The following is a 144,179-nucleotide window of genomic DNA, read 5'->3' on the forward strand; positions in this document are numbered from 1 at the left end:
TATGATAGCCGAAGAGTCACCCTCATTGCTGCATGCACCGATGTGAGTACTCGACCAGTGGAACGTGTGAGCATATAAGCACAATAAATTCGTGCGGGTATACGCCCGTATCTTGTAGCAATTTTATGCTGACCAGTAGGCTCGTTTCACTCCGGGGCTCATTTCGCACTGGGCCAGTTTACATTTATACTATCTCTCAGCTAGCCAGCAACTCCCCTTCTTTAGCACTTCGTCGACACTGTAAAGAAGCTGACCTCTTGCACTGCAGCACCACGTATGGGCCGCATAGATAAATACCTTACGACAGTTTTTTGACGGAAGCACGACCGTTTCTATGGGCCCAGCCACTCTATCTGCTGAAGCTGCGAGGAAGGCAATAAAACCTCCTGATCATAAACCAGCGCGTTCACGCTGGCGCACCACACCAAAATGCCTGCTACTGCCCAAACAAACTAGACCACAAACGAAGAATCTTAAAAAAAAAAAAAAAAAAAGCAAATTACAAACTTCCGTGACTCTCGACTCACAAATAGTTTCACATCATCTGTAAGTCGCCGCGTACTACGTCCCAATACCCCAGTGCACCCCGAAGACAACAGCAACCGGCGGTGCACAGCAGCAGGTATGCAACGGTTGTTTCAAGCGCGAAGAAACGGGATCGACGCCATTGTGCAGTCTCCCCATGCCTTCGCCCGGAGACTGTCGCGTGGTTACGCCGCGTCAGTAATTGTGACTACCGCATAGCTGCACTGCCGTGTAAAAACTCGTTAAAAAAACTGCAAGACTGTAGCAGAACGCCGACAAATGCTTTACCTAGAGCTCGCGGGCATGTACGAAACACCATCATTCGCGTACGACTCACCGTAGTCGGAGGCTGCAGACAGGCCAGGGACAGGACCGAAGGCTACGCTGTTGAATTTAGGGCAACAATCCACAAACTGAATCAGATTTTCACCGAATTTGCATCTATCGGGATGATGCCCCGCAAACTAAAACAAGCCGACGCATGAAAAGCGACCTAGGGCTCGCAAGGCGCGAGCACCCGTTGCCCGAAAAGCGCGCCAGCTTTTGCTCGGGTGCAGCACTATAGCGGTGGTTCGAAACGGGGTAATTGGCATCTGGGTTTGAGGCTTATTTTCAGAAAAAAGCAAATACTAAAAGTGCTAAAAGTTGTTTGACGTCACATCCGTCGAGAGAATCAACGCGTCCTCCTTTCCACTTTGGTTTTGTGCGCGCATGCGCAGTTCACGGAGCCGGCTCTCTGCAAGTTCAGGTCACTATAGCCGGGTGCCGCAGCGAAACGTGTAAGCTCCCTAGCCTCGATACTTGAGGTTGGGAGGCGTTTTCGCGAGTGCTGCTTGTTCTTGCTTTCTCCCAGTGCCCATTTTCCCCTCTGGAAATATTCAGACTGCAGTGTTATAGAGCACTGTAATTCAGACACTGCACGCCGCACTTCGACTTCCGGATCTGGGTTAAGCACCAACACCGGACGCAAGCAGGCCCCGGCTTAAGACTAAGTTGTGATACAAGAGCTATGAGGTTAGTGTCAGCGTGCCAGCTCGTGGAGCTGCGCGTAGCAGGAATCAGCCTAGCTCTCTAGAAGACGGTAGAAGTGTAGCCGCCTGTCTCTTTGTAAAAGCATTTGTGTACGTATGGTCTTCTTTTCTGCAGTTATAAGGTCTTTTCGTTTGCTCCTACAAGTTTGCCATCTTTCGTGTGTCTCCGAGTCTATATGTCGCCAGCCTAATTGACGGACACCTCAAAGAGTAGAGGTGCATAAACGAACCTATTTTTCTCCCTGGTTCTTAATGGCAAGGTCTATCCTAGAGTTACTTGAGGTCGTCACAACAGTGAGGCGAGTCGCCGGACCTCATCGGCCTTGTCTTTTCCCACAACAAAATACAAATGAGACGGTGCAAACTGGTGTGACCGCTCTCACAGCTAAGCCCTCCATACCCCCCCTACTTTTCATCTTACGCTTCTGTCTTTCCTCTTGTCATTGCTCTGATAGCTCTATCCAGCTGCATTCTCTTTCTCTGCGTTTTATTTTCGTCCTCGTTACTGTGCCATTCCTCTGTTCTCGCCTTTGTGTAGCCACCTTTGTGCTCTCACAGCACCAACCAGTGTACTTTAGCTCTCTTCATATCCTTTTCTTTCCAAGGCAGCCACACTGCAATTAAGTTCTTCACAGGTAGCAGCCACCTTCCGGTCGCACATGCCTACATTCTAATCATATACCCCAAGCAACTAAGCCACCTGTTCCTTCTCACACTCTCTCCCAAAATATGTGACAAGGGGATCTAAAGCTTTCTCTCACACTTTCTGACTGAGGCAGGCTTCCTATTTGGAATAGGTCTTAAGCTTTGTATGTCTCAAGAGCCCTTCTTCCGTAACTGGTTTGGTGACTAGCCTTACAAAGTTCTTAACTCTAGCAGCCTTAATGTAATTGGCAGCATAAAAGGTTACTGCATAGTTCCTGCCCTGCCCATTGGATGAGGTTTTATGGGACACTCGTGATAATGCAGTACCGTTTACGCCTGCAGCTATTGATGAGGGCGACGCTAGTGAACACTCAAGTATGTGGTCACACCAAACAAACACGTAAGAAAGTAAAAATTTAAACAGCCATCACAATAACTCGGTTGGTAGAGCACCAAATGTGAAATTTGGAGGTAGCGGGCTTCAATCCCCCTGGCACTGTGCGATTGTTTTTTCCTCTACATTAGAATAAATTATCTCTATGACTATAATATTTTACAGCGAGACCAGAAAAGAAAACGTGTTCCTAAATCAGGTCTCTGGATATTTCCTGCAACAAATCGTTGAATAACATACTGCAGAGATTCTTTCTCCATGCCTAACACCCTTCCTAACTTGGATTCGTGGAATTATGGCCTCGAATCAAGGCATTAGTCTACAAAATGTTTTTCGACAGCAAAGAAGACTTGTTCGAGCAAGAAATACAGTTTCTACCGCCGTCATGGCATCGTGTTGTCATGAGAAATATAGCTGAGTACTGATTCATTGACGGGGCATGTGACATCATGAGACCACATATGGCCAAGCATGGTGGTGGGCTCAGCATCAGTTGGTGACAACACTTGGTTGCGTACAGAATTGTCTAGACAGCTCTGCATATTAGGCTAGAATGCAACAAGAGCTAACTCTTAATGTGTCAACAATGACGAAAAATTCCCACAAACGAACAGGGCGTCCATGGTAGTATGTTGCTGAAAGTGGAGAACCGGCTCAGGCTGTGGTGAGCACTGTTGGAGGAGCAGACAAAATTGTCTTCAACGTTATATCTGTCACATTTTCACTTGCAGTTAAGCACCATTCATTTTGCCATTACTACTATATGATTAAACTGACCTTATTCAATGTCTGGTAGACCTTACAGGTACAGTCAATTGTGCTGATGATGAGCAATAATATCCGTTGGTAATGTCTCTTTCTTTTCATAGTTGTGTTTTGTGTAAAAGCATCGTTATTGTTAACTATCTGTGTTGATAATCAAAATTATTTAAAATTAGCCTGTTTGATTTGAAACCATTTGTATTATTTATGCACGCTTCATAACAGACTCAATATTCGCACACATCTGCCCAAAGTGTTTCGTCTTGGCAGCTGCAGTCAGCCAAAAATCTCAAACACATCTTTCTTTAATGCATATGAATTCTCAAAATAGCAGTCCACAGAATTGGACTCCTCATGAAACACTGAAAAGTTTCCGCCATGCATGAAGAAATCTACCTCAAGATGCCAGAAAGTATGGCCAAATGGCCAGCCTACGAAGTAGTAACAATGCTGGACTGGCTTTAGCTGTGAAGTCTAGCAACAAGTTCTACTGAAAAAGAAAGCATAGTGACAACTTATGCCAACTGTATGAACACCATGTCGAAATTACGCATAATACCTGCATAAATATGAGCACAACCTGACTGATGCAATCATCGGCATTAAAGGGACACAAAGAGAAAAATGAAGTGGGTTTGCACCTATAGAATGCCAGTTCCTGGTTACAAAAAAGCTACTCTTACTGAAAACAGAGCTGTTATAAGGTAGTAAAGATGAAGAACAGGAATACAGGTATCGCCGCTACAGCCGAAACAGCCGAGACTCGCAATAACAAATCACGTGACGCGCAAGAGATTCCGGAGACTGACAAATGCAAATTACGTTGCCCGTTTGAATGCGGTAGTAGGTTTTGTCTCGAATATGATAACATGCTTTTATCACACGTAAACGACAGCAAAAAGACAACGTAAATGTTGCAAGGCAAAATATACTTGGCGGGGCCACAGGCGTCCACTTCAGTTTGTTATGTTCCGGCTCAGGCACTTCATTCGTGCTCGGATAGCTTTGTTTTGGACTGGCGGTGCCTGAAATACGACCTCGACGCAGCAGATGCGCCTACCCTAAGTGTGTATCGAATTAAGATCATGACTCAACACGCACCTGCGAAGTATTCTCCGCTCCCCATGTGCCAGCAATCACAAAGTCTCCTCTTGCGTCATAGTGTGCGTTATTCTACCCTACTACGCAGTAGGAGTAAAGTTTGAATTCGACCGGCGAGAAAAAAAGAAAAACCAACTTCTTATCGCAATATCTCAGTATTAATTTGACTTTTTGCTGCCGGATATGTGGCGACAGTGTCACGAAATGCCGTTTATTAGATTTTGAAAGCATATTTGGGTGTCTTTAGTGTCCCTTTAAACTAACAGCCCAATGCTCAAAACAACGAGGTATTGGAAGGGCTCAGGAACTATATAAGCACGAAACCAAGAGATAACAAATCCAACTGAGCCAACAGTTACAAACATGATATGTGATGTCACAACCACGTGTGGTCTCCCTCAATCTTTTAGAGTGTGTGTGTGTGTGTGTGTGTGAGAGAGAGAGGGAGAGGGAGGTAGGGAGAATGCATTAGTGTGTGTACAGATTTATATACATGTACAGCCTGAACTGAATGGACAATTATGGGAGCTATGCCAAGACACAACTGAAATGAAGCAACAATGCATCAATGCAGCAGGTATAAAGGGGCATCGAAGATGACTTGGTCTACATCATTCTAAACCGGCACCATAGAGATATGACTGCGTGCAAACTAAAGTCAATACACATGAGTCTTCTCACAAGATTCAAGCAACTTTTTCAGAGTGTTTAGCCAATTAAGCTGCAATGGCAACGTGATGCACACAATGCGCAGAAAAGCGAAATATTGTACACCATGAGGTGATACAATGGTCGAGAGTGTGGCAGCAGGTCGGAGGTGGAGTGCTGCCATGACAACAGTGTCATGCGACTCCTGCTACAAAACAGCCGTTTGTTTTAGCACTTGCTTTTTGCACCCCTCTCTGTTTCACCAGTTACTGCGCAGAGTTACTGTTTTTCTGCCTGGTTTCGGCCCGATGGCCAGCTACCGTGCCACGCATCTGAATACAGGGCATTCCGTATTTATCTGTCCAGATAGTAAAAAATTCTCAAGTGCAAACTACAGCACTATTTAGCCTCCAAACACTAACCACACGGTAACTTGCGATGGTCTACGTTTTTCCATAAGCAATTGAATGTTAGAACTTACTTAAATTTTCCAAAGTCGACAAAAAACTGCAGTCAGCTGAGGCAGAACACTTAGTCAAAACAAACAAAGCAGCTGATTTAACAGGCTGCACCATCTGAAAAACTGCGCCACCCACCCCTGCTCTTTTCAGGACAATGGTCTACTTGCAGTTTGCCAAATGGGGTAGCTTGTCAAGTCAGCTGCTTTGTTTTAACGAATCATTCTGCCTCAGCTCACTGGAGTTTATCGACGATTCAGAAAAATTCGGGCATGTCGTGATGTTAAATTACTTATAAAAAATTAAGACCATAAAAAAGACTCATAAAAAAATTAAGAACTACCTTGTGGTCAGCCTTTGAGCCCAGGTAGTCCAGTAGTAAAGGTGGAATAATTTTTTACAACCCGGACAGATAAGCACGCAACACCCTGTAGAAACAATGTGATTATTTTTGATTTCCTTCTGCATCCTGCCTATCTAAGATAGCGGGCCATGCAGTACAGCTGGTCCATGAATAGAGCAGATGCATGCTAAAGCTAAAACAGCACGGCACCACTTCCCTGACGTCAGTCTCTGTGTCGTCTACAGGTGTCATCACTCCGTGCCAGCAGGACAGCGCGAACGAGCACAATGGGCATGTATGAACTCGCATTCCAGAAGAAGGTGCGCAGAGATATTGGAAGCTCAGAGGATTATCGTGTTGCCCATTGCAAATATTCCCATAAATCCCATGACATGAGCCAAATGCAAGGGCAAAGGCCGCAGGTGGCATATGGAGGGCAGCGCCACTTCATGCTTTGGAGATGCACATTTCACACACCGATTTGTGCCATAAAGCACAAAATTGAGGTGTCCCTTATGTAACCAAGCAATACAGAAGCACTTCCACTTAAGGCATAAATGCAGTTCGAATTTGGACGATTTCTTCACACTTTTCATATGGGGTAGGAATAATATTTACTGCCAAAGGGCAGATCTGCCTCAAGGTGATTTGGCATCATACTGAAATCTCTTTATCATTAGGTCTGAGGGCAAAGCTAAGCAGCAACGCCAGCACGGTAAAGCCAGGCAACACTAAGACCGACTTCTCAGCCATGTAAATACCTATACACAAATAAGTCTTGGTATAACCAAGCTAAGTGAATCCAACACATTCAAGGGCCAGCGAACTTGGTCTATAAACAGAAAATTACACATCTTCATGATTTCACACTTTAAATGCTGCCCAAGTAATTCAAGCGCAATTTGCTGGAATACAACACCAAGCAAGCTGTTCGTGTGGAAGTGACTACGATGCCTTTTCACTGTAAAAATCCAACTTGTCATGCAGCATTACTTTTCTATCATCCACATTATACCTATGCAGCATTTTATCACAGAAGCAGCTGATAAGAGCTTATCAGGCAAGGCAGACAGCCACAATCTCACCACAAATCAGGATCACAAGATGGATTGCTCCACTGTGCTTCAACTCTGTCCTCCTAGCGTGTATACCTACTACAGTCGAACCCGGATATATCAAACTCGAAGGGGATCGCGAAATAGTTCGATATACAAAAATCGGCTTGTGACGGCCCTTACGATGCGAGAAAACGATACCATATTTGTCGCGTAATCAACCAACTCGCATAATGAACCCACCCTCCACTTTTGCACCCGAGAATTTGAAAAAAGAAAAAGCATTAAAGCCAGCTCGCTCACATGCAAGCGATTAAGCTATCTCAGCAACGAGCGGCAGCGACAAAGTGAAAAATTTCAAACTTGTTGGAACTGCATCCCTCTCGCTGCTGAGCCACTGCGGCAGCTCAAAACAAGGTTTCTGTGTCGCCGCGGCAGAAATCGCGAGCGTTTTCGCTTGCATGTCGATGGCGCGCGTCACTCCGTTTCGGTCGTCTCATCCACAGCTGATTGGAAGCGTGCCAAGATGCTGCGCAGCAATAACGTCGGGGCGCGTTTATCTTTTGATAGCTCCTGCGGTGGCGAGGAGCGAACTTGGCGGACTGCCCGTGATGGCTTGATTGCACAAGCGACGCCGCGCTTGGGGTGGGCGTCATGATTGCAGCAGCTGACCGCGTGCTTTCGTTGATTCATACATGCAAGGATAAACGACTCCCGAAAAAAAGAAAAAGAAAAACACCTGCCGCTTCTTAACGTCCGAACAGCACAACGATAAGAAAAGATGACTCGCAAAAAAAAAACAAAAAAAACAAACAGAGAGAGCTGTCGCTTTTTAACGTCCACAGGCGCCATAGCCACGTCAGCCAAGCCACCGCGCGCAGAGGGTTCGCAACAAACGCTGCAAAAAACAACCGACGTCTGTCTGAAAACGGGCTGAGCTGGCTTGGCGCATGCGTAGCGCGTGCTGAAGGAGAGAGATAGCTCGGCAAAAGGTTGGGCACACCCACGCACATGGCTTGCAAACGTCATGTGTTGGCGCGCGGGAAACGATAATTGCAGATGCGCGCCTTTGGGGAATGGGTGCGGCGCTGCCCAGACCAGCGTCGCCGAATTGTCCCCTCTCATTCCTTCCACGCGTGGCTTGAAAACATCACGTGGCAAACGGCCAAGGGTGATGCGATCGTCTTTGGGGAAGGCACATTTTCCAGTGCGTGGTGCGGAGTTCGATATGTCGAATGACCGCTGAAATTAAGTTCGATATATGACGCGGCTTTCCTATACTTTTACATGGGATTTTCAAGGGGATATTCCATGAGTTCGATATAACCAAAATTCGATATAACAGGGTTCAACTGTAGTCCACTGTGTTACAGATACCAACTACTATCCCAGTGCTTTCTGCAAACGATGCGCGTTACAAGATATAAGTAAGATGCTAAATATCGTAAAGCAGCAACAATTGGCTACCTTGTTGAGATTCTCATAGTTATGCAACGAGAAAAGTTGCCCCACCCTCCCACCTCCCCTCTAGGGTAGGCACTACCAATAAAAACTCAAACAATAAAAATCAAAGGTGTTGAAGTGAAACAAGCAGCTCGATTCACACTTCACTGACCCAATTTGAGTTATACCGAGGTCACAAAAAGTGTGTTAAGGGGCTCATAGCATCGAGAGAAAAATTAGGTAAGAAGGTTTTTAATGTCAACAGGGTTGCACTTGAAATCATATCAGATCAAAGCAGCATAAACAACCAATGGCCCCCTAATCTGAGTCATAACACACCAAGAACACAACACACGCTTGATAACATCTGCACCGGTTCAAGGCAGTAGCAACTGCCGTTCACAAATATATCAAATACTGGATAAAATTTTCGCCACTGCTTACAACATTTGGTAAATGTTTGTTAACAACTTTGAAAACCTGTAAGTAGACTACAATCGGAGAAATGTTAGCCGCAGCTACTCCCTTACTTGGGCCCAGACCGCCTGTGGATGTCAATAAAAATAATGCGGAAGTTCCACTAGGAAAATGACTCTCCGATTCAGCTATCAAACGAAAACGTGAAAAATTTTAATTCCCGCTAAAATGAGCAAAAATGACTCGGTGTGGCATACCGTATATACTCATATAAGGACCACCCCCATGTAAGGGCTGCATCCTCAAGTTGGGCACCATTAATCAAAAAAAGAATTGCAAAATAAGCCAAAAAGACTGTCTCATGCGTGTAAAGTATTTTCCATGCAAAAGTTGCTGCAACCACGAACGCCTCATCTCACGCGTGCTTAGCCTAGAACTGCAGACATGCAGTCCTTTGGTGACACTATCTAGTCTTGCGTTTCCACTAGAAAAAACAAAGAGTTGTGCTGTGCAAAAGTCGGAATGAGGTGCAGGCACTGTCGGTGCATCTCACTGTACAAAGAAATGCGAGCAGCGCGTTTCCTTGTGCTAAGCGCCATCTGCCGGCCTCGGGAGATGGCATGATCGTATGAGTGCACTGGTTTGTCTGGTGGTGCTAGGCCTAATGGGCATCGCAATGTGCATGCATCGCACATTGATTAGTTTAGCGGTGTTAGGCCTAACGGGCCTCACAACGTGCATGCATCACAGCGTGCATGCTTCGAAAGATGTAATCTTGTTATTAACTTGCGATTAGGGAATAAACTCCAATTAAATCAAACATAATTGATTTCCACAAGACTCTGACAGCGATGCACTGTTAAATGATGCCCGGGAGAAGCTCACCCACACCAACAGCGGCCCTGGGTAATGCAAGGAGCTCTTGTGACGGCCGCCACAAAATGCCGGACCTTAGAGGCATCTTAACTTAGCATTACATGATGTTTTCCAGTAAAGTATTCCAGTGTTCAATCAACCGCTAGCAACTTGTACTACGAGGGGTACTTGCACAGATTTTATGGACGCACGCCATACATATATCATTCTTACTTTCAATACTTTACGTATTCAAATCATTCACCGCATGTCCACTAATTCGTCATAAAAACGCATGTTGCTGCGTAAAAAGGGACAAGGAAAAAATAATCAGGGCAGCATTGTAGACTGCAATGCAAAAATGGCAATCCCATATAGATGCAGCCCATTAGAACCACGGAAAAAAAAGTGTGGTCCTTACAGGAGCATAGACGGCATCCAAAATATGTAAAATATGGCACACTTATTCTCATAAGAAAGCACTACAGACTTGAACCACCGATGGTGTCATTGCTAAATCTTTTAGGAAAACAAAGCAATCTCAAATGAGAACTCGGAACACAATAGCAAAAAGAACAATATCCCAAAAATTATAAAACTAAGAAAGCAACAACCCTGGAGGCTACTGCATTAAGAAGACATTCGTGGTTCATTAGAGGAACTATAGGACTAGACACAATTGCTGACATTGCAAAAATAAACTAGCAGGCAAAAATAAAACCTAAGTAAGCACCAGCATTGGTCTCACAGATGGCCCCGTGCCTTGTGAGGGAATGTTACGAGATATGTACGTACATATGCACATTTCATGACAAACGATTCCGGCAATCTTGCTGAAGAGCAGGACACCAGAAAATGGAAGCAAAACAATAGGAACACTTGAGCTTCCCCGAAAAAGAGAGCGATGTTGCTAGGCGGGCACTGCAAGGAAGGACAATGAACTGCCTCCATCTAATATGTAACAGCAAATTCACAACGGCGATTTGGCGGCATGTTAAAAGCCTGTAAAAAAAAAAAAATTCTCTATATTTGAAGGTGCAAAAAAGCACGAGGCAAACACAAAGAAGCATACGGGATGAAGTGTCTTTGTCTCGGTGTCATTTCTGTATTTGTTCTGTGCTTTTTGCACCTTTAATATTAACAATGCACTGTGACTGACTAACCCAGCAACATGTTCTCTGAACAGCAATAATTAATATGTTCTCTCAAAAAGGAAAACCTCAGCAAAGGAATGTGTCACAAGAGAAGATAAAGAATGGCTTCCTGCATTACTGAGAGAAGAATGGAGCCCACTACACAAACTACAAACCAGTACAACCTAGACGCCAGGTATTAAGACACTCTGACCACATCATTAAGGTGGAAAGGTAAAATCGGGTGTGGCTTAGGGAATCACCGCTACAGTGCGTCAACAAGATGGCATGAAAACGCAATAGCAACAAGTAAGCTGGTGCCAACAATTCAGAAAAGACATGAGGATCAGTCACATCAGCACAGCAGGTGAAACAAGTCTTGGAAAGAAGGAAGGAAAGATGACCGAGCGCTTCACTGAAACAATGCAGATCGAGAAGAGTGCCGTCAGCTGGAGTGCAGCGATGAACTGAGCGTCTTGAGGCTGACTACTCGCCGCCTCGGGTAGAAGCGCATTGAGTCAGGCAAGCGGCGCTGGCAGGCAAAGAGGACCAGGACCACCATGATCAGACACAGCATGAAGGCACACAGCAGCAAGGAGGGACCATCGTGCTGCGCAAGGAAGGGAGAAAAAAGAAAGAATTTACACGGCGGCTAGCGACCACGCACTCCGTTAGGACCGCTGCCACCTTCAATGGCAGAGAGCAGTGACGGCAGGTGGGAAGTGAAAAGATCATCATCATCATCATCATCAGCCTGATTATACCCACTGCAGGGCGAAGGCCTCTCCCATATTTTTCCACTTAACCCGGTTCTGTGCTAGCTGCATCCACTTGACCCCTGCGAACTTCTTAATCTCATCCGCCCACCTAACTTTCTGCCGCCCCCTGCTACGCTTTCCTTCCCTTGGAATCAAGTTTGTTACCCTCAGCGACCATCGGTTATCCTCTCTTCGCACTACATGTCCTGCCCACGTCCATTTCTTCTTCTTAATTTCCACTAGAATGTCGGTAACTTGAGTTATTTCTCTGACCCACTCTGCACGCTTTCTATCTCTTAATGTTACCCCTACCATTTTTCGTTCCATAGCTCTCTGGGTTGTCCTCAACTTAAGTAGAACTCTCTTGGTTAGCCTCCACGTTTCAGCCCCATAAGTGAGTACAGGCAAGATGCAACTGTTGTATACTTTCCTCTTGAGCGATACCGGTAAGCTGCTAGTCATAATCTGCGAGTGCTTGCCAAATGCGCTCCATCCCAATCTTATTCTTCTAGTTATTTCCTTTTCATGGTCCGGATCTGCGGTTACTACCTGTCCTAAGTAGACATATTCGCCTACTCCTTCCAGTATTTCGCTACCTAATGTAAACTGCTGTTCCTTCCGAGGCTGTTGAACATTACCTTAGTCTTCTGCATATTGATTTTCAAGCCTACCTTTCTACTTTTTCTGTCTAGGTCATCAATCATTATTTGCAGTTCATCCCCCGAGTTGCTTAGCAAGGCAATGTCATCAGCAAATCGCAGATTACTGAGGTATTCCCCATCTACCCTTATCCCTAACTGCTCCCATTCCAAGTCTCTGAATACTTCCTCTAAACAAGCTGTGAATAGTACTGGGGAGATTGTGTCTCCTTGCCTAACACCTTTCTTTATGGGAATTTTGTTGCTTTCTTTATGTAGAACTATGGTTGCTGTGCAGCCAAAGATACGGTGGCCCAAACAAAAAGTTTCTAAAACCAGGAGCAAAGTATAGTGGACACAAAAGCACTGAAGATGGGCACAAGGAAGAACACCAACAAGCATTTCAGCACATTTGTGTTCACTATGTTTTACCAACTAGCCCAGACCCACACGTTAATGAGCAAAGTACTACATTGAATCGACACCAACTTTATATTGCTAATAGAGAGAAAAATGGATGATTCCTCCCTAATGGCAAAATTTGCACTTTCAATCACGGAAGTTTAGACTTTTAAGCCTTCAATTTAAGTATAAATGCAAGTGCCCCTACAAAAACCGAGTGTTGAAAAGACAGAAAATATGAACAAAACTGGCTCACAAAGATAAACACTGCAGCTTTGAGTGCACAATTTACTATTCATCGAACGAAAAATGATGGTAAGCTCCACCACGGTTGTGTGCCATGCACATAAGGGGCGGCAACAAGGGTCTGCCTGCTCAGCATTTGTTAACATCGCGAGTGGACCCTGTCATCACCTCAGGCAAAGCCACCACAAGAAACTGTGCGAGGCAAGGAACGGTACAACGTTATTGAAAATGACCAATCTTTGAACAGTGAAGAACAGGACGAGTCTGTAGAGCTGAATGTGCACTGTAGTCCTCAATGGCCTACAAGCCTCAACATAACATTAGGACAGATGGTGAGTCAAGCCATACTGCGATTTACAATGAAAGGTAATGTTCCTGGAAGCTTCCTGGGCATGCTCTGCATCACAAGTTTAGAAATACTGCTCTTTAAGAAATGGAAAAAAATTTTAAGAGCATTACTTTGTGAAAGTTACAGAGAAAGCTAGCACACGATTTCCTTGGTTGAATATGAAAACTTCACCGCGACGGAACCAAAGAAATCTGATACCGTCGCTGGTGACCGCCATCAAACAAATCAATGCCTTGATGCATGTGTAATGAAGCGGATTAAACAAATCGCACCACAATAGCTTTACTGACATGTTGCCGCTGCCAAAGCCGGTATTTCTCAGAGCGGGCACGAGCTTCTTCGTCTTCGTCACTTTGTTGTCCTCTTCATCTTTGCATTTTCCTCTTCTCACAAATCCAACTATCCGTCCTACAATACTCCCGCGTGAAAAGACTTAAAGGGGTCATGACAGCTAACAACTAAGCATGAACTGATTATTGCATTTCACTCCTGACACGTTAAAGTAAAGATCCTCAAAATTTGAGCTCATTCCGTGCAGTAGATAGTTCTAAAATTTAATTTTATTTTTAATATCTGAATCAGCTTTCTGGTCTGGCAACCATTGGCAGCTGATGTCACAATGTCAACGTTGACGTCTCCATGTCGTCGGCTATTCACGGTGCCGGCTGCACTCTTGCTTGCACGTCGTGGATGGTGGTCACTGAGTCTTTTTTTTTCTTCATCAAGAATATTTTATTTACATAATTCTCTTTTCTGTGAAAAGCCTTCACTATAATATGTGGCCTTAGAGATCCTCGGACTTGTTTTGGGCTTCGTCTAGAGATTGCCGAGGAGGCCGAAATCAATGGGCTCATTCTGTATAATTTAGGCATGCAATCAAAAGCGTATTACGTTATTAGAGTTAGCTTGTTTTAGCAACAAGCGCTCCCGCATATAAAAAGGCACTTGTCCAATTTTTCATTCAGCCGCGAAAATGGGGAGGGGGATAGCGTTATGTTCCTAATTATTGAGCTATTGCTGTCGCTCTTTTGGTCCAAAAACTAAGAGTAAATCTCAAACAAACATACCTTGACCCGAGAGCATAACATGCGACATTAGAGGAGCAGCCAAAACTTTTAAACAAATCGCTACCTCGTGACTTGATATACGCGTGTTACAGTCGACGACCGATTTTTCGGACTCTCAACGGACCACGAAAATGTCCGAAAAAAACAAATGTGCACAAAAAAGCTCAATTTATTGCCTATTATTCACTTTGAGGCCGGAAGAAGTCATGAATGCTTTTCTGCACCACGCTCCGCTTCCGTGCTAACAGGTCCACCTGAATTTCGCTTGCATCAGCTCAGCTTGCGTCGACTGCGCTGCTGCAGGTGAGTCCTCATCGTCCTCGCTCTCAGACTCCACAAGCACTTGGCGAATAATTCCTGTATCTATGAGCCCAGAGCACAGTTCCAACTGGTGGTCCATGTCTGTGAACTTTGAAAACGAGACAGCCGACGAAAATTCGACACCAGCAGTGCGAAGGTCGTGAATGAACTGCTCACTGCCTGACAACTGCTCGACGACGCTCTCCTCGTCCAAGGCAGCCGACTCGTCATTCAGCACAAATCCCGCGTCGCGAAAGCAATTGTGCAGCGTTGTGGGTGCTACAGACTTCCACGCATCGGCGAGGGTACTAAGTGCTCCAAGCAAATCGACAGAGTAGGTTTTCCCACTGTCGAGGGGCACCACAACCACCAAACACTGAATCACAACACCGACTCCGTTGAGTGCCTTTTAGCTGTCGCGTTGCACGAAAAAAAAAAAAAAATTATAAAATCCGGAAACAGAACTGAAGCCGATTCAATAAAATGCGAGCCACAGTAGCGACAGAACGTAGTCCTCGTATCAGCATGACCACGGCTAGGCCTACACGGCAAACACACAGAGGAACAGGCCAGTAGAAGTGACCACGCTAAAAAAAGAAAAAAAAATGAAAGCACTCCGGCAGCGACGTTATCCCGGAAATGGAAGCTGCTAGGCAAATATTATAGCCTCGATCCAGCGTGTTTAGCTAAGGGGCGGCACGCAAGGCTGGCACCGGTTTCAAGGCTATCGAAGGAAAAAGTAAACAAACAAGATGGCGGCGACACCGCTCAAAATGTGTGGTAGTTGGCCTGGCTGATGCTTGGAATATCTAAAAAATTGAATAGCCCTCCCTAAAGTGTCTGAAATTTTGAACCGCGTAATACATTGACTTTATAAGGTATGTCCTGGGGCTGGGAAAGAGTCCGAATAATCAAGCATGTTCGAAAAATTGGCCGTCCGAAAACTCGGGCGTCGACTGTAGTTAGACTTAATTATTTTCGGCTGGTAAAGCATTTTTACAAAACTATGTTCAGTCTGGCCACAGCCAGCGCACGAAAGAATGTTCCGCCGCAGCTGCATCAGTCATCGCAAAACTCAACGCGATTCGATTGCTCTTCACTGCATGCCCGCACCTAACCAGAGCCTCCCAGTCACCGCAGTCACCGTCTCGCCTCCACTGCAGCCGCGCGCGCGATTGCGACGGACTCACGAGCCTCACCTTCCGTTTTTCTAGTGCTTCTCCAGCAAAGAGTCGTGAGTGCTTCAACGTAAGCGTACACCATTTAGTATTTAGTGTGTGAACCCTAAACTCCCGCAGGAATGCGCCGATTCACGGATTACGACTGCCCCCCAGCGTTTTTGTGTACACAGCTTTTGCAATGACTGGATGTATGCTGCTCGTTTGCACGGCATAAAATGCAAGCTAAGCTAGCAATACCAAAACTATCCACTTCTTTTCGCATCAGTTGCACCTTTATTTGTTCACAAACTACAATTGCGCTGCAAGAAGCGCCGTGGATGCTACGTCCCCTGCCTGCGACACATGCGGCGCCGGCAGCTGCCGGCTGCGCTCGCTAGACAGTTACATATAACGACGCTTCCCGCTCAATGTGCACTCGCTTTGTGATGTAAGCAGCCTTCGATTTGGGGTCGCTACTGCCAGAACTAAACTCGAGAACCACATGCGACCGCTAAAGCTTGTGAATACGCACTCCGTAATCGCCAAAACTTTAGGACCGAATGCGCGCACTCGAGCTAGGCCTACTCGTCGCTGAACGAGCCGGCAGTTCGCCGCCGACTAATATTTGTGGCCAAGTTCATTGCTGATGACAAGGGGGAACATATAAAATGTAGCTTCTTGTTTTCCTTTTCCTAACTCGGTTACGCTACAGACAAGCACAACTGTTCAGGCCATTCACTTGAGTATCAGATGTCAAGTTCTCGCTCGGCCTCCGATCCGACCAAAACAGATCGGACGACCGTCTGCAGATCAGTTCCGTCGGCGTCGCAAGGCTAAAAACCTCACATTACGGTGATAGGCGACCGTTGGCCGTGCTGGCGTCGTCGTCAGTGTGCATCGATAAGCTAAAGAACCTAACCGTGCAACCCACTGACTGTGAGCGTGACTTATGCTGAAGAAAACATGTCTTACTCTGTATCGCTTTCGTGCGGTAACATCTTCATCAAGCATTTCTGCATGAGGGACGACCTCTGTGTCAATCGTCACAAGAAAAAAAAAAGACAGTGTCCTTTGATATTGCAGCCTGCATTGCAGACACTCCACCATGTATACTTTGTGACGTCACATGAGCATTTCAAAATTGCGGTCGCTCTTGGTGGAAGGAGCTTTCGAATTCCTATTTCTGTCGCGCTTTTTTGTAATATGCACCGTGCGCTATGCCCTAAAACTTTGCGAGTAGAATCACAGACCTGTATGTTATTCACAGAAGTATAAAACGGCAATACATCAAACGACCCTGTCATCGCCCCTTTAAGGGGAAGACACAATCTCGGAGCCGTAGTAGGGATTGAGGCAATCGATGTGGACGATTTCATGTCCTCTGCGACAGAGATCCGTGGAAGGCATGAGGGACTCGACAAGATAATTACGGGGGAAGTTTGTTTAAGTACACAATAAGGGCCCTGATATCTACTAAGAAGCTTGGTCAACTAGCCCGAGCTTGAAGAAGGAACCCATAGCCACACCAAGGAGCCTTGACGATAAGCAGGCAATAGACATGTAGTACATGGTGGTTGTTTTTACACACATGTATTTTTACCCGCAGTTGCTGTTCACCATGTTTTGAGGACTGCAGCTACCAGCGTTCCCTTCACCAGCAGTGGCACGATGAAACTTGCAATCGAAGTGGTATCAGAGTTGCACATTCTGCACTTTTAGCAATATAGCCCAGTTCAACACCCATGTTTCCAGCGAGGCAAAAGCCTTATTTTTTATTTATTTGTTTAGCAAACACTGCAGGCAGTGGACCCTAGCAAGAGGGGCGAAAAGAATATAGTGGAATATGAACTATCACTACCACAATTTCTGAATAGGTGTATGCGATAGAATTAAAATGAGCGCACATCCCTTTAATGTGGCGGTGTCGGCTGACAGCTGTGGCCAACGGGGCTACGGACTGAGATCCCCTACGATTCTTCCAGCGCTGATGGGCCTGCAAGATCGCGGCAGTATGGAGCCCTGGGCGGAGGGCTCCACTCAGGAAGGGGGTAATATGCAATAAATAAATGTTTTTCCTCTCTTCCTCCTTCTGCGGTTTCGGTGGAACATGAAAACTAGTCTATTTAAGCAGCATATAACAAATAACTCTAGCATAGACACAAAACAGGTAGTGCCCACTTGGAAAGCTGCAGCACACGCAATCATCAGTTTTTGTTTTATTTCTTTGCAGCACCTAAGGGATGCACTGCCAAGAGAGATACACACAGAGCTCATGGCAGTGTATGGCAACAATGAACCAGCCCATGCCACTACTATGGCTCAAAACTCAGCTGCTAAACAATATGTGAGGTGCTACCAGGAAAATGCGTTCAATACCGTGAAGGTGACACAAGCGGCTTCTTTAGGCTCTGACAGAGCATCAAGTAGAGCATATTCCTTACATTGTTTGGAATGTATAAGGCCCAATCCCAAGTGCCCACCAAATGTGTGCCGGTTTTCCAATGGATACAAGATTTCCTTCAGGTTGGTGCTGGGACCTTTCTTGGGTAGAAATGCTTGAGAAAAAAGGTCTTGGAACCCACCGCCAAGCCGACGGGACAGCGGTCCATTCCACCATCACGCCATTTACACCTGCCTTATGCATTAAAACAAATTTGCGACCCTTTGCCCATGCTTTACGGAATGACTTCTTTCCCATGAAAAATCCACTACATAGGAAGCATCTCTGGGAAACAAAAAAGCGAATGTTAATGTTGAGCTCTTGCTCAATGCTCAAACTGTGGAGCCCTGCAGTGATGGTATACTGTGGCAGAGCTCACCCATTGGTAGCACATTTGGGTATTAATAGAGAGGGGGGAAAAGGAAGTAAGCATCCAAAGGTTCAACTCTCACATAAGTCTGATTGCTTAAAGGGAAGCCATGACGTTCTCCAGACCACTAATTCCAGCCGGCCTCTAGATTCTTTGCACCTTCCCGATGGCCCAAAGGCCAGTCATGACGGCGAAATCGTAGGGCCTAATATTTTATTCCGCTTAAATAATTAGTGTTTTGGCACCGATGTGAGCGACGCACAACAGCAAAGTTTGTTAACGAATATGACGCTTCCTTCTCGCTTGGGCGCTGCTTCACTGATTGGTTGGGCAAGCACTTTAGATTTTACATTCTAATGTTCGTCAGGTTAATATGCAGAAAACAAATAAAAAATGTTTTAATTCCGCGTGTGTTCTTGAAGTGCTTGTAAAGATAGGGACTGTAAACTAAGGTATATACGGTGTTGTGAACAAGCGCTGTGCAGCGTCTGCTTGCTGTGATAAAGGTGATGGTGGCTTTGCCCTTCGTAGCGGGTCACAGCCGTCTTCTTGCGCGGCGGAGCCAAAAAGAAAAAAAAAAGGAAAAAGAAATTCGCCAAATCGCAGTCAAAGCTTTACAGTCACAAGTACAAAGGTCACACCCACAGGCTCCTCAGATCCCAAGGCTGGAGACAACGTTTGAATCTCGGAGGTCGGCAGAATCGCTGGACAATCCAAAATCATGTGGTTGATCGTTTCTGCTGATGTTCCACAGATGGCACTAGTGTCGAAACCCCTTGCTCACCCTGCACAGGTACAGGGTAGGCTTCGCCTTAGCTCGTGTATGCTATTCCTCCGTCCTCACCTTTCATACTCGTTCTTGAACTTTCGCACAAGCACTCAAGTGATTCGTGACAGCAGCAGCGATGGACCCCGGCGGAACACCAAAAAGGTGACTCAAATTTGCTGACCGTCGGGTCCACCTCATCGACAACTCCGCATTTAGATTGCAAAACACTTATTGTCAGCATTGAACAATGTGTGGGCACTACACTTAGATGTCAAAGATGATGTAGACCAGCGTCTGGTGGGTTAAGCTAGCTTTGGGCAGACGGAGAAGACGATCCTCATAATACAGCTTCGCAACATTGTTACCATGGTAATGACGCTGCCAAAAAGTGTGGCTGCATGTTGAGTTGGACAGGCAACTATGGTGGATAGCTTCTGGTACGTCAGCAGAAAGCTGCGTCTCTCATAGGTTCCGCCCAAGTCGAGCGCTGGGCGCGCGAAATGGGAAAGAGACTCCCTGTCACACCAGTTCAGATGCGCTGTTCTTTTTTTCTTGTATTTAGGATTTTATAAAATGAATAATCCTGGTTTTCGTGCGCCGATTTTTGTAATTCTTTTTGAACTGATGCCGGCATGGTGTAAGGAATCTAGAGGTTGGCTGGGATTAGCAGCCTGACGAACATCACTGTGCCCCTTTAACCTCTGCCTGCTCTTGGCAATATCACCCTAACACCAACACCTCTTGCGACCGTACCTTGCACCACTCGCAGCCATTCTCCCTCCTATCAGTAACGAGACATGAATACGACATCTCTCGCTGATCAAAACCAGAGCCTTGCCGAGTCTCCTCATTGACCTACCAACCCAACCCCCGTCGAAGTCACTGAGGCTACATACCTCAATGCTGAAGGCAAAGCGTGACTGCTGCTCCTTCCAGCTGATCAGGTGCAGGAACAGTGCCTGGTACAGAGGGTGCAGCTCCTCCAGGGTTTGCTGCACACAAGTGAAAAAATTTCCTTCATCCAAGTTCCCATTTCTTTTTTCACAACAGGCACCCCAAGACAAAACAAAAGAGGCCATGGTGACACATATGGCATACTCCAGAGGATTGAAAACATAACCACAAGTGCTAACTGCATGTGGTGATAAGTCGTAGCAAAATGCCATCAGATGTCATGTTCCCATTCACCCATCTCAGTTTGTAGAAAATTTTGCTCATTGCCCCGAAGCAGCTCACGAGACAGCCAATCACCAAAGGCTTTGGGGATACATAACTTCCATTCTGGTGTTTTTGTGAGAGAAGTCTGTTTCCTCAGTGCAGTTTCAGTAAAGAATCCTCGAATGTTTGCTTCGTCCGAGCAGTGCATATGAGAGCACTGAGATGGTTCAGTGAACACTCCACTTGTAAACACGGCCGACATCGCATCGCTCGCTGTGTGGAATTCGTTCTACCGGTATACCAAAAAGTTTCACGAAAGAAGATACGACAAGGATGCACCGAACCTTTCGCTAAAGCATCAGCTGAGAGTGACAGTGACCCGGGACTTGTGGCACGCTATCGTTTTACGAATGTGGTCATGGCTAGCTTCCGGCCGTCCCTGCCGCTCATGCCGAACATGGATAACCGTGATCAGTCACCAACGTCTGTGTTTGATCGTTGCATCGTCGCATTGCGCGTGTGTGGCGCGGGCACATTTCAATAAGTCGTCACTGGATAAATGAATAACCTTTTCGGAGCCCACCGAGTGCAGTTGAGGCGCGATTTGGCCAAATGGTGAGCTCGCCCACGGCCGGAGTTGAGCTGCGGCGGCGCACTTTCCGTGGCTCGCCCCGCGCGCTTCCACAGACGGCGGCGAACTTGTGGGGGAACAGCGTGTTGTATCCAGTAAGCTGGCGAGCACCAGAGGCGCGGTGGGACTTTGCGGACAGAAATGGCTTGCCCGTCGCCCGAGGGTACGTAGTACGTCTGCGGAAGCGCGGCCGGCGCGGCGCTGTCGAGGGAGCGCGTCGGTGTGCTCCTCCTACGGAGAGATATTCGCGGCCGACAAAGAGCATGGCTTTTCAAGCACGTTTTCAATTAGGGCTCCGTGCTTGTTTGGAAACCGCACGCGACATTTTCTTCTGGAGGGTCGAATTCAGCGTGCATGAGCTGCAATGCGCTGCGAAGCAGCACACGTTTAGCTCGCCTCCGAGCAGGCCAGAGCCATGCTCGTAGGAGCAGTAGGAGGTAGGAGCATAGAGAAAGAGATTGGTAAAGAGCGGTCACTCGGCGAAAACTGGCCCTAGGAAATGACGTGCGACTTTTTGCGCTGCCGCCGATTGATGGATGGCGGCACCAATGTGCGCATGCGCGGACGCGCGCGCGACGACACTCGCTGCAGCGGTAGCCCGCCGGAGCAGATGACAAGAAGCTGTCGAAGAGAGCGAGTTGTTGTCTGCTCGTGCCTCGCCGCGCCTGTGCGGCACAGACCGCATATTTTATCTCTCGCGGGCTGCTACGCGGAACGACTGCGGTTTGGAACGACGTCAAGGTGAGCAACGTTGTTTTCTGAACTACGCTGCATTTGAAGCAGTTTACCATGACCACGCCGACCGGTGCCAATTAAGTTTCGCAGCTCGTGAACAGGCGCGCCGGCTGTTCAGGCATAGAGAAATTCAGGCGCAGTTCGTGACACTCCGGCAGTTTCCAACCGCGGTGAGGTTTAATATGTTGTGTTCCTGCGAAACTGAGCTGCATTTCGAACAGTTTATCTCAGCACACTGGAAAAAGTGGCATGCGAAGCACCAAGGTACGCCGTTGCGCCAACATGGCGTAGCCGGCCGCTGCGGCCAGGCCTGACGCAGTTTGCCGAACGACTAGTTTTCCTGAGTGTCGCGTTTAACAGGGCGACGGTAAGGTGAGAAATGTTGCATTCTTGACTTTCTTGTCAAACTGCGCAGAATTTTAGGCAGTTTAGCTCAGTACGGCGGTGACTGCACTTCACAAAGGCGCATGAAGGGCAAGCTAATAGGCATGACAAGGCGTGCTGGCCGCCGCCGTGACGTGACATGGCATGAGGCGGTTTTGCGATCTGCTAGTTTTGCGTGGTGTCGCGTTCAACAGGACAATCGCAAGGTGAGAAATATTTCATTCTTGTCAAACTGCGAGGCATTGCGGGCAGTTTAGCCCAGCGCGGCGGTCTGCGCTTCACAAAGTCGCGTATGGAGGGCAAGCCAACATGGCGTGCTCGCCGACCGCGGTTTTGCGAACGGCTAGTTTTGCGTAATGTCGCGTTGCATTTAACGGGACAACGATAAAGTGAGATGTTTTATTATGCTGCAAGCTTCATTGCTTCAGTTGTTCAGTGCTTTTGAGGAGTATTGTTAGTTTAGTGGCTGTTATTTCACTCACTGTAGAAATGCATTTTCAGATAGGTTTGGTTAGCCTGCATTTCCTGACCTCTATGTTGCAAGAGTAGCCTTTGTATCAATTTTACGAATGACAGCTTTTCTGTTCTGGACCATAACTTCTGCTCACCAAGTCTTGAGTACGCACCCACATGCTCAGATGTGTGCGCGGTGCAGTGGCATTACATTTCATTGCAACCTTCTGCATCATGTTCATTCCTTTTCCAACAGCACTGCATGGACCCACGGACTGCAGCCGAAGCACGGCAGATGCGATGGGTGAACGGTGTGGCCTTCCCGCAAGCGTCAGTACTCCTCTCTGCCCTGAACAAAACAAGTTACCCTTGCTAAGGTAGCCGCTACTGGGACTGTGTAGTTTATGTATAATGCCTGTTTTGCTACATATCATTTGCCTTAATTCGGAAATCAACATTATGCTATTTTTTTGTCTCTAAGTGCTGTTTCTCGCCCTCTGTATTTTTACTTTTATGTACTGTGCACATCGTCTAACGCGTGCCAAGTTTGCCAATGCATCCACCTACATCTGTTGCATCTCTGTGTTTTATATGCAGCAAAATAAATGTTCATTTCACAAAGCACTTGGCGTCTTTTCTGCAATACTGTTTTGCAAAGGCTGTGGCGCAGCTGCGTTGATGGCCAGTTTAGAGAAATGGGAATCTATTTTTCATGTTATGCATGTTGAATATAAATAGAAACCCTAGCAGACAATGTAAAGCCAAAATAATGCACCAAAAGGGCAGGGAAGGGCGCAGCGCATGCTAGCATTCAAATCGCGTGCCTTTCAGCAAGACCGGAAGTAGTTGCCGCCGGCCGCTTGGTGCGCTACAGTCAAATGGGCCGCTGGGCCCTATGGGAGCGTCCGCTCTTTACCAATCTCTTTCTCTATGGTAGGAGTTCGCGGCTTGTACTTTGTTTTTCCTGCAATGTATTTTGAGGCCGGCAATAAAAAAAAAGCATGCTAAAAAAAAAGGTCGGTCAAGCCTGTCAATAAAAAAAAAACGTCTGTGAAAGCCTGGCAATAAAAAAAGGCAAAGCGGCAAAGGCCGAGCGTAGATCTCACACCAAAAAATAAACCGAAGTATTCACACCATTTCTCAAAGCTGACATCACCAGCAGCGACTGTTGCCAGATGCGAAAACATTTTCAGCCATTTTTCACAGCCGCCCTTTTCATCCAGCCCACAAAACAAGTTACACTATGCTGTTAACGTCGAGGTCGGTTGCGAAAGTTGTTTAGAAGACTTGACATGTAAAACTGAGCATGTTACACAGTTCAGCATGCAGTTTTCGGGCCGAAAGTTCATCTTAATCTCGTCCCCATATGCTACTTGCGCTGCTCCGAGTGGAGAAGGTATTCTCGAGGAGAACATGTCGGAGGAAACGCCGAGGGGCGTTCATGAATCCGAATAGGCCCTGGAGTGGAGTAGCGGCTGTATTCTCCGCTCCAACGAGTGAAGGTGGAGCGTCGAGTCGAGGCGCGTTTGTGAATACGGGCGTCAGTGTCAGGTGGCAGTGCAGAAATGGCCGCACAAGGCGCTTCTGCTGGAAAGGAAGATCACAATAATCAATGACTTCGAGAGTGGTCGCTTCACTAAAATGACTCTTGAGACGAAGTATGGATATTGCAGGATAAGGACAAGCTGCGAGAAGCTTTCCAAACGTCACATTTTGGCCCCGCGAGAAAGCGAACAGCTGATCACGATGATTTGGAGAAGTGCCTTGTGGTTTGGCTACAGAGAGCCAGGAGTGAAAACATTCCAATTAGTGGGCCACCCCTTTGTGTGAAAGCTGAACAATTCGTCCTTCAGCTCGGCATTGAAGGATTCATGTGCAGCGAAGGATAGTTCACTAGGTTTAAGGCACGGAATGGCCTGGTGTTTCGTGTCATTTCAGGGGAAGCTGCCGCTGCTGACATGACGGCATGTGGAGAGTGGCGAGCAAAACGGCTCCCCGTAATTATGCAGCAGTATGATCCAGAGGACACCTACAATGTAGATGAGACAGCACCGTTTTTCAAGTTGCTTCCTTCTAAATCCCTCACGTTCAAAGGCGACAAGTGCACCAGGGGGAAACTTAGTAAAGACAGGCTGACCGTCCACCTCAGTGCTAGCATGATGGGTAGTGACAAATTAAAATCGCTAGTGATAGGCAAATCTAATCATCCCCATTGCTTCAAGAACGTCGCGACCCTGCCCGTATCTTATCAAGCCAATGGCAAGGTGTGGATGATGCAGGCCATTTTTAGCGAATGGATTCATTGCAAGGATGCCTGTTTCCCGTGACGGAAGAAGAAAGTTTTGTTCCTTATTGACAACTGCCCTGGGCATGAAACTGTGCCGGACCTCAAATCCATACAGTTGGAGTTCCTGCCAGCGAACACTACAGCATTGCTGCAGCCCATGGATCAGGGTATCATCCCAGCAGTAAAGCCACGTTTCTGCAGAAGTCTTTTTCGGAGGATGCTGCGGTGCATGGATCAGGGTAAGGAGTACAAGGTGGATGTGCTGCCCGTCATTTACCTATTGCATGATGCTTGGCGTCATTACAAACTGCTTTCGGCATACAGGATTTACTGCAATTGCAGAAGAGCCATGCACGCAGTATGAAATGCCCGAAGTGCAAGATGCCGAGGAAGATCTGCTGGCGAATAGTGCTGCCATGGGCATCCATTTGATGAATATGCCCATATTAAGCGTGAGCACTGGAGTTAACGATGCTAGCATTGACCTAGGGGAGCAAGTGGGATCACATGACTCCTCTTACTGCTGCTCGAGCAGACGCTCAATGAAATTTGTGCATTTTAAAAGCTAATAGTCGTGTTATTATCTGTACTTTTGCTTAATAACGAGCATCACCATTAAACTTTTTAATCTTGTATCGTTGCTCAAGTTTATTTAAGCTGTTGCCAGGGTCCGTTATTGTTTTGCATCCAGTTGCACGTGACAGAACCTGGCGCTAGCTCCAATTGCTACCCAAAAAATAAGCTCATGGAATCTTAATAATTCAAGATTTGAATGGGCAAAGGAGCAAGTGGTCATTCTCATGTGCGCATTAGACATTTCAGTGAGCAAGATTTCGTCCATGTCGTTCACATTGAACAGTTCAGTGAGTAGCGGCAGAAGGAACAGCACACGCATTTTAATTTGCGCTATCCCTTGTGAAGCTAACAAAGATCTATTGCTGGAAGGATGGGAAAGGTGCTGACTTCATGGAGCAGTACGCTCCCAGAACAAGGAAAGATCGTGCGAAAGACAAAAGGTCTCATTTTTCTCAATGAAGGCATGGCACGGAAGTTTCACAGAAGTGAACTAAAGATTCTGCAGCCACAGGTAGCAGTATGCATGATGAGTTGTCCCAGGGAGCGTCTACAGTGCTAAGAGTATAGTGATTTCAAATGTCAGAGTATGTGATTAAACAGGGAATAGAGTATTACATGTTGTGATATGCTGAGGTAAGAGTGAGCAAAGCTACTCTGCCCGCGGAAAACAAGTATGCAGGCCCGAACCATGATTGAGAATGACAGTAGTCAGTGCGCAAGAATTTGTTGCGCGGGAAGCAGCTATTCACAATTGCTATAAAAATTAAACCACGTCTTCCCCACACTCTAGCTTGTCTGTTCTACTAATGTTCAAGGAAGCAGGTGAACGACACCGTTTTCGCCGGCACTATTTGAAGGCACTCAGCATGTCAGGCACCTGGCAGCTCTGCTTCCTCCAGTAAAAAATTATAACTCAGATTTGCAGGCAGGTTGCTGCTGACTGGTTGTGTGGAAGCTTCAGTTCCTTCCATAATGGTAACAACAATCCTGTCCGATCTGCGTCCTCGTCCAAGTAAACTTATCGGCCGGGCCAACGCGTATAACTGAAAAAGTATAACTGATGCATATCCTGACCTACATGTGAGCGCGAGCAGCCAAACCTAGGACCACTGAATAAGTCCGGGATGTCAACGGCAGCGGAATGGTCGCGGCGTCAGAGCCGCGACCAAGGCGAGCTACCACTCCACCCTTCCAAAGTGCACAGAACAGTGCAAAATTAACTAAGTAGGTGCTAATGATGAAGCGACTATTTTCCTTGAGCCAGCCAAGAGCGTCCGATCCTTCTGCACTTCGGTTAGAGTATGTTTAACATCTAGTCGTTGCAGAATTATATGTGTCACTACTTCGCAAGCCAACTTCAACGCTTCGTTACGCATCACAGAACAAATTTTTGCGTCAGAATATAATGTGTTTCAAAAATTATGTGCACGAAAAAAGCAGAACTTGCAGAATGAACAACAGCCGCTCAGTCCCGCGGCCGGCCATGTGCAAACTGACGAAGGTTTTACCTGCTACTGCACTGCACGGCATGATTTTAAATATCAGCAGTTCACTCTCAGCAAGCTGAACACTCTACAATTTAGTGGTAAACTCCTGTCACCCCTGCTGCATTCGAGATTTTGCCACCAAAAAAGAGCAATAAAAAGAGACAACATATCAGGTGAAACCATATGTTGACGCCTCAAGCAGAAATTTAGGCTTAGCTTTCGTGGTGCAGTGGCTATCACAGTTCAATTCAGTTCAGTCATTCAGTCGTGTCCGACTCTTCGTGACCCTATGGACCATGTCACGCCACGCTTTCCGGTCTCTCACTATCTTCCTAACATCACATAACTTCATCTGCAGTGCCTCGAGGATGCCATCTAACCATCGCGTTCGCTGCCTACCCCTTCTCCGGCGACCCTCAACCTTTCCCAACATCAAATCTTTCTCCAGCGACTCCTCTCTTCTCATCAGATGACCAAAGTAGCTGAGCTTTAACTTTAGAATTTGACCCTCCAATGAGCAGTCAGGGTTTATGGTCGACAATATCGACTGATTTGATCTTCTGGCAGTCCAAGGAACTCTCAAGAGTCTTCGCCAGCACCACAATTCAAACGCGTCAACTCTTCGGCGGTCAGCCTTTTTCACAGTCCAACTCTCGCATCCATACATCAAACCTGGAAAGACCATAGCACGAGTTATACGGATCTTGGTTGGCAGACTAATGTCTCTGCTCTTTACTAGGCGGTCAAGGCTAACCATTGCTCTCTTTCCCAGAAGCAGGCGCCTCCTAATTTCATGGCTGCAGTCTCCTTCCGGGGTAATCTTGGAGCCCAAGAAGGGAAAATCTGTCACAGCTTCCACTTCTTGTCCCTTGATGCTCCAGGACTTGATAGGGCAAGACGCCATGATCTTTGTCTTTTTAATGTTCAGTTTAAGCCCAAACTTCTCATTCCCTTCTCGTACGCGCATCAGAAGTCTCTTGAGTTCCACTTCACTTTCTGCCATTAAAGCGGTATCCTCCCCATATCTAAGGTTGTTGATATGTTTTCCAGCAATCTTCACTCCAGCTGAAGACTCCTCCAAACCGGCCTTCCTCATGATGCACTCTGCATATAGGTTAAATAGGCACGGCGACAGTATGCAGCCTTGTCGCACACCTTTCTTAATCGGAACCAATCAGTAAGACCATGCCCAGTTCTGACTGTGGCCTCTTGCCCTTCATACAGGTTCCTGAGGAGACAGATGAGGTGAATTGGAACCCCCATCTCTTGGAGAGCTTGCCACAATCTGCTGTGATCTATGCAGTCAAATACTTTCGCATAATCAATAAAGCAGAAGTAGGTGGATTTCTAGAACTCTCTTGCTTTTTCAATGATCCAGCGAAGGTTGGCAATTTAGTCTCTAGTTCCTCTGCCCTTGCGAAACCCAGCTTGCACGTCCAGAAGCTCCCCATCCACATACTGCTGCAGCCTTCCTTGGAGGATTTTCAACATCACCTTGCTCGCATGGGAAATAAGCGAGATTGTGCGGTAGTTGGAACAATCTTTGGCACTGCCTTTCTTTGGAGTGGGGATGTAAACTGACCTCCTCCAATCCTGTGGCCACTGCAGGGTTGTCCAAATCTTCTGGCATAATGTATGCAGAATGTTAACAGCGTCATGGTTGAGGTTTTGAAGCAACTCAGCTGGAATGCCATCAATTCCGCTATCTTTGTTCTTATTATTATGCACCCAAAATTAAAGAAGAGTAATGCTTTAGTTCAAGAAAGTTACAAAAGCAGGACAGGTGTGTTTAGAAAATGTTTTATTAGACATTAGACATTCACATCAGTGCCGACAAATGACCAAAACAGAAAATGCACATGATAAAGAACAAAGGAAAGTGCACATAAAATATAGCCTAACAAACAAATACATCACAAATCAGTACAGTCGAACCCGGATATATCGAACTCGAAGGGGATCGCGAAATAGTTCGATATATCGATAATTCGATATACAGAAATCGGCTTGTGACGGCACTTACGATGCGAAAAAACGATACCGTATTTGTCGCGTAATCAACCCACTCGCATAATGAACCCACCCTCCACTTTTGCACCCGAGAATTTGAAAAAAAAAAAAAAAAGCGTTAAGGCTAGCTCACTCACATGCAACCGACGAGCGGCAGCGACAGAGCAAAAATTTTCAAACTTATTGGAACTGCGTTCCTCTCGCCGCTCGAGCCACCGCGGCAGCTCAAAACAAGGTTTCTGTGTCGCCGCGGCGGCAGGAAATCGCGAGCATTTTCGCTTGCATGTCGATGGCGCGCGTCAGTCCGTTTCGGTCATCTCATCCACAGCTCATTGGCAGCGTGCCAAGATGCTGCGCAGCGATAACGTCAGGGCGCGTTTATCTTTTTATAGCTCCTGCTGCGGCGGGGAGCGAACTTGGCAGAGTGCCCGTGATGACTTGATTGCACAAGCCTGGTTCGATTTATCACGCCGCGCTTGAGGCGGGCGTCATGATCGCAGCAGCTGACCGCGTGCTTTCGCTGATTCATACATGCAAGGACAAACGATAAAAAAAAAATAAACATCCCCGCAAAAAAAAAAAAAAAAGAAAAAATCCTGCCGCTTTTTAACGTCGGCAGCCGCCATATCTTATGCTACGCCGCGCGTACAGCCCAACGATAGGAAAGGATGACTCTCGCAACAAAAAAAAAAAAAAAAGGAGAGAGAGAGAGAGAGAGAGAGCTGGCGCTTTTAACATCCGCAGGCGCCATAGCCACGTCCGCCGCCGCGCTGCGGTACATAGAGGGAACGTCACGCGGCAAACGGCCAAGGGTGATGCAATCGTCTTTGGGGAAGGCACACTTTCCATTGCGTGGAGGGAGTTCGATATATCGAACGACCAGTGAAATTGAGTTCGATATATGACGCGGCTTTCCTATACTTTTACATGGGATTTTCAAGGGGATATTTCGTGAGTTCGATATAACCAAAATTCGATATATCCGGGTTCGATATAGCCGGGTTCGACTGTATTTACATAAAGAATAAAATTTGGCTGTTTGTGATATATACAATTTTGAATAGCAATGTATGCACATGAAGGTAGAGGCAGTGTAGAATAATGTTCCAAATAAAATAGATATAAACATATACAGGAATCGCATGCACAGTATGTATTGCACATGTGTGTTGCGATGTATACAGCTGTGAGCTGACATATATATTTGCATTATATTACGGGTACCAAGCAGGACAGGTAACTAAAAAGGAAAGAAAAGGACAAACGAAACCCTGATATGATGTGACAATTCGAACTACCTATTATCCGAGTGTGCTTGTTGAAAAACGCCGCATGGGCTGGGCTTTCGATGAGCAAGGTCAGTCAAAACTGGTTATTATGTCATCGCAGTTTTTGTATTCATGGGACAATTTTGATCATGATGCTGACTGTTACAATAAAAGACCAGTTTTAAAGCTAATGAACAATCATATGGTTTCATAAGTATGCGTTTATGAACCTGAAGGAACCGAGTTTTTACTTGCATTATTTTTCCTGCTACAATATCTAAAGGACAAACTTTACTCGGCGGGGCAGTTTAGCAAAGCGGTCAATCGCTTCGGACACGTTGATGTCGATGTTTCTGTGGGCGTATAGAAGTGCCAGCCCAACCATGCATTCTTCACACATTGTAGAGTGCAAGTAGTTTTTTAGCAATCTCATACTCGAAAATGGTCTCTGAGCACTGGCACTGGTCACTGGAAGGGTAACTAAAATTTGCAGCAGCTTGTACACATTTAGGTAGAAGCTGCTGTCGCAGTGAGAAAGGGCATCTGTTCCTGTGCTGAGAAGCTGGCTAACTGTTTTGTTCGCCCACTTTATCCACCATAGCCGCAGTTCTCCCAAAGCAGCCTTCGCATCCATGTCCTGTGCAAAAGTGACCAGGAGATTTTCTGCTCCTTTTTGTTGGTTATCTTGCATTGGTGGTATTGCCAATGGTACAATTACAGAAAAGTCCTTTAATCTTTAGAGGGTTTTTGCCGTACATTTACGGCGGTTGTTTTCTGTCCCGCAAGGCGATGCGCCTCCGAACCGTTTAACAAAAGATCAGATTCCAGTTGTCGTCGCCGTGGGCGCCAAGGGGGATTAAGGTCTGAAAGGACAGCTCGTCTCTGTCTCCATCCCGAAAAAGGGGAGGGGGGGGCTTGATCGCCTCATCAGGAGGTAAAGGGTCACTCCACCGGCATCGGCGCCACTTCGATGCCTTTGGTCGCGGTCGTTTACCGGCGTTCGCAAGGTCTGTTTCTGCTTTCAACTGTTGGAGAATCTGCGCGTACCTTGGAGAACTGAAACTGAGCTGCACGTAGAACTGTCTTGTCTGCACAGCGGCGCAGGGAAAAAAACGAGGTGCAATAAAAAATCCAAAATGCTCCTGGGCCAGCGTTCGGCTCCTTCTCTTTGGCACGTAGGAACAAGATAAAAAACGAAAAAAAACTGCCACAAACAAAAAGCGCAACCACGGAGAGAGCATAGTGTATGGGGACAACGGCGAGGGAGTACCATAAAGAGCTGCTACAGCATGGTGAGGGCCAGCAGAAGGAACGAGAAAAAAAAAGCACTATAAGAGACACAGGGATTTTGAACAAGCGGGGAGTCGAAGGCGAGGGAAATATCACCTTTGAAATACTGAATGGAAATGGAAACCTGGCTTCGACGCTGTCTTGTTTCGTCCACCTCCACCTCTGCGGCCGCCGCGAGTTAACGCGACAAGCCCGCTTGCCAACTAAATGCCCTTGAAACTTTGTGCTCGGAAGGGGTTATGTGACTCCATCTGCATGGACGTTGCTACAAAATGTAGCCCAAGTTCGTAATATTTGTGCTGAAATGCCTTTTCGAACCGGAAAAAGATATTGTAGATAAAACCCAGAATGGTTTCGAGCGCCGGTGGTTGGTTTGGTCGGCGGTGCATGGCAGCACGAAAACATTTCAGGGAGTGGGGGAGGGGCTGAAGCCCCTTAAGCCCCCTCCCCCCTCTGGCTATGCCCCTGATGCATACACCAGGAAGGCATGGAGTTGGCAGACTGAATCGGCGTCGTGTCGTGCTAGTGTGACAGGCCCTTAACTATACCATGCAGCGTTCTTTAATGTGTAGCACTACTAGCCGCAATCACAGATTTCTCCGATGTCTGTTTGAAGCCGCTCTCTCTCTCTCTTTTCGTCAACTTGAACTGTGGAAAGAAAAGGTGGCGATGCGCACGTCGCGCAGCTCAGCATTGAGGAGGCGGAGCGGTCACACAGCTGCAGCAGAAGCGGCTCTCTCTCTCTCCGTCCATCCGTCTCTCCATGAACTTGAAGAGGAGGAAAAGAAAGTGGCGACACCCGCATAACGCAACTTAACGCTGAGGGGACTGAGTGGCCGCATAGATGCACCCAGCAAGAGAGAGTAAGACGGTGAGAGAGGGGTTTGTCATTTGCGGACGTGGCGGCCGTCAATGGGAGGCATTGCACAAGCGTGTGTTACTCCGGAGTGAGCAATCATGTGTCACTCGCGTGTCCTCAACTTCGTCCTCTCTCCCCTCGCATCAGTAACTCCTCAGCTTTCACGGATGGCAGATGTTCACGTGCGGTGCTCCCTGGAGCTTGGCTCCGAGCTACTCACCGTGTCGTGAAGGAGCTTGAGCTCACCTCCGCTCCTTAACTGACGCTCGCCTTCAAGCGCCTTTCCCACTCTTTTTCTCTCCCCTATGGTCCCACCCCAGACCTTTTGCCCTCAGAGTAGTGCATTGTAAAGGAGTACATTGTACCTGTCTTCGCTCATTTCTGAAGATGGTGTATGAAAAGCTTAGGACGCGTTTGCGCCGCACGTTTGGTTCGCATCGCAATGGATAAAGCCAGGCCTGCTGGCACTGCTGCGCAGGTTCGCCGTGCTCGACATGCTGAAGTACAATGGTTACGAAGGCAGCGGGATCGTGAGTCTACTGATTCTGATATTGCAGCTAAAAAGTGCAAAAATCTAGAAGCACAAAGAAAAAGGAAACATGCAGAGCGTGCTCAGGAAACTGCTCAAGACACTGAGCGTCGTCGTAAAATGAATGCCGAAGGGAAGAGGAACAAACGTGCGGTGGAAACTCCAGAACAATGGGCTGCGCGACTGCAAGCGATGGAAAGGTATAGCAGGGATGAGCAGCGCTAAAGACCTACTTCGCATATGATTAACTATGCAAATCGGGCATAATTTTTTCCTCCAGCTTTTGCCTACCTGAAACAAACATCTAATACTCCTAGCTTGAACAGTTCTCCAGTACTCCTCCATTTCTGCATTCACTGCACTACAATTTTGAAGACCATGGTGGTAACAATAACGCACAGAAAACTGCCGCATTCTGCCAAATTTTGAGTTCAGCGCACGCCGGTATAGTATACAGAAGCTGACAATATATAAAATGTTTGTTCTCAATAAAAATTTTCAATTTTCTTAGAAAGTAGCAACCTTTGAGAAAACCAGCCTGAAAGTTCCGAACTAAAATACATTGCATATATACATTACACTGTGTATATATTTATTTTCAACACTCAGAATTTGTTTTTCGATGAAATATTTTAGTACAACATAGAATGAGAGCTGCAGATGCTCTAAAACCAACATTTTTTAGGATTTTCGCGGTCTGATTCCCACTTCCCCCCCTTAGGAACAAAACGCCTGAACAAAATCCAAGGGTATTTCAGCCAACACTGACCGATGTGTTCTGCTTCCGATGTCCTCTGACAAAAGAAGGGCAGAACTTCGAAAAAATTTTAACACAATCTCCTTCCATAAGGAAAAAGGACTTCTGGGACTTCAAAAAGTAAGCTCACTGTACATTGCTCAAAAAGTATTTCATAAGACAATCACTAACGGAATCAAGAACATAAACTTGAATGAACTAAGGCAACGTTTTGAAAGCGTACTCGATGACATACCATACTTACATCACCAATGGGGTAACAGAGAAAAGTTCAGAGTGTAAGCAAGCCCGGCACACAGAATTTATAGATTATGAGAAAGTGTATGAATGAGCCGAGCCCTCAGCAGCCATGCTGCTGCAACAGTGCCAGAGACAGCTTCAGCTTCAGAAACTCTGAAAAAATTTCTCTAGTGCTCTTTCTCATGCTTACCCATGGCACGAGTTTTACTGTCGCTGCTCCATCGCTACACTGTGGTGAGCATACGAGGCAACACTCTACGAGAGTGCATATGCTAAGGCTTGGCTTTAAGGAATTTGTACCTGTTCTAAAGCTCTTCCTTATCCCGTATCCTAAGATACTCGATTTCAAACAGACGGAAATTACACCACATGAAAGCGTTCGTCACATACACACTGCTGCTTTGCTGCTTTCAAACGCATACTAGCTTTCAATGGCTGAAAACATTCATATTATTTTTTTTGTTGCAGGCGGAATACTGCCGTGCGTGCAACGTTGTCATAAGCTGGTAATCAGCCATGCGAAGAAAAGGAAGGCTCATTTCATCTGAAAAGTGCAAGAATGTGCATGTCAGGATACCAAGGGCCATTTGGATGAGCTGCAGGTCTCGACCGTGAGGTCAGAGGTGCAGGAAACTGTGCAATTTCTGGATATTTGTTTGTTACCTCAAAGGGGAAGCAGGCGGCGCAGCCGAAATCAAAATGTGCAGCAGGCACCATACACAAAAATATTTGAAATTCAAAACAGTTCCGTATCCATGCCTTCTCCGAGAGTGTGGTGTTGATGTGTAGAGAAGTGTTAGCTTCAATTTAAAAAAAATCTTGATTTCACAGCTTCATGTAACACGATGTACTGCTTAAAGCAGCCTTCCTAAAGCAGCTCCAACACTGCATTTAAAAAACAATCATCTTTATTTCTTTCTTTCTCTCTCTCTCGCTCTTCCTTTCTTTATTGTTGCTGCCAGCCCTAAGTGAGGGCCATTACAGGAGTGGAAACACAAATAAAATAAAAACAAGCAATGCCAACGTATCTAATCAGGTCAAGCACACTACACATGTATAAGTAACAACTAATTACAAGGACACAGAAAATTGTCAATGCATAACATACACTGCTTTACAAAAAATTCAATCTCTCTTAGAGCCATGTAATAAAAGATATTCGGAAAAATATTAAAAGACACCTTGAACATATTTGAAAGAAACTCCAATATAATTTGAAATTTATCACAAGACTACCTAGGCGCATTCATAACAATGTATGAAGATGTTTATTTCTGCGTGCACAGGGTGTAAAGAATTTATAAAGAAAGAGAAGAAATACCGAGCTCTTGCTCCCGAAAGAGCAGCCAGCAAAAGTCAGCGCGTTCCTAGGTATAGGCATGGTCCACTTTCCCGGAACGACCGGGGAACGCGCGATTGGGAACAAGGGTCGGCGTGGCACCCTGCTGAGGAGAAGGAGGGGCCTGGGCCGGCGACGAGGAGGCTGTGCGCACGTGCGGGGTGCGAGTGCTGCTGGGAACGACTGGCGGAGAGAAGAGGGGACGAGACAGTGTGGAACGCACCCTTCGTCGGAGAAAGACGCGTGTAAACTTTGCTGAATATATCCAGTATTTTTGTTACCGTTAAAGAGTTTTTGTCCGCGTGTGATTTCTTCACTTTTATTCGAATCCCCTAAAGTTCAAAGTTGTAGTAACAAAGTTCAGTCTAATATAAATTCATCAACTACTACATGGTGCCGAAACCCGGGATGAGAAGATAGTGGCGAAATCCGAAAAGACCGCGACGGACCAAAATGGAAAAGCTCAAAGCGAAGAGGCGAAGTCGACGAGGGCAGAACACGATTATCATCAACGAGGCCACAACAGCACTGCCGACAGCCAACGTCCAACAGTTGACAGCTCTGCTTCACAGGCTGGAAGTCAGCAATGATGAGCTGCAGAAGATCAACGACGAGTTGGAGAACTATCTACCGGAGGAAGCGTTCGAGACCGAGTTTACAGAAAGCGTCGAATACGACGACCGGGCCATAAACCTCATCGGCCAACTGAGGGCTCGAATCGCAGCTTCACAACAGACTGCGTCTGAACAGAATGCCGAATCGACGCAAACGTCCGTGCCGACGCCCAGACTCACTGCAATCAGGCTTCCGAAGCTGCAGCTCCAGTCTTTCAATGGTGAGCTTGCCAACTGGCAATCGTTTTGGGAATGTTTCCGCGAAGCGGTGCATGATAATCAGGCCCTGTCCAAAGCGGAGAAATTTCATTACTTAAAGAGCCTCCTCACTGGGCCTGCCGCGTCGGCAGTTAAAGGGTTACAAGCGACTGAGGCCTGCTATGAAGACGCTATACAGATACTGCAGCGCCGTTTCGGAGACAAGGGGCTAATCGAACAAGAACACCTTGCCGAATTAAGGACGCTACCGCCAGTGTCGTCATCAGGAGATGTCAGAGGACTCCGCCGGCTCTACGATCATGTTCAAGCCCACATTTGCGGGCTAGCGGCTCTCGGAGTGACCAAGAATGCCTATTGCGCCATGCTTTGCGACATTATTCTAACGGCGCTGCCGCGAGACATGGTGGTGGAGTTTCACCGCCTGGCAAGCCGAGCGACCAAGACAGATGTATTGTCGCCGCCCGATAGTAGTCCCGCGTCACCAGCGCAGCAGTCCTCCGCCTCGACGCAGGCAGCAGACAGATCAGAGAGAAGGCTAGAGGAGGTACTACATTTTCTGCTGGTAGAAACAGAAAGTCGAGAGCGATGTAGGCAAGGTCCCGCCTTTGAGACGCCTTCTTACAAGGAAAACCTCGGCAAACGCGCCAGGCAGCCGACTCCGAGTGCCGCTGTTCTTTATGCACAATCAGAGAAGGCAGAAAAATGCGCATTCTGCAATTCGAACAGGCACGACACAGAGATCTGTGCGGCTGCACTGACGAACAAAGAAAAAGTCGAAAAACTTGCCAGGACGAAAAGGTGCTTTCGATGCACAAGGTGGGGACACCGAGCAAAAGACTGCAGACAAAAGATAAAATGCGGGAATTGCGAGAAAAGGCACGCTACCTCAATGTGTAACCCCAATTGGGCAGCGATCAAAACTGACGTACCAACAGAGATCACCGCCACTAATGTGCATGCAGATGCCAAAACAGAAGAAACGCAAGAGACGGCACTGCAGACTTTCCGCACCTTTGCATTGGGGAGCACCAAATACGGCTACATCCGGGGTGTAATGGACGGTGGAAGTCAAAAAACGTTCATTCGAGCAGATATCTCAAAAACACTTGATTTGAAGGTTTTAGGAAAGGCCGACTTCCGCCTAAACACCTTTGGTGCTGCGGCCGCGCAAGTCCAAAGCTGCCGGCTGGTAGAAGTTCGCCTCCGAAGCCAATACGGAGATCACGAAATAGCAATAGAGGCTATTGAGGTGCCCTTCATATGCAAGGACGTCAAGCAGGTGCCCACAGATCACAGTTTTGTGCAAAAGATGGAAGTTCAAGGAGCACTGCTCGCAGACAGACCGATCCATCCGGGCATGTCTTCAGTGCCAGGTATTGGATTACTAATTGGAGCCGACCACCTTTGGAAATTTCAAACGGGAGAGGTGCAAAGATGCAACGAAAATGAAGGATTAGCAGCGGTGAATACAAAGTTTGGTTGGACGATTCAGGGACCGTTCAGTGTGACTTCAAGCCTTGCAATCGCAAACAATGTTTGCAAACTAAGAATAGGCTTGGAAACTGCAGACAAGGTCCACACTACGCTGGAGAATTTCCGGGAACTAGACGCCATCGGCATAAAAGATTCCCCAGAGACACACGACGAAAGAGCACTGAGCAAGGTAATGTTGGAAAAGAAATGTCTGCGCTATGAAGTTGCCTTGCCATGAAAAGACGCATCCAAAGAACTCAACGACAACAGAAATACGGCAATTCGGCGACTCGACAACCTGACAAAGCGACTATGCCGCAATCCAGAACTCGCTCAGCAATACGACGACGCCATCAGGAGTTATTTCGAGGCAGGGCATGCGGAGCGGGTGACCAAAGAAGTAGCGTCTGGGAAAGTTTATTACATGCCACGTCAGCCAGTCGTACGTAGTGAGGCAACTACAACGAAGCTGCGTGTCGTGTTCGACGCATCATCACACGCTCCGAAGAAACGGTCACTCAATGACCACTTGAAAAAAGGACCTAACCTCGTCAGTGATTTGGTACAGATTCTCTTGTGGTTCCGCCTACACAAGGTCGCTCTCGTAGCAGACATCGAGAAAGCATTTCTGCAGAGAAGCGTGCGGCCTGAGGATGGAGACGCCCTGCGGTTCTTCTGGTACAGTAGCCTGCCGCTTGACCCGTCAGCATTGCCGGATATCGAAGAATGGAGAATGACTCGGGTACCGTTCGGTACGACAGCCAGCCCGTATTTGCTGACAGCTACCCTCCTCCACCACCTTGAATGCACGACAAAGGAAGTTTCGAAAACGGCGAGCCTCATGAAGGACTCCTTTTACGTGGACGACCTGGTGACGGGGGCGGCTACAGTAAATGAGGCGTTGAAAATGGCCACTGAAGCCATCGGCATAATGAGCGACGCCGGCATACGCTTAAGAAAATGGTCCTCGAATTCTGATGCAGTCCGCGCGGCGTTTGGGGACGACGAAACTACATCTTCGAACGGTGAACAGAAGATCCTGGGAATAAAATGGAACGCAGCTGACAAGATGGCAATATCCCTGGCCAGTGTGATCAGCTCATTAACTAGCGGAGCTGCGTTGAAGTGCGTAGTGCTTGCAGACGTCGAGGCTACGATTCTCGGCCACTAGCCTACGTCTCCTCAGCACCAGAAGAAACATCGGTTCTCACGCCTTCCTATCTGCTCACTGGGAAACGGTTGATCGCCTTGCCCGAAGCGAAAGCAGCGTCCGTTCCTTCGGCCAGTGCAACCGACTTAGGTCGAAGGTGTAAATACCGACAAACGGCCATGGACTCGTTTTGGAAGCGATGGCTGAAGGAGTACCTGCTTCAGTTACGCTCCGTCCACTTGTCCGCTTCCAGCCCTGCGAGTGCGATCACAGTAGACGACTTGGTTATCGTGCATCAAGAAAAGGCGCCGAAGTATATGTGGCAGACTGCTCGCATGGTAGAGGTCTTTAAGGGGCGAGATGGACATGTGCGTTCGTGCACAGTTAAGATGCCATCCGGGGCCATCATAAGACGACCGGTTCAGCTCCTCTATCCCTTGGAGACGCGCATAAAATGAGTTGCACTCATTTTGGGGGGGAGGATGTAAAGAATTTATAAAGAAAGAGAAGAAATACCGAGCTCTTGCTCCCGAAAGAGCAGCCAGCAAAAGTCAGCGCGTTCCTAGGTATAGGCATGGTCCACTTTCCTGGAACGACAGGGGAACGCGCGATTGGAAACAAGGGTCGGCGTGGCACCCCGCAGAGAAGGAGGGGCCTGGGCCAGCGACGAGGAGGCTGTGCGCACGTGCGGGGTGCGAGTGCTGCTGGGAACGACTGGCGGAGAGAAGAGGGGACGAGACAGTGTGGAACGCACCCTTCGTCAGAGAAAGACGCGTGTAAACTTTGCTGAATATATCCAGTATTTTTGTTACCGTTAAAGAGTTTTTGTCCGCGTGTGATTTCTTCACTTTTATTCGAATCCTCTAAAGTTCAATGTTGTAGTAACAAAGTTCAGTCTAATATAAATTCATCAACTACTACACAGGGTCTTGCTTTGACAAGTTGTACAAGACCACAACTCGGTAAACAGATACACCTTCTGAATCACCGCAGGAGTCTCACCTTGAGAATTCTGCCGGGAGGGTTGAGCTGCCCGAAGCAGTCGAAGCTCCTGCTCCCGGTGCGTCCATCCCACAGGCCAATGGAGAGGGAGAACGGGACCTAGATCGTAGAGGGGAATCGCAAGTGACACAATTCCACCAACACAGACAGAAACGGGGAAGCCTTTTGGCTCCGTCTTTCAATCAGGGTGTAAAAAAAGAAAAAAAGAACAACATTAAAAACAACAGTCCAAGATGACAAAGTGTTGCTAAGTGTCAATCGTGTTCCCTGAGAACACGGGAAAGGTTTCTGACAAAAAAGCATGCAATGATACTGTACTGCATTAAGCGCGGCTTGACAAGTCAGTAACTTCAGCCACAGCTCGTTACAACAAGTGCAACTATTGCAAATTAATGGGCATAATTAATGGAAACTGCTCTCAAATAATGTTATGTATACTTTCTACCATGCACTTTGTTTTTCACTGCAAGTGATAAGTTTGTACACTTTTACATTGTCTGTAACTATATTTTGTTTATCACGTGCTGCCTCTTACGTGCTCAAATTGTTGATGTTCAAAATTTTTGTTATTTGTTTCATGCTATACTTTACGTGCACAAAGTTTTCCTAATATCAAAAGTCTCAAAACTGCAATTCCTTGGCTGGGCCAGCGGCATGAATAAATAAGTATAAAACTGGCCTTAAAGGTTTTCTTTTTTAGCGAATGCAGGCAATTCTTATTTTATATGCTCAGCACAGTTTGCCATAAAATAGATATATATCAAATAGCCAAGCGCCAATCTGTGAGCACCCAGATGACAGGATGACAATCTTGGTCTCGCTACATATGCAACTAGTGGCAGCATGGTAGGATTTTGTGAGCACTATGAAAGAAACAGCAACAGAAACATTTAGTAGCCCCACCGTGATGGTGCAGTGGTTAGGGCACCCGACTAATGTGTGCCCAAGGATGCAGGATCGAATCCTGGTCTCGACGGCCGCTTTCCGATGCAGGCGAAAAGCCAGGTGCCCGTGTGCTGTGTGGTGTCAGTGCACGTTGAAGAACCCCAGGTGTTTGAAAGATTTCTGGAGCCCTCTAAGTGGCGTCTCTCATAGCCTGAGTTGCTTTGGGACATTAAACCTCATAAACCAAACCAAACCAAACAATTTGGTAGCCAGGCTGCTGGTACTGCATTTGCGCCTACCAAGCTGTGAATGGCGGCACAAAACCAGTAGTACGTGCTCAGCTGTAACCTTCTGTTAGGCATCCCACGCTCATGCTGAATGTTGCGGTGAAAGGTGGTGAAAATAGCGATAGCTTTCGTTGTGATGCGCCAGTTTTAACGCAACACTTCTGAATGCGGGGAAGCCGATCCATCTAGCATTTGAGCTGTCACCGCTCTGTGTTGGCAGGGCTGTACAAAGAAGCCAGCCTAACTGGAATTTTGCACTTGGTTTTTTACGGCCTCTGCAATTGCTGCAGGTGGCTTCGAAGTAGCTCTAAAGCTTCGGGAAAAGTCTCTTCCAGTTCCCAATCATGAAGAATAAAGAAGTCAAGAAGAAATAGGCATGGACAGGACATGTATTGCGAAGAGAGGATAACAGGTGGTCGCTTAGGGTAACAAACTGCGTTCCAAGGGAAGGAAAGCATAGCAGGGGGGCGGCAGAAAGTTAGGTGAGCAAATGAGGCTAAGAAGTTCGCAGAGGTAAAGTGGATGCAGCTGGCACAGGAGAGGCCTTCGCCCCGCAGGGTACAGCCCAGATGATGGTGATGATGATAACCCAATTTCGAGCGTCCCCATTTCTGTTGTGTCATTGACCTCTAGCTAGAGCAGCACATTACACGGCTGGCTACTGAGAGGGGTCTTGAGTCTAACAATCACACTTTGAGATAAAGGCCCCAAATCAAAACAACAAGAAAAGCGACTTGTAAGCAAGCTCACTGGACTTTAGACAATAGCGGTGGTGAACCAATGGTAGTCCGCTGTTGGTGCCACATGTGCTACATGCTGTAATGTGCACAGATTCAGATGAAAGCCCACAGACCACCGCAAGTCATGAGAGCCGAGGAGTTTTTAAAAATGACGTATTATCAGCTTGCTTTTGAGGTATAGTAGACAGTATGAACACTCGATAGCCTGTAGTCTACACCAATGATTCGAAGCCATGGAAGTATCCGGGACCCTTCGCAGGCCGCCGAAAATCGTGAAAGGCACACTGCAGTGAAGACTGAGGGGAGAGGGGGAAGGTGTAAATTAACACAACATGCGGCGTGAAACAGATCTGTGCCTTCTACTGCTACCTGGCAAAGAATGACCAAACATAACTTTGATGCCACTTCAGTCTAGACGGCTTATCAGTAAGTTGTGCAGTCACACTTAAGCACAGCTACACATATGCAGCCAGTTTTTGAGCATCAAAGCCAGGAAAAAGTGCTTGCATGTATATGTCATAGAAAACTGCAACAAAGTCTTTAAAGCTGGGATGTGCAAACATGCAAACTTTCAGATACGAATCGAATATGCTTGTTGTTCGATTCATATCTGTACTCGAAAAACTGATACTCAGAATTTTCTGAGAACACTTGATCCCGCATATATCGAACTCAAAGGGGATCATGAAATATAGTTCGATATATAAACCTTTTCAACCTACAAGCTCCTCTAGAGACCAAAAGCGTGAATGCAGTGTACTAATGTTAGCGAAAAACTCGATTGCTTAAGATGTCTTTATTTCCTAAAGCCATTAGGGAATAGAATAGGCTGTCGAGTGAAGTCGTGGGCACTGCATCAAATGATGCCTTCTTTTCTTTCATTGATGTGAGTGTGCATGTCTGAGTGCTTTAAATTTCTTTTGTCTTTTTTGCTTTTTACATTCTACTATGCCTAGGATATCAAGGTATCTATCAAGTTGATGTTCCCAAATTCCCTGAGCCTTCCAGGTTTATCCTGAGTGCATCTGAAAACTCCCTGAGAGACACAATGTCTCCTGATGCCATCTCTTTCCAGTAAGCATGTTAAAAAATAAAAATAAAAACATTAAATGCAAAATAGAAGGCAGACATTATTAAATCATAACAAATCAACTATCTTCAAAAGAATGCAATAACCAACTGCAAATCAAATCAGACATTTTCAAATACAGTAGTCGACCGATTTTTTGGGCTCCAATAATTCTGACTTGCACTACATTTCGGACTTCATTCGGAAACCATCATGCGTCCAATAGGAAGTTTGGTTTGGTTTGGTTTGTGGGGTTTAACGTCTCAAAGCGACTCAGGCTATGAGAGACGCCGTAGTGGAGGACTCCGGAAATTTCGACCACCTGGGGTTCTTTAACGTGCACTGACAACGCACAGCACACGGGCGCCTTGCTTTTCGCCTCCACCGAAAAGTGGCCGCCGAGGCCGGGATTCGATCCCGCATCCTTGGGAACAGTAGCCGAGCGCCGTAACCACTGCGCCACCCCGCCGGGGCCCAATAGGAAGTGCACATTTTCAGGCTAAATATGGTGCCAGCAATACTGTGGAGATCGTTTTTGGGCCGAAGTCTTGTTTTGGCGGCATGACACAGATGCAAGCGGGCATTGTTGTCGCAAACAACCGGTTTCGTGTGGCCGTGAAAGTTAGATGAAGCACTCATTCAGACTGAGTAGCTTGGTTCTTTGTTCATTGTTGCCAATTGAGGTAGTGGTAGTAAGGGAACACTGGTTGCTGTCATCGCGGTAGCCTACAATGAGCGCGCAATCGGACTGAATATAGAACATGAGTACTGTCTGCCACGGCTCACTCCAGCGGTGCCGCCGCCACCCACGGGAAAAAACAGGGAGGGTAAGAGGGGCTCTCGTTCTGATCACTTTTTTTGCCACAAGTTTCATCTCCCAGTACTTGCTGCCTCGGTGCCTTTGTTAACCATGGAAAATGAAAGTTACTCAGCAGGAAACCCATGAAAATCGGCAATTCTCAAGAAATTTCGATAACTTAAAAAACTAATAAAAAATGCGTAGATTTTGTAGTTATTTCAGAGAAAATTAGTTGCATTTCTACTCAAAGGGAACTAAACTCATGATAAAAATGGACTGGCATTGCATGGGTTGTACAATACGGCATTATGTGTCCTCTCTTCAGCGACCGCCGGCCTCCTGTGTTGTGCTGTCAAATGTAACATCTCAGTAAGGCGGCAAAAAGCACTCCAGCGCTAGAGGTGCTTCAAATTTCGAAGCAGGCTGAAAGCAGACACTTCCCCAGCATTCTGACCGGTGGCAGAGCACGCGCTTCTCATGGATTGCCCATGGGCTGTTCGACGACCACCGTCTCCCCTTGTTTTCTTGTTTTTCCCAGCAGACACCAAGAATTTCCAGTACTTCCAATTTCCAATGGGAGCAGTGCAAGTCCCAAATGAACTCATCCTCCCTGCGCACCGCCTTGATGGAAGCGATAATATCTGCCGCCGTGGGTGCACGCATGCGACCTTAAGTTTTCGCGCCTTATCATGAACTTGAAAAAATCCCCTTTTTGCGAAAAAACACCTTTATCATGAACTTTGCCGCTCCTCATGTTTCGTCTATGCAGTTGAACGTGGACATAACAAAGCTGACAAAAGTTCGCAATTTTTCGTTACATGCAGGTTTTGTATGAAGGCTTGCACGAATGATGCAGAAACGAAACCGAAAGGCTTCAGATATCTGTGAAGGTGAACTCACACTTCAGGCATTTATTTTACAGTAAAAAACTGCGTGATCTCTGCTTGTGTTCACGCGAGCGAAGGCACAACACAGCATTCCAATGAAGCTAAATCATGTAATGCTCCTTTGCCGCCGCGCGAGCCGACGAAACGGCGCAATACGTCGATTGCGTTCATCACCTCCTTCGCGGTGGGCACATCACATGGATCTGGCTCACAGGAACCATCATCTCAGACATCGGGATCTTGCACGCTTTCGGCAAGTGCCTCATCATTCATTTCTTCCGTAGCTACGGCGGTGTTGCCGGCAAACAAAACGTCGCTCAGGTCAACGTCGTCGGAGAAACCACTTTTTCTGCGTAGCTCATCCCACGCTTCGGCCACATCAGATGAAGCTGAAGTCTTTTTTTCCTCGTCATCGGCATCAGCCTGTGCGTTTTTCGTAATCCCTGCCTTCATAAAGCACTTTTTAATGACTTCTGCCCTGACTTCTTGCCAGGAGGCAGCAAGCATTTCAACTGACTGATAAATATCGATCTTCAGCTCCCGTTCCAGACGGATGTTCAGAAGAAGCTTCTGCATCAGTCGGCGCCGGTAACGGCATTTAAAACTGTTGATTATTCCTTCGTCCAGCAGCTATATTAGTGATGTACAATTAGCCGGGAAGTAGTGCAGTTCGATGTGAGACAGCTGTAGGCCTTCAACATGGTGCGCAGCGTAAATGTCCAGAAGTAGGCAAACTTGACAGCCTTGCCGCTTGACATCCTGGCTAAAGTCTTTCAGCCATTCAGAAAATATTGCTCGAGTCACCCACGCTTTAGTGTTCACCGTACATTTCCCAGGCATACGCTTCGTCCCCTTAAAGCACCTGGGACGGGCACTTTTTCCCACAACTAGCGGGACTCGCTTGTCAGTGCCGTCGAGGTTGGTGCACAGTAGAACTGTTACGCGGAGTTTGCCCTGCTTTTGGCCGTGGCAGTCATCTCCTTTAAGTGCTAGCGTGCGGCCCGGAAGCATCTGATAAAAGAAAGCCGTCTCGTCGGCATTATAGATTTCTGCCGCCTCGAAGCGACTCAGTATTCCAGGAAGCGTGTCAGCCACCCATGAAGCAGCAGCATCGCTGTCTGCAGAGGCAGATTCGCCACAGATAACTTTGCCGATGACATTGTGTCGGCTCTTGAAACCTTGTAGCCACCCGTTGCTTGCCTTGAAGTAATCATGGCCCAAGATGCATGCAAAATCCTTTGCCTTCTGTTGTAATATCACTCTGCTTATGGGCACAATTCTGGCCTGCGTGTCCAAAAACCACGTGAACACTGCCTTGTTCACATCATCATATGTTGAAAGTTTCAATCTTTTCGTAGCCTCTGTTCCTGACTCCACAGCACTTCTAATCTTTTCTTCCGCACTCAAAATTGTTGACAGGGTGCTTGCTGGGATGTTGAAACGAGCAGCGATGTCCTTCTCGCCCGTGGAGATCGCATTTAAAATGGCAAGTTTGTCTTGAAATGACAAAACTTTCCGTTTTCTGGTCGTTGAACTCATCACGACGAACTGACGTCGCAGATATAAGCGGAGCTCCACGAATACAAGCAGAAAGGCTGGCCTAGCACTTCCGAAACACGTCGGGCGAGCACACACCGCAAATCTGAGGACACACGAGACGTGCACGAGACACAGAACAAGAGACAAGATGGCAAATGCACAACGTGCGCAAAAATTGCATGTGCTACACGCACGTACAGTATCTACAAAGAAATCAACTGCAGCCACTAATGCCACCTGGTGTTGCACTACACTACCAATGCCTGAGGAGGCTGCTGCGTTAGCCACGGAGCGGCGCCAGAAGGCAATACTATCATCATCATTGCCAATTTTGCTTGATTTCTGTGATTACAGGCGTTCATGTAGCTGTTGGCTTCTTAGAGTTCTAATATTCACTATATTAATGCATTTCTTCGGCCAAATTTTCAGTATGATCTCGAAAAATAATGACTGATCAGCTTCGAAAGTTTGTTACATCAAGGTTGATCGCCGCAACGCCTTCGTTACATAGAGGTCGAAAATGCATTGGCTTCAATGGGTGTGGCATTGGGGAATTTAAAAACTTCGCTAAATTCAGGAATTCGTTACATAAGAGGTTCGTTACATCCAGGTTCAACTGTATATATATTGATAAAGGGAGTTATGCCATAGCACGATCTGCTACTGTGATAATCTTCCACGTGCCGGCCATGTGCATGTGCCAGGCTGATCCGATATAGCGGGCGCAGCGACCAGTGCGCGTGTGCCGATTGGTGCTTAAGCGGCAGCAGTGCCACCGTCGAGAAGCACGCAACTCGCGCTCAAGGCAGTCATGCATGCGCAGTGGCGCCTCGCAGAAGTGGATTGTGTCACAGTGCTAAGCTGTAACTATTACAACACTCCAGTTAGAATCAATCATGCTTTCGTCTTGTCCATGCCGTTGCACGACATACTGTGATGTAGCTGCAGGTCATGCTAATGCCACGAACGAATGCACGCGCCACGAGGTGCAAAAACATTCAGTTTCCATAGTTAAGGAGGGTAGCAAATACCACAAATAGAAACTCGCGGGAACCAAGCGAGCGAGACGAGAGCTTCCGTGAATGTCCCCCCCCTGTGTTTGTTGGAGAAAGCCGCACAGGCAGCGCTCATGTTCAATTTTCCGTCTGATTTTGCACTCGTTGTAGGCTACCGTGTACTGCGATGACGGCCACGACCGTTCCCTTATTGCCATTCCCTCAAAAACGGTAACGACGATGAACAGAGAGCAAAGCTACTGCATCCAGATCACTGCTTCGCCTAGCTTTCACAGCCATGCGAAGCTGATGGTTTGTGACAATGACGCCTGCTCGCATCTATGCCATGCCGCAAAAACAAGACTTTGGCCAAAAAAATGACAGTACTGCTTGCACCAAATCTGGTCCGAAAAATCAAGCTTTTGGACACCAGAGAATCTGAAATGTCATGCGCCCCACAGAAACGTGTACATTTGTACACGTTTCTGTGGGGCGCATGACAGTTCCTGAATGAAGTCCGAAATATTGCCACCACCACGTGACAATATCACGCAAGTCGTAATTAATGGAGTCTGAAAAATCAGTTGGCTATTGTATTTGAAAATGTTTGATTTGATTTGCAGTTCGTCAAAACAATTTTTTTAATACAGTCGATTTGTTATGCATTTTACTAACGTTTGGCTTCCGTTTTGTTTCTAAATAAAATAAACGCTTATTGTTAAGGAAAAGTACACAGCGGTAAGCACTAGTTCACTGTCAGACACACACCACCAGAATGAACTCAGCTTAGCTCCAGCGTCATCTTCTTCACCACCCCACACCAGCATGCCATCGTCGTCTCCATGCTACACATCGTAACAACATTGTTGTTTTTATTTTTTAACATGCTTACTGGAGAGTTATAGCATCAGGCGGCAATGCGTCAGACCAGTTTAACATAAGAAAAGTACTTGTCACCCAGGCAATTTTATAAATGCACTCAGGGAAAACCTGGAAAACTCAGAGAATTTGGAAACAAACTTGGTAGACACCCTGTACTTAACAAACATAACAGTATCGATTGAGGCAGCCTAAAAAAAGCTGAACTGCAAGTCCCCTGTATACGTAGAACCTGAGCTAGAAATTTCTGCGTTATAGGCAGCAGCACCACATCATGCAACCTATAGTCACCAGGGGTACACGCTTCCTAATCGGCAAGTACGCAGAAGCGCCTCTGCAATGCCATTGGCTTATCTGCCAACCTGGTGAGATCAAAAGTCAGATATTTTTTAATGCACCAAAGGAGCGGGTGACAAGCCACATTCAAAGTTTCAATGTTTTAGGGAGGGGGAGGGAGGGAGGGAGGGAGGGAGTACTTTCATGCAGTATCCAATGAATCCTAATCCAAACACACCAACCCTACATGCAAGCAGCAACAGCAAGCGTGAAATGCGACTAGAGGTGTGCACAGAGATGTCTGCATGGTTCCATCGAGTAATCTCGCTATGCCTCTGCAGCCAATGCAAATTGATTGACACGACATTGCTGCAAGCTTCCCTTAATGCCATCAGCGTGTCGGTTTCATTTTTTTAATGCAGCACCATTATTAACCCTATCAAACACTATTCCGTCCCCAACCATTGTTTTTGGCCACAATGGTTCTGAAAGATGAGCCATCATGCCCTTGTCAGGCATAGCACAGCCCAGCTCAGTGACATGAGGCACGTGGCCGAGCGTGACACAGGACGATCAGATGGCGCAATGCTTGGGAAAAACTGCGGCAACCGCCCTTCAATGCCACGTGCAATGAGAAGTCGCCTTTTATATGATATCGAAGGCAAACCTTCTACATGTACTGTGTCTGCAGTGGCTGCATGCTACCGCCACCCACAAGAAAGGACCACTGCGCCACCACCGGTCAAAACCGGCACAGAATTTCTTTGTGGCCAGTCACAGCGCTATGCCCGCATTTACTCTAGCTTTGGTTCAAACTCGCCTTGATCGGCTACCTAGCGGATGGTGCTGGTGTAGCCTGTGATGGTGATGCTGGCGAAAAGAGATTCTTACGCGGGCAGAGGCTACTTACAGTAGAAGCTCTTTATAGTGAAGTCACTGGGTCCGGCAAAAATCTTTACTATACAAGGGTCTTTACTATATCAGCTGTTGACGATGACATGGCCCTGAGGATGCTGTTTGGTACAGTAGTACTCTTTTATAGTAAAGTCACTGGGACCAGCAAAAATCATTACTATATCAGGATCGTTACTATATCAGTTGTTGGTGATGACATGGTCCTGAAGATGCTGTCTAGTAGTTCAATGAGCGCTTACTGAACACGACTTGTTGCTTATTGAAAAAAAAATAAACACTCTGAAATACCTTCCACTTCTTTGTTATCATCTCTTCAAGCAATTTTTGCAGTTATGAAACTTTTTTACATCTTCTGAAAGTACCCCTTAAGCATGAGGACAACATGGCTACGAGTACAACCAAGTTTGATTTCATGTGAAAACCAAAGCCATGCATGAACACTGTGTCACTTTTTGCTGTTTCTCTCTTTTAAAAGGCAATATATGATAAATGCGCACGGCAATCAAGTACTGCAAGACCACACACACTGCACCTCAACTTCTTGCCTCCACTACCTCATGCTTCGTGCTGCACAGGGCTGTGAATGTTTGCTCGTTTCTTCCCCTTTCCCATTATTTGCTGAATTTTACTCAAACCGCGTCACTTCCTTTTTATGTTTGCAGACAGCTTTACTTTTCTTTTTTTTTCTTACGTGCTGCATGCTTTCCCTCAAGGCTTCGAGGGCTCCGTAAAGCCGGCTTCTCCTGAAGGCTGCTAAGCCTGGTGATAAAGCCACTTAAAGCCACTTTGTTTTCAAATACAAAAAATCTTTGCCTCACTATTCTAGATAGTGCGCAGGTGGCGATGTCGTATCGTGAGAGTCGTCAACGGCCAAGCGCACTTTACTATAATCGATTTTCACCAAAAATGTCTTTACTATAAAAAGCGAGGGGGGGGGGGGGGGAAGAGGAATGTACAATTGTCTATGGAAAATGAACTGGGACTTCAGTTTCACTTTACTTGTGGGGATTCACAATCCCCTTCCTCCATTATAACGCCCGCGCGTAATTAACACGCGTGATTACGCGCGCTGGCAGAGAGGTTGGCGGAGGAGAGGGCATTCTGGCCACCCCCCGCCGCCTCCCGGGCCTGCTGCGACGCTGCCACGGGCTTCCCTCTTTCCTGCCGGCGTAACCGGGAGACCTCCTCTCCCATTCCGTGTCGAGGAGCGCGACTGTAGCAACTTGCTCAGGGTTTTTCGGCGAATGGGCGCGCACGCGCGCGGTTCATGATTTCTGCCGAGGAGACCACCGCCGTCACCGAGAATCGCACACTGACCATAGGCACCACAACGGGATGTGAGCGAGAAGCTGTGTCAGGTGAGCAGACACTTCCTCTCACCTACTTGACGCGCTTCCCTATTAGGTGGTTGTTATTTCACCCCCGTACGCGGCGTTCGCTCGCTACACGGTTGCTATTCCTTTGCCGTGTACTCGAGCAGTGCAATAAACTTTGTTCGAGTACGTAACTCGGTGTTTGTCCCCTCTGGCCCGAACCCGCCGCAGTGGCGATTTCTCGCACCGCGGGTTGGGGGTCACAGCTCTGTCTGCTAGGGCTGGCACGTCGGGGCTAGAAGGGGCGACTGTAGCGTCTAGCCCCCCGTGGCGCATTCTTTTACGAGAAGTAACCCCATATACTATATGAGACTTTTTACTATATCCGAGTTTACTATATCGGGCTTCTACTGGCTACTTACTGAACCCGTTTTGTTGCTTAATGAAAACAAAAAACACTTAAAATAATCTCTTATTGCCTGTTTGTGACATTATTTAGTTATAAGGTTTCTGTTATACCTTGTGGAAGCCCCTCTTCAGCATGAAGGCAACATGACTACGAATACAACTAAGTTTGATTTCATGTGAAAATTAAAAGTGTTGCATGAACATTGTGCCACCTTCGCTATTTTTGTCATTTAAGAGGCAATAGACGAGAAATGCAAGCGGCAGTCAAGCACTGCAATACCGTACACGCCGCGCCTCTAGTTCTTGCAATTGCTGCTTCACGCTGCACAGTGCTGGGAATGTTCAGTCGTTTGTTCCCTTCTCTATTTCTCGCTCCACTTTTACTCTCCTTTACTTTCTGAATGGACTGCGCGGCCTTCTTTCCCTGTCTGTAGACAGCTTTACTATTTTTTTTCCTGCCCGCTGCATGCTTTTCCTCATGGCTCCAAGGACTACGTAAAGTTGGCTTCTTCTGAATGCTGCTAAGCATGGTGGTAGAGTCAATTTAAAAACCACACTATGTTATTTTTTATTGTATTTTTTTTTTCAGAACGAAAAAATGCCTCGCGATTCTGTGAAGTGCGCGTGCGGCAGTCAATTTGTTGGGAAGCCGCCACAGCGACCAGATGCACTTTACTATAACCGATGTTTAGCAAAAAAAAATAAAGGGGAAAAAATGTACAGGCTTCTATGGCAGATGAACTGAGACTTCAGTTCCGCTTTACTATAGCAGAGTTTTTACTACATCTGAGTTTTTCATAGCAGGGCTGGGAGACTTAGGGCAGTGATTGTACAATCCGAAAGTTTGGTTAAAAGTCTGTAGACGCCCGGGTGAATCAGGTATGCACCTGCATGAGCACATCTCGGCATGAGCATTCAATTTACAAATGTTTGCAGCCTAGCGTGCGCTGCTCAAAGCTCGAGAAGTGGTCTCGCATCAGTCCCAATCCGGGTGGCCGTAAGTGACACTGTCTGACTGAACACTGACATAATCACCCCCAGCCCTAGGCTGTGCAGATATCCCAAACAACAGCAAGTGCATTATGGGCCTTCACAAGGAATGGTAAAAGGATGGGTGCTCCGTGACCACGGCTGCATGCCATGCACGAAAAAATGCCAAGGTAACACTGCATGGACACAAGCGTAAGCTAGCAGCGTATTATGCCACATACAGTTTTGATGATAAATAACCTCTCATACAGTTATTACCCTACAATGCTATTCAGCAATGTACTACAGTAAGATAAATACATCACACGACAGAGTTCTCAAAAAAGACTTAGAGGAACTTCTCGGTTCCCTCACCTTAAAAAGTGCATGCATATGTCAACCATTTCATTACAGTCTGCTGTAACTGCATTTGTCAACTTTCTGAGAAGCCACACAGTGCATTTTCTTCTTTTTCTTTTTTTTTTTTTTTGCCAACACATATTAAGCAGTAAGGAATGGAAGAGAAAAGACTCAGTCTGCGGAATTGAAATGAAATGGAGATGACGTTCCCACCTTGCGGACGCCAGCCATGAAGTCAAAGGCTGTGCCATTCAGCAAAGAAGGCAGCAGGTGGTGGGCCTGTCCGTAGATGAAATGTGGCTTCACGGACCGGGCCACATCTTTGGCAAGCAGAGTCATCGCTTCCAAGTTGGCTGGCTTATTGTCCAGTCGGCCAGAATGTGCACCTGCACACAACGTAAAGGCTTAGACTTGCACTGGCTACAAAACTGAGCATGACACAAATATTGAAGGAGCAAACACTTGAGTTCATCACTGTTCATTGCCTGTTTAAACCTGTCAACAGCTCAAGTCTGTGAAGCAGCCCAGAAATTATACAGATGAAAAAGTATGGTATGCTATGGTGTTCTAGACTAAAACACAGTCCAATTCACACCCTGCACAATCCTTTGGAGGTATAATTGACAAGAGTTGGCACTTTTTTGCCATATGCAGTTTTTATGCGGGGAGTCATAACGACAGTGTCGAATGAAAACCAATATGTAATAATTTTAACATGAATGATTCTGAAGGGGCAAAAATTTATTCGTCCTAGAAGTGCTTTTCTAAAGATATGTGAACATCCTAGCTATGCCCAAATATACCGTATAAGCCGGAATATAAGTCCAGAATTTTTTTCTTTGAAAAACGAAAAGTTGCTTCTTGTCTTAAATAGCAGTGTTTAGAACATGAGCCACAGTGTGGCAATAAGTGGCGCGATTGCTTGTGAATGGAAAGCCAAAGACACATCAACGTTGTGTAGTTGCTGGCATTTCTTTTTTTCATCCCTGGCGTATTTGTCTTCGCATGTGCTCTTTCGTTCCACCTAGAATAACTTATAATTCTTTGTTAGCAATGAACAGTGGCGTGTGCAGGCAGTTCAGTGGCTTTACAGTCAAAAGACAGAGTTCATCATAACGAACGACAACATGGTCACTCGCTCAACAACAGTTTGGCGTTTAAGAAAAAAATGTGAGGTGTTGGCGTGGGCATAATCAGCTGTTTGCACGCAACATTCCAAGAAATGCTGCCTAAAGCCGCGTTCAGACTATGTGCGCATTCGTCGTAAGTATCGTATCTATCGCAGTGCGCATAGCGGCTGGAGCTCCCGTATACGTAGCTTGTGACCGCGCATGTTCACACTGGGCCGTTCGGTGAGATGCGTTCTTCACGACCGGCCATCGCCGCTCTCAACATGGCGCCGGTTAGCGAGCGGCTGATAGCGGAGGTCTGGGCTCTTCAAGCTCAAAATGAAATGTGAAAAGAAAGACTGGACACACAAATAAAATACGAAAACGAACAATGGGTATATTAACAATTAACCACTCGATTACAAATACACTTCTTCGTTTCGCACACGCACGTTCGCACACAGTTTTCAAATGTCCGCTCACCATGGTGATGCACCGCTCACTCCTTCGCACATTTCTTCACGCGCCCGCTCTCATTGTTGACGTACTGCGCACTCCTGCTCGGTGTCCTGTGATCGCACTCTCTCCAACCAAAACAGGCGTACGGTCCACCTGCATCCCTGCTTGCAATTTTACCAGTGCCCCGGAGCGATCTTGGAGACGGGCCGGGGCGGTGACTCAAAGGCCGTACTACCGACTCCAAACAATGAGCCAGGGCACGCAGCAGGCACGGAAACGTCCGCGGAACCTCGTCTCCCCACAGAAAATGCTGTTTTCTTTTATGGTGAGCTTCTTTCAAACTTCGACGAGTCCACGCCAGCTCCGTTCTGCAGCCCGACCGCAACGCCGCCCCGCATCAGCCTTTCGCTGCAGGCCAACTGTTTCCTCACTTCTCAACGGAGCCGATGGGATGCGAGAATGCACGGGGATGAAGCGGGCATTCCCGCCTCCATAACCTCACTTTTCTAAACTAGAGGAAACATTTGCTTGTTGAGAGCTTGTTCGCACAAGGAAAAACGGATTGATAAACCACTTACTGCTTTGACTCAGCGCACTGGCAATTTGCAGCCAGGCATGGTTTTGCACTTCTCTATGTGCGATTTCAGCTACTCGTAGTAGAGAGCCGGCCTCTGCCGAACTTTTTTTATGAGAGGCTGATTATTCCACAGCGAAGATTCCACACTGCACATGATCAAGCTGCGGACAGACACAATCACCGACACAACACCAATAACACCGGCGAGCCGAGACACTGCAGCAGAGAAGGAGCGTTGGATGATGTCGCCGACTAGTGGTTTGCGTGCGAAATCTGGGAGGACCGGAAGCCCCGTGACCGGAAAGGGAAAACTGAAACGGCTGCGCGCATTGGTCGCACGTAAAGGACGTACCTGTGCTAGTCGTAAAAGTCGCGGGTCCTCCGACATTTATGCCCACGCTGGGTGCGGACGTTACGCATCTTACGCTCAATGCGACAGCAGTCTGAACAGACACATTACGTTTTTTGCGCTTACGCTTACGATCCTTACGAACGATAAGTGCGTTGCGCACGTAGTCTGAACGCGGCTTAAGCAACATGCTTGATGGAACTAGATGATGCACTGTGGGGGGTGGCGAGCAGCAAAGAGTTGTCTTCCGACAATGCTGCTGAAAGTTGTTGAGTGAAACAATAGCTTCTGTGATGCAGGGACACAGCTGATATAGCAAATATGTACTTTTCAGCTTTTTGCTGCTTTATTTTTCTTCTTTTTCACTTCAACGTAAGCAGGTCGACCTATATTTATACGGTCAGTTACAAATGAAAGCAGATGACAAAAAAGCCTTCAGGGAGAGGATAATTGCAAACAGCGCATTTATTGCTCCAAGCCTGATACATGAAACCAGCTCCTGTTATGCTACTTAAAAATGAAACTGGTGAAGTTTTCGTTTTCTTTTTTGTCCCTTTATCTTGTCTTTCTCACTGTATCCCACAGCAGTTGCTATATTTTTTTTTGTCTTCCGGTATTTGCTTTCCGTATCCCTCCTAATGCTCCAAAAGTTAGCAACAATGAAGCTGTGTGCCTCTCTCTCCCTGTTATCTCACACTATCTCTACTCCCAGTAATATTTGGCCACCATTTCATTGCAATAAAGCCTGCTGCAGTGGCGTGTCAGTTGAAAGTGCGGCCCCGGAATTTTTTAGCCTCAAGTCAACAAGCGCAGTTTGAGCGTACGTGCCATTTAGTCTGTGGGACACGGTGGACGGCACATGACAGCTGCACAATGCCACTATCTTTGAGTGGGCAAGCTCTACGATGCCCCGCCTTTTCCACACCTCTGAAAGGAAGGATGCTTCTGCAAGACAGCTTCCCCACAGTTTTCTGCGAGGCTGCACGGAATCAGTCTCGCAAGAATGGCCTGCCGAGGTCCCCATGCTATGTAATCCCTCATTCAGTGCTAAGGGAAATCTACCATTGGTCTCATATTGTTAACCTTATACGAGAGCTCATTTTAGCCGAGTTCATCTTGATGGGAATCTACAGTAAAGATTAAATGCCGACGAAATCACCTTGAAATGTTCATGATGTATGCATCGTGGTTTTGTTCCGGTTGAGTAGATTGAATTGTTGCTGTGATGTGTGTACAATCTCCAGATTGCGTGCAGTGCGCCATGCAATCGAATGCTATAAATGATATACAGTCGAACCTCGTTATAATGAAGTACTATGGGGCGCGAAACTTTGTTCGTTACATTCAATATTCGTTATAAAAATGCAGGCTCAAATTCCTATAAATAAGTTTGCTAATAAAATGAAACAAAATGCGCACTAACATAGACAACACAAAGGTGCAAAAACACACAATTTTTAAATTAAAAGCTTGGAAAAAGCATGAAATCTCGCTTCTCATTTCAAATAGGAGACCAAAAATGAGTACTAAGAAGAGATGTTGCCTCCACGCACAATTTGCGTGACGGAGCCAACGGACTTGGAAATCAAACCAATAGGGAACCGGAACTTTAGATCCAGAATCAGAGATGCTTCTCTTAGGCCATGCTGGCACGTTCGTACAGTTCAGTTAGAGTGATGCTTTATAGCACAGCCAAACCTCGCATAACGAACACGGATACAGCGAATTATCGCATAAAATGAACTAAAATCAAACTAAACTCAAACTTTGGTTGGCCTATGGTTTATTTATATGGGAGTTCTTTCTATATAACGAAACAAAAATTTCAAAATTTGACGCTAGATCGGTTATAATGAAGCAGTTCTTTTGCACTAAAACGACAGAAGTGCATAAAAGAGCAGGAAAAACATCAAGAAACGCAATTTTTCAATCAATCAAACTGGCCTCCGCAGAAGTATGTTTAAATAGCCAGCAGGTTCACGTGCCGCGTCATTTAGTGGCGGCAACAATAACTACTGCCAACCAGTTATGGCCTCCGAGATCACACCCCCACAAACAGTAATCTCGGAGGTCATGAACGGCCATGGCTGGAGTCAAGCGGTGCCGCCGAAGTGTATTTAAATTGCCCGCCCATTCGCATAACACGTCATCTAGCGGTGGCGACAAAAATAGCACCAACAACCCATGGCCTCCGAGATCACACCACCATGTGCGATGATCTCTGAGGTCATGAACGGCCATGGACGTACTCGAATGTCGCCGCCGCTGCTGCTCCAGTCTGGCCATACGACGGCTGACAGGCATGTCATCACCATTACCTCGTCATGGCATGAGCTCCTGCCGTGCCTCTGTCACTGCGACCAACCCGTGCACAAGCACTACGCTTTCCGAGCCCGCTGGCTCCGTCGCGCAAATTGTGTGCGGAGGCAACATCCCTTCTTAGTATTAATTTTTGCTCTCCAACACGGAACAAAAAGCGAGATTTCATGTTTATACCAAACATTTAATTAAAAATTGTGCATGTTCGCACCTTTGTGGTGTTCCTATTAGTGCGCATTTTGTTTCGTTTTATTAGCAGCTTATTTATAGAAATTTGGGCGCGCACTTTTATGACGAATATTGAATATAACGAACAAAATTTTGAGCCCTGTACTACTTTGTATAACGAGGTTTGACTACCTACTAGAGCACTGCACAGGCTTACCCGAAAGCCTGGGCCTGTGAATGAATGACAAGTTTTACCGAATGCCCAATGCGTATGCTTTGTGTGGTTAACAGGTGAAGGCAATATCAGGTGAACATAGTGCCACTTCATGATTATTTCCAGACTGCAAACATTTTTAGACAGTGCAGTTCACTTATAGCGATACCAGATAACGATAATGATATATCGCTTATAACGATGAAATTCTAAGAATTTATCAATTTTCCCATTGGCCCAATGTAAAATAAACCCGATATAACGATCGATTATCAGCGGTACATCACATACAATGATAGCTTTATCGCTGCCCAGTAGATGTTTATCACAAAAATTTGTCTGAATGTTTAATAAATAAACTACTAAGGAGTGAATGATGTGAAAACTTGACATATGTGGCGAAAACAGACTGTCATTGAGAGATTAGTGAGTGCGATTCTGTGTGGTTAGAAAATGAGCGCTATCATCATCGCAGTCGCTACCTGTTGCCGTGCAATGGGTGCGATCATATTGTTATCACCGATTGTGCGTCCGTAGAAGATATCGCCGAATGCATTTACGGAGTGATAGCTCTCAACATGAAACAGCAGATTCATTGAGATTTTTGGCAGGGTTTCAAGGTTGGAAGTCTTGTGAAAAAATACAGCCTTGATGATTTTAACGATCATCAAGGCTGGGGATGTCCTGCAGTTCATCCAGTCGCTAATCACTTTCATGCACGCAAAAAGTACTGGCACCAGTGTACGCGCCACTGGAAGTGATGCTCACGATTGTTAAGCTGCAGCTGCTGCTCAAGCGACCATTTTTAAGTACAGTAGACTCCCTTTAAGACGAACTCCAAGGGACCATGAAAATTGTTTGTCTTATCAGAAGTTTGTCTAATCAGGAGTGCTTCCAAAAATGATGTTTGAGCATGCAGAGTGTGTCCAAATACCTCATATATGAGAACAAATGAATAAAATGGCCTTCCAGGAAAATAAACTGCAATACAAGCATTTATTGGACTAATGACTGTCTATTACACTTTGCAGTAGTAAGGCATCAGGCATTGTTGACTGTTACCTAGTCTGTTATTTTTTTTGTGTGTCTGTCGTGAAAATCGACGGCCTGCTACAAAAGCAGACATCTCGCTTAACTTTTAAAGATACCCTTCAGTGCCCTCACACTGTTCAAAAAACTGCACTAAAGTGTCTAGGCAGGCATCAGCTGCATCACAGGTAACTAGTGCAGATTCAAGCATAACATTCAAGCTGTCATCTTCAGCAGCAGTTTCCGATGGTAGGTCAAGCACTTCTTCAATCAGAGCGTCCAGTGTGTCAGCCCTACACGTTTCCACACTTTCGTCAATGCTGACATACGCACTGATGTCAATGAACACACCCTTACTGCAGAAACAATGCTTCTATCCTCCAAGTTCGCAGTGTGGCCCTCATTCGTAGTATCACAGTAATTCTGCACTGAGCAATCACTAAGCGCCACAAATCCTGCATGGCGGAAGGCGTTGGCAATAGTGGCTTAAGTAACCTGCTCCCAGGTGCTCGTCAGTAAGTGGACAGCACTTAACAGGTTAACTGTGTACTCCTTACTGCTCTCCATGCAAATCAGCATCCTTTGCAGCAGAGAGCGACAATATGGTCCATAGGCTGCAGCTTCGCCGTTGTATTCGCTGGTAGAAACTCCAGTCGGATGGCATAAAGTCCGGCGACGTGGCCATGTCCGGGACAGTTGTCAACAACAATGAGAACTTTTAACTTTTGTCTCTGGAAGTGGCGATCCATCTCTTGAAGCCACTGCTCGAAAAGTGCCTGCATCATCCATGCTTTTGAATTAGCCATGTACGTGACCGGCAGCGTTTTTATGTTTTTAAAGTAGCGTGGTGCTTTAGAGTTGCCAATCACCAGCAACTTTAGTTTGTCAGTCCCAGTCACATTTGCGCCCACGAGGACCGTTATTCGAAGCTTGCTCTGTTTGCCCGCTACGCAGTCATCACCAGCAAATGCGAGCGTTTTATTTGGGAATAGCTGGTAGAAAAGCGCAGTTTCGTCCACATTGTGTATGTCTTGAGGGTCATATTCGTCCATGAGTTCATTCATCTTGTTCTGCCTCCAATCGCTGCAGACCGCTTCATCCACTGCAGCGGCCTCGCCGACAATACATCGAAAGGCCAGTCCATGCCCTTTCCGAAAACGGTCGATCCACCCATCGCTGCACGCAAACTCGACATTCAGTTGCAACGCAATTTCTTCCGCCTTAGCTTTCAGTAGCACTCCATTTACTGGCAAATTTGCACTGCGCGCTCTCTTCACCCAGGCAAGCAGAATGTCTTCAAGGTCTTCGTGCACAGCTGTGCGCATCCTCTTCTGCTTCGGAACAAACTCACCATCTTCCAAAGCACTGGTAATCCGCACTTCGTCCTTCATGATACCGCTCACGGGACTTTTCGCGATGCCGAACTTGCACGCTATTTCAGTCTTTGAAAGCCGGCCAGCGCGAACTTCGGTCAAAACTTCGGCCTTCTCATGAAGCTCAAGCGGCTTTTTTCGAGTTGTTGACCGACTAGCCATAGTAGCAACACGGCGAACACGGCGCGCACGAAAACAGCGCACACCACGAGGTGACCAGCGTACAGCCTGGTAGAAAATTGCGGGACACGACGCGCACACCCGCCATGAACAATGGATCTGTGCACTGCGTAGTAGGCGTCGTTGGCGGTCAGCAAAGGCGAGAGGCTCGGTAGCACTGGCATGACGACACTATCACGTGATCACCATTGGGAAACGTCATTGGCTGCTTTTTCTTCTCACCGTTTTTTTTCCCACGTTTCGCTAGTTTTGCTGGCCGGGCCGCGCATGCTTTTTTTTTCTCTCTCTCTCTCGTCCTCTCTGCACTCTGTTTCGTCCTTGCCCGAGGTCGTACCAAGACAAGCCGGCGCGACGCGAAATGCGAACCTACTCCTACTGCGGGGACAAAGGAGTGAGCGGGGTAACGGTGGGAGAGGACGAGCAGCGGCACTCTTCCGCCTTCGTAGAATTGCATTTCCGACGCCGACGTGCTTGGGTCTGCGTGCGTCGGCGGCACGGATGGTCGTGGCAATGAAAAGCTTTTTTTTTTTTTCTTTCCGCTGAAGCGTTGCTCGGACGGTCGAGTAAGCTGTGCGGGTGGGGTGCGGCCGGCCGTGAAAATTCATCTTAATCGATTAGCGATTGCAAAGTGTTCATCTTAAGCGGATTTTTTTTGCATTGACTCTATGGGGAACCAAACAAACGACCTCTACTGTTCATCTTAACCGAGGGTTCATCTTAAGCGAGTTCGTCTTAACGGGAGTCAACTGTATGCTCAAGTTATTTTATGGCTATTGATGTATCCAGCAATGAAGTGTTTGGTGCTCTTTATGATGATTAGCATTGTTCAACCCAATTTACTCATCACTGACAAGTAGGCAAGCCACATGCATGGGAAAATACATGGGTGTGGACTTGTTTTGTTTTTCCTTTTTTTTTTCACTGGTCCAGATATAAGGATAATCGGTTATAATGATCAGATTTTTCGGTTCTCTCAATATCTTTATAAAAGGACTGCACTGTACATGGTAATGCCATGTGACTTGTTAGGGATGCAAAGAGAAAATGAAAAAGATGTGAAAAACAAACAAATGCAAAGAAAACTGCTCATATGTGAGGTTCAGTGAGCTTTTTAGGGTGCATTTCAGTCCTTTGTATAGAATGTATGACATGAGATATCTGTTTTGAGATTTCGTTCTGCACCTGTAGCCCCTGTTCGTGGCCATCACCAAGCTTATGGAAGCAGTTATCGTCAAGGGCCGTCGTACTGCCCTGAAACAGACTGCCCTCCCTCCTTCAGAACCCGAAGCTGCCACTCTTTGCTGTTGCATAACGTGAAGAGTGTGTCACTGCTTCTCGTTGGTTCATGTCGTCATCAATACTGATGTCTGCCATTGCATTCTGATAAGACTTTCACATCCATCTACAAAGAGCTACACCCATTCGGAGATAGAAACTGGTGGCGAGGATGAAAACAAAAAATATTCCTTCGTAACACAAATTTGTGGTCTAATCCGTGCTGCAAACAGATTATACCATGCCACTGTATTGCATACGAGTAGTTCTATGTCTTCATTTTATGCACACACAATCAAACACTGTAGGGCAAAGATCACACTGTCTTCTGCTGCAAGCTATCTTCCGTAGTGGCAACACGGAAAATGTAGCCAGAATACCCGAAATGAGTGAGCAGGAAATTGCAGCTGGGGCCGTATTTAGGACTGGTGGCGACGGGCCAGGTCTGGCACATGGGCCTGATCTTGAGTGCCTAGAGCTACGACATCCAGCAAAAGGATGGCAAGGCCAACGTCCTTCAGCCGCTTCCCAGTAACCACGTTGATTCTTTCTTGAGATTGCAAAAATTTCGATCCCTGTAAGTTCTACATTCGGACAGCCTCAAAGACGGGGCCATTTCGTTGAAACAACTAGTCTTGATTTCGAAAGACCGGGAGTTAACCAAATTATGCAAATGGGTAGAGAAAGGCTGGCCGCAGCGCTTGGCAAAATATGACGGTGCGTTAGCAGTCTTCTTTCACAGAAGAGAAGAGTTGACTGTCATTCACGAGCTAGTCTACTGGGACCATGTTGCGGTGGTGCCTACTGAGGCAAGAAAGGAGATGCTACACCTTTTGAAAAACACACAATGAACTGGTGCAACAAAAGCACTAGACCCCTCACTTTTTTCGTATCCATGGATTGATGCGGACATTGAGAGGCCCGTCAAAATTTATCATGTCTGTATGAAAGCTGCTTCTACACTGCTTGGAAAGGAGAAGGTGCTTTCACAGGAAACAGGTTGGTGCTGGTAGGGTGCATTTTGCTGATGTAGGTGCTCGTTACAAGCGCTGTAGGCACCTACAGTGAACGCCTACATGAAACTAAAGCGTCCAGATGGCAACTGTAGACGGTGCCATCAAGTCTCTGAGGCATCTGGGCAGTCCACTGCACAACCCACCAGTCCAGCATCCCATAGACATCCCGATAAAAACCAAAACGGACCACCAAGGACCCACCTTCAGCGGGTCCACTGATGTCTACAAGCCTGCCACTCCTGAATTCAATAACGCTACTGAGCAGATCGACACGAGCCCGAAAGCATTCGCAGTGGCTCTTCCCTTATTAAAAAAAGAATAAGGTGGTTTATGGCGTCAGCATGCACATTACGCTTAGCGACACACACATTTCCCACTCTCCAGGTTCCCTTTCTCTCAACCTATTATCTGAGGGCATAAAAGAGACACGTTAAAAGAAACATGTGTTGCCCTCTTCCCTGCTGGCCCCTTCGAGTGAAGGAGGCATCTGTTCACTTCACAAATTTTGCAAACAAATTGAGCTAATCTCAAACACAAATGACCGCGGAAATGCATTCCTAATGCTGCATTGGCGCAGTGGCTAACATGCATGACTACTGTTCTGGAGTATGCGTGCTCAAACCTGACCGCCAGCGGTTCCGTTTCAATGGAGGCGAAATGAGGTGGCATCCTTATGCTGTGTGATGTAGGTGCACCTTAAGGATCACCAGGTGGTCTAAGTTACTACGTAGACCTCCACTACGACTCCTCTTTTCACTTTCATCCCACCTTCCTCCCTTCCCTTGCAGCACAGTTTAGGTGACCTTGGAAAGAGTGTGACAGATACTGCGCCCTTCCTTTCCTGTAAACCAATTTTAATTTTTTAATAACAGCAGGAACAAACTTTAATACAAATGCCCAGCAGAGAAGCCGTCGATACCTGCCAATAAATATACTTTTGACAAGCTCCTAATCTGTGGGATGTTACCTGCAAAGGGGAGGTGGATCTCCCGGACGCCTGAACGGAAGGCAACGAATGCGTCCAATGCCTGCGCCCGGCTCAGGTTCAGCAATACTTGGGTCTCCGCTTGCGCTGCGAGAGAGAGGCACAAAATGAAGAAGCAGGTCAGAGCAGTCCTATTAAGGTAAAGAAACATGTGGATGCAAGGAATGTGTGCTGACACCTAGCATAAAATTGAAGAATAAATGATAACTAAGAATCTTTATGCATGTTTTTTTTTTTCAAGCAGTAGAATCAGATGCTATTAAACTTTGAAGACAAAACTCAAATGGAAGTGCTATAACAGATTACTTATTTATTTCGCAAATACTGCCAGCTTTCGCAGAAGGCCTTGCATAGGAGTGGACAGCCAGAGTAAATGGAAGATGAAAAAGAAAAAAGCTTTGATGGTCCGCCCCCTAGGGCAAAAAAATACTGAAAGCACAAAGGTGGTTATCGCAAGTGTGCACTGCTGCATATGGGGACAAGATGCTAACTACAACACAAAAGATTGATAAGGAAATGAAGATGGCTCCTGAAGCTTTGCAAAAAAAGTGGTTTGTTTCAACTAATTGCAGGCACTTCAGTTTTGACAAGAAAGATTTGACAGTCAGATCATTGCATCCTAAGGCCATTTAGCAGTTAGGAAGATATTAAAAGAATAAAAATAATGCTCCAATTGCAGATAGGTTACCTTTATAACCTATAAAAGGCCAAAAAAGTGATATATACTTGCCATCATCAACACCTGTTTTTTCCAGAAACAATAAAATATGAGAGGTAGAAAAAAAAAAGTCTGCCATATTTAGGTCAACACTTCTGAGTAATAAATATGTCTTCTGCTACAAATAATTATTAACTCTGCCATGAGCAGACCCACGGCTGACTTTTGTTAACAACAAAAACTCAAGTTGGACTGTTCTCAGACAAAATAATCTACTGCACAGTGGTGGAGACTAGCTTCCAGCACTACAATGGCCAATAGTATCTTTCCCAGAGAGGGACGTCCGCAGACTGCAGCAGGTTGTCAGACTGAACAGGGGAGAGCCATTCAGGTAAACAAGAGGATAGGGTCATAAAGTCAATCCACAGATGCGTTAAAGGCCACGATGAACGGTTGCAAGCCTACTATTGTCTCGAGCTGACACATGCAGCATTACAAATGTCTTTTGTGAAGAGCAGTCTGCATACATCCCCATGGCCTTCACTGTATAGAAGTAATGAGTGGAGGGTGGTGCTTCCTCTTCTTGTTTTAGTTTTTCAACACTGAAGCATCGGCCTTTCTGCAGGGTGAAGTGACAGACACGCTGCCAAATAGAGGCTGGGCTCAAGCAAGGCTGAGCTCCATGACAGTGCTCTTGAACGACTTGCTTTCAAGAGAACCCATACGTTCAGATCCATTGGAGTAAAATTTTCAAGCGTCTCCTCAGGTGGAAAGCATCAAGGAAGGAGAGAGGTCGCAGCATCTCCCTTGTCACCTGTGACTATTTCAACCAATTTTTTTATTTAAATTACTTCAACCAATCAGCTACTCCTGATGCCGTAAAAGCCAAGTAGTGAAATAAACTGCAGTGTTCCATGTCTAAAACTTCCATCTGGACTCTAAGGGACGCTTCCACACCACTGAGCAGCGAGCTGAAAAAAAGTCGCGTGCCGACTGCCAGACCGCTAACCTTTCAGACCGGCTCTGATGGCCAGTCGCATTTCACATGTGACTCACTACCACGGAATGTATGTAGACAGGGTTTCACTGTTTCAAACAGTCAGCACTGATAAAGAGACGTGACATGGACAGTAAAGAAACTAAGACCCTACACGCTTTCACGCATCTTGAACAATGGATGATCACGTCTTAATTTAATGGTAAGGGGACCACAAAATAAGTCATCACTGGCCGCAAGTTTTGAGCCATCTGCCTTGTGGCGACCATTAATACAGTAACCTATAACTTGTTCCGAGGCCTGCTCTCAGAGCCATGAAAGCACCTTGCTTACATTGTCGCAAGCAGAAAAGGTTTGCTTTATGGACCATGACTATTATACCTTTGAACGGTGCCAAATAACAAAAGCAGTGACAAAAACATCCGGCACAACATCTCACATGGTAAGCCTTTAGTAAATTTTGTTTTCATTTTATTTTGCACTGGCGTGACCAGAGACAATAAAGAGAGGTGCACAATAAAAACAAAGCACTATTAGCTGCGTATTTCAAGAAGAAATCACTGTAAACACAAAGGTTTTCCTTCAATCTATGCCATGGTTTCAGCAGCAAGGAAAAGCCTGGCATACGAGGTGAATCCTCCAAAACTACAAGTGCACAGCTCTTTCAGCTATATTGAGTGGGAATTCAGCATGTAGCTTTTAGAGAGCAGCTCTTAGAGTAAATTGACAAATCCGATGGCAAATTAAATTGCTCTCTGTCGCCCTCTGCAAAAAACATGCTGCAAAGTTTGAAAATGCAAAAACTGTAAGCTATGAGCAGAAGAGGGCCGAGAAGAACACAAATATTTTTATCAATGCAATACCTTCAAAATGGACTTCAGAACATCACATATTAATGCCTTAATACTAATTTGGCTTCACTGCGTTTGGTGACTGCAGTCAAGAGAATGCATACATCAGACACATAACTGCCGTGGGAACTGTACGGTGACCGGAACTTCCAAACAGCACTGGGAAAAGAAATCTGGAGATAGACGTGCAAACTTTTTACACCTAAGGAAAGAGATAGTGTAGCATACTTTGTATGATCTGAGGTATTTTTACTGCAATGTTAAATTTTATTATTAGTGCATTTCTTGCCCTTTTAGGAGTTTGTTTCTTTAGCAAGTTCAGAGAGTGGCATTTATTTCATGTCCTAGAAAAAGAGAAGAGAAAAATTGGAAGTATTTGAATGAGAATGATTGTCTAAATAGCTGCATTGTAGTATATCTTATATGTTGCAGAATCATGCAAATATGCCCTTAGAAAAATTTATTTCCCAAAGCCCTTCAAGGTCGCCTCTTTCATTTTATGGCTCTGGAAGACTTAACACCAAAATGAGGTATATAAGCAGAATCAAGCCATATCGTTAAATTTGAGACAAATAGGCTTAGAGCTACGTTCCATACATTCTGAAATATCTTCACCACAGTTTGTTATTATTATAGGCTTTTTAAACTGGTAAATTCCTGTCCTGAAAATTTGCCCTCAAATATTATTTTCAAGATATGTACAATACATAAGCTAAATGTTCCTCACATGCATAAAAGATAACCTAAACAGCTACAGTTAGATACATGTTACACCAAGGTAGTTCAGATACAGCTTGTTAAAGTGATTAGTAGACCCCTCATAATCACCTGTTTTTGATGGTTTCAACAGAGTTAACTGAAGGGATATGGGCCATCCCTTGCCCTTCATTGGGACATAGCAAGATAATGATGACAACGCAGGCACTTTGGTGAGCTAGGAATACAGCTGGCCCCACACACTAAGCAGGTAGCTGGAAAATCTGCTGATGAATAAAGCCACCAATGTTTTGAAATTGGCTGCTTGCGTCCAGCCTTAAGAAAAACAAAAAGAAATCAGTAGAAAGACAATACAAGCTAGAAAGAAAAATCTTGATACCCATACCGGCCATCTGGCGATGGTCCAGATCCCAGCCAAACAGGGAATCCATGCTGAGTCCTGACGTAGTCCTGTCGAAGCAGTAGTCACCCGTGCGCTCGACATAGTTCCTTCCATCAGGGTTTGCCAACACGACCAGGTGCAGGTCCACTTTCGACAGGAGCGTTCGACTAAGCGCCCCGTCGAAGGTGTGGCTGGGAGCGGTAAGTCCCGCTAACAGCCGGCGCAGGAAATGCAGGGCACTCTCGACAGTCACGAGCTCGCCTCCGCGCTGCCCAAATGAGAGCAATGCTCGAACCTTGAAACTCTGCAGCTGCGGACCCGCGTGTGGAGAACTGTCCGAGAAGTTTGCAAGCCGCACGACAAGCTGGGAGAGGCCGTTGTGCGATTTGAACCTGCAAACAAGCACTCTGCGATTACAAATACGCAGAAAGCAACGTCACATTATAAGGGTGTTGAAGGTCAGATACTGACAGCTGTGACCAAGGTGTGTCATCACAAACATAACGACGTTGTTTGGAGAGCACTGACGGCAAACCAAAGTTGGTCTGTATAGACATATTGCCATGTTTCAATGACAAGGAGCTTTAAGGAACTAGGTAAGGTAAAAAAATAATAAAAACAACATCCCCCCCACTGGCCTGGCCATTTTTCCAAACCAACTGTAATGATCCCTTGTTTTATTCCTGTGCATCTCCAAGCCTAGACCAAGCGACCACTCATGTCCCAATTAATGCCACAGTTGCTTTCAGTCTAATTGCTAAAAGTCTGGATCCATTGACATGAACATATTTTTAACTGTGGGTGTAGTGTTCCCTGCTATAAATGCATTCTTTGCTGCTCAGAAATCATCAGCGTAATCATGAACTGTTTTTCACTACGATCAAAAAGTGGACAAAACTAACAGCACTGACTCTTTGGGAGTTTATTGAGCTGCAATTTCTTCTGCATATATACAATGCTTTCTGTGAAGATTTAGCATTAATTTATCTGTGAGATGAGCTCTCATGCTTCCTTCAGATGCGTGCAATGAACACACGGTATGACTTTTCAAAATTTATTCAAGATTGTTTAGCATCAAACCAAACAGAGAACTGGGTTGCTTTCGGTCACGAGTAAATTAAAGAAAGAAGTTAGTACAAATCTTATGACACAATCACAAAGAATCGTAGGGCTTTTTAACACATTTTCTTTCTTTTTATGCTCCTGTTCCATAGTTTCAGTGTGCAGTGTTGACACCCTATTTTAATCATTATACAATTACAATAAAGAAGTCAGTAACGCTCATATTGTCCACCTGTCTTGCTCAAATGTTCCTCAGTTGTCCTGCTCAAGTGTAACACAGCGTATGCAACATAAGCATTTTTGTGAAGCCCTCTTATGGCCTGGAAATTTGCTAACTTGCGTTTAAAGCTAAAGTGTAGAATTATCAAAAAAAAAAGGTATCAAGTTACCTTTTAGGGGCTATTCACAGTGAATCTATGACAGGGAACAAGACAGTGCTTATTATCCTAAAGTACACTACATGTGTGGCTGTTTTAAGTTGACAAAACTGGTGCTGAATAGGCCATGTCTGACGTGGCTACCCCACTGTTTTGCAGTCTGCTGCACAATTTGTGCAAAAAGAAAAAAAATCAAGCACCCAGCCTATACGTTATAATTCGCAGTCAGGAGCAGCGGTTGAAACAACAGGTTATAGATACAAGTCAGCGGCTGCTTCAAAAGTCGACGGGAGCACTTTCTCCTAGCCTGAAGTCAGACCAATGGTTCCTGCACATATATACTAGTTATATACTAGTAAGATGCTTCAGATACCCGCGTCGGCGCACATAAAGCCAAAGCGACACATTTTAATTTCATTTCATCAGAGGGGAGCACACATACTGCACCTGTGATCGACCTGAAAATAGGCCGGATAGGTCTGAGCCAAAGAAGCAATTTCGGCGTAGATGGCGGAGAGGTTGTGGTAGACGCTGTAGTCGGGCTGACTCTTTTCGAGAGCTAAACATCCGAATATCGAACACAGGATAGTCAGCGCTGCCAGCAGCGTAGCCGGCAGCGCAATTAAAGCACGCCGCGTGCGCAACAGGAACATGGTTTAGCTTCCACGAAGGCACTGGCACTAACACAGCGCGCCGACTTCGCGAGCACAGGGATGCAGTAGGCAGCAGTGTAGCCTGAAAGTAAGTTGACGCTCGTCTCCCATACTGATGGTAGCCGTGACAGACCAAGGACTCCGCAGACGCGTACTTTTCAACTGTGACAGACGTGATGTCTAGATGCTGCGTAACATTTTGGGCACAGGTGGCACACGGGGGAAAATATTCAGCGCAGCGCCATTTTGGTTTCACGCGCGATGACACTGACGTTGGGTCGCATGTTGATAGCTGCGGTTTTAGTTCTTGTTTTATTATCTACATTTAAAAAACAAATAGAAACGAACGACTTTGAATGTAATAAAATGTATGGTTGCATACTTATAAAATGAGATTTATTATCATTTCATTGATACAAAAAATTTTCTTTCGGCCAGGTTCTTCAAACTTGTGGCGCCATCTCAAAATTGTGGAACTAGACTGCGGTCCACGGCGCGAAACTTGAACTTTTTGCGGACATTGCGCGTTGAGTCCAATTGCGTCGGCGACACAGTACTGCCGCCTTTCTCTCCTTGGTGACGTAAATCCGAACACTACCGCTATACGCCCCACACTAGAATGGAGCAAGTAGAAAAAGCAAATAATTACAATAAAATTCAGCTCTACAAATCAATATGTAAACAGAAAGCACACGGCACTTCAATACTTCGAGATGTCTCCTGTTTACGTAGAGAGAGAGAGAGAGAGAGAAAGACATGCAATCAGACCCCAGAAACACTCAACCGACGAGAAAAAGGACAAGATACATACGCCCTGGATCTGCGCAGCCGCACGTTACCACCTCCTATGATGCCTGAAGACGCACCGCCAAGCCATGCAAATGGGCTCAGCCGTCAATTGTGACAGCTCTCTACGCCAGCGAGACCTCGCCATCTTCAGCGGAACCGACAACTATGACGTTGAGAGTCAACACACATCCTATGAGAGCTGGTGAGCGCTGATAACAACTGGGACACGAAAACCAAGCTCAATAACGTGCTTTCATCGGCGTATCTAGCTGTGCCACCGGAACCACGGACATGGCATTACGGTACATCCATGTTCAAAGCCAGCTTCTGTGAAGTTTTCGGCCATCCGTCTGTCAGAAAACTCCGCGATAACGATTGCGTGTGGGGTGTCAGCAGATAGTCGAGAATTGCGAATTGCATTGAGGATATATATATGTCGTCGACCAGTGCGCGTGCTTGAACGCACCGATCACATCGGCATTTGACACCGGTCAAAGGCCAATAAGATCGAGTACATTCTCAGGAAATCAATGACGGCGCATTTCAGATGTTGCTAGCGCAAAACCTGCACACTGTCGCTGAAGTTGTCACGCTATCTCAGAGTTTCCACTTACTATAGACTCAAACAGAGGGCTCTGACTTGCGAGAACACTACGCAAAGATGAGTCGCTTGCTGGCTTGACAGATGCAGGTGCGTTGTCTTCGCTCCTGCCGCAGGCTAAAACCTTCATTCGGGAAGATGCTGCTTGACAGCTCTCCCTTATTTCCCGATATCAAGCACGCCTAGCTCCAAATGTGCGCCAGTTAGATTATTCAATAGCAAGTACGTGTCTGAAGCTCTCCTCAAGCCCCTCAGCTCATATCTTGCAGCCCAGTTGAAATACTCGGCCGTTGTTGTCCGACCACCAACGACATACGCTCCGTCTCGATCATCTGCAATGTTAAGCACCTTGGCCTTATTAGAGAACCCGCCGATTTTATTCGACCGCTATACTCACGACTGGCAAACGCATAGCACACGACAGACAATCGTTCCATCTGTACACCTGCGGCTTGCAGGTCATGTGGTGTTGAATTTCCGTCGACGCATGGGCGTCTCTCGTCCGCCTCCTGAAGATTTCAGCTACTGAAACCAGTGTAAGTACTCCCCTCCTTCTGAACCATCCCAAATCCATCTAAGCTGTTTTCTGACCATGTCACCTCATGGTCGCCGTTCGCCTTCCTCGCGTCGGCGCTCAACTTCTGCGGCGTCATCCCCCGACAACTCGATAGGAAAACTAGGTGTCACGGGATCCTGAGGCGAGAACTGCGTTGTCGTCGAAAGTTAAAATGCTTCTGTTATCTGCAGCTAATTTATTTGAAGTTTTTGTAGAGGGTGTTTCTGTGACGGCGCCTGTCGACACCGGTGCAGTGCGATCTCTGTGATAGATGCAACGCTTGCCGCTATTTGAGGAATGTGATGAAGACGCCCCTTTATGACGGCAGGGCTGCAAGCGCGCATCTCTTTTAGCTGCCAGCGGCGCGTGTACTGCTCGAGTATACTCATCCAAGATATTTTATACGCGATCGAGTTCATCGTACTGTCGTCATATGTTGCATGCAATATCATGTTGGCCTGAGATTTCTTATCGCTCCACGACGCGGTCATCCATTGTTCTCAGGCTCAAGTAGCATGAAAGCGTTAATTGTTGGGCTAGTTGGTGATCAGTCTCAAAATTCATCTTGTTAGCGCAGAAGATCAGGACACACAGGAAGACACGTGCACCACAGGCGCCTGTGGTGTACGTGTCTTCCTTCTGTGTGTCCTGTCCTTTTGCGCTAACAAGATGAATTTTGAGACTCAAGTAGCAAGCTCCCTGCGTTACGGAGGCTCAACTTCATGATACGTCTGTTTCTGGCAAACCTCTTTTCGCAGTACCGATATTGTGTGCTCATCACTGATTGTGACACTGTTCGCGATGCAATGTTGTGTTGACGCCAGCTCATATTTTTCTTCGCCGCCACTGCCCCTGTTTTATGCCCTGCTCACCATATACGACAGCCTCACCTCATTATGAGTCTCGAACCTGTTTTCAGGCTCCTTCGCTTTACACCGCAGTGAATGCGTCGGTACCGTGCGGCTTTCGGTTCTGTTTTCAGCCCCGACGAGCCGGAGGATCACCATCGCTCGGCATGGATGCATTCGGCCCACCTGCTCATGTGTCATTCTTGTTGTCGACAGATATCTTCTTCACTCTATGAATGCCTCTCTTCCTCCACCGCAGCGAATCCAGATTCTTGCTCCTTGAGGAGTTCCGCTCCTTCTGCCACCAGCCTGTTTCTGGGCCAACGTCGACTCTAGAGCATTACACTGGCACAGGTGCCCATGGCCCTCTGCGTCAGCGCAAATATCGTGCTTCCAAGTTATTGAACAACAGGCGGACAAAATGGTGCAAAGCGAAGTTATTCAACCTTAGACAGCCCACGGGCCTCAGTACTCGTGAAAAATATGGCTGCGTTAGATTTTGCGTCGCGATTTTACGTCGATTACCATCGCATTAATAAGATTACAAGAAAAGACATCGATCCTCTTCCTGCATTGATGACGTTCTGGACTGCTTCCAAGGCGCGGAGTTTTTAATCACTTGACTTTCGATCTGGTTATTAGCAGGTCCCAATGGCAGCTGAAACTTAGGGCCAAAATCGACCCCTGACAGCGTCTACAAGTTCACCGTCATGACTTTCGGCCTATTCAGTGCTAGAGTAACTATCGAGTGAGTGATGTACGCTGTTTTGCGTGGCCTCCAATGCAAGATGTGTATTTGTTATGGACGATATCGCTTTACTTAGCCCAATTTTCTTACACCTCTATGTCGCCCAAAGCACGTTTTGATATGCCTCGCGAAATCCAGCCTGCGGCTGAAAAAAAAAAGTGCTCTTATTGCTGTCCATGAACTCACCATTTCAGGTCACGTTGTTTCGAAACACGATGTACGCCCTGATCTCACCGAACTGCTGCTCTGACTGCGTTCCCCAAGCGACCCTCCACTAATAAGGAACTACGAAGTTTCCTCGGGCTTTTCTCTTATTTTAGGAGGGTTATTCGCAACTTCGCATCAGTTGCTACCAATTCGAATCAGCTGCTTGGAAGCGATACCGATTTTTCAGCTTGGTCAACTGCGTGCGACGATGTCGGCCTCTCTTATTTTGCGCCATTTCGACCCGGCGAATCCGATTGAAGTCCACACGGACACCAGTGGTAGTGATCTTGGTGCAGTACTTGCCCATCGCAAATCTGGATTCGACGTATATGTAGTTGCGTATGCCAGCCATACAACCAGCTGAGCACAACTACTCTGTAACCAAAAGAGTGGCTTGCCATTTTGTGGGTCATATAGGCAATTTTCTCTCTTACGTGTACGAATGTACTTTCGAGATCATTACGTACCATCATGCCCTTTTTTTGCTTTCTTCGTTGTCTGACCCTTCTGGCCACCTGGCCAGATGGGCGCTGCGTTTCCAATAATATGACATCCATTTCGTCTACCGGTCGAGCCCCAAGCATCAGAACGCCGATGTTATGTCTCGCTCTCTACTACCAGCTAAAATTGCCAGCCTCTGTAAAATCGAGATTCTTGCACCATCTCCCGTCATCAATCCATTTCCTTCTGAACATGCAGCGCAGGTTTCTTGGACTTAGGCTCTTCTGGATTTTCTCTCCGGTCCTTCTGCGGTTACACCATCGCGCGCCCTGTGTTGTCAAGCTGCATGCATCAAATTTTGATATCTGGAACAACCTGCTCTGCTGTTGGATTGAATTACCAATCTGACAGACAAAAATAGCTCTGTTTCATTCCTCGACCCTTCCAGGCCTACATGTGCTCATGTTTTCACGCTGACTTGCAATGCGGTCACGTGGGTCTTGTCAAGCCTTTTCAAGGCCTCTGATACTAGTGACGTAGCATGACTAACTTTGTTTTGGAGTACGTGCGCTCCTGCCTCTACTGCCAATGCCGCAAGGCAGCCACACACCGTACTTCTGGAGAGTTGCAGCCGCTCCCTTGTACGCCTCGCACGTTTGACTGCGTTTATACGGGCCTCTCCCAAACACTGCATTTGAAAAGCGATGGGTTATTGTTGCCATTGATCAGCTGACGCGTAATCTTGATTAACTTGATTAATGTGGCAAATTGGACATGTTGGTACATGTCTTGAAAATATGGCCGGGAAAGTGAGACAATGAATCAGACGAGAAAACAAAGATAACGCTCATAAACACAGCGATGCATGAAATGGTGGTATACGGGCCGGACAGAGCTTACGAAGATTCATTTGTACTAGAAATAAACTTGATTAATGTGGCAAATTGAGCTTGCTGATTCATGTCTTAAAATATGGCAGCGCAAAAGGAACAAGGACTCAGACGTACGAGACAAGGAGACGGCGAACAAAAAGAGCTCTTTGTACCAGAAATGAACTTGATTAATGTGTCCGTGTTCGCACGTGCCTTGAAAATATGGGAGCGCAAAAGAGGCAACTGCTCAGACGAGACGGCAAGGCTCGTATTGACTGACTCAGCGATGCATGAAATGGTGGCCCACCGATCAGGCACAGCGTATATGAAAAAAGAGCTTTTTGTACTAGAAATGATTTTGATCAATGTAAAAAACTAGGTGTGTTGTATATGTCTTCAAAAGATGGCAACGAGAAGGAAAAATGATTCAACGGGAAGACAAGGCGGTACACATCCTCATGACGCATGCCAGACGGAGACTGTCAAGTGTGCGAACTGCTCGGGTGCCCATGAAGCGACGGATAAGGACTGTCCTAAAATTCGGGATGAAAAACGTATACTAAAAAAGATGGTGAGAGATAACTCGACTCATCAAGAAGCGGCCGCGTCTATTCGTCGTCGCAAGCACCGTTCCCGACGCCGACACAAGGAATCGGAAGGCAAGCCTAGCCTGGATAAGTCAACTTCAGAGTTAACGTCAGCTCAGGTGCCACAACAGATTGAGTCTAATCCTGTTAAAAGTACTCTTGCTGTAATGTCGCAGACAGTGTCTCAGGCCAAGGATCAGACAGAGGCTGTTGTATTACCTACCGCCTCTGATGCTGAGTGGCCAGCTCTACCACCAAAGGCCAACGCCAGGCCTAATCCCAGTTTGGTTGCCACACGTACTGAAAATTCCGACAATCCCGACAGCCAGCAGGTAAAAGAAATGCTGAAACAGCTGGTTCGTTCAATGCGGGTGCTGCTCTCCAGCATCAACACGCAAACAGCAAAGTTTGCTGTTCAGTTTTTGGACGCATTTGAGCCGCTCTTGGCGGCATTGCAATAATTCACAATGGCGCAACAAACTAATCCCACCTCTGTGACGATGCACTTGCGCCGCAGTGTAGTGATGCAATGGAATGCCCGAGGCCTGCGTGGTCGGCTGAGTGACTTCCGACAGCGGGTACAGAAGTACCGCTTTCCTGTGATTGTGATCTGTGAGCCCAACATGCCGGCTGCTTTCCGCCTTTCTGGATATGTTCTGCTATGGTCTAGAGAAGCAAACGAAACAAGCAAAGTGCTGGTATGTGTACGCCAAGACATTGCGCACGTCCGCCATGCTCTGCAGCCCCACAACACGAACCACTACATTTGTTTGACGTTAACCCTGAAAGGACGAGTATGTTCTGTAATAGGCGCTTATATTCCACCGAGGGATGGCTTGGACAAATCATATCTATTTTCAACAATCCAGTGTTGTGCAGCTCCTCGTATTATTGTGGGGGACTTTAATGCTCACCACCCTCAGTGGGGTAGTGCAATAATGAGCAATAGAGGAAGAGACCTGGCAGACTTTATGCATACACAAGACCTCGTCAATATAAACGACGGCTCACCGACGTTTCTACGCGGAACAACCTACAGCAGCTGCTTGGATGTGGCGTTTGTTTCCAGAAGCCTCCATCCCTCCGTTTCTTGGTGTAGTGATGTGGAAACACATGGGAGTGATCACATACCAACGTACATATGCATCAAGTGGTTTGCACCTGCCACTTCACCTCGTGTGCAATACACAGACTGGCCCGCCTTTAGGGCAGCGGTGGAGACTTCCAGCGTGGACCTCCAGTCACCATCTCAAATAGAGGGACTCATTACCTCCTCTCTCAATGAGAACACTCGCTATGTTAGTGTGCCGGTGTCAGTGTCCAGCATCGACGTGGAATTCGAGCGGCTTCGCGCGATCCGTCGGCGGGCTGAAAGGAAGTACAGGAGAACGAAATCCGCGCAAGATCTCGCACTTTCTCGCCGAGCTAAACGAAAAGTTTTGCGTCACCTGGAGAGGTTAGGACGACAACGTTGGAGACAGTTCTGCTCATCACTGGATCCCCGTAAGCCCCTGTCGCGTATCTGGCATGTTGCGAGAAGCTTGCGCACACCTCCGCGAGAAAGGCACCCTTTTCGTGCCCTGGCCCTTTACCAACGCCGCAATGAAGTTGACGTAGCTGAAGATTTTTGTAAAATGGTTGTGGGCACAAACCAGGCACAGTTACCAATTTCAGAGGTTTTTGCACCACCTTCGCCGAATGATCAATACGACGTGCCCTTTACAATAGCTGAATTAGACGCCGCTCTTGCTTCTTGTCGGCATTCATCTGCACCTGGTCCTGACGGGATTACATATTCAACCTTATCGAACCTAGGCAAGGATGGTAGAACTGCACTACTTAATTATTTCAATGATATATGGGCTTCTAGTACTGTTCCTCAACACTGGAAAATTAGCCGCCTGGTTGCTCTTTTGAAGCCTGGAAAGCCTCCTCTCGAACTTACCTCATACCGGCCAGTTGCCCTAGCAAGCTGTGTTGGAAAGGTTATGGAGCGCATGGTGCTGGCAAGACTTGAGTGGTATCTAGAGAGTAATGATCTTTATCCGAATATGATGACTGGATTTCGCCGCGGACGCTCTTCCATTGATAGCGTCATCGACCTTGTGGCGACAGTAGAACACGAAAAGCGTCACCGTCGACTAGTAGCTGCTGTCTTTTTAGATATAAAGGGAGCTTACGACAACGTCCTCCATGAAGCTATTCTTGATGGACTTGACGACGTGGGAGTTGGTGGCCGGCTGTACTTGTGGATTGTAAGCTATCTCAGCGGCCGCTCTGTTTACATGACTACGCCTGAAGGAGATACTACCCACTTTCAGGTCAGTCGTGGAGTTCCACAGGGAGGAGTTCTCAGCCCAACTTTATTTAACGTTGCGCTAATTGGCCTGGTGAGTGAACTTCCAACTAACATCCACATAAGTGCATATGCTGACGACATCTGCATCTGGGCCTCTGGTTCGACGCGCCCACAACTACGTGCGAGACTGCAACGAGCTGTGTCATCAACATCGATGTACTTACGGCGTCAAGGTTTATTTTTAGCGGCAGAAAAGTGTGCAGTGATCGCGTTTACGGGAAAATGTGTCAGCCGCTACCCGATTACCCTTCATGGAGTCGTAATACCATACGTCTCCAGGCACAGATTCTTGGGAGTAATTATCGACCACCGACTATCTTGGTCGAAACATATTGCTATGGTGAAGAAGAGGCTAATTAATTTTTGCCATGTACTTCGGTACATAGCTGGCATCAAATGGGGTCCAACTGAGCGCTCCTTAATACGGCTTTACGAGGCTCTGTTTGTTGGCTACATCCGGTACAGTCTCCCAGTACTCTCTAGTATGAGCATTTCCTGCTTGCGGACTTTAGAGAGCGTGCAAGCGCAGGCACTGAAAATATGCCTTGGACTGCCCAGATGCACCTCTAACAAAGGCACAATTGAAGAGGCACACGCTCGCCCAATGTCCATATACTTGTCCCACGAACCACTTCGTGTATATTTACGAGCACTTACAAGACACCGTTTTCACCCACTCAGCAAGATTCTAGATGAGAGGCCGGACTGCAGTTTTACAAGTGCACTCCGCTGCCATCAGTCGCAAGTACCGACAGGATATGCCCTCCCATGCCGTCCCACCCAACCACCATGGACGATGGATAAACCTTTGGTGCACCTTCGTGTTCCCGGAATATTAAAGAAATCAATGGTACCAATTAGTGGACTCAAACAACTTACTCTGGCACACATCTGGTCAGAATATCCCAGTTATATTCACGTATACACCGATGGATCTGTGTCAGCACAGGCATCCGCTGCAGCTGTGGTCATACCAGCTCAGAAAACGACTCTGCATTTCCTTTTGGGACATACCTCTACATCAACCGCTGCCGAACTTGTAGCCATTCGAGAATCTATTCGCTATATATGTGGGGAACCACCTCAAAAATGGTGTATATTCACGGACTCGAAGACTGCATTACAAATTTTGGAAAACTTCTTACGCCACACTGCCTATCAGTCCCTGGCACTAAACATTATGGAGCTCATCACATCTGCTCAGCTGCAAGGCCACATGATAATGTTTCAATGGATTCCTGCCCACTGCGGCCTCCATGGGAATGAGCAGGCCGATGTTGAAGCGAAAAGCGCACACATCAATGGCCTCCAAACAGCTGTGCCTTTTTCAAGGGCGGATACGACGTATCTTCTAAAGAGTTATATGAATATTGCTACAGCAACTTACTGGGCTCAACCAGACGCCCGACACATCCGTCTGAGAAGGCTCGATCGAACATTTAAATTTATTGTTCCGCGTGATATTCCGCGTCATCAGACATGCTTGATACATCGACTTCGTTTAAACGTGGCTTTCACGCGCAAGTACCTACATTTAATTGGACAGATGGACTCACCGGAATGTTCAACTTGTGGCATCCCAGAGACTGTGGACCATGTATTATTGGTGTGCCCAGAGTATGTGAACGAAAGAAATGTGCTAGCTGCTTCCTTGAAGCGTTTAGACAAGAGGCCTCTGTCGGAGGAACTGCTGCTGGGCGCTTGGCAGGACAAGGGGAAGGGCGTCCAGGCAGTGCGCGCTCTTTGCCGTTATTTGAGTGCCAGCGGACTTGATTCACGTTTGTAAAACAAGCTGCTGTGTCTGTATATATATTTCATATACCTTCTCCCACATCGTCACCCATCATGACCTTCTTTCTTCTCTCCTTCACCTTCCCCAGTGCAGAGTAGCAGGCCAGATTTGAATTATTCGGGCCAACCTCTCTGCCTTTTCCTTTCAATAAATCCATCTATCTATCTATCTGACAGGCACAGTGATTGAAGAAATGATGGCACACGGACCGTACAGAGTGCACAAAGAAAACAGGACCTTTGTACCAGAAATGAACTTGATTAATGTGGAAAATGGGCGTGTTGGTACGTCTCTTTAAAAGATGGCAGCGCAAAAGGAGCGAAGACTCAGGCGAGACAAGTATAGTACTGGCGGACACAGTGATGCACGAAATGGTATTGGACAAAACATACGAAGAAAACGAGCCCTCCGTACTAGAAATTAAATTGATGACAGTGGTGAATGGGGCGCGTTGCTACATGTCTTGAAAAGATGGCAGCGCAAAAGGGACGAGGACTCAGACGAGACAAGACTGGCATTGACTGACACAACGATGTGTGAGATGGCGGCACACAGAACACAGAGCGCATGAAGAAAACGAGCCCTTTCTACTATAAATTAAATTAAATAATGCGGCGAATAGGGTGTGTTGGTACATCTCTTGAAAAGACGGCAGTGCCAAAGAGAGAAGGATCAGACAAGACAACAAGTATGGCGCTGACGGTCACAGCGATGCATAAAATGGTGTCATACGGATCGGACAGAGCGCATGAAGAAATAGTCCTTTGTGTAGTGTTGTTTGTTACGTTTGTTTTGGTTTCACTTAGGTGCTGACAAAAGGAATCTCAAAACTCAAGGGAACCCATCTACATATCAAACCTGATGTGCCTTGTGGGATTTGGGCTTTCCGCTGTCGCCTTTTGCGCGGCCGGCGCCCGTTCTCACGTTGTTCTCATCTTTCCCTTTCTTTCGCCTATTAAGGCGAGGAGGCGTCGGGAGGAGTTGTCGCTGTCGCTCGATCACAGCTCACTCCCGACGTCCCAATGACTTTCTCTCATTTTCGTCTTTTGGCGGAAACACAGCACCGCTTCGACGGCCGCGCTCGCGCGGCCGTCCGAGCGGAGCCGAGGGAGACCCCTTCGCGACATCGCACGATGGCTACGCTACTGTTCTTGTCCTCCGGCCTTTGTCTGCGAAGACCAGTGTGTTCGCCCACTCGAGTTCGCCCACTCCGGGTCGTACCTGAGAGCTCAGCTCGAGCCGGTCGATCGTGATCCAACGAATCGCGACAGGCGTACCTTGTGGTGGTTGCCCACATTCTCTCTCAAAGAATCTCTTTGGTCATCGCGAGAGAGAGATCCCAGCATGTTCCTGCATGCTTGCAGCGTACATTCCTCGCCACTTCGTGCTCGCAGAAGAGCCTTGCTCGTCACGCGCTCCCGGGACGCGGTGAGTGAGTGTCTGTGTGTATTGCTGGAGGACGGCGTTGGATAAACGTCTTCTTTGTGAACTTGGAGGCTTGTGTGATTGCAGCGAAGCGCTCTCCTCCCCGCGGAAGTTGAATGCGCGCTGCGGTGTTTCAGTGTGCATGGTGACAGCTGATCGGGGCCTCGGCTCGCGCGAAGCTTGAACCCGCGGTGGTTAGTGCCTTATGCCCACGTGGAAACCACAGCCTCTGTAGCCCAGAAACCTAGCCGAGTGCCTTTACATACGCAGCCTAACACAGAAGCTGAAGTCAAAGCCCTCTTAGAGTCGGACATTAGTCCGTTGAATGACCAATACTCTGGGTCCACCCAATCGTACGGGTTCCGAAATCTGGTGCGAATCAGATTCACATATGTGCTGATATACGCAATACCAATATGGCTATTGGTGAGGACACCCAATACCCCTCCATGACATGGCTGCAGAAGTGACACACATCATTTTACAAGATTGATCTAAGACATATAAATACCACCAACCGGAACTAAGCGAAGAGCCTCGTGTGATCACTATCTTCACGACACCCTCTGGCCTTTACGGGTACAAACGACTCTTTTTGGCTATGCTCAGCAGCTGAAGTGTTCCAACCAGCTAGCTATCTTGAATGTGATGGTAGGCATACTTGGAAGATACAACGCTAGTGATGACATCTTAGTCCATGATGCTACAAGAGAAGAGCATGACTTTACACTGTATGTCACATTCGAACGACTCAAGCTTTACAGCTTAACAGTGAACCCTGCAAAATGCTCTGTTGGCCCTTGGGCGAGAACGAAGTCAACGTGGCGCGGTAATAAACGTGTCCCCCGCCGTTGGAATGTGCCATTTTGACAGAGAACATCCTCCTCACCAAACGTGTTCGTGTTGCTCATGTGGGTCGCACTGTTTACCGCTTGTTGGACGACTTCGGTACACCCGAAGTGGACAAGTGGCGACGAGGCTCGGTTGACGACGGGATGCATGCACAACACGCGCCAAGCAAACCCGATGACTCTACATGAGACTCAAGAGCCTGCAGCGGCGCTAAAGCGAGTGGCATGGCGCATTCAGTGAGCGCTCAGCCATTATTCGCGGCACTGGATATGAATACGGAAACTTGAACAAACTACTCCGAGCGACTGGAATTGTACTTCTATGCAAATGGAATCACTGACGACGCGTAAGCGCGCGATTCTCATAACGTGCCTCAGCCGGTATATGGTCGTCTTCGAAGCCTACTGGCGCCGAAAAATCCGCGGGATGAACCCTATAATGCCATCATTACACTGCTCCAACAGCAGATGAATCCGGCACCGTCGTAAATCTATGAAATGTACCGATTCCTAAAGCGCAGAGAGAACACCGACGAGAAGGTACGCGCATACCTATCGGAACTTCGCACAATTGCTGATAACTGTGGCTTCGGCACCGCTTTAGAACATAACCTGCGGGACAGATTTGTTATCAGTATGCGAGAGAAGGTGGTTCAGCGTGTTCTCCTTGCTAAAATCAGTCTCCCATCCCTTCTAGAAGCAGTAGACATCACTGCGTCAGCGGAACTGGCGACAAAGAACGTTGCGCGCCTGCCCCATGCGAACGCTTCGGAATCGGCGAACGAAGTCAAGGTTGTAGCTTTCAGGAAGAAAACGAAGCACGCCAAGGCAAAGACGCCGCATAAGTGCATTCGCTGAGGCGATTGCTCACATGATAATCCTAAATGTTCACACAAAATGTCGACAAGCTGTAAGCGCCAGAAGCAAGGACATTTTATACAAACACGTGTTTTTGTGGTGGAAAAGCGAAAAAGCCAGCAAAATTTCAGGTGAACGCGCTGATCGTGGAAGCGGACGGCAACAGCACTGAAGTCCTTGACATTTTCACAATAACAAGCGTAGGTGATGTGGTTGAGTCGGTCTTCAAGACGGTGAAGTGGAAGCCAGTGGATCTCGACACGCAGATTAATACGGGTTCGCCAATCTGCATTATTAATGAGGAAGCGTACCATTACCATCCCGAGCAGGGGTCAGCCCTGAAGACCACAAATAAGGAGCTTCGTTGCTACTTGGAAAAGTTACCTGTGAGCGGGGGCTTCACATGGCAGCGCAGCACCAGAATGACACGTGCAGTGCCCCCCGAGAAAGTACTCATATTCATATCTCTACCACTATGTGGTAGAGATATGATGCAAAAGCTTCATTTGCTGCCTGACTAGGAGGTAGGCTCAGTACTGCCTCCAGAAAGGGAAATCTCACGTGTCACAGAGCAGCTGAAAAAAAAGTTCAAAAACCTTTTCCAGCGAGGAACAGGAATGATGAAGGGCCCTCCTGCCAGCATTGCTGTGAAGAAAGAGGCAACTCCAAGATTCCTGAAAGGCTGTTCACTACCCTATGCCCTACGTAAAAAAGTGGGGCTGAAACTGGAAAGAATGTGTCAGCAAGGCTTCCTGTCTGCAGTAGTAACAGCTATTCGGCAACGCCAACTGTTCCAGTGGTAAAAGCAGGCGGAATCTTGAGAATCTCTGGGGCTTCAAGGTCATAGTCAATCCCGAGTGTGATGCCGACCAGGCACCGCTCCCAAAAATAGAAGACATTTTGCCTCTCTCAACGATGGCTACCGGTTTTCAAAGTTGGACCTGTGTGAAGCCTACTGCCAGACACAACTGGACGAGCAAGCAAATCAAATTGCTGTACTAAACGCCCACAAAAGTCTATTTGCTTACAATAGGCTGACATATGGCATTGTATTAGTCCCTGCCGTATTCCATAGGAACATGAAAGAACACCTGAAATTGTGCCAGGCACTCGTCTTCTTAGAGGATGTCCTGATCGCAGAGACAAAAATTAGCTATGGGAAGACGGTGATTGAGGTTGCAGAGATCTTTCGAGAAAATGGTATTTGTTTGCGGAAAGAAAAGTGTGTATTAGGAGCGCAAGAAGTGACGTACCTGGGACACAAAATTGACCGACATTGTTTGCATATAGAGCAAAAGAAAATGGACACAATAATGAGAGCACCATCCCCAAAAATGTCCAAAAACGCAGATCCTTTCTTGCCCTAATCACCTATTATCGCAGCCTTCCCCCTAACATGTCAAGTCTCCTGGCACGTCTGCACCGCTTGCTACAGAAAGACAGGAAATGGAAGGAAGCATCTGAAAAGAGAGCATAAAAGCTGTTCAAATCTTTCTGGTGAACCCTGATTTGATTGCTCACTATGTCCCGAGGAAGGAACTAGTCCTAGAATATGATGCCGCGCCAGAGGGCATTGGTGCAGTACTATCTCAAGTGCCAATGGCATTGAAAGGCAAATAACTATTATTAGTTGGAAAGGGAGGCCTGGCTCTCGTGTACTTGTGACGAAGTTCTCAGACTAATTGTTGTGCAGGATGTTCACACTGAAGCGTCTCTCACAGCCTGAGCCGCTTTGGGACGTTAAACCTCACAAACCAACCATGTTCACATTGAAGACTGACCAGGTACCATTGATTGGACTCTTTTAGGAAAACAGGCTGATTCCGAGTACTGAAGCATCACGCATTCAAAAATGGGCAAATATGCTAGTGCTACAAGTACACCATAAAATATAAGCCCGGATCCAGCAACCAAAATGCAGACGCATTGATTCGACTACCTGTGCCAGCCAGTGCGACTGGGCTGCAGATGCAAGGTTCTGACCTGTTGGTCAAGATCTTGCATTGTCTTGTTAGACAATGAAGAAGCCAGCATCTTGGACACAGCACCAGTCTCAAGGAAGCAGTTGGCAGATGGCAGATGTCGCTGGAAAGGACCAACTCATGCAGTGCAACCATGATTATGTGAAGCGGGGATGGCTCAAGAAATTTCTCCAGTCCAGCTATGATCAAGTTCTGCCATTCTGGAGACGTAAAAGTTCCCTCACTAGAGATGGACAGCTAATCTTCATTGGAGACCGAGGAGTTGTTCCTGAAGTAGCAAGAAGAGCATGCCTGCTTTAACTGAATGAAGCGTATTTTGGAATCTGTACCACAAAAACTTTGGCAAGGAAAGCTGTTTGGTGGCCAGGAATTGACCAAATAATTGAACAGCTCCTGCGCAAATACCCTGTTTGCCAACAGACAACATCAATGCCGCCTTCTGAAAAGCCAGCTGCGTGGCCAGCAACAACCCAGCCCTTGAATCGCATTCACACAGGATATATCGGTCCAATTGAAAACATAACGATGTTGGTTGTCGTGCACAGCTATTCAGGCTGGATTGAAGCTGTAGAACCAACAGTGCAACCAGAACAGCAACCATTGAGATCTTGAGCATATTTGCATGGTTCGGTCTGCCCGATTGTCTGGTGTTTGATAATGGCAGTGCTTTCGTCAGTGTACAATTAGAAGAATTCATCACGAATAATGTCGTACGGAACATCCGTACAGCATCCTTTCACCCCCAATCTAATAGGCTAGCTGAAAGAGCAGTGAGGGCAGTCTGAGAGGGTCCAAAAGGCTCTCAAGTGGAACCTTCCCAACTAAAAAAAAAAAATCGATGGCTGCACGATTACAGGCGCACATCATCCGGAGGTAGGGATAGGTCCTCGGTGGAACTGCTCCTGAGCTATCGGCCCAAAGGACGCCTGGACCTGCTTTTGCAGAAACCAGAAGAATTGAACATTGGAAGGCACATATCAACAAAAGAGAAATGACTCCATGGACAGATCATCCTTTTCTATAATTTTGGCCTAGGCCAACTTTCGATGAAGGCAAATATATTCTGCAGTTCTTGGGAAATAGGATGCTCAGGATTTCTTCAACCGAAGGATCTGTCAGCCGACCCCTTGGCCAGGTTCGTCGTCATGATAATTGTAGTCCCATTGAGAAAAGTACATGGTGGGACTTACGTGAATCAGTCAAGCATCACGAACCCCTGCAACGGAAGCTCAGTCTGGATGGCCCAGTGGCACCCGGAGACCGCCAAACCAACTGAACTTATGATCTGCACAGTAGTTGTGTGACTGTCAACCAAGTGTGGGGAGTGTTGGTCGTCGTACGAAACACGTCTGGTAACCAATGATGGGGTCCCGGGCATGGGGGAGAACGAAGTTAACATGGCGTTGCAATAAACGTGTTCGCGTTGCTCATCTGAGCCGTACTGTTTGCCGCTTGTTGGGTGACTCCAGTACACCCGAAATGGACAACAGCTCCTACCATAAAACCAAGTTTGAGCGTTATCTGTGGAAAAGAAGGATCCTTCAAAAAGCTGCTGGCAGAATCAATATTTGCAACAACTATACCAGAACTCAATGTACCACTTGGGTCTCATAGCAGGAAGCAGCAGGCTGTACTACTCTAATCACAGGGCTAAGTGTCATAAAAGGAGACCCAGGGGACTCATCGAAGAGGGCTAAATGTAAACTCGCCGCCAAAAAAGACCTACTTAACCAAAGCGAGGAGAGATGTAGTTTGTGTGTGTTACCATTTCGGTTTCGACTTGGTCCTCGGAAGCAACAGGGTTATGAACATAATCCGGCATAATTCCTGCTGAGCTGTGTGTCGGCGGAAGAAGCAGGGGATGTGACCATGCTCTCTCAATTATGTGTAATCCGCGGAATAAGAATGGTTGAAATACTACAGCTTGTACAAGAAATGACCTTGACTATTGTAGCGCACTCTCGCGCTTTGCACTGAACGTTATCATATACATTTAGTTTCATCTGCGCCGCTCCTTGATTTAACAATAGTGAGCTAGTACGGGGAGAGTGCTCACTGCGCTGTGGCTCCAATGGCAGTGGAGACGTCTCGACCGCTTGCATCTTCAATACGGTGACATCAGGTGTCGCCCCAGCAGATTTCACGCTTTTTAAGCTAGGTGGATCGGGTGTAAAACAAACGATTCCAGGATTATTGCACGCGGACAACATTGTTCCATTAGCCAATAGCCAGGAAGATTTACAAGCATTGGTTAATATATGTGTATGCGAAGGAGATGCAGTTGGCTTTTCCTTCAGGACAATTAGGCAGCGTCTGATGGTATTCAACGATTTTAGTGATCAAAAACTTACAATACAAGAGAGTGATACCAAGACTACCAGAATATAAATATCTATGCGCACGGAAAAATGAAGAACAGGTGTGCACGGAAACACATGAACAGTCCACCAGGGAGAAGAGATACCGCGATAATGAAGCACAGGGCATCATAGGGGTACAAAATATATGAATTACTTAAAGGTATATGTAAAGGAATAATGATACCAGGGCTTACCTTCCTCAACACGGTTTTGTGCTTAACGGCAGTAGTCCCGTGGAGGTTAGAAATAAATCAAAGATCTGTGGGAAGGTTAGCACTGTGCACGGCAAAACTACAAATGCAGCAGCACAGTGAGACACGGGCTAGGCATCTTTCGAGGAACGAGAGGCTCATAGAAAAATATTGTATGAAGAACGCCTGAGGAAAATGGACAATAACTAGTCAGGTAAAGTACGTAAATACTTATACTGAAAAGATATGGGCTCACACTGGCGGAAAAGGAAAAGAAAACTAACCACTAAGTATGCAGGAAAGCGGGACGGAGAAATAAAGAATATTAAACGACAGCTAAAGAACGAAAAAGATAAAACCTGAAATAATTCATTAATAAAGAAGATGGCCCTGGACATATATACAGAAAATGGAAAACTCGAATTAAGAAGGAAACATTCTGACAACTCAAGATGCAGCGGCCTTGCCTTTGAAGCTATAAATCACGATGTCCTAGAACCGGAAGCTACAGAAGGAAGTTTAATCGAGGATGAAACTGATGGTACGCGCAGTATTTGATCAGAAACAATTGAACATAATGTACTGGACTATGGCAGCATCCATCCAGATGTAGAAGTGGGCATAGTCACTCTAGCCGAGGTCCTGGGGTTTGAGGTAACAAAGGAAGCTTGAATGAATCGGTGGTAGAGGTCAGCAAGAGACGTTTGGAAGATTAATGGATAAATATCAGGGAGAGGACGCATGAAAGCTAAATCGAAATTAAACGAAGGTATTTAAAGATAGCCCGTACCTAAAAGTAAAATAGTTAATGTTCAAGAGTCGCGTAAGTTAAAAAGCACAAAGAAACGTTGAGTATGGTGATGACTATCACCACCCCGTTTCAAAGGGTACACTTAACATACATACATACATACATACATACATACATACATACATACATACATACATACATACATACATACATACATACATACATACATACATACATACATACATACATACATACATACATACATACATACATACATACATACATACATACATGCATGCATGCATGCATGCATACATACATACATACATACATACATACATACATACATACATACATACATACATACATACATACATACATACATACATACATACATACATACATACATACATACATAAATACATACATACATACATACATACATACATACATACATACATACATACATACATACATACATACATACATACATACATACATACATATTCAGTTCAGTTCAGTTCAGGCGTTCAGTCGTGTCCGACTCTTCGTGACCCTATGGACCATGTCACGCCACGCTTTCCGGTCTCTCACTATCTTCTTAACATCACATAACTTCATCTGCAGTGCCTCGAGGATGCCATCTAACCATCGCGTTCGCTGCCTACCCCTTCTCCGGCGACCCTCAACCTTTCCCAACATCAAATCTTTCTCCAGCGACACCTCTCTTCTCATCAGATGACCAAAGTAGCTGAGCTTTAACTTTAGAATTTGACCCTCCAATGAGCAGTCAGGGTTTATGGTCGACAATATCGACTGATTTGATCTTCTGGCAGTCCAAGGAACTCTCAAGAGTCTTCGCCAGCACCACAATTCAAACGCGTCAATTCTTCGGCGGTCAGCCTTTTTCACAGTCCAACTCTCGCATCCATACATCACAACAGGAAAGACCATAGTACGAGTTATACGGATCTTGGTTGGCAGACTAATGTCTCTGCTCTTTACTAGGCGGTCAAGGCTAACCATTGCTCTCTTTGCCAGAAGCAAGCGTCTTCTAATTTCATGGCTGCAGTCTCCTTCCCAGGTAATCTTGGAGCCCAAGAACAGAAAATCTGTCACAGCTTCCACTTCTTGTCCATTGATGCTCCAGGACTTGATAGGGCAAGACGCCATGATCTTTGTCCTTTTAATGTTCAGTTTAAGCCCAAACTTCTCACTCTCTTCTTGTACGCGCATCAGAAGTATCTTGAGTTCCACTTCACTTTCTGCAATTAAAGTGGTATCATCCGCATATCTAAGGTTGTTGATACGTTTTCCAGCAATCTTCACTCCAGCTGAAGACTCGTCCAGGCCGGCCTTCCTCATGATGCACTCTGCATATAGGTTAAATAGGCAGGGCGACAGTATGCAGCCTTGCCTCACCCCTTTCTCAATCGGAAACCAATCAGTAACACCATGCCCAGTTCTGACTGTGGCCTCTTGCCCTTCATACAAGTTCCTGAGGAGACAGATGAGGTGAATTGGAACTCCCATCTCTTGGAGAGCTTGCCACAATCTGCTGTGATCTACGCAGTCAAACGCTTTCGCATAATCAATAAAGCAGAAGTAAATGGGTTTCTGGAACTCTCTTGCTTTTTCCATGATCCAGCGAAGGTTGCCAATTTGGTCTCTAACATACATACATACATACATACATACATACATACATACATACATACATACATACATACATACATACATACATACATACATACATACATACATACATACATACATACATACATACATACATACATACATACATACATACATACATACATACATACATACATACATACATACATACATACATACATACATACATACATACATACATACATACATACATACATACATACATACATACATACATACATACATACATACATACATACATACATACATACATACATCGGTAGGTTTTGCCGTCGCACCGTGCACGCCGTGGCCTCTCGGTGTTATATTTTAGATTGGTGTGCGCGTTTTTTGCGTGTAGCTTCGTGCTTTTCTTCGGGTATGGTGACAGGTTTTCTCCCCTGAGCTATCGTCTGAAGTTGTAGAGTGGTACATGGCACATTATGCCATCTGTGCCTTTGCGCGTGCTGCTTGCGTGCGTGATGCCAGTTTTATCTAGCGTGGTTTGTGGCTGAGTGAAATGGGGATCTTACTTCTAACCGCATATGGGACGGTAATAGACATCTATTTTCTATAATTTATTTCTTGATGCTGTAAGCCCTATGGGGGGCTTTTTCAAGGGTGGAAAGAACTAATTTATAACAATGCATCCTTATTCAGGTGTATAAATAAAATTAAAGAGCAGAACAGAAAAATAATGCAGGTTGTAATAAACGCTTCAAGTAATATGAAGCAACATATACAAGGAGCACAGAATGAAAAAAAAAACAAACAAAACATGTAGGTATACAATGCCGCATTCGCTCAATATAAAATAGAAAAAATTCCGAGAGCACTGTGTAATCAATCTACACTGCAGGATGTGAAATTTGCCTGTGCGTTGCTGGGGTACACTGTGCATCATGTTTGCTCTCATTATCATTATCAACAAAATGCTCCATCATGTCATTGCTAATGTCATCATTGTCCTTATCACTAATTTCAGTGTCATTGTCATCTCCATTATCGTATGGTTGACATGGAGAATTATAATGTGCGTTTCACGATCCCACAATCTCGCAGTATCTCGCGGAATCTTGCAAAGAAGTGTGACACTTCTGTTTACCGGACAAGCAGGGTCATGGCCGCGTGTATGAGTCATTAAATGCTTTCGTCTTAAAACTCGCTATTCCGGAAAAGCAAGAACATCGCTGATTATATATGAAAGCTTCAACGGACATGCACTGTACAGAAGCGTTAGTTAAGGAGTTCCAATCATTAATCGCTCTTGGGAAATAACTGTACTGAAAACAATCAGTGCGGAGGGAAGGAGTTGGAAGTAGCATAGAATAACAATTCGTGATGTCTTGTTATATCAAATAATCAAATTTCGAAGAACTGTGAGCCATCAATATTAACCTGATTATGAATAATTAGGTACAAGTATTTCAACATTTCGTGTTCCGTTCCCGACTCTAATGTCGAAGGACCAGCTTGTTATCAGAGGTCACAAAGAGAGGTACAATGCCGGTGTTCATTAAATGTAAACATAGCAGCAAGTTGCTGTACTTTTTCAATATTTGAGATGTTATGCTTCATGTATGGGGCTCAGACAAGTTTTGCGTATTCTGTGATCGGTCCTATTATAGTTTTATATGTTAGATATTTTATTTCAGGATTTGCGTGATATATGTTCCTCGTGAGGCTCCAAAGTACATTTCGGGCTTTGGAGCACACATAATCAATGTAGGTGGTCCAGCGAAGATCGGAGGAGAATATAAGTCCCAAATATTTGTCTTGCATAGTCATTTGAATTACATTTTTTCCATATTATAAGAAACAAATTCATGGTACTTTTTTTCTGGTTATAGACATAACGATCACTATCACTGGGTTAAGGACAATCTGCCATTCATCGCGACATGATTTACAACTTGTAGGTTCGCGTTAAGGTATACATGGTCATTATATGTTCTGGTGGTGTTATAGATTATACAATCTACAAAGAATCTGGCTGGTACGCAAATGTGTTCTGGCGGGAGATCATGAAAAAATATAAGAAATATAAGAGCGCCCAAAAACCAGGCTAGGGGGACTCCTGAGGCTATGCTTGAGATGGTTGATTTGCCTTCCCCTTAGTCGGTATACTGCTGTCGGGCTTGAAAATATCACATGAACCATTTTGTGATGGATTCATTTCTAAATGTAGCCTTGATTTTTGTTACTGATTTTGTGTATGATACCTTGTCAAATACCTTGGCAAAGTCCATTAAAATTCGATCGGCTTAGCCTCATGAATTAACTGTTTTGGAGAGGTCATGAAGTAATCCAATCAGTTGAGAAGCTGCGGTCAACCCTTTCCTGAAACCGTGCTGTATTGTAGATAATATATCCCATTGCTGTAGGTAAGTCAGGAGATGTTTTGCCGTTATGTGCTTGAGCAGTTTAGAGTAAGTACTCAAGAGAGAGATTGGCGATAACTAGTCACGTCTCTTGCATTGACACTTTTAATTGCAGTTACAGCCTTTGCTACATTCCATGCGTCTGGAAACGAGCCAGTACTAATTGAGGACAGAGGACGAGAGGGAGGAGGAGAAGAAAAGGCAGGGAGGTTAACTGGAAGAAGAAACCAGCTTGCTACCCTGCACTGAGGGAAGGGGGTGAGGGGATATAAAGGTGAAGAATAAAAGGGAGTTACAAGAATATGAAGTCAGTAAATCAATGATATCAGTATAGTCACTAAATCACAGCCTATCGATCAGGCCTGTGGTTTTCATGAAGCGAAGCAGTGCCTGGGAGGTCTTCACCGCCGACGATCACCGCGGCCAGTGGCCTAGAATCTTTATTTCTGTCAGTTGGGCGTCATCTATACGTTCCAACGCATGGCAGAGACACTGTCTTTCCGCATAACGGTATATAAACTTATTTGGGGTACCATCGGGCCCTGGGCTTTTCTTTAAGTTAATGTTAAGTATGAGATTCAGGACGCCTTGTTCGGATGATTTATCCCTGGCCTATCCTCAGGATACGTGAAGTTCGATGAAGAACCATCATAAGTGGTGGGCGTAAGCGGAAGAAAAATATGTTTTAAAGTTTTATGCAGATGGCTGGATGTTTTCGCTGCTAGCTGATCTGGATTCAACCAGAGGGTTAAGAAACCACCAGAATTTTCAGGCATTTTATTTAAAAGGTTCTTAAAGTATGACGTTGAAAAACTTCCTTTTTGAGTCTTTCAATAGATGCTTTAAGTTTCTAAATGTGTTCCCTGAGTTGAACACTAAGATTCAGCGAGCAAGCCTTACGCTAATTCGCTTTTTTTTTCGCTTGTACATTTGCTTGCGCAATCCAAGGGGTTACCCACAACGATTAGACGGCGTTTTCAATGTAGCAGCCAGATCAAAATTTATCATGGTGTCACCTAGAAAAGAAATAGTCATGCTCAAAAGCTTTCCTCTCAATTTACATGCTTTGTTCTGGCATCGCAAATATCTCTCTTCACTAAGATGCCTTTTTCCCCTCTCATATATGCTAACTGGTTTGTAACCGCTTCCTGCACAAACTAGTACTTGCCAAACACCCTTAGCAGATATAGGCAACTGCTGTCTTTAGTAGTATTCATTTTCATCCTCTACATCATGCGACCCGTGGTTGATCACAAGGGTATGGGTACAGGGAACATGGGACTGCAACACGCCAATATGCTTGTTAAATGTTCAGACAGGTAATTAATAGTATAGACAAACACCGTATTTACAAACAAAGGGGGCGCTCGCGGTGTCGCAGTCGACTGGGGGCATAGAGTTTCTTACTCTTACCTAGAGGGAAAGCTGTGCTGCCGTCTATGGGAGTTTACATGGAGTTTTCAGACGGCCAGTTCAGCCACCATGGGCGCTCAAAGCATCATGGGCCGGAGAGCAACCGAGTGCAACTACAACTTTGGGCTAAAACTAATGCAAAGATAAAAGTTGTTCCACAGTAAATTCCTAAGATTGAATATTGTGACTATAAATTGCAAAAAGAGAGAGAAACAGAATGCCAGTGTGAGATTTATCCACTATAAGCGTATGGCTCTTTCCCCTATTGGCTTAGTTTTGAGCAGCACAAATACCAATTTTTCGCACTTAATAGGCACGCTTTGAAATAAAAAAAATGTTATGAAAATATTTATTGTTGTGCAATCACTTAAGGAAGTTTTTAGTGGCATTTCCGGAAACAGAAACCATTTATTGGCGACGTCGGCTTTTGCGCCGTCGCTACTATGGCTTTCGCGGTCTATGTACGCACCTTCAGATGATGATGATGACAAAAAAGAAACATCGCAGTAACGTCACTCCGCGTACCCGAGAAAAACCGACTGTCCCGCAACAAGTAGCACACCGGCCCATGATTCTTAGCGCGCCCATGGTGGCTGAAGTGCAGCGCCCTCAGCTTCCCCTCTAGGTAGCGTAAGGAACTGTATGACTGGGGGTAAAAAATAAGGTTAGCGGCCATAGGAATATATGGAACCGAAATGTTTCTAAGCAGTTTTTTTATTTCACGGGGCACCTGTGATGTCGTTATTGGGTACAAAGCAACTATGAACGTCGTAGAACAGATGATGAAAGTGTGAAATTTCATTACCGAGGGGAAGTATTTTTAAAACACTGCGAAATGTATGGGTATGCGAGTTGGAAGGGCGAACCGTAGAAACACATGTAAACACAACTTACCGCAACATTTTAGAGCGCAGCTCTTTGGCGCTCGTTCCTGGCCTCGTAACCAGCGCCTCCCCAATTTCATCCCCCCAGTTCGAGCCGGCGCTTGGCAACCGAAGCCTCGCAGGAAGCGCGGAGCAGCCGGAGAACACAAGGAAAGGAAGGGAGGAAGCGCTAGCAGCGACTGTCTGATGCCGCTGCCGCCGCTAGCGAGTCAAGACAACGTAACCGCGTAGATAATAATAATAATTGGTTCACAGGAAGGGAAAGGCGCAGTATCTGTCACACGAGTTTGTGGACACCTGAACCGCGCCGTAAGGGAAGGGAGGAAGGTGGGAGTTAAAGTGTAAAGGGAGAAAGAGGAGCCGTAGTGGAGGGCTACGGAGTAATTTTGACCACTTGGGGATCTTTAACGTGCGCTGACATCGCACAGTACACGGACGCCTCTTCGTTTCGCCTCCATCGAAACGCAGCCGCCGAGGTTGGGTTCGAACCCGGGTATTCCGGACAGTATTCGGGCGTCTTACCACTGTACCACCACGGCGGGGCGTGACCGCGTAGAAAAACTGATTTATTTTTTATAGGAAGGGAAAGGCGCGGTAACTGTCTCGCTTGTTTTCTGTGGACACCGCAACCAAGCCGTAAGGGAAGGGAGGAAGGCGAGAGTGAAAGTGGAAAGAGAGAAAGAGGAGTCGTAGTGGAGGGCTACGGAGTAATTTCGACCACCTGGGGATCTTTAACGTGCGCTGACATCGCACAGCACACGGATGCCTCTTCGTATCCCGTTCCTCTCGCTCGTAACGCGTCCCACGGCTGTGACAACCTCGCGAGGCACTTGTATAGATCTCGTCTTTGAGAATCAAGCATTGGTGTACCAAGTCGAACATATATCAGTCTATTTCTCCGACCTCAAAGCTTCCTTCATGACTGTCAAGAACCGTTAGTGGAGTCTTTGTTAAAGGAATACGTGTGAAAAATAAAAAAAAAATTCTGTGATAGCGCATACATGTGTCGCTCGATTTCTTTGCCTCAATCTATCGAAAAGGTGAAACAGCTTATTTGCTGCGCTCAAATTTCGCATTAGGAAGTAACGTAATCGTCGGTAATTTTTTCTCGTTTCGTAGAGCACTAGAAGTGGTGGCCGGTCTTCGAACGTTGGCCAGCGCTTTGAAGAAATGTGTGACAAAGTATGCTGCGTCATTGCGGAGGCAATCTACTTTTAAAACTTCCCATATAATCTGTGTTGTGATTCCGGACACCCCCAAAAGGCAAGCTGGTTGTAGCGAATCGCGCAGTTTTGCTTACAGTCTGATATGCTGCCGCATAGGGCAAATAAGCTTAATATTACTGTCGCTCCAGTGATACGTCCTAGACAGAATTAAATTTAAAAATCAGTTCTCAAACTCCATACGACATTATGGACCGAACGAGATTCGCACATTGCAGCGGACGACAGCGTAGCTGGCGATACCCACCGCGGCCGCCTCCAGCTACGGAGCGTCTGCTAGCGACAGCGCCGATGGTGCATGGTCGTCTGAAACTGTGCACGGTCAGTTTATCGTGCTGTGAACGGTCCCGCACTACTTGCAAAAGAATGTAGTATGTCATGCAACATGACGTCGGGGCGTCGTACAAGACGTTCATCAAAAAATGAGAAGGGTTCAACGCTGCTGAACCGAGCAAAGTGTTGCGGTAAGTTGTGTTTACATGTATTTCTATAGGTCGCCCTCTCAACTCGCACCCAGATACGTTTCGCGGTGTTTTAAAAATACTTCGCCTCGGTAATGAGATTTCACACTTCGCGGTCTATTCCAGGGCGTTCATGGTCGCTCTGTACCGAATGACGACATTACAGATGACCCGTGAAATTAGAAAACTGCTTCGGAATATTTCGCTTCCATGTATTCTTATGGGTGCTAAGCCTATTTTTCACCCCCAGTCGGCCCACGCTGGCGATAGAAGCGCCACCGCATCGTATTTACGTCACAGATAGGTGTTGGTCTATACTCTCCTCTGCCGTTTGTTACATCAAGCAAAGAAATATGTTGAGCAGAGCAGCAACTTATCAATATGTATACGTACTTTTTGGTGCATGCTGCCTAGAAAGTGATGCCATTGTCCTTGTTTTTTGCTCTCGTTTTTTCTACTATAAGGGATGCCTATATTTTCTGTGGTAGATCACATACATACCTAAGTAATTTTCATAGGATACCAGTTAAAGCTTCTAGGTGTATACAAGAGCAATAACTAGGAAAGATGATCTATATTACAGTTACCCAAATGAGAATCAAGGTATTAGGAAATGCATGTGGCAAATCTTATTCCGAGACTCTCTTTTTGTCATATGCAGAAGGAAAGACAAGTCAGATGGGCTGGTAAAAAATGACTGCTTTTGTTTATGGGGTTTAATGTCCCAAGCAACCCAGGCTATGAGATGTGCCGTAGTGGAGGGCTCCGGAAATTTCGACCACCTGGGGCTCATTAACGTGCGCTGACATCACACAGCACGTTGATTTTGCCTCCATGGTACAGCCACCACCACAGCCGAGATTCAATCCTGCATACTTGGCCACAGAAGTCGAGCATCCCAACCAATATGACAGGCAATACAGGATAATTGCCTCTGCTGTCCCAGACACATTCTGGAAGACATGCTGGCCCTGTACAATGACTAAAAATGGAGCTTGTCTCATTAAACTCTATTCGGCTCCCACGTAATCACTTTTTAGTGTCTTGTATTGCCTGGTTTGACTTGTCAATTCAAGGTTACCGACAATAGGAGCTAAAAATTTCATCACTAAAGAATCATGCAGTTTAGTGTTGGGATATAGAGCCACAGATACTTTTTTTCTACACATGCAGGTAACAATAGCCTTAATAGTGTATTCTTGAAAGTAATAAGAAAGTCTGCCACTGATTCATATTTTTTTTGTCAAGGACATATTACCAAGGTAAACTCTTGATCTCATATGAAAGTAAAATTTAGAAAAAATACCTATATTTTAGAAGAAGTCCTGACAATTAGCACATGGGTGCTGAATAAACCACGCCTCGTTTTTACTTGTCTGCACAGCCCACGACGACAGGAAGTCTCCAGATGTCGCCGAATGAAGCAGAAAGATGACTGCATATACATACGAGAACACTGGTCAGAACAGCAGCAAGAAAGTTCTTTTCAATGAATAAAAAAAGGGAACAATCAAATGCACAAGTAAAAGAAATACACTAGGAGTATTTCATAAGGTTGCTGAGCAACAGAATAAAGAACAAAGGCCAGAAATAAAAATGCAATGCTCGCCTGAGAAAAAAAATGCAGTAACATGCTTTTGCACAAAATTCTCTTCCATAATGGAAGATTTGGTGATACAATGCAAAGGGTTGCATTTATCTGTTATGCATGCGCATAATACTAAAGGAATACATTACTGTTTGTGAAGTCAAGCTCCACATCACCAGGTATCAAAATATTTCATGAGAACCTAAAATATCTGTACGCAATGTTGGATTGATCTTTCACCCTCAGAAACAGTAGGAAAGAACATTATAACGTAATTTGACCATGCTTGTTTCTCTTAAAATTGTGCAAAGAAAATGTAGTTGGTGCTCCTTTTATTCATTTACTTGTAGCTAACAAAGCATTATTTGCAGCTGTAGCAAGCGTGGTGAACGCAATGCAAAAACTTACAATAGAGGTGAGCAGGCTTATCTAAATCATTCAAATGACCTATATATAATAAAATGAACATAAACTTTTTAACTAGCAATGTACTAGAGACAATACATGTACTCAAGTAAACCTGGACAGATTTAAGAGCCCTAAAATCCCAAGCAAAACACCCTTTTCGTCAGAAGGGTGGAAAGTTGGACTTGTTGGTTTGCGACCATGGAAATATCGCTAACACAGGACGGAGCAAGCGCTTGTGCTGTGTTCCTGCTCCTTTCTGTGTTGGCGATGTTTCCACCATGATCCTTTTATCATTATTGCCTTGTTCACAAACACTACGGGCTGGCCGAGAGCAAGAAGCGGATTCCTGCTTAGGTGAAAGTGCAACTCGTTTCCTTTTCGGGGCTTTCATTGCATAGCGATCTGTTATCGTATCATAGGTTTGCTGTATGTCATTTCCCAGGATTTTTTGCCGCATCAGTTTTCTGAGAAAGACGCCTATATTTGAGTGCCCCCAAAATATATTCATATATGTATACCTTCCCCGATGATGCTGTGCTTCTTAGATCTGAAGGCGGGCTCGTATAGTCAGCTGCTTTCTGTTGGTTCATAGGTCACGTTAAGCTTTTTTTTCTTTGTAAGCGATGTTCCAGCTGTCAGCTTGGTGTACTTATAGTGCGCCCTTTAGAGCCGTGAGGCTTTTTTTCTCCGAAAGCACGTGCGTGCTAACACGGCTTCGAGGCTTTGCGCAGCTGCTTCTGGAAGTCGTACGCAACCTTCCTTCGTGCTTCAGGTTTTTCCCACAGTTCGCACGCCTCCAACACGACTGCCTCACTTCGTAAAACAGAACCTCTAAAAACAGGCTAGGGACAATTTTTAGCACTGCAGCCGTGAAATATGTCATGTATTTATGAGCAGGCAAACCTTTGCATCACACGAAATTGAAAGGACATAAAATTAAATTCTGCTGCGCACCCAGCCGCGCTGGAAACAGCGGAAACGTGACAGCTGATGCATGGTCTGCAGCTGCCCGCAATACTAAAACAAAAAAGCAAACATACGGCATAAATTGTCCTTAAATTTGTGCAAAGAGACCACAGATATATGGCAAGCTTTTTAGAACAAATAAATAAAGACTACAGCTTGCGGGACGAATCATCGAGGGAAGGAAATAATGCAGTCATCAGAAACGCTTAATCGAAGTAATGTTATGCCGAATTCGTATCGGGCACAAACCTGACAGAATTTACTTCTTAGGAAAGCAGATAAACCAACGTGAGAAAGTGCTGTAGAAGAGCTTATGATAAGGCACATTTTATTTTCATGTACAAAACTTGAAAAGCTAAGTTAAAACTTTTAGACAGTTTTACATCGAACGAGAGAATGCATCTGTGGATAACTCCGATGATATAATTCCTCAGAAGAAACAATGCTTGTAAAGGAGCTGTGATATCGTAAAGGTTTAGTCATCCAACAAGAAAACACAGCACAACTGAGCTGCGTATGTGAAATAAAACACAAGGCTTCGCAGCGAAATGGGGGTCACGAAGATGTAAGGTGCCTCATCCATCGGTTGCAAATAAGTATTCGGACTGCACTTTCGCATGTGAAAATAGGACAGCCCTTCACAATATCGAGTTATGAAACTTGGGGCTGGGCTAGTTAGTGTCAAAAAAGTATCTAGAGAAAAATATAGTACAAGCAAATCAGTTCATCTGTCCTTTTATTAGCGCTTGTCCTTTAAGCTGTCATTCCTATTGAGTTCACTGACTCTGGTAGGAGACTAATGTTACGGCGATCGGGTCTTGCAGTGCATTGTATAGATTCAGGATGTCATCGTCATGTGTGTTTATTTATTGGAGCTTCGTGGTGATTTTCTTTCTCCAAAGAAGCTCACCGTCAAAACTTCACTCTACTATTGATTATAAAAGGCCTGTAATTTAACGGTGTGCACCCAGCCAAAGAATCTATAGATGCGTGTAGAAAATACAAAATTATGCAATTTTGTACTACGTTTCTGCAGTCTGTAGATATATATTGTATTTCTCTATTGCAACTGAACGAAATTTTGATGTTACTGCAGAAAGTTTGATACAACAGACAGCACGTGATTTATTTCATTGTGACAGCAGAAAATTTTCCCCAGTTTTTTCGACTGGGCAGGCTAAGTCCTGCGTGATGACAGCTTAAGATGCATGGGGCTCATATTGGCTGGCTGAATACATAAACATGAATATACTGTTGGGCTTGGTCCGTTGAAGGCACGAATAGATGAACGCAGTAACGCTGTGTTGGCATAGTTACTTGTTTACCTTAAATAGAGAACGCAGTGCTTTACTGGACTACGCCACATCTATGCCGGCCCGTCTTTTATCAGTTTTTACGTGGGCATGACACATGAAAACTAACACCAGTAAGCTGAACAGACAATGCAGATGCATCCTATGGTCAACTGTGACATCGCGTTGCACTTGTCATGCATAGAGGTAACACTGAAAACAAGAACTTTGGTTAAAACTTACATAAACTGTGCAACTAATGAGCCGTACGACTGCCCTGGACACTGCCGTCGCCTCCCACTCTTGTATCAGCGTGTTATGTCGGCAATAGTGGTGTTAGTATTGAGCAGAAGCCGGGTTTAATCTCCTTGCAGCGAAAGTGGACAAAACCATCCATAATGTTTGCCTTATGAGTAGCAGCTTTACTACTTTCACTTTGGAGACCAATACAGCCACGAATCTTCCTCGCGGAATTTTGATAAAAATTTTCACCATGCATTTTCTTTAACGATTCGAAAGCTGTTTCTCTGAGACGCCTATTCGGCAGGCCCATGCGTTGGCCGTATTGGTACATTGTCCTGATACCACGAACCTATGAAGAGAGCCGTTTTTCGCAGAAGGAAACTTAGGAATACTGTTTTTGAGATGCACAGTGATGTTTCATAATAATTTCCGACAGACTCCCACAGTCATAACCAGGGAGTACAACGTGTTACGTTCGCGACAGTTAATGTCGCCGCACAGTAGTTCTCCCTTTACAGTGTCACGTTTCTCGAGGAAGCTTTCAGTTTGAAAGTACACTAGAATAGGAATTTTATAACACAGTTAAAGAACCCATTTTTCATAATGCTTCTTTAGATCACCTAAGGAGAGTGGAATTTAGACCTGCGGGTTGTTATCGTCTATCAAGCTCTGTAAGTCTTTCCTTAGCCTAAAAAGGTGCTCTGCAAACGAGTGGAACGGAGAGTTGTGTTCCTGTTGGCGAAATAAGACGCGAAAGAGTAGCCATAATCGCATGCCGGAATGCGAGCTGAATTGACTCATAAGGGATCTACAAATGACGCCAGCAAGTGCCATGATTACGCTACAGAAACCAGTGGCCTTTATTCTGCTGCTGTTGATCATTAGAATAATTTCCATTTTTTCCTCTTTGTCGGCTTTGATATGCACCCCACTTTTTTTTCCTCTGTGTCGGCTTTGATATGCACCCCAAACACAAATAAGCCCTTAAGGGAATAAAACGGGGTAGCATATTATCTTGCGCACTCTCTTGTAGGGCTGTTATAAACACCCGCCTTTGCGGTCAATAGAGGCGCGAGATCCCGTTTACGGTTAGCCGTCGTCCCTCTACGAGGTTTGAGAACACAGTTAAATGTTAGGTCGGTCAACCCGTGAAGTACGTGTGTCGGTGTATGATTGAGGAATAAGTCCAAGAAAGTTACTTTTTTCTATTACAAACAAGCTAGTAGTCCTAATTGCACTGCAAAAATGCCACGAAACGATAGTGGTAAATGACAAGAGGGAAAGCAAATGAATAAAACACTGCGATAAAAGAAGACTTTGAAGATAACAGAGCAAGTATTCCAGATATAATAAGTAGGGGCAAGAGTTACACAGAAAATACAGCGTAAAAATAACAAGTCAGATCAAGGTTTAAACAAAGGCGAAAACAATATTCAATTAACCGACAGTCTGTGGCAAAAAGGAATTCTCAAGCTTTCATGTTAGATGAGATGTCGAAGTGACAGAGTTGAACAATAGCGCCGGCCGCACAGATGAGGAGAATGATGAGTTGATAGCGGGCTCGGTGAGAAACAAGACGCTTTTTCAGAGCGAGCAGCCGCGAGAGAGGCCCGGAGGAGTGAATCTTCCTAGAGCGCACTGTCGCGGGCGTGCTGCGGTCTGCCTTTTTATACTCTCGGCTGTTTGCGCTGCAGTCCATCGTCTAGGACACGCGCTTGCCGGTCGCTGCCCCGGGATTCATGTCGAAGCATGCTCGAAGGAGCGGGTTGATCCCGAAAGTTCCGCTCTATATGTGAGGCAGGAGATTCCAGAAATTCCGCTCTATATGTGAAGCAGCTTGTGACAAGGACTCCAACATTCTGTCTGCGCTCCGAAGTCGATATCATAGCTTAAAATCCAGACTACCTATGACCGGCAACTGTAGATTTTTTTCACTTGCAAACATCCGAAGCTCTAGCAATTACCGAGGTTTTAAATCTTTGGTAATTGCCAACCTCAATACAGCTGATGTAGCCGTTAAGTCTCCTGTCACTGCTAATTGCATGCAATGATTTCAACAGGGACGTGCCTCCGTTGTCAATAGTATAATATTCCGTACATCTTCACTTTAATACCTTAAAGGCCCCCAAGACGGGAGGTATTACATAAGGGGTATGTAACGTAATTAAAACGTTAACAGAAGTAAATCTAGTGGCTAAAGTCAACCCAAGACATTGGAGAGAATAACGTAGCCCTAGAAGGTAGTGCGCTAGAGGACATCCTATCCCCGCCCGTTTACTCTCTAATGAGCATATTTGTGTTTACAGTGTAGTCAATACATACTGATGAAAGTGGTTGCTACTCGCGTCATAGAATTGGCTCGTAATCGCACGATGGCTTTGAGAGGCTTTAGACGATCGAACAAGCGTCGATGTAAACAAGTGTCGCTTTACTCAGAGACCGTTACTTTCTTGTTCCTACAGTGATCTGATCGAGGTTTCCCAGAGTACGTTCAGCACGGACCCTGTCCCGGTACACCACCCAGAAAAGTTTACCCTCCTCTATTGAATAGGGTGAGTGGGCTCTGAACGCCACTTTTATGCAGTGATGAACTGCTCGCGTTGATAACGCGGACTTTTGTTCCTAGAAAACCTGAAACGTTACATTCCTCTTGCCCCGAGGATGCTTCTACTTGCTGTCGTCTTTAGAGTTATGGCATCATCCTTACAAAATGCACATTATTAATTTATATTATGTCTAGACAATATGATCATAAAAGCTATTGATCATCAATTGAACACTTTTAGACCACAAATTATTTACGTATAACCAGCCTTCCGATAATTGACCACTGATATTCAGAACTGTGTATTTTTATACAATGTATTTAACCTCCTATGACTGGCTTATTGACAATGTATATGAACACCTTATTGTCTCTGTTTCGATAATTGGTCACCGTTATTAAAAGAATCATCTTCATACCAAGTACTCATGTTTTGTGTTCGCACCTGTCAGTGCAAGGTGGATGTCGCCTTGCAACCTTTCCACCCAGCTTCGCTGCTGAAAGGTGCAATTTAATGGCAATGACACCTTTATTTTATCACAGTGTTTAGTTATCCCGCAGTTGGTAGCCTTACGCGGAACGTGCTGCGGATGCTATGATGTACGCATTTGGGTTGTGACAGCCCTTTGCCGATTACCTCTTCCATATTTCAAAGCTTGAAATTTCGGAAGCCGCTCACGAAAAATGTATGCGATAAAGTTCACTGCGCAAAACTGCTCTGCATGCATTACAAGTAATGTTTTTTTCGGCAGAAAAAATTCCATTTAAATTGAAAAATGTTTTATTTCTTTTTCAAACCAGCCAGCAAAACGAGAACGGGTGAAGGTATAACAATGCTGATAAGTACAGCATGGCGAGTGGGACAAAATAACAGAAATGAAATTAATGGCGTTAATTATAATGGGGCTTCCAACTGCCGAGATCATTCCAAAAAGCAGCGCTTTTAACCGAAACATTAACCGAAACTGTCGAACGGTTTCTCCAAATAGCAGACCTGTCTGCAATCATTCCGCTTAACACGAAAGCTTTCCTCATGGTCGGTACTAATCTGCTAAATTATTATTCTGAACGAATTATGATTACGGCAAAAAGCGGTTCGGAAAACGCGTAACCGGCGCCAGTGAAGCAATGTACTCGGTATTGCGGCTACGTGGCAAATCTTTGAATAAAGGTTGCACTTGAGCACTTGCAAGCGCCGAAATAAAGTGTCTTGCTACTTCCACTTCCAATTTTTATGGCATCCTTTAGACTACTGCAACAATATTTGAATTGACAACGCGGCAAACATGCATGACGACGCCAGAGAGAGACACTCACAAGCGGAGTGCGCGCACATCAAGGCAACCTACAGTGAAGGCGCATGCAACGCCACCACGCCACCCCGCCTCTTTACGACATTGACAGCGTCACGCCGGTCGGACCAGTGAGCACACTACCGAGTATTTTAGTTCAGTGTAAGTTAACCTAGGTATAAACGTCGTACGCCTGCACTATCAGTCATGTGCGGGCGAGGTCCGCGAGCGTAGTGTCGGACGTATCCGCCAGGTGCCATGACAAATAGAGGCGGTGTGGGGTAGAGGAAGCCACTATCGATAAAGGCAGAGGCCGCAGCCTTGCCAGAAAGGCTTCGGCGGGACCATCGAATAACCAGAAGCCAGAATAGCCCGTTGCCAAGAAGCTTACCAACACCAAAACGATGTCCCTGGGTATACCTCATAAGGTTAGCAACATGCTGAGTCCTTTGCATCTTAATCAGTGGGCAAGCATCATCTGTAGATCTGAAAACCAGCTACCCATTTTAGCAAATCCAGAAGACAAAACCAACATATAGCTATGTGATACGTTTTCATCCATACAGCGTCAACTTGCTGAACTTGCCAATCGGCGAGTGCCACTGCCGCTTTCCGAAATACGGTCACACATTTTCACGACGCTCCGCTCAAATATCTGGTCAACAAAGTGCCATTGCAAGAGCCACTAGCACCAACACTCTGGGGCCAGTATAATTGCACCGTGCCACCACATTGCTAACCACAGCTTTTATCAAGCTTTCACCAGTTTTGGATGTGGAGGCGGTATCACCACGAACGCTTGATGAGTGCGAAATTTAGATATAAGAAAGCTCTGAACTTCTTCAGTGCCCAGTTCAAGTCATTCAGTTGATCGCGAAATGGAATACACATCGTTCTTTTTTTTTAATGTACACGGACGCTTGAAATAAGACGTACACTTCCATTCCAGCACTCTCCCGAATATTTGCTTTGCATTTCGGGTTGACAACTAGGAAACAGAAATGGCAGCAACACCGCACGGACTATGACTTTTTTCGAAAATAAAAGCCACATTCGAATTAAGGATCAATGTATTTTCAACGCAAGAGTACAGTCCTATGGGAACTATGGGAGATTCGGTCATTTTCAAAGGCGGTGATAAGAACATCGCGACTAATTACAGGCCAATAAGCATTATTCTTGTTTTTTCGAAAGGCCTGGAAAAGCTTATGTTCACACGTCTCATTAAATATTTTGTGCTAAACAGTGTCTTTAGCGATGGTTTACATGGTTTTAGACCTGGAAAATCAACCGAAACAGCCCTCATATCTTTTAAAGAAACTGTGTTGGATAATTTTGACAAAAACTTTTTTACCCTCGGCCTTTTCGTAGATTTCGCGAAAGCTTTTGACTCTTTAAATCACAGAATTGTCATAACAAAGCTATTTCGGTACGGAGTACGTGGAACATCTTTGGAATTAAATCATATTTAAGTGACAGAAAACAGATGGTAAGATTGGGAAATCACCGATCGAACTTTCTAGCAGTCACTAAAGGTGTTCCGCAAGGAAGCCTACTAGAACCGCTGTTATTTAATGTCTTTATCAACAATATTGCACACATTGAGCCATCAATTAAGTTTATCATTTACGCCGACGACTGTTCTATACTCATGTCCGGTCCAGATGCAAATGTGTTAAGACAGCAGTGCCAAAACCTGCTTGTAAAGTTATCCTCATGGTCAAGGTCAAAGGGTCAATCCATCAATCCATCAGTCAATCCATCAAAGACGAAGATAATAATTTTCAGAGCCAAAAACAAAGCATATCATTTAGACCACCCTATCACCTATGAAGGCCTGAATATAGAAGTAGTTGCGTCACATAAAATATTAGGTGTCACATTTAGCAGTAGTCTAAACTGGGACATGCATGTTGTAGACATATGCAAAAAAATTTCCAAGGCAGTTGACGCTGTCTCACGTTTGCCGCGCAATTCTTCCAATGCACATTAAGCTCCAACTATATCATGCATTATTTGCTTCGCACGTCTACTACTGCCACCTTGTCTGGGGAACCACAACAAATACTAACATGCAGAAAATATTTATCCTACAGAAAAAAATCATCCGGTGCATTGCAAACCAATAACACCTCTTTCACTCTAGTCCCTTATTCACGACCTATAATATCATGCCTCTGTCGTGCTTGTACGAATTTTGTATATTACGCTCATATCATCATTCACGAGGCTCCTTCCACGACTTTGTGATTTGCCACCGCGTTATTAAAACCTCATGAAAGCATCATTTCAACAAGAAACTCTTAAATTTGGTTCATCTCCCGTTTCCGCACTAATTATAAAAACCGGTCACTAAAACACAACCTCCCAACCCTACTAAATACGTAAATCTATGATACAAAGCCTACGCTAAACCAGTTGAGGGACCAATTTATTAGCATGTAGAATAAAAATCACATGAGAATGCTCTCTGCGTTGATCTGTTTCAACACATTTGTTGAATCTGTATTTCTCTTGTATTTGGCTCTTGTATTTTATACCTTGAGGGTTTTTCTTTAACTTGCATATGTGCTATAGAGTTTTAAATACTGTATAACTGAAGAGTGTTTGACATTTCAACTGGTATCAGCGATTATCTATCAGGAATTGTTTATTTATAATCTGTTTTACGTACGGTATATCTTGGTTGTTTGAACGCCTGTGCATCGCACGTGTGAACACGTCGGTTTTCGTTGTTCCGGTTGTGTTTTTAACGAATTATTTTCATGCTTACCACGCCCTACCTTGATTTTGTTTTTCTTTTAATTTTTTTTCTGTAATGGTCACCTGGGCCTCGTAAAGCTGCCTCCAGCAGCTTTTAGCCCTGGTGCTCCAACCAGCAAGCACCTGGTGAAAATAAACGATTTGATTTCATTGTGAACGCATCCACAATAAAAGCATCATCATAATCATCATCATCATCATCATCATCATCATCCGGCTATACCCACTGCAGGGCGAAGGCCTCTCCCAAATTACTGCAATTACCCCGGTCATGTGCTAGCTGCATCCACTTGACCCCTGCGGACGTCTTAACCTCATCCGCCTATCTGACTTTCAAGCATTCTCTGCTACGCTTTCTTCCCTTGGAATCGAATTTGTTACCCCTAGAAATAATCGGCTATTTTCGTCTATATGCCCTGCCCACGCCCATTTCTTCTTGATTTACGCTATAGTGTCATTAGGAGTTATTTATTTGATCCACTGTGCACGATTCTTATCTACACCATTTCCATTTCCGTAGTGCTCTGCGTTGTCCTTTGACAAAGGACAAAAACAGTGTAATAAGTGCGAATTCATTTCTCGCAGAGGAACGACACTTGACTAGAGCGAAAAGCGTGAGAATATGAAATGAGAACCACGCTAGAACAATCAAACTAAGACGCGCATCAAACATGAGATTGTGCTAACTAGCGTGTGAACAACTATGACACCAAAGGAGTACCGTCTTTGCCAAAAGTAACCAGGCTGCTGCGAAGGCTGGCGGAGCAAGTGCGCGGCCGTGTGGCGGCGTTGCGCTCCCTGTGGCTTATCGGTGCTCGTCAGCTCCGAGGGTGCCACAGCTGACGTAACTTCGCACCCTCACTCTCGCTCGTTGGATGATAAAAACTAGGCGCGTATGATGTGCGGGCTGCGGTTTCACGTGTGCGAAGCTTGGTTATGCCCAGTGAGGGCGCTCAGCGACGGGGCTATTCGCTCTTCTTGGCAACTGCCCTGAAGCAGATGTCGCGTTTCTCGCTATATAATTATACGTGCTTGTGTTCTGCAATCCGCTACTGAAACACACCAGCAGAATTGCGCTTTCCTGCTTGTTTGATGCGCCTGTGCATAAAGAATGATAACGCACCTTGAAATTTCAACATGCTTTCTCCGAGGTGCCTTGCGTACTGCAGTTTTACGGACCGTAACTCCGGTACAAAGTTACGGGAAAGCTTGTGAACCCTTCCAAGCCACCTTATCTCTCTTTTAGGCTTGCAAAATTGTGCTAGTCTCTTGGGGAGGCTGTGTATAAATAAGATCAATGTTTTATTCTAACAAATTCTTGCATTTGCTTGTAGGTAAGTTTTGGTATAGGTAACAAACGATAATGAAAGCTTCCTCACGCTTAGCCATTATATGCACATGACTGCTTTCTCGTTCGCGGAACCCTTATTTCAGAGCAGCATTGTCTGGTAAATCTAGCACGTATTCGTCTTAGAAACGAACAAGAGCTCACCGTGTCTACTATCACCTGCTTTTCTGTTTTCCGCAGTTGCCGAGAACAGATAATAGCCCCGTCGCTATACTGAGCGCCCTCGCTGGACACAACCAGGCTTTGCACGCGTGAAACCGCAGACCACACATCATACGCGCCTAGTTTTTATCATCCAGCAGTCGAGAGTGAGGGTGCGAAGTTACGTCAGCTGTTGTACTCTCGGAGCTGACGAGCACCGATAAGCCACAGCGAGCGCAACGCCACCACACGGCCGCGCGCTTGCTCCGGCAGCCTTCGCAGCAGCCTGGTTACTTTTGGCAAAGACGGTACGTACCTGCCTTTGATGAAGAACCGGAGTCGGTCCCAGTTGGAAGTAGCACCGCATGAACGGACCGAACAACTTCGTACGCTACAAGCCCACACCGCCCACTAATGAGGAAGAGACAAAAACCCAAGTGCCAAATGTATGCACGAATTCGAAAATTGACTGTTGGTCCTGTTAGTCTTCAGGCAACTGACGATGTCAGTACTGATATGTATAAATCATGACGCAATATCCATTTTCAATTTGGCAACAAAAATTATCAATTTTAATTGCTCCATTGTTTGAACCGGCTGACAATTTTTAAATATATTGGATATTTTGCGTTATAACTATACGAAAACTACTTTCTAAAATATTTTAAGAAATGCACAGAAACAAAAATGTCTTTTGAGATTGACTGCTTGAGCAGCAACGGTGCTGGAGCTCAGAGAACAAAGAATAAAAAGAGACATATGAAACATTGTCAGAAAAGAAAACAAAAGCAAACATGTACTCTTCTACTATTATTTACGAATTATGTCTGCCGACATTTTGTAATAAGACTGTCAGTAACCGCAAAAATTCTGATTGGTTTAAAATGCTGCGAAGTCTGTATTTGCACCAGTAATCTCGCACCGTTCTATACGAATGCTTCCGGAAGTTGTGCCGTTACTCGGAAAGTAAGTCGGAGTGGGCGAGCTGTGTAAAAATGTACGCTAGTTAGCCAAGACCTAGCTTTGATAAGGTGCGAAGTTCCTATGCTAGCTAGTACTGGCCAAATTGTACCAAGTACTACCCCTCACGTCTTTGTGGGCACGGTACGTACCTCATACGCGTTCGAGAACAAGCATATCACTCTAATTGGTAAAATCATAATATTGAACTTACGGTAATAATTGAAAGGAAGACATGCATGCCTGTTGGTGCATAAATTCGTTTTGCGTGGAACTTCCTAAGGCGCAAAATGCCACAGCAAATTATACAATGACTTTGATTAGTAGAAATATCGGCAGAGTGGTCACGTCCACAACAGAACCCTCCAGTGATAACATACTGACCAGAGAGGTGTGCAACAGACGTGCCGAAACCATCGACGTGCGCAGCACACCATCGGCAATGAAACGCACAGAAAGCACCTATGTCACACTTGAAACAGAAGTTATATTTTTCCAGGACGTATTGGATTTTGCTTGGATATCTAAGAGAGAAATCTGGTTTACTGGGTATGCAATACATGTTCAAGAAAAACGGGAAATGAGGAGCTGTTAGAATACCAGGGGACATCTGGCACAGTAATATCACATGACTAATCAAAATACGACAACAGCATTATTATTACAACGTGGAAGGTCACTTATACAAGATGGTGCAGCGAAACCACCAGTCATTCGGTGAAACGGAGCTTTAGATCTGAAAATCGCTCGTGCTGAACCGTAAGAATGAAGGCGACGTGCATCAGAACAAAGGCGAATCACGTCAACGAAGCTGGCAAGTGAACTACCGTATGGTATTTTACTACAAAAACTGATAGAAATGCCTGCTGGTCTGGTGCATACCCCAATTTGCAGCATGGCCCCGTGTTAGTGTGATATAGAGCTTGCATCAGCTAGTCTAAGAGAGAATAACACATAGCTCTTGAAAAAAAAAAAAAAAAAACGCCCTAACTTATTTGTCATTTGGAATGATGCCTTCTTCATTTAGCAGAATGACACATGAAAACCTACTCAATTTTAGACGTCCCTAGACGCAACAAGCACATCTTTAGGTAGCTTAGGTGGCCAAGAACTCGCAATCAGTGCATAATAAAGATCCTTAAGATTACACCTTCCTTGTTCAGTTTGATGCCTGTGAGAGTCCAATGAAGACTGGAATCTGTTAATATATGGTGTAGAGGTTATATAGTCTGCATATGTCTTTCTGGCATCTATGTATTCCCAATGGAAGTTAGTGTACGCGTGCTTTAAATGGAGTCGTCTGTGTTGCTGACATTTCTTATAAGTCACTGGCCAGCGGCAAGGAGTTAATGACCCTTGAAAAATGTGAGTTGAGCTTGTTGGTTCGCTGTGATGTTGGTAAGAGCATAAAGACAGGGCGAACAATTACGAGGGACACAAGCTCCGCCAGGAAGAGTATGGCGCAATATCGTAGGCAACCAGTCCACATAGTATAAAGCCTCGTTTTAACCAAGCCGCATATGAACGTGAATGAGTAGCCTTGGGGTAACGTGAATGTAACAGCCTTGGCAGCCAGCTACCGTCTGCCCGCGCCATGATCGTGTTTTTAGCTCACAACGCCAATGCCGGCGGACGGCTGCCGAGGTCGGATTTTCAATGAACGGGCGTTTAATGCGATAGCGCTAAAAGAAAAAAAACAACAAAATACGACACTAGCGCTAACTAGAAACTGACCCTTTAATGCGAAAGCATTACTATACGCCTAACGAGAAAATTCACCTGGATTTGTTGTACGTAGTCTACGTTGTCAATAGCTTATGGAACCATTTAATATGATGGCGAGTGGGGCGTTGGGGAAATCATCATCATCAGTCTGACTATATCCACTGCAGGGCGAAGGCCTCTCCCATATTTCTCCACTTAACCCGGTTCTGTGCTAGCTGCATCCACGTGAGCCCTGCGAACTTCTTAATCTCATCCGCCCACCTAACTTTCTGCCGCCCCCTGCTACGCTTTCCTTCCCTTGGAATCCAGTTTGTTACCCTAAGCGACCATCGGTTATCCTCTCTTTGCCCTACATGTCCTGCCCATGTCCATTTCTTCTTCTTAATTTCCACTAGAATGTCGGTAACTTGAGTTGTTTCTCTGACCCACTCTGCACGCTTCCTATCTCTTAATGTTACCCCTACCATTTTTCGTTCCATAGCCCTCTGGGTTGTCTTCAACTTAAGTAGAACTCTCTTGGTTAGCCTCCACGTTTCAGTGGTGGATATCTGCGCCTGTGTATAGGGACTTGGAGACTGGGCGACCAGGATGGTGATACAAATCTCGAAATTGAGGTTACTTTCGAGTCACTGCCGGTATTAGGGCCACCCAAACTCGAATCCTCCGGAGCGCCACATCCTCTGTACGGGTTAGACTGCAGGAGAGGCTTGCGGTACACGGAGGTATGAGAGCAAGTGTAGGCACGGCATAGGAGGTGCTCCTTTTTTGTTAAAAAGAGGATAGCATTATCCAATTTTTTAGATGCTTGGCGATGACAGGTTTAAATGGAAAGGCAGGTAGCAGAATCCGCATGGTTTTGAGAGCTTATGAGATCACGTGGAATCAATCAATCTGAATTGTATACGGTATGCGTGACGCTAGACTGTGCATGTCTTGGAAAATTTGTGTGCTGCTAATGACGCGTCTAAGCAGCCTTGTCACTTGGAGGACACTTGGAGCGCGTATAACAATACGGGTCGTGGGAACCATGGGGATGGCGGTCACGGAGTGAGGCGCCTCTTGCACAGCAAGCAGCTGCTTACAAAAAGAAGATAGAGGTTCCGGTAATTGAAAAGTTTATGTTTTGTTCAAGACAGACTTGTAAGGGCAGTAAACTGTAGTTGCCACTTCGTATGCCTGGATGCTTGCGTCGACGCAAATTACAATGGAACCTTATGGCAAGCGGGCGTCTTGTTCAATAATTCGATCCCGAAGGGACGACGCCGATTCCCGTGTTATAGGTCGCCGTAAATTAGTTGGTTTGTCATTACTAAGCTGTACAAATCGCCAAGGAGGAAGAACTGGCAGTGGTGCTGTTAGAAATGAATGCGAAGACGCATAAGCTGTTATAGCTCAAGTTGCGTGAAAGAGAGTGGCCTTAAACGTGCCAGTATCACGTCGTTGCTGCGCCAGTTCATCTATTTTCTTGGAGCACCACGATTTGACTTTCACTATCTACTAAATATAAAATGTTACGAGAGGTTTATAATGCCAAGGATGTAAAGCATCTGCGGTTTCTCTGAGCGTATTTGATGTTTTCTACACTCTCTTGGCTTTTCCACTTATTATGATTATACGTCATTAAACCTACTCTATATTTATGCAATTATCCTTTTACTTTTTATTAATTGCGTTCAGTGTCAGTATATCAGACTTTATGTTTGGTGGTCGTGGCAACAATAACCTATTCTTCATGTTGCATGTGTAGATAGCTGAAAGCCTTCTAATCATTTGTTTCGTGAACACTTTACAAGGGCACCTTTTATCGCCCATTTTTCATAGACTCCTCTAAAACGATGTTTTACCCTGCTCTTACCCTGTTTAATGGCATTCCAAGCAGTGTCTCCTTGCTCCCCTTCACTTATTTTCTTTCCAGGAGCACAAAGAGCCTATCTAAAAGCTTTTATTCTTTAATCGCATGTCCGCGGAGGACCCGATTTCTGCAGCCATTATCATTGTTCTCGCTACGCTAACAGCAAGCCAAAAGCCTCCCCCACATATCACGCCAATTCAATGCAGCACTGCGTTACACATGTTAGTCACGGAACAATTACAACCTTCGACAGCGCTTGCAATAATTATGTATTGCCTTAACGCTTTATGATTTACTAGGGCCGCACTCCTCTACCTTTTTGTCTCCGTGTGCTTTGATGTCTGTGAAAATAATCCGTAGCAATCCGTAACTGACTATGCTTAATCGAGCTTCTGCTCTTTAATTTAGGTTATTTATGTGAGTATAAAGTGGCTTATAGCAACACAGCGTAACAAAACGTAACAAAACTTTTGCTTGATTAGCCGGGCTTTGCCGAGAGAAGGCACAGTCATTTTTTCTTCTACTGTCTATTTGCACGATTACAATTTTAGTTGGTGTTGGCTCCCTTCATATGTTTTCTAAAGTAAGGCCCCACATTTTCACTCAATTTATTTCCTGCTTCTTCTGTTATATCGGCTATGAGACGCTATAGCTGAGTAGGTGTAGCAATGAACGTATACTAGTTAGGAGGAAGAAAGCGCTCCACCACTTATTTCATCGCGCGTTGATCTAAAACACTGATTTATGTCCCCGAGCATCAGCTTCTCAAGACACTTGTACCGTGTTTCAAAGGCACGGTAGTCAAAGACTTTCTACTGTGTACGCGCACAGACTACAACCACACCACAGAAAGAAAAGACGAGCCGCGCTTGGATAAGCTAATTCCCTGAATTGCTAGAGCACACATAGGCAGCGCGATCGTTGCCAGCGGTTTCCAAAATAGACGCTCGAACACGATACGCATCCGGCTCTGTCGACGTGGTTGTTTCGAAACGACACGCAGCGTAGCGATATAGGGCTGTCAAAGCGCCTTCCTTCACGGCCGACCCACGAGCCAAGCTAGCGGGCCTCCTTGAAATAGACAGACTGAATAATGAAAACAAATGCGGCCAAAGGTTTCTTACCGATAGGAGCCCACACGCTGCTCTGTTTGATTGTTTCGTAAGCGAGTCCCTTGACGCGATGACGTCATTCGCGGGACGAAAGGCGGACTCGCTAATCGTGCAAGAAAGCTGTACCACCACCGTTCCTTGCACTTCTACGAGGTCGACGGCTCGGGCAGTTGGCCAATGCCTGCGGTGAACGTCTTTGCGTACACTTGGACTTTAATGCGGCGTGTATTCTTGCTAGTGTTATGATTACTAACACAGCTCGTATCACAGTCAATACCGTTACAGGCATTGTTACCGTCGACGTCAAAATATAAACGATGAGAAGATTTGTGTTTGATTAATAAGGTTCAACGCCCCAATACGACTCAGGCTCTGAAGGACGCCGTGGTGAAAGGGTCTGGAAATTTTGACCAATTGTGGATCTTTAACGTGCGATGTCATCGCACAGCGCACAGGCGCCAGGCTTTTCGCCTCCATCGAAAAGCGGCTGCCTCGACAAGGATTTGACTCTCTTCCTAGGGTTCAACAGGCGAGCACCGTAATCACTGAGCCACCGTGGAAAGGATAAAGAAGGATTATCCATCCTTCTTCCTTTCATAAATCAAAAGGAAAAATAAGGGTGGGTAAAGGGCCAACTGCAATTCGTAAGTCATGCTGGTCACTGCATTGGTGCATGTTAGGCACACTACTCCAGGGAGAAGGTCGGAGAAACCTTACTGAGCATGGACTCCAGAATTGTATTTTGTGATGGGGATGGGGAGGTATGTTATATTTATTTACTGCTTTTATCAAGAGTGCATTAATTTTCATTGTTTAGTTTATAGCCTTCTTGTTTTGTATTGCCCGAATTTTAATAATTCACGGAAAACCTAAATTTAAACGCACATGCACATGAGCGATCGACTACATTAAAAGTGTTTGCGTATTCTGTTAATCCTATTTGGGAACCGAGGTTGGGCCAATAAAGAGCTTCTGCTGCAAAATAGTTTGTTTAATTTACTCAAACGAAATGCTTTACGCCTAGCTACAAAGCCAATTAGCTCAGCCACACTATCGTTTACATTATTGAAGCATTTCCAAGTTTGAACAAAACAGAACGTCCCAAGTTTGAAGCATTTATACGAAACCTGGGGGCAAGCAATTGAAGGCTGTGTTGGGGAAGCTGCCTACTCTGGAGAGATGTTGAGGGCGGGGGCGACTGTCACTTCTCCCCAGCTCTTTTTTTTTTTTATGGTGGGTGGCACAGAGAAAATGTATGAAACGAGAGGTGACCTTGGAAACCGGAGAAGGAGAAGAATGGAAAGTGGGAAAGCTATAGGAAAATTAAAAACAAAGGAAGGCACATGAGTTAAATGGAAAAAGAGCCGCGCTAAGAAAACTGAGGATAATCTGAAGGATAAAGAATACTCGCATTCCGAAAGTCACGTTTTTTTTTTTTCGCTGTAGTCGATTAGCCTCTGCACTCATCTGTCCGGTTGTTGGGACCATAGGAATGTGCTTTCCGCTTTTTGTTCTTTGACTAGCCGTATCCAAAGAAGAATTTACCTTTACAGCATTAGCGGGCCAAGTTTTAGCTTGAAGCTGGCGCCAAGAAGTCGCACTGCACATAAATAGTTGCTGCATGATATGTAGTAATGGGCTAGCTCTTTCTGACCGCATCATCGGCTCTTTATTTCCCTATCTTTTGTGACTTTTGTGTTCCTCGTTTTGTTTTGGAGTATTCAGTCTTTAGGAATTTGCAGAAACTCGTTTTAAAAGCAACAAACTGAACCGGTTTATCACACTATGGGTTGTAGTCTTGTTCAATTGAATTCGAAGGCCAAACTAATGAAACTTTTGGTAAAAAAAGCGTGCGTTGGGGCGATCTTCACAATTTTTTTATCATAGGAAGCAAGAAATGAGGTTGGTTGACGGAGCTTGGTTTAATGTCTTTCTCCCTTAGATTTTTAAAAATTTTCTGCCCGTCTGTAAGATAATAAAGAACCAGGATAAAGTTACGCGTGATGTCATTGGAGCATTTTCGATATATGACCGGAGTTGTGACTGGGCAAGCTCTCCTTCGATGGTATTGCTGGAAAAAGAATCTGGCCCATGTGGAGAGATAGAGGTCTCTGCTTGTCTGCACCAGCTTTATTCGTGAGTGTTAGTGCCAAAGTAAGCGTGTGCTTGGTTGGTGTCGTATGTTTTCCGTATCTTTCCGTGTTGGTAGTAGCGCTCACGTGTCGTGTTCTTTGGCCCTCTTCTGTGAGCAAAATCAGTTCAGCTCAACAGTGTTCCAATTTTGCTCTTCCTAACATCGCGAGGTGGCCGCTACGCATTCATGGCGGTTTACTGTTATGTTATCTAACGCCTCGTCTAGGGGTCTTTAAGAGAAAAATGTTATAGATACATCTTCTTTATAATACACCTCACTGCTTACATGAAAATGTATCATTATTATATTTGTGTGTTCGAGCTGTACACGTTAAATCACTATTTAAATGTTATGCTTTACGTCCCGTGTTAAGTGTACTGCATGGAACGAGCCTTGGCAGGTTTACGACATATTAATTCTGCCTTCGCTCTCTATATATGTATATACAAGCGTAGAATAAATCCAACGACTCTAATTTAAGATTTCTTCACTCAGACGGTATTCTTGACATCTCATGGCTTGGCAGGCCTGGAGGCGTTTCCCTGGTTGTCCTCTTTGACTTTGACTTTTCTTGGTGCGCTTGGAAGACTCTTTGGGCTGGCACGGCGCTCGTGCTTCGGTCTGCCATGGCTGGTCCCCTGCTTGCTCCGCAGAGTAGTTGCCATCTGATGCCTCGTTTAGTGGTGAGGAATCGGAATTTTCGTCGGATGGCGACCGTGCCGCCGCAGTTACAGTGAATACCAATCATTTCGTGCAAAGTGTGCATTTCAATGTCCTGTATTTTCTTTTTTTTTATTTCTGTTGTTAATCTGATTTTCCGAGCAAGTTCATAATTACGCGATGTTGTGTTTGAATGTGTGTGATCTTAAAACATTGTGAATTCTGTTTTGTGCATAAGCGCCTGTTTGTTTTTGTCTTCCACCCATGCCAAGACAGGGGCAGGAGCTCCATCAAGCTACTAGTACAGTAGCTTTTTGTTTCTGCCCTACTATTTTTTGTAAAAAAAAAAAATACTGAATAAAGGATTTGGATTTGGATTAGGGATTGACTTTTCCCCTGCTCCCTGAATAGCTTTTGAATGACACCGGTTCGGTGTTACACAGATTGATCAGCACACTCACGTTCCGCATAATCATAGGAAATAGCTTTGAGGGTTTTGCACCAATTTTACACATTGCACACTGTGATTATTCATACTAGCCATACCGCGCACTGTTAGCAACAGTTAGCAATCGAAGCTATAGGAATTAATTGTGAGAGAAAGTATGACGTTTTGGTTTACAGAATCCAGAAATGGGTGTACTTATATGACGAGAAGCTTAGTTTTTGCATGAATTGTGGGTTAACTTAGCCAAAAATCTAGGTCGCTAAACTTAGTAGAGAGAGCGTAACGCCCCGGAGTGGCGCCACATTTCTTTGTAGGGCCTCATAAACATCACGTCAGCAGAGTAGCGACGTTTTAGGCAGATCAGATTTGGCGGCATGTTCGGATAAAGCTTCCGCCTCCCAAGCAAACAGCGTCCGCACCTTAGGAAATTTCACCAGTCTGAAGGACGTTCAACATATGCTCAGCCTGGATCCAAAGGACCAGACAACGGAAATGTAAGGGTGAATTTGTGGCCATAGACAGGCGAGGAATGTTCAGGGAATTATGCTGATAGGTGCATGTCCGAAGGTGAAGACGGGCTCTCACGGCACAGGTCATCAGCATGTGCAGTGTCCCCGCTACTTGAAAGAAAATATCTGTATCATTGTACCAGCAACTGCGGCGTCATAAGCACAAATCCATTCCGTAAGGAAGCTCCCGACGCAGTACGCAAAACTTGTGATAAATGCAGCAAACTCAGTGGTTGCAGAAATACAATAGCAAGCGAAAAATTCTACGAGGAGCCTAAGACACATAGTGACACACAGCGGGGGAAACGGTACGCACAAAGAAAGACACAACATACGCGCTGAGAAAGGCAGAGGAGAGTACACGGTACCGGAAATTAATTCAGGCTGCGATTTGGGCGAGTAAGTATTAATTCATATTGACAAACAGCGCGGGAAAGCACGAAGAAAGACACAACACAAGCGCTGGGCTCTTCTGTTTCTATTAATACCAACTCGCCTAAATCGCAGCCTTAATTAACTTAGTTTCTAGTACTGTGCGATCTCCTCTTTCTCAGCGCTTAGTGTTGTGTGTTTCTTCGTGAATCCCGTTTTCCTGCGCTGTTTGCCACTATGTAATACCTACTCGCCCAAGTCGCAGCTTTAATTAACTTAAGAACCTTAAGAGCGATCAGGCGAAACCGTTTGGTGCTAATTCTACTGTAGTGTTTATTTGGCAGAACTGTTCTTTATACTGCTAATAGACAATTTATTTTCTCGATTTCCAGTTGTCACATAGATTTCCTGGCACTCGAAAGGGCGGCATCCGAATCTCACACAAAGCCCATCAACCTACTATCATCATCCGTCCGACGACTCCGGCAAGATCTCTCTCCCCCCCCCCCCCCCCCCTCCTAGGCGGACAAGGGGAGGGTTTTTTATTCGTGGTTACGGCCGCAGGATTACGGGTTATGTGGTTACGGCCGCAGGGCGGCTGCCACCTTTTCGGACGAGGAACTCAGTTCGAGGCAATCGCAGCGGTCGAGCAAGGCGCCCCGATGACACAGAACAAGAGATCGACTCATTCGGTGGGTATTCGTAAAGTTTGAGGGGCTTTACGGATTAGTAGAGAGCCTACATGTCTCTCCTTAAACCGGGAGCCGCGGTGCTACATGTAGGCTCCCTACGGATTAGAGGTTAGCAGCTCCAATTGGTGGCGATGGCGCAAAGCAAAGCAAATCAGCAATGGGGGCTAGTTGGTTTACCATGTCAAGAATTTTCGCGCTACGCCATACACATACACACAAGAAAGCAGGAACCACGTAGACAGGACAAGCGCAATGGCGCGTTTTCGTTACGCCGATTCGTCTTGTCGGTGGCTGATGGAGTAAAAAAAAAACAATATATATATATATATATATATATATATATATATATATATATATATATATATATATATATTGTAACGTAACGTTACACAGAAGGCGCTCTGGCACTCTGACACCACCGAAGAACACCAACAGCCAGTCAGGGCAGCACGAAAGCGGAGCACCGTTTCGCTTCGTCGTCTTCTCCGAATCGCCGATTCAAATCTTCGTCGTCTATGCATGTGTCAATGCCCCCCTTCTTGGCAGCATCGCCTCGATGCTGCAAATGCTGCTTGATGCGATGAGCTGACAGATGTTATGCTAGGTTGGTGTGGGAGACCACAACACAAAACGGGGCACCATCAGTCTCAAGAATAGTCAGCGGGGCGATCGTGGTAGGGTTTCATCCGGACGACGTGTACAACATCAGTGAACTTGCGTCGTCTGCGGCTTGAGGGATCTTGGGTCGCGGATTCAACTTCGTAAGTAACGTCGCTGAGGCGGCGGAGGACACGATATGGGCCGAAGTACCGGCGCAGCAATTTTTCAGACAGCCCACGATGACGAACGGGCGTCCAAATCCAGACATAGTCTCCAGGCTCGTAGGCAGCGAAGCGCCGTCCCTTGTTGTAACGGTCAGCGTCTAGTTGCTGTTGTAGGTATATGCGCTGCCTTGCCAGCTGCCGTGCTTCTTCCGCACGCTGGGTAAAACTAGCGATGTCCAGGTCAGGCTCATCTTCGTCGTCGGTGTATACGGGCAGCATTGTATCCAGTGGAGTGGTCACTCGACGGCCGAAGACAAGCTCGAAGGGTGTGAGCCGCGTCGTCTCCTGAAGTGCCGTATTATATGCGAACGTGGCATATGGGAGGATTTGATCCCAGGTCTTATGCTCTATATCCACGTACATAGACAGCATGTCGGCCAGAGTTCTGTTTAGCCGTTCCACCAAGCCATTAGTTTGCGGGTGGTATGCCGTGGCCCGTCTATAGCTAGTGTGTGTAAGGTTCAGTACAGCCTTAGTCAGACGGGCCGTAAAAGCTGCCCCGCGATCGGTAATGATAACAGCCGGAGCGCCATGACGCAACACGATGTCGTGGACAAAAAACTCTGCGACTTCGGTGGCAGTTCCATTTGTGAGCGACGCGGTCTCAGCATATCGGGTCAAGTAGTCTGTCGCGACAACAATCCAACGCTTTCCATTACTTGACTTCGGGAAAGGACCAAGAAGATCCATCCCCACTTGTTGGAAAGGAGTTTTCGGTGGAGCGATCGGCTGAAGAAATCCAGCTGGTTTGACGGGTGGAGTCTTTCGGCGTTGACAATCACGGCAGGTTTTTACGTAAGATCGCACTGAAGGTAATAATTTCGGCCAATAGTATTTCTCCCGAATTCTTGCAAGCGTACGACTAACTCCCAAGTGGCCGGAGGACGGTTCGTCGTGGCAAGCGCTTAAGATGTCAGGCCGTAGGGGCGTAGGCACTACGAGTAGAAATGTCTCTTTGGATCTTTCAAAATTGCGCTTGTAGAGAACTCCACTTCGTAAAGCGTATGACTGCAAGCCACGACGAAAAACAAGTGGTACTCTACCACCGTGTCCTTCCAGATAATCGATGAGCGGCACCAGCTCCGGGTCCTCGCGTTGAAGGTCAGCCATATGGGATTGGGTAATGGCCCCAATAAAGGGAAAATCGTCGGCGTTTTCCACTGCAGTGGAGTCCAATGGCGCGCGTGACAAGCAATCCGCATCTTGGTGTTTATGTCCCGACTTATACACAACAGTGACGTCATACTCTTGAAGACGGAGGCTCCAACGAGCTAAGCGTCCAGACGGGTCTTTAAGGCTTGCTAGCCAGCACAAGGAATGATGGTCGCTGACAATACGGAAGGGTCGTCCATACAAATATGGTCGAAACTTGCTGATGGCCCAGATTACCGCAAGGCACTCCTTCTCCGTTGTCGAATAGTTCGCCTCTGATCGTGAGAGTGTTCGGCTCGCGTAGGCGATAACCCGTTCTATTCCACCTTGCCACTGAATGAGTATCGCGCCGAGGCCAACGTTGCTGGCATCAGTATGTACGTCGGTTGCGGCGTCTTCATCGAAATGGGCGAGTATTGGGGGTCTGTGTAGGCGGCTTCTAAGCTCCTGGAAGGCTTGTTCTTGATCGTCTCCCCACAGGAAGGGTATGCCTTCTCTGGTTAGTGCTGTCAGTGGTTCAGTTATCTTAGAAAAATCTTGGACGAAGCGTCGGTAGTATGAACAAAGACCTAGAAATCGTCGAAGTGCCTTTTTGTCGGTGGGGCGTGGAAAATTTGACACTGCGGTAGTCTTCTCGGGATCAGGGAGAACGCCCTGTGCACTGACAACATGACCGAGAAAGCGTAGTTCCTTGAAAGCAAAGTGGCATTTCTCAGGCTTGATCGTTAGTTGCGCGCCTTTGAGTGCTTGAAGCACGATGCGCTACCGGTCCAAGTGTTGCTCGAAAGTAGGCGAGAAAATAACGACATCATCTAAGTACACCAAGCACGACTGCCACTTAAGACCTGATAGAACCGTGTCCATCATACGTTGCAACGTGGCCGGTGCAGAGCAAAGACCAAACGGAAGCACCTTAAACTCGTATAGGCCGTCGGGCGTCACAAATGCAGTCTTCTCTCGATCTCTCTGATCCACCTCGATTTGCCAGTATCCGCTTTTGAGGTCTAATGAGGAGAAGTACCTGGCGTCGCGTAGTCGGTCGAGGGCATCATCAATCCTGGGCAGCGGATAGACGTCCTTTTTAGTCACGTTATTTAACTTTCGGTAATCGACACAGAATCTCAAGGTGCCATCTTTCTTTTTGACAAGGACCAGTGGCGATGCCCATGGGCTCGTCGAAGGCTGGATCACGTCGTCCGCAAGCATTTCATCCACTTGCATTTTAATGGCGTCACGTTCTTTAGGAGAAACCCGGTACGGGCGCTGGCATACCGGTAACGTGGTCTCATTGGTGATGATTCGGTGCTTGGCGACAGGAGTACGGCCAACCTTAGAGCCTGCGGCGAAGCAGTCTGCGAAATCGCTCAGAAGAGCCGAGAGAAGATTCCTCTGATCGGGCCTCAAGTCGGGGTTAATTTTAACGGTCTGCAAAGCATGACAAGGTGCGGCCTCCTCTTTAGGGTTCGCTCCGGTGGTGCATAAATGAGGCAAGGCAGTAACATCGTGAAGGACGGCAACAGCCGTGTCCTTGGCGAGATGCCGCATCTCCTTAGCAAAATTTCTCAGGAGGACAGTAGTACAACTGTTCTGGAGTTGTACGAGTCCTCGAACAACGGCTAATTCCTTCTCGAGTAGTAGCGGAAGGTGCCCATCCGCGATGTCCTCGTAATCGTGGAATAAGTCATGCTTTACAAGAACCAACACACTAGAACGTGCCGGAACCCTCACGTCATCGTCGACGATACGCAAAACGTCCAGACCGGGATCTTCGTTTTCAATGCGCGCCACGGCTCGTTTCGTCGAAAAGGAAACACGCGCTTTTTTCAGATCAATGACAGCGCCGTTGGTCTGCAGGAAGTCTAGACCAAGGATCAAGTCTTTGGAACACTCAGGAAGCACGATAAATTCTCCGACATACACAAAACCACGGATGCCGATCCGCGCTGTGCACTTGCCTGCAGGTTCGATCAAGTGGCTTCCCACCGTGCGAATTTTCGGGCCGGACCAATGTGTCAAAACTTTCTTCAATTCTCGGGCGAGACCACGGCTCATTACTGAATAATCGGCACCAGTGTCGAGTAACGCGGTGACATCCACTCCATCAATCGTTACACATAAATCGGAGGTAGTATGCCGGATGCTGTCGCTACCTGACACAAGCGAAGTCTCGTCGGGTCGGCCTGACGATGACGGAGGATCTTCACATTTCCCGACATCAGCGACCCTGCCTCCGAAGGCCGCTGGTATTAGTTTTCCCGGCTAGGGCTGGGAGAGGAGCGGCGTCGGGAAGAGTGGGGACTTGTCGAACGGTAGCTCGTCGGGGACGTAGACCGACGCTCTTGGTAACCGGACGTGACGGGATACTGTCGCGCTGCAAGGTCGCTTGCAATCTCAGTAGGCCGTTCGTCATTCCGAGGGTGGAGTTCCTCCGAGGCGAAACCCCGCATGTTGACGCGGCGGAACGGGCACGCCCGGTAAAGGTGACTGGCTTCCCCGCAATGATAGCACAGGGGGCGACGGTCCCGGGGCCGCCATACTTGACGGGGTCGCTGGTATATTGGCGGAGGGGAGTAGTGAGGCCCCATGCGGCTCCATGCGAGGCCCTCCATGCGAGGACCCTGCGGCTCCATTGCTGGAGCTGCGGCGTTGATACTATGGTGCGGCGGGGGAGCCCTACGTAAGACGGACGCGTAGGTGGGCCTCGCGTCGATCGTCTGGTGGGGAACGCGCTGCTGGGGAACGTCAGCAACTTGCTGAGCTGCCATACGCACCTCGTCCCGGACGACTTCAGCCAGTGAAGGAAAAGCTGTTGTGTTGCAAGGCATCCGGAGCGCTTGCAGTTCCTCCCGCACGACAGAACGGATGAGATTTCGTAGTGCGTCCATGTCGCTGCCGATATGCACAGGAGGTGCGTCGGACCCAATGATGTTCACGTCACGGTTGTACTGACGGGCTCGGTGTTGCAGCGTTGTCTCCATGGTCGCTGCCTCGCTGAGAAACTCCGCCACAGTGCGTGGTGGACTGCGCACCAGTCCCGCGAAAAGTTCTTGTTTAACGCCCCGCATCAGGTGACGCAGTTTCTTATCTTCAGGCATTTGTGGGTCTGCACGCTTGAAAAGGCGTGTCATGTCCTCAAAGAACATACGCACGCTCTCGTTCGGGCGCTGATTGCGCGGGTGTAGCGCAGCTTCTGCTCGCTCCCGGCGGTCGGCGCTAGGAAAGGTGGCTTTGAAATCACGACAGAAGGCTGCCCAGGATGGGATGGCAGCCTCATGGTTTTCAAACCATGTCCGTGCAGACTCTTCAAGAGCGAAGTACACGTTGTGGAGCTTGCGCTCATCAGTCCACCCGTTGTAACGAGCAACTCGCTCGTAGTTCTCAAGCCAGTCCTCGGCGTCCTCGAACACGTCGCCGTGAAAGGAGGGGGGTGTTCGCGGCTGATGACACAGGATGTGGGTGGGAAGCCTGCTCTCAGATGTCATTGCAGCAGGTTCTACGGCCGTCTGAGGATGCGTCGTCCTGGTAGCGGCCGGAAGGGGTCCGAATTCAGGGGGCTCTCCACGTAGGCGGCGGCCGAGGCGTTGATGTACAGGGGTAAGCTCCGTATTGGCAGGTTGATTATGCAGGACTGGATCGATACCCAGCACCTCCACCAGATTTGTAACGTAACGTTACACAGAAGGCGCTCTGGCACTCTGACACCGAAGAACACCAACAGCCAGTCAGGGCAGCACGAAAGCGGAGCACCGTTTCGCTTCGTCGTCTTCTCCGAATCGCCGATCCAAATCTTCGTCGTCTATGCATGTTTCAATATTGTCACGAAGACAGGGATTTATGGGTATCGGCAACATGGGAAGATACACACAGTCAAGACAGAGGTTCCCGAGAAACGGTAACACGAAGACACAAGCTCAAGAGTCCACAGTCCTAGCTAGCCGAAGCGCGCGAGAGTCTCCAACTTCTTCGTCGTTCAAGCGCTACCTCGAACCGTCAGGTGGCATTATTCCCCCCCCCCCCCCCCTCGAAAAAAAAAACCGCAAGCTCACAGAAAAAAAAACTGCTCCGGATGACAAATACGACTTTCAGCGGGTAAAATACGGCTTCATGCGAAGCACATGCACCAGGTCAGACGAGCACTGACGACGAGAACTCGGTACAGTTCCGTCTGGAATAACCTCGTACGTAACTTCTGAGAGGCGACGTAACACTCTGTAGGGTCCGAAGTAACGATTGAGAAGTTTTTCTGACAGGCCTGGGCGCCGGACAGGTGTCCACACTCAGACTTTGTCACCAGGCTGGAACACGACATAGCGATGGCGGTCGTTATATCGGCGTGCATCTGTTGCTTGCTGTTTTGTAATGTGATTACGGGCGAGTTGGCGAGCTTCCTCAGCGTAGTTGGTGAATTCTTCTGCGTCAGCGGTACGCAGCTGGTCGTCAGCCGCACATGGCAGCATAGCGTCGAGCATGGTCTGTACATCGCGTCCGTATACTAGGCGAAACGGAGTGAATCGAGTTGTTTCTTGGACGGCCGTGTTATATGCAAATGTGACAGAAGGCAATATCTCGTCCCATGTTTTATGCCGGACATCGACATACATGGCGAGCATGTCCGCTATTGTTCTGTTTAGTCGCTCAGTAAGGCCATTGGACTGAGGATGGTAAGCAGTAGTCTTTCGGTGATGTGTCTGGCTTAGTTGCAAAACTTCTTCAAGAAGACGCGCTGTAAATACCTTGCCACGATCAGTGATGACGTATGAAGGGGCGCCATGGCGGAGGACAATCTGCGTCATGAAAAATTGTGCCACTTCGGAGGATGTTGCACGTGGCACCGCCATGGTTTCCGCGTAACGTGTCAGATAATCTGTAGCCACGATAATCCACTTATTGCCAGCTGACGATAGAGGAAAAGGGCCAAGAAAGTCCATACCAATTTGGTCGAATGGTACTAGCGATGGGGGAATAGGCTGCAGGAAACCCGCTCGCTTCAATGGCGGTGTCTTGCGTAGCTGGCACTCGCGGCAACCTCTAACATATCGATGAACGGTGGCGGTAAGTTTGGGCCAGTAGTAGGCCTGGCGCACTCTGGTAAGAGTGCGTGCAAAGCCCAAGTGTCCAGCTGTGGGTTCATCATGGCAAGCATGAAGGATTTCATCGCGGAGATCTGCAGGGATGACTAGAAGATAGGCTCGGTCACTGTTGCCGGCGCTTTTCTTGTAGAGAATTCCGTCGCGCGTGCAGAAGGATGACAAGTTCTTAGCAAACAGTCGAGATACTGTAGAATCGAAACCCTCCAGATGATCGATCACAGTTTTGAGGTCTGGGTCAGCCCGTTGCCGGGCCTTTAAATCAGAAGAACTGATAATGCCAAGAAAATGGGCGTCTTCATCCGTACTGTCATGGGCCAACTCCACGGGTGATCGAGACAGTGTGTCAGCATCTTCATGTTTACGTCCGGATTTATAAACGATAGAGTAATCAAACTCCTGCATACGAAGGCTCCACCGTGCAAGACGTCCTAATGGATCTCGAAGACTAGCTAACCAACACAAAGCATGATGGTCTGTCACAACTTTAAATTTACGGCCGTAGAGGTAAGGTCGGAATTTCATTGTGGCCCAAACGACGGCGAGACACTCCTTTTCAGAAGTTGAATAGTTTGATTCTGCCCGAGAAAGGGTGCGGCTGGCATAAGCGATCACTTTTTCCTCGCCTTGCTGGTGCTGGACCAGAACAGCACCCAGACCGACACTGCTGGCGTCGGTGTGAATTTCGGTGCAGCGTCCTTATCGAAGTGTGCAAGAACGGGAGGGTTGTGCAGCCGTTGGCGCAGCTCGGTGAATGCCTCCTGCTGCTCGGAAGACCAGACATACGGGACGTCATCACGTGTCAGGCGCGTCAAGGGTTCTGCAATTTTGGCAAAATCGGCAATGAAATGGCGATAGTACGCGCACAGGCCCAAGAAACGTCGGACTGCTTTCCTCGTGGTAGGAATGGGAAAATTGGCTACAGCGGCTGTTTTATCAGGGTCAGGCCGGACACCGTCAGCACTAACCACATGACCGAGAAATTTTAGGTGCTGATATCCAAAGTGACATTTTTCCGGTTTGAGTGTCAAATCGGCCGAGCGAAGAGCGTCCAATACCGTTCGCAGCCGCTTAAGATGTTGGTCAAACGTTTCTGAAAACACGATCACGTCGTCCAAATAAACCAAACAGGTTTGCCATTTAAGACCAGCAAGTACGGTGTCCATCATTCTCTGTAACGTCGCTGGCGCTGAACACAGACCGAAAGGCAATACTTTAAATTCATATAAGCCATCGGGTGTCACAAAGGCAGTCTTTTCCCGATCGCGCTCATCCACTTCTATCTGCCAATAACCACTTTTTAAATCAATGGAGGAAAAGAACTTGGCGTTGCGAAGTCGATCGAGTGAATCGTTCATACGGGGCAACGGATATACATCTTTTTTTGTGATGTCATTCAGTTTCCTGTAATCAACGCAAAAACGCAGCGTGCCATCCTTTTTCTTAACCAACACGACTGGCGACGACCACGGACTTTTAGACGGCTGAATAACATCATCATTAAGCATTTCCTGGACTTGTGTCTGAATTGCCTCACGTTCTTTGGCCGAAATACGGTACGGCTGCTGTCGAATATGTCGGGCATCGTCAGACGTTAAGATACGATGCTTGGCGATAGAAGTTTGCCGGACTTTCGATGATGAGGCAAAACATGGGGCGTACTCCAGCAGTAAGGCACGCAGGGCGCGTTGTTGACAGAAAGAAAGGTCACTGCTAACATCGATGTGGTCTAGAACACTGGGAGTATCAATAATGTCAGACGCAAAACATTCAGAAACTTCCTTTAACAGTTCGCCGAAAGCGATGGCAGTAGAGCGATAGAGGTGGCGAGATTCATTCGTGAAGCTCGTGACGAGAAGTTCAGAGTGACCATTGCTGAGAATAATTAAGCTTCGAGCTGCACAGATGCCATGAGAAAATAAAAGCGAACGGTTGCTTTCAGCTATTATCGGCCCGTCACGAAGCCCGTCGCACACAACACTCACAAACACGCTGGAGCGGGGAGGCACTGAAACACACTCGGCTGAAACCCGTAGGGCGCACGTACGTTGGCCATCGGTGGGGCTGGCAGCCGCTTTCTCCGTTGAGAACGAGACCGTTCGCTGTCGGAGATCGATGATGGCGCCATATTCCCGCAGGAAATCCACACCGAGAATCAAATCACGAGAACATTCCCGGAGAACGACGCAGCTGACAACGAACGTTGACGTACAAATCTGAATTCTAGCCGTGCACTGTCCAATAGGAGTAATTACATGCCCCCCAGCCGTGCGTATTTGCGTGCTACACCATGGTGTCATAACCTTCCTAAGGGTCGCTGGCAGTTTCCCACTCAAAATCGAAAAGTCTGCTCCGGTATCCACTAAAGCGCTGACATTATGACCATCGATGCACACAGAGATGTCCAGCGATAGCCGGTCTCGTTAACCAAATGCTGTTGTTTCTGCTCCAAAATCCATATCTGTTCTCATTGGGGGGGACTTCTTTGTGCTGACATTTAGACTTCTTTGTGCTGACATTTAGCGGCCCCGCTCCCGGAGGTCGCTCTACTCAGTTTTCCCGGTGGGGGCTTGGCGAGCGACCAGGCGGTGCTCGCGGGAAGTTACCAGTTGTTGAAGCGGTTTGCCGACGTGGGGATGGAGACCTGGATTGTCGGCGCGCCATCCGGAGGCTCTCTTGTGCGAGGTTGTCTCCAATGTCACGAGGTAGTTGTCCGAACGTGCGTCTAGGTGCGTTGGTGTAAAAACCCTGCGGTCCGAGTTCCCGATAAGGGCACCACCGGAAAATGTGACCAGGTTCCCCACAGTGGTAGCAAAGGCGGCGGCTCCGAGGGGCCTGCCAGACGTCCGTTCGTCAAATGTTTGATCGTGGTGGCCGCACGTACCGCGTTGGCTGCTGTACAGGAATGTATTGCGTTGGCTGCTGGACGGGCATGCACTGGGTTGGTGGTAACGTAGACAACGGAGCTTGGACGGGAACTGGGCGTCGGAGAATGTCAGCGTAAGTAGGACGAGAATAATCAGGAACAGGGGTACTTTGAGCTTCAGCAACATGCAGAGATGGCTGCGTGACTTGCTGAATCTCTCCGCGGATCATATGTGCAAGAGAATCACCCCTGGGTTGGAACGTGCCACAAACCTTCTGCAGTTCCTCGCGTACAATCGCACGAATAAGATCTCGGAGCTGTTCAGTATTGCTTACAGCAGCTGTAAGAGGCTCGGCAGCAGTCGTAGCGAGGTTTGGGCTGTCGTAGACCGCCGAGCGGCGCTGGTGTAGGATCTTTTCCATAGTGACCGCCTCTGTTAAAAATGAGGTAACTGTAGTTGGTGGGCTACGTATAAGACCAGCAAAAAGCTGTTCTTTAACCCCATGCATGAGGTGGCGCAGCTTTCTCTCTTCAGACATGTTGGGATCCGCACGTCGAAATAGTTTCGTCATGTCCTCAACATACATCATGACGGACTCGTTTGGCATCTGTTTTCGAGATTGTAGAGCACGTTGTGCTCGTTCGCGCCTATCCAGGCTGACATACGCCTCTACGATAAGACGGCGGAACTGAGGCCATGATGTTATTGTGCCTTCTCGGTTTTCATACCATGTCAAAGCATGGTCTTCCAGGCAGAAAATGGCGTTCCGTAGCTTTAATTTGTCGTCCCACTGATTAAGGGATGCGACTCGTTCGAACTGAGTTAGCCAATCCTCAACGTCTTCATGCGCAGTGCCATGGAATGATTTCGGCACTCGGGGGTTTTGAACGTAAATAGGAGTACCTTGCATGACTGACGTAGTGCTTTGCGTAGCTGGCCGGAGGCTCGTTGTTGAAGTGGATTCCAAGGGCCCGTGTTCGGGAGGAAGGCCCAGGTTCCTCCAGCTGACGCGATGAACTGGCGTGTCCACAGGCAAAAGCTCGGTGTCGTTGGTTCGCGGAGGGGTGTGCGAAATTGAGAGGACAATTACCCAGCGGCTCCACCAAAACTGTCACGAAGACAGGGATTTATGGGTATCGGCAACAGGGGCAGATACACACAGTCAAGACAGAGGTTCCCGAAAAACGGTAACACGAAGACACAAGCTCAAGAGTCCACAGTCCTAGCTAGCCGAAGCGCGCGAGAATCTCCAACTTCTTCGTCGTTCAAGCGCTACCTCGAACCGTCAGGTGGCATTATTCCCCCCCCTCGAAAAAAAACCCGCAAGGTCACAGAAAAAAAAAACTGTTCCGGATGACAAATACGACTTTCAGCGGGTAAAATATGGCTTCATGCGAAGCCGTATTTTAGGTGGCAATATATATATATATATATATATATATATATATATATATATATATATATATATATATATATATATAATAACCTTCTTGGTCGGCACTGTTGAGGATCAAGAGGCTGTAATTGACAATGTTATCAAGAACAATCTGTTTCACAGCTCCCCATACCGCCCAGCGGAGGAGTGTGGTGACCCAGGTAGCTGTCGCGAGAACTAGCGGCGCTACTGTCAACTCTTGATAGTAATAGTGTAGTCATTTAAGAGCGACGATAGAGCAATCTCCGCAAATCAGGAATCAACACAAGATAGCAGAATACAAAGCAGCTTAGAAATGACTTATCTAAACTATAAAAAGGCACAAAGCGATATTCATAAAAACACAGCTACAGCAATAGATGGAATTCCGATCAAGCTGATTAATGAACATGGTTCAAGAAGTAAGGAAATGTTGTTAAAAGCTTTGGAAACAGTCATAACGAATAAGCAAATTCCGGACAGCTGGCTGCAGAGTAAAATGAATTTGATGTATAAAGGGAAAAGAGAAAGGATGCACATAAATTCCTACAGGCCGATTACCATAACATCTGTTATGTACAGGTTGGCCATGCAGGCGGTGAAATTAAAAGTGCAAGCATGGGTCGAAAGTAACAAGTTACTACAGTTGGTTGCCTCTCGCTCGCGATCTTAGACTTTTTATGCTTCTTGCTTTAAGTTGCGTTATGTTGCTTGCTGCCATATGCTGTATGGAGGCGTGTTCTGGTGATGGTATTGCGAAATGATGGCGTAGTGGAACCATATGCGAAAGTAGTGAAGGATATTGATATAATGGGAGCAAAACTGCGATAGTCGTTCAAGAAGAAAGTAACAAATTATCAATAAGAAAGGTTGTTAGGTAAGGAACATTAGGTGGCCGGATGACATCAGGAAGTTGGCTGGAATCAAATGGATACATCTGTTACAGGACAGTGAATGGACATGGGAGAGGACTTTCCCTCGCAATGGGTGTAGTCAGGCTGCTGTTGTTGATAGTGATAATATAATCAAGCAACAAACAAAATATAAAATAATAGAACAGTTCAGTCCTTTGCAAAGAGTTATTGTTAACTTAAGCACTCAGGCAAAGTGTGACCAGGCAGAATTCTTTAGTATATACATAAATGAACTCCACTCGTTTTCCGCCCGGAGCCATGTGGTCCGCAAATGTTGGTAATTGAGCAGGTAAGTCCTCGAAATGACCATGTTGAGATCTCTGCAGCATTTGAAAGAAACCAGAATAGAACAGTTCACTCCTTTGCAAAGAGTTATTGTTAACTTCAGTACCCAGGAAAAGTATGACCAGGCAGAACTCTTTTAGTATACACATATATGAACTCCACTCGTTTTCCGCCCGGAGCCGTGTGGTCTGCAAATGTTGGTAATTGAGAAGGTGAGTCCACGAAATGACCATGTTGAGATCTCTGCAGCATCCGAAAGAAACCAGAATTTACGATGCCGCAAAACTCATTTCTGAAACGACGCCCGACACTTTCGTAGGTATAAAATCTCTTAAAGCACTATAACAACGACATGACGAATCGACGCTGGTCGCAAGTGCATGCAGCAGCTGTACTCAATCAGTGAAACTCTCTCTCGCAGTAGTTCCAAGGGTGTGGCAGCCGAGTTGAGAAAACAGGAAGAACAAGTAATAATAATAAAAAAAAAAACGCGCCGCGGCCTTCCCTAACGGGTACTTCTCGGTCACGCCACTCTTCTCGTCGCGTTAGAACTTCACCGTATACATGGCCCGTAAAAAGGGAATGGCTGTAGTTCCGGGCTTCCTGGAGTGCCGGGGACCCCAGCCACACTCTCTGCTCCCTCTTCCAGCCATGGACGCCAGCCTATTGCACACTTTACGGCCGGGACGAAGGGCGTCTTGCGAGCGTCGCGGAAGTATAAAACAAGCAAGAAATGTGGAGGAGGAGGACAAAGTGGGCGCTGCAGTCGGCAGACCCGAGGGCCACTTGAAATCCCGGCGATGGTCTGCGTGTTGACACGCTCGGAGGCACTGCGGCGCCTGGACAAGTATAAATGAGCCCCAGCCGAGAGACATCGATTTGAAGACGAAGAGGGGCGAGGTGGGCGGGAAAGGACGCGAAAGAGAAATCGAGAGCTCAGCGAGGAGGGACACGGCTTGATATATACTGGCGCAGATACGGTACGGCGCTTCGAGGTTCTTGGATGGCTAAAGGATCGGAGAAAAAAAAAAAAGACTAATGGTAGGAAACGAAAGACCCACCAAATGAAAAGCGCACGATCGGCGTGTCGTCATCTCCTGCTGACGGTGACGTCCGGTAGTTCGAGAGCAAGTCGGTATGGTTAAGTGCTTTCACTAGTGAAAATACTTGAAGTTTCTCCCTATCGAAATCAGGCTGCACTGCGTTGCATAGCATGCGGAGACTGCATGTCATGGACTAGGCTAAGGAAACTATTCACGAATAACTATTTGTCAGTGTTTGAAAGCGGCACTCAAAGGCCTGGTAGTACGGGTAAATAGGAGAGGCATAACCGGTGCTCCAGTTTGTCTCTCGTTGTGTGATAAAACAACTTAATCAGTTGTTTACAGAGCGCAGTTGTAGGCCAGTCGGTCGGACATCGAAGGAACAAAACCATTGTTTTCTTGCCTCTGTCGTGTCGCTTCTGCGGTATTGCTCAGTTTTTTATAGTGAGCGGAGGCAACTTCCCTGCTACTGTTCAGCTGTTTGGATGTAAACCTGTCTGGTCTGTATGTCTGAAAGCAATTGGCTTCTTTACGTTACTTTGACGTATGTTACAATTTACGAGGCTCGCACATAACTAGCAGGAAGTTGCTTTCATCAAAACCCACTTGGAGTACGTCAGGGAGTTGCCGAGGAAAACCAAGTGGTGACTAGTGCGGCTTTCAACCTTGCCTAGAAATGTGTGCTCGTTTGTGTATGTTGCGCTTAAACGTTCGAGCTGTCTTTTCACCTTGCTCTTGTGAACCCAAACACCGCACGTATTGCTGTGAAGAATGTTCCAACTACCCCAATCACAAACACTATTCGTATGGGAAGCGTGTTTCATCTTCTCACGTTCGAAAATAGTGATTCCGGTGCCCTTCCTAAAAAAGTAGGCCTACAGATACCGAATGATTCGTGAAAAAGTTGTCAAAACATTTGGAGGTATTTTCACATTTAGCGTATGCATATGGTGAATTGATCCACTGCAGCTCCTCCAAGAGTGATCCGAAATCGATTATTGCCTATACGTCGCAGTTCGCATGAGAAAACAGCGCGTTCATTGGAACGCCTCGTATAGCGAGCAATGATGAAGCGGCCGGCAGCGGTTGTTTCACACGTTAGAACTTGCGGATAACAGGTTAGGCCTTTTTACATTAACAGAAATGGTCGTCGGCCACGCTTAAAATAATTTAAAATGAAGTATCGCTCACTTTGAAGGGGAATTAAGGCTGCTTGTCCGCAGCGTTAACGACGTTAGCCGGGCCATCGAGCGAGAGTTTCCCTGAGTTACGTTCTGCGCTGCGCAAAACACGGAAAGCCACTACGAGCGCGGAAGATAAAATACTTATCGTAAAGATAGATAAGTTTGCGTTCTATGCCGCGTAAACAGCGCTATCCTTAAACAGCAGTATCGTTTGGTACACAACTACGCAATTATAACAGCAGCGCTGGGGAAGCAGCTGTTTTAAACGGAGCATTCCTGAAGGAACAACACGCATGGTTGGTGAGTGCTGAGTGGCGTACTATTTATTATCTTGAGGCACTCATTTATCGAATACACGAGGTTTCTTACAAAACAAGCCTACGCGGCTTCAGCGACGTTAATCAGGCTATCGAGCATTTCTCAAAACTGCGTACCCTTCTATCGATGCTGCTTATTCTTTCTGTACGGCGCGAAAACGTGAAGCAGCTAACAACGCAAAGCATGAGAAAACATTTACAGAGGCAGATACATTTGCATTTTATGCCATCTAGATGGCAGCGCCTGTGCAAGGCTGGGCAAAAAATCGGAAGCCAGTTCGCCGTCGTCATCAGGGCATTCGCGGTCGATTATTTTGCACACTATGTAAATGTTCAATTATTATCTTGAATCAGTAATCTAGCGTGTAAACGGGGTATTTACTTCAGACGCAAGCTAAAACAAGCGGACAGCAGCTATCGAAATCAACGCCACTGGTGAAAACAACAGTGGCGTTTAGTTGGTGCGGACAGCGAGGCGACGTGCCAGGCATGTGCCGGCTACTCCGATTCAGGCGCCGTGCAAATTTGGTGCCTGCAGTGCCTCTCTTTCAGCTATTTTGCCCCAGGGAGAGCGTGCTGGTATGCTCTCCTACTCCCTACTTCGATTGCGTGCTTTGTAGTGTTATTTTAGGTTATCATGGACGGCATGAACTCGTTACATTTCTCTTTCAAAGCGGGAAATTGATTCTGCACTAAAATCCTAAAGTTTCTACATCGCACTTATCACTACCTACTAGTTTTCTAACTAGTTTTCCGCTCTTTGTTGAAACCTTGAATGATTCCAGATCTCATGATCATTACACGTCACATTGCCTAGCCTCTGCGCATATTGTACTGTACCAGTACTTCATGCCGATTGTTCCGTTTGCGGGGTAAAGTCTTCATGACTTCGGGAATATTAACTTCGCCCTGGAATTCCCAGTATCTATGCCGCAATTGTCGCCTGCCTGGTCATCCATGTGTTTGTCGTCTGTGTATGCCTTGAAAAACTAAATTTACTATGTGGTCATCGTGACTAGATATGCACGTATAGACATGTTGAACTTCTAGTCTGTCGTTCTCAAGCTTAATTGCGATTACTGCCACCCCTCGTTATGTCTGCAGAATGACTGCTTTTTAGGTCATCTCCTAATTAATAAGGCATCCTAAACTGAGTTCATCATCTGACAAAGTCAGAGTAAAACGGGGTCGCCCTTCAACACTACATATTTCATCGCCAATACAAACAACTGTAAGCTCACATGAGATTCTAATTTATTCTGCTAACTAATCGAGATGCACTGCTAGACTAGCGCCACTTTATTTGGTTGAAGCGTGCCATGTTCAGTTTGCAGTGGTGGCCTACAAGAGACAAAGTCAAATCTATCAATACAGATGTCAGAGAGCGAAAGCTCTAATACGTGCTGAATTAAGATGCTCACCTACGTTGACCTTGGTTTGACCCTACGGCGCTTAGCACAGCAACGAAATTAAAAGTAGTAGGTGCGATTTCGAGCGCAAGGATTCCTCCTGAGAAGAGAGCATACACAACTTCATATCTAGCGCCGTAGCATTTTACGCGAGTGTTTTAGGGTTAAATCTTTTATAGGCTCATGTATGGGCTCAGCGCCTGCCCGCTAGGTGTGTCACACCGTTACTAACGAAGAATGACATAATTTATTAGTAAGAGAGTGGTTGTATTAGATAGAGGGTGAAAAATTCCTCTATGTAAAAAATATATCGTTGATATGAAATAATTGGTTAATTAATTAGAGCCAAAAAAGTCAATTCGACGTCGAAGTAGCCATAGACGTCGATTTTACGTCCAGACGTTAAAATAGCAACGGACTTCGAAATTGTGCAAAATATGTCAAAATTAAAAAAAACTTGGACGGAGTTGCAAAGCTATAATGTCAGGCCTCTTCAGTGCGTCACAACATCGAATGCAGTCAGTCAATATTAAAAAAAGAAAAAAAAAGTATTAACAGAAAAAACAGTAAAAAAGAGAAAACATACAAAAGTGAACATGTTAAAATAGTAAAAGAGAAAAAAAAAAGAACAGAAAAGACAGCAAAAAAGGAGAAAAGGAGCCAAGTGAATACAAAGAGGTGCAAGACAGGCTTTCGCCTTACAGCCCTTAAGAGATCTAAGTTCATCCAACGAATTTTTACTGCCACTTTTTAGGGCTGTGCATTGTATGCCGACGTCTTCATCAAATGTTGAACACAAAGTAAAACTATAAACCGATAAGGCTAAGCACATGCTTTGGCACGTCTACTCGGTATAGGAAAGTTTATTCAACGCCTCTTTATTCTATGAAGAATCATGCGTCATCGAGATTCAAGCCGCGATTCTGTAGCTTGTAAGGCCGATAATCGTCCTGTCTCTCATCGTGGCGAGAGTTAACAACCAGGTTCCTTGCAATGGGACATCACGCATACGTTTCTTTTTTGGAAAGCTTTACATCACTGCCAACATCCCTCAGGAGATGAAAGAACTGATTACAAAGGCCAAATTATTACAGTAACTGGTCCTACAGGTAGGATAGGGTCTCAGAATTTTCAACGGTTATGAATAAGTACAAGTCAACCGACATAAAAAGTGTGATACTGGAAGCATTGAAAAGGCACCGAGGATTGTAGGTGGCCTGAAGCGGTAAGCGTTTACAAATCAGTGTTGAAAATTGCATGCCCGCCAAAGAAACAAGAAAAAAAAGTATGATCGAAAACTTGTGTACGACAGTTAATATGCCGATGAATTCTGCACAGATCTGTAGAACAGTTGAAACACCCCGGATGGTATTGGTTAGGGTAATGATTCTGGGTAATTCTACTTTTATTCTGTAAACAAACAGCAAGGAATGCCTGACATCAAATGCAAAGGAGGAAAACTGGCGATAGGATGATATTCCGACATGTTTGCTGAAGGAAGATGAGCTGATAATGGTAGGACAGCTTGCCCATCTATAAACAGAGCCTCATCGCCTCAAGGGTACCTGAACCCTGCAAGAAAGCTGCCATCATAGCAGCGTAACCTGTAAGTAGAATGACGTCAAGTGTTTGAAAAAGAAGATAGGCCTATCAGCTTACTCTTTGATATTTGCAAGATATTTGCTAAGATAGCCGCTAATCAAATTAAAACATACGAGATCAGTCATTCAAAATTAGGGCCGCCTTTCTTAAATGTTACTTGACAAAAGCCACCACTCACATTTTAATCAGGAGAACGAAAACTGCGAAGGATATAACAAGCCCTGTATGCAGCTGTCACAGATTAAGGGATCAAAAATGCCGAATTTGCGTAATAATCGTGTATGTGATGCAGAATTAACGGCGCCAGAAAATGTAGGTAGCGGTTACAGAGCAGAAGGGCACTAGGAACTATCAAAGGAGTTTATTTGAATGGTTTGCGTGTTATTGCGGTGACTTGAAGATAACATCAGTTGAAGGGATACTCACTGTAAATATTTTCATTTACTGCATCCAATAACAACATTGCGAAGACACAAGATTGTTAGTTTGGGACAGATTATAACGCGTATTCCCATACCCCATGGTCGGAAACATGTACGTACGGCGTCATCTTGCGTATGCACTGCACACCTCATTTTTGTTTGAATCGCGGTAATGGCGTCACGTGTGAGCACATGCCCAAAAAGTGGCTGTGTACTAAACTTGTGCTTGAAAGGATATTTTCATTTTTCCAATATCTCACTGCAACCCGTATAACCTCATGTATTGGCGTCGTCTTCGGCGGAACATTTCATGAGACCTGCTACCGATCGACAAGAACATGATCGCCTTCGTAAGCGACAGGCGCAAGCTTTAAGGACAGAAGAGGAGCAAGGGAAATAACGCCTTCAAAAACGGCAAGCCGATGCTTTGAGCCTTACAAAGCGACGCAAACAAAAAAGCCTTCGGAAGCAACGAGCGAGAGCGTCTACCTCGAATGTCGACGGCAAGCGAGAACACGAACGCCTTCAGAAGGCGTCGGCGAGAGCCCTCGACAGGCAGCTAAGCGAGTGGGCACACAAGAACAGCGCAGGCACCAGACCCTCCCCTCATCACTTATGACGTCTTTATTTGCGCCAACGCTAAAAAATTGGCTGTGGATAGCTCTCGATAAACCGGGTGAATTGCGTTAGCAATACCTCCATGGCTGCGCTTATGGTTCAGCATGTAGTATACCTCCTTCTCAAGTATTTTTTGTAGTCCGTGTCCGTGTTCATGCCTGGTTAAAGCGGGCTTTATATGTGGGCTGGCAGGAGCTGCCGACTTGGGTCTCTCGTTTGATATCGGACGGTTATGTCAGAATCAGCCTGCCAGAACCCTGGCATTCACGTTACCCCTATCGGCCGCTAAGACACGTTCATACGGCTTGGTTAAAGCCGTATTCGGCTCGGCTGCGGCTCAAGGTCAATCGTACCCTTCCAGGGACTACGCGACGGGCATTAGCCTGGCGCAGTATTGCTAACGCAATAACAATCCCAGTGGTCGCCAGTGTTCATGCGCGAGCTAGTTTGGGTAACAGTTGTTGATCAAGCCATTACGACAAGTGCATCTTGCATTGTTTACGTCTTCGCACGGTAGACGATGTAACCAGCATCAAAAAATTAGTTGTGGTTTTGTTCTGGTTAACCCTAGCGGAATTGCATGAGAAACGGATGAAGCTTCTTTTTCCTGCTACGTTATTCACCCATCACGCCCTATCAGTGTAAGGTGCTACATTATTGGGGACACTTAAGCTCATCCTTTACGGGTACAACGCGAGAGCGTAAGCTACCAGCGCACATGTAAAGTCACGCTTCAACCAAGCCGTATGGACTTGCCTACGTGTCGTAGGGGTAACGAGAATGCAAACAGTTCTGGTAGGCTGATTCTGATATCACCCTCCCATATGAAAAGAGCGACCCGAATTGACCGGTTGACAGCTCCCGCCCGTGGCATAGAGATAACGTGAATTAAAATGTCATGGCAGGCTTCTTCCACCGAGGCGAAGCGAACTTATATCCGCGAAGCGTCACCTCCTCTCCTCTGCCCGTAGAGCCACGGCCGCTCAATGGAGGCGAAAGTGCGCCTCCATTCGAACAACCTTAGAGTTCGGACAAATTCCGACAACCTTAGAGTTCAACCAAGCAAAGAATCAAGCAGGATTTCGGAAAGCGGACACTACCATCAATCATATTCACACTATCAACCAGGTACTAGAAAAGTCCTGGGACAGCAACCATAGTTCTGCATAAAGAAAGTATCAAAATTCCCATAAAGAAAGGTGTTAAGCAAGGAGACACAATCTCCCCAGTACTATTCACAGCTTGTTTAGAGGAAGTATTCAGAGACTTGGAATGGGAGCAGTTAGGGATAAGGGTAGATGGAGAATACGTCAGTAATCTGCGATTTGCTGATGACATTGCCTTGCTAAACGACTCGGGGGATGAACTGCAAATAATGATTGATGACCTAGACAAGAAAAGAAGAAAACAAATCAATATGCAGAAGACTAAGGTAATGTTGAACACCCTGAGAAATTAACAGCAGATTAGGATAGGTAGCGAAACAATCTAAGTGGTGGCAAATATGTAGTAGGTAGTAGTAGTAGTAGTAGAAGACTTTATTGAGGCACAACACTTAGGCTCCTAATACATCCATGGCCTGCTGGACGAGCAGGCGCTGCTCTTCTTCACCCTCAGCACCAAGCCATTCCACTCAGGCCCAGATAGTATGGGAGGAGGTGGGAAAGAATCCCGATTGCAATGCAACCGGACATGAAAGTAGGCAGTAGGAAAGGTTGGCATAAAGGGAAGGGCAGTTGAGGCATGATGGATCACGACGTAATTTGTAGAGATAAAGCCGTGCAGTGGTTATGAGTGTATTGAGCTGTATTGCCGAAGGATATGAGCCTCCCGAACGCAGAGATTAGGATGAGGGTCGGGGTAGAGCTTGCGGTCTGATGGTGGCGCGAAGAAACAGTCTCGACCAGCCCTCCAGGGGTCTTGGCCCGTGGATGAATGGTGCCCGGTTGTGGGTTTCATGTGCGAGCTGGTTTGCCAGCTCATTGCCGTCAATCGCTGAGTGTCCAGGAATCCATCGGAGGAAGACGGGGCAGAGCTGAAGCGCAACAAGTGCAGCCTCGAGCTCCGTGGACAGATGAGGACTGGTAGTAACCGCAGATCTGGACATTGAGAGGGAAATAACTATTAGAATAAGATTGAGATGGTGCGAATTTGGCAAGTAGCCGCAGAATATGACTAGCATCTTACCGGTATCACCCAAGAGGAAAATATATAACAATAGCGTTTTACGTGTACTCACTTAAGGAGCTGAGAGGTGGAGGACAAAGGAAAGGGTAGCACTTAAGCTTAGGGCAACGCAAAGAGCTATGGAGCGCAACATGGTAGGTCTAACGTTAACGTGCAGAGTGGGCCAAAAAATAACTCAAGTCGATGACATTGTAGTGGAAATCAAGAAGGAGAAATGGACATGGGCAAGACAGGTTAACAGGTTAAGAAAGGATAACCGATTGTTGCGAACGAACTAGATTCTAAGAGAAGAAAGCGTAGCAGGGGTAGGCAGAAAATTAGGTAGGTGGATGAGGTTAAGAAGTTCGCAGAGGTCGTGGATGCAGCTAGCAGAGGAATGAGTTAGTTGGAGTAATACGGGAGAAGCCTTCGCCCTGCAGTGTGCATAATCCGGCTGATGACGATGATGTTGGCAGGAGACCCGACCATCAACTGATTGGCTGTTGCGATGTAAGACGTCGCCTTATCACATAGCATGGCCGAATTGGCGGGCCCTGCCTATGTGAGCAGACGTTTCGACATTAGAATCCAACCACAAGGGATTCCTGGAACTTAAAATAGGGTACTCCTGGGTCATTACAGGCCTGTTCGCACAGTCTAATTAAAGCGGGGCTTCTCCGTGTCCCTCTTGCCAACTGCGGCACCATGCAATACAGGGTGTGTCAATCGAGGTAAGTCAGTCTACATCGAGCAAAAACATGAAAATTGAAGGATAAATCATGAAAAAACAGGGCTAACCGCGCTGAAGTACGTAAAGTCATGTTTGCACGAAGCTGAAACACCAGGGCCCGCATTCTGAGTTATCGAAGTCGAAGTTATCGAAGTTCTGAGTCGTTATCGAAGTGTCGATATCTCACGTGGCCTCAAGTCATCTCATTGGTCGAAACGCCGGAACTGGGTGTTGCCAATACGGAACCGGAAGAGGTGGCCACATCATATTTCGGGGTTTCTACCAATCAGATTAATCGAGGTCGGGGAGATAGAGAAACTTTCGACAACGACGCAAACTCGGAATACGGGCCCTGGTCCTTTTTTTACTTTGCCCAACAAATATGCTGGTCATAGTCAATGCTGCTGATTCAAAGATGGCTTATTGTGCCTGTACAATGAGCTGCCCGTTTCTTGAAGCAAGCACGCTGAAGTTTGGCTCGAAGGACGCGTTTGCAGTCCGGAGCAGGTGTTTGTCCGTGAAGATGGTCTAGTGGATGCGCGTATTTTGTTGAAAATAAAGAAAGCTGCCTTTAGAGGGAGAATATTGAGGAAGAAAAATAGATAACAGAGCCGCTAGCCGCAGCTTGAGCCGCTAGGAGCCCCAGTTGTGCGACTCTTGTTCAGAACCTCAGCCCTGAAAGTCTTCAGATGGCTTAGTGTGGGCATGCCAATTCTTCGATGCCTTTCTTAGACCGCACAGACTTTGAGATGCCAACTTCACTTTATCCTGAACTTCATTTTAAACTTCAGCCCTGAATATGTCCGAAGGCTCACATAGGGCTTGAATATGTTTCATCTCTTAACGGGACGCTGACGACAGCTCTATCACCATTGTTATGTTCGAATAGTACGGCAGTTCTAGCCTTTGTCGTTACTTGTATAGCAAAGGATGACGCATTTATTGTGAGATATCTTGATTCGAAGCTGAAAATGAATTTTTCTTTCCCACCTGTGTGATTCATACTCAGCATTCCGTTCTTACGTAGGTGGAAAAGGTGACGCAAACTATGACGTAAAAACGGGTTTCATTATTGATGGTGCAAGGTTTGCGATGCGTTCATGGTAGATAAAGAAATTAAACCTAGAGCTAGCCGAAATCATCGGGTTGTTTACAGCAAACATAATATTTCCGTATTGTACAGGATTGCCGAGCTCGACAACTAAGTTCTGCTATTCAGCGAACTCAACCGCCACAAAGCGTGCGACTAGCATTGGTACCGATAATGTCCGAGCGCCGAAGAACGAAGCGGCAGTGTCGGCAGCAAACGAAGCTACAGGGTACGGCGGCTAATATCCCCGGGCCACTGTCACGACTGACGAATAAGGAATACAACTTACCTGTGTTTTCAAACGGTAGCAAGGAGTGAACCGTCATTAGAAATAAAAATAAAAATAGAAAATGCAAAGTTCTGATTGAGCAATTTTTTCTGTTTCTTTTTCTGCTGTATCATTATGAACAAACCGAGCTGCCTTTAGTTAAAATCTTCCATGATGTCGGCATTTTATTTGACTTACTCGAATGTTGTGAGCGTCACTGCTCTGATTTGTACGGCGCAAAACTACGAATAGTTTAGCACAAACCGGAATGTCCTTCAAAAAAAACAATAAAAAAAAACTGTTCTGCCGTAATCGCCGTTCGAACATCCCCGGGGGTCATAGTATGAGACTGCATAGGCCACCGGTGCGAACACCCCGTTGGCTATAGGCTCCATTGCAACTAGCAGTTTTGTGCTTCGTGACGCGCCGAATACTTTGAAATCATCCCGAACCTTCTGCAGCAAACGAGTGGCCCATATATTTGATATCAATGCCGACACTAAGAGGTCCAGACTCGATGCCTTCTAGACGTATATATACAGGAAAACGAAAGCATAGGCATCAATTGCGGTGGCGGCGCTCCAGTACCTTCGCTAGCATCCGTTGTTACTGTGCAACTGTCTTATTGTCAGATGGTATGACTCCGGTTTGAGGCGAAAGACCTTAATGGCTCATCGTTGTCGTCAGCAAAAGTGTCACGTTTTTGCCATTGAATCAGCCTGCCATGATATTTGAATTCACGTTCCCCTATGCCACGGGCAGGAGCTGCCAACTAGGGTCGCTCCTTTCATATGGGAGGGTGATATGAGAATCAGCCTGCCAGAACCATTCGCATTCTCGTTACCCATACGACACGCAGACACGTCCTTATGGCTTGGTTGAAGCGTGAGTTTATATACGAGCTGGTAGCTTACGCTCTCGCGTCATACCATTAAGGATGAGCTTATGTGTCCCCAACAATGCAGCGCCTTACACTGATAGGCCTTGCACTGATAGTAGAGCAGGCATCAGCTCCGTTTGAAATTGATTTACAAGATAGAAAAGGCGCAGTATCTCTCACAATTCTCCGCGTACGCATGTATCATGCCGTAAAGAACGGAAGGAATGTGAAACAGTAGTCACCCTTTTTACTCGAAGCATCATTCACTGCCACATTCCCAACAAATGCGTAGCAGTATGCGGCACTCAGGCTTTCGCCTTTCACCACTTAAGTCTCCAAAGTGTCTCGTAATCTTTTGGTCACGTGGATGGTGCCATACTGGTCGCGGGATAAATATACGTTGTTGCTACGCAACAATCAACCTGGGTTGCCATCCTTAATTTATGGCTGACATGACTTTGGAAAACATAACTTTCAGGAACGTAGCTAGTCGAGGTAGCGCTGTACAACGTGGGCGCGGAGCAATGGTTAAGGCAGTTAGGATAAAGCTCCGAAAGGCTTTCGGGATATATAGATTTTTGTATTTTTTATTTCTTAATAAACCCCTGTTACATGTTACGTCGTATATTCTTCTAGCCTTTTGTCCACACGAACCAGGGCCCGCAAGTAATACGCTGCCAGGGCATGCGACTACCACCCGTCCACCCGTGCATCTTTAACCCGCCCAGTAAACCGATATACTGAAAACTGTATCAATTTCACTACATTTTTTCAATAGGAAATTACTTGCTGAGGCATTAAATTTGTCCAATGAGAACTTGTACTTTACTTGTTGCTCCGCGCTTCTACACCTAGGTACGCCAAAAACGAAACCACGTGGGCGTAAAAAGCGTGTATGGTGACCTGCGAATCGCCGAATCATGCCGAAACGAAACTGGATGCCTGGAGCTCCAGCAAAGACAGGCTTTCTTTGCTTCCCAACCTTTACGCTGGCTTTTTGAGGCCTGCTTTGCATAAGAAAAGTGTGCACGTAAACATAAACATTCAAAAGCGTAACAGCAACGCACATAAATCAGCCTTTGGAGTTCCTTCCGCATCATGGGCCTTGTTTTTGCGAGCATGAGCTGTGGCGGTGATGCCAGCATAATTTAATAGCAGGCTGTGTCGGGCAAGTTGAAAACAGTTCGAGCGCGGAGAAACGAGACAGCGTTCCTCGATAAGTGACGTTCCTTTGCAGTTGAATCCTTGATGTTCCTATTTTTTATTTTAGTTTTTCGCGTTTTTACCTTCAGTATTTCGGGTGGTTTTCCAATAAACCTTCAGTTGTTTGACTGTGCCCGCATTGCATTTTCATTCCTTGGTCCTCTCTCTTTTGCGCTCTCCCCAAGACTTCTATATTTTTGTTCTTTCTTTTTTTCGGGATTTTTCGGGATGTTTACGGGATTAAGAGGTGGTAATTTATGCACCACTAGTTGACTCCTTTTTTCTTCAGCGTCTTTTAGGACAGGGTTATCCCACATGCGCTTTTTCAGAACAGGAAGCTTGACGAGTAGGTTGTTATCCATGTCAATTTTTTATGGATATCGATCCTTTCTGTTCTTTGCTTTATTCGTCATAACACAAATTATTCTCGCATTAGTCATGTGACCTTGCTCCGTAACGGCAGTTGCGTTCGAAAGATCTCCAAACTTTACAATGATGTGAAAATGTTATACCGGGCTTTTGAGAATGTTACCTCTACACTTTTGAAGTATTTAAGTAA

General features: G+C 46.2%; 1 protein-coding gene across 2 annotated transcripts; it reads right to left on the minus strand.

Annotated features, from left to right (window-relative positions):
* Nucleotides 1-8,538: 8,538 nt before the first annotated feature.
* LOC146177035 (uncharacterized) lies at nt 8,539-69,115 on the minus strand. 2 transcript variants are annotated; one of them, XM_084583065.1, is made up of 7 exons: nt 68,636-69,115; nt 66,753-67,141; nt 63,127-63,231; nt 52,305-52,477; nt 39,771-39,869; nt 20,206-20,301; nt 8,539-11,420 (listed from the first exon to the last, which is right to left on the minus strand). In XM_084583065.1, exons 1-7 carry the CDS (start codon nt 68,839-68,841, stop codon nt 11,256-11,258), a joined length of 1,233 nt encoding a protein of 410 aa, XP_084439191.1. In that variant the 5' UTR covers nt 68,842-69,115; the 3' UTR covers nt 8,539-11,255. The 2 variants fall into 2 exon arrangements, with proteins under 2 accessions (XP_084439191.1, XP_084439192.1); XM_084583066.1 differs by lacking the exons at nt 8,539-11,420; nt 20,206-20,301 and adding an exon at nt 39,219-39,482.
* Nucleotides 69,116-144,179: the final 75,064 nt, after the last annotated feature.

Source organism: Amblyomma maculatum, chromosome 10 (assembly GCF_055883805.1).
Source record: "Amblyomma maculatum isolate TAMU_Amacu chromosome 10, ASM5588380v1, whole genome shotgun sequence".
Taxonomy (NCBI): domain Eukaryota; kingdom Metazoa; phylum Arthropoda; class Arachnida; order Ixodida; family Ixodidae; genus Amblyomma; species Amblyomma maculatum.

Excerpts from the sequence above, each read along its gene's own strand:
- LOC146177035 (XM_084583065.1), bottom strand. The coding sequence starts at position 68,841 with ATGTTCCTGTTGCGCACGCGGCGTGCTTTAATTGCGCTGCCGGCTACG. Across the intron at positions 67,142-68,635 it reads TATTTTCAGGTCGATCACAG|GTTCAAATCGCACAACGGCC; the intron begins GTGCAGTATGTG and ends GCTTGTTTGCAG. Across the intron at positions 11,421-20,205 it reads GCTTTGCCTTCAGCATTGAG|CACGATGGTCCCTCCTTGCT; the intron begins GTATGTAGCCTC and ends TTCCTTGCGCAG.